The sequence below is a fragment of the Globicephala melas genome, chromosome 7, assembly GCF_963455315.2.
Source record: "Globicephala melas chromosome 7, mGloMel1.2, whole genome shotgun sequence".
NCBI lineage: Eukaryota > Metazoa > Chordata > Mammalia > Artiodactyla > Delphinidae > Globicephala > Globicephala melas.
Window position 1 is genome coordinate 8,764,043 of NC_083320.1, and position 143,895 is coordinate 8,907,937.

The 143,895-nt window shown below is 42.6% G+C and overlaps 1 protein-coding gene and 1 long non-coding RNA gene across 9 annotated transcripts; one reads left to right on the forward strand and one right to left on the reverse strand.

Moving 5' to 3' along the window:
• Positions 1-1,446: 1,446 nt before the first annotated feature.
• On the reverse strand, positions 1,447-88,248 carry CAB39 (calcium binding protein 39). The gene is made up of 9 exons (XM_030877037.2): positions 87,896-88,248; positions 52,286-52,441; positions 25,874-26,038; positions 23,407-23,525; positions 18,101-18,269; positions 11,002-11,061; positions 7,343-7,408; positions 4,633-4,776; positions 1,447-4,005 (listed from the first exon to the last, which is right to left on the reverse strand). Exons 2-9 carry the CDS (start codon positions 52,397-52,399, stop codon positions 3,817-3,819), a joined length of 1,026 nt encoding a protein of 341 aa, XP_030732897.1. The 5' UTR covers positions 52,400-52,441; positions 87,896-88,248; the 3' UTR covers positions 1,447-3,816.
• LOC115863972 (uncharacterized) lies at positions 87,490-107,437 on the forward strand. 8 transcript variants are annotated; one of them, XR_009564516.1, is made up of 6 exons: positions 87,490-87,702; positions 88,433-88,600; positions 97,667-97,857; positions 98,303-102,921; positions 103,591-104,060; positions 106,032-107,437. It is a non-coding gene; the product is annotated as an uncharacterized lncRNA (long non-coding RNA). The 8 variants fall into 8 exon arrangements; XR_004043752.2 differs by having other exon boundaries at positions 98,303-102,049; positions 102,780-104,060; XR_009564512.1 differs by having other exon boundaries at positions 98,303-99,680; positions 101,865-104,060.
• The last annotated feature ends 36,458 nt before the right edge of the window (positions 107,438-143,895 follow it).

Consider the following 143,895-nt stretch of genomic DNA (forward strand, 5'->3'; position numbering starts at 1 on the left):
TCGTGCAAGCGCGGGACCGCGCGGCCCGCGAAGCAACAGCCGGCGCCCCGGAAGGCGTGAACTCCGGGAGGCGGCAGTGCCCGCGAGAAGGTGTAAGTCTCTGGTCGCGTTAACCGTCTGGGGCTAAGTGCCCGGCGGCTGCGAGGGACCGGAAGAGCGCGCTGGCGCCGGAAGCGGGGTCGCTGCTCGGCGGGAGGGAGCACCTTGAGACTGTGGTGGGGAGTCTCACCTCGTCCTTCGTGCCTTCACCTCTCTGGCGGGAGGGTCGTGAGGTGTGGGGAGGACACAGGAGTGGCCGGTGCCCCGCCTCGGGGCCTCTGCGGGGCGCGCTGGGCGCGGGGACTCCCGCTACCAGAACAAGCGCGTGAGCGCGGCCGCCCTCCTCGCGCCTTCGCCACCACGGTCTGTTTGACCGTCACAGATGAAGGCAGAAGCCGGGTAACTTCAGCTGCGGGCGTGGGGACGGGGGGCGGGGCGGGGGCTGCAGGAGGAAGCGGAACTCGCGTGAGAGCCCGAATCCAGGCCTCGGTGTGGACTCTCCTTCCGCGCGAAGCGCGGCTCCCCGCTCACCCTCAGGAGCGGCAGCGTCGCCTGGTCCTGTCGTCTTTGGAGAAGCGCGACAGACACGTGGGTTGCACTACCTATAAGAGATTATAACAAGCAAAACGCTGTTATTCAGATTTCAGAAGAGTGCTTTTGGCAAGAACACGTCGGGGAAGATGAAGACCCCATCCGCTGACAAGGGTTACAATAAACCTCGAGGGCAGGGTTGTGTGCCACGTCTTAGCAGGTGGCCTGGAGGACGGACCTCCTTGCAGGTGCCATTTAACACTGTGCTTCCTTCCATAGTTCTTTCAACCTTCATTATAGTTTCACTCAAGGGACTTCGCCAGTGGTCCCAGGGTAGAGAATCCACCTTCCAATGCAGGGGACTCGGGTTCAATCCCTGGTGGGGGAACTAAGGTCCCACGTGCTGCTAGGCAGCTAAGCCCACGCAGGGCCACTACTGAACTCCCGCACCTCAAGGCAGCAACTAAGATCCAACACAGCACCCCCCCGCAAAAAAGAAGAAAATATAATTTCACTCAAGTAATTTATAAAGAGTCCTGCCAAGTACTCACTTTTATCTTAGCGTATTAATAATCACAGAACCAGCAACAGGATCTACTCCCCAAATGCTACGGTCTAAGAAGCAACGCTTGTATAAGGCTTAATAATACTTAACTGTGAAAGGAAAGGCCAGGGAGCTATGACCTAAATGAAAACCACATTTTTGACAACAAAAATAAAACCTCGAAGGGGAAAAAAAAGACTTAGAGGCTTGTGTATTAACTGTTCCCGGGTACAGTTTGTGACAAACTTTGTGCTACTGTGTCTCCTGATGGTGGTGTTCACAGTGACACAAATGAATTTATCTATGACATCATAAAACCAAAAAACCGACAATGCTGTTTCTCCAAAATTTTATTTTAATTTAAATTACAGGGCCAGCCAGATAATCTGATAAGAAATTTACTTTTCCTCAAGAGAAAGGAAATGCTTCCATGGCATTGTTAACAATTGTATACATCTCCACCTTTTTTAAGGGTTAAAAAATCACACATTGAGTAACTGACTTATGTAAAATGAAACCTTTATAACACAAAAAGAAACCACTTCCAGTATAATAGTTTTGGTAATATGAATATATTAAATGATAACTTCAAATACAACTTTTCAACTTTGAATGTTTTCACATTTTAACAACAAAAACCCCAAAGTCTTAACTATCCCCAGATTCCAATGCAATAGTAATACATCAGTGTTTTCTTTGACACACTGCACCCCTGTCTTCCACACAAAGGCTCTAGTGCTATGACAGCATTGCCAAAGTGGAAGCTGTTGTTTCAAGTTCTAAGAACCAGCTTGGCAAGGAAACCTTTCTTCCACTTGGTGTAATTAATGTTTGCACACGGAATCCGGATACCCAGCACTGGACCACAAGAACCAGAATGATGCATTGCAGCCAAGTCTGCCTTCCTAAACATCTTGGATATTTTCATTTCAAGGAGCTTGGATTGCTTTCTCTAGTTCCGATAGAAAAACATGAATTATTTTACACAGATTTTGGTAAAGACAGCCTCAGGAAAACCAATTATAAGTGTAGACTGCCATTTCAATTAAACAGAATAAAATATATCTATGTTTTCTGGAGCTGTTTTCCTAACTGGTGCTCCTAGAAGGAGATCTTAAAGCCGCTGAAACATCAATTGGGAGTCTCACTTTACTGGCTGATAAATAATTCAATTAGTAAGAGAGGCTAGCAAAGAATAATTATATAAATTTCTTAATCAGCTACAGCCATGCTGAATTCGAACTGACAAACTCTGATTTGTAAGTTGTTAGTTGTGATCTTCATATCACTAAGATGAACAGATACCATTCTAATAACTTTACATAGATATATTCTAGGAGACGTTGTTCTGCCGTGGTCACAGTAACAAAAATGTGGTGCAAAATCAGTTACTTTATAAATACTGATAATTTGCAGCATTAAGGAACAGGACATTAAAAAAAATAAATTTCCCCATAGGACACCTATGACTAGGAACTCTTCTTTTCCTAAGAGAAGCCAAAGTTTTAATTATTCAGTTTCACAACTATTGTACTGGATTACTTTAAGAAAGAAAAGGTGCTCTACAGAGGTCTCCCCCACACACAAAGAATCGGCGTTAATTTAGCATAATCGGTATCATTCATGGATCTGGAGAACTCATGACTCATTTTAAATGAGTAAGGCCAATATTATGCAGGAAAGTGTAGCTGACTGAGTTCCAGATCTGTATTGTAGCCTACTGATGGCACCCCATTGGATAACTGAATACAAAGGACTGGTTTACTTTTTCTTTTAATGCTGTGATACTTAAATCAGCATTTTCAGGTGATCTGAAGTATTTCAATTACATATTATGAGCATTCATTTTTTGCAAAAACTCAATATTAGGTAATAGTTACATACTAATACAATAACATTCCTCTGCTGTACAAATTAAATCATTTAAAAGAAATGAGCATTCTAAGAATTATATACAAAAGGAAACTGTAAGCATTGTTGAAATGAAATGCGAGGTGTCGTTGCTAGCTCTACTGTTTTAAAATACCTTCAAAAAGTAAAATTAACAAATACCCTTCAACATATCCAGGTTTACAAGTCTCAAGAAAATCAAATGTCAAAAAATTCTAGAAAGCTGTGAAAAGCATATATACATTTTCCTTATGACCTTACGAAGCTTCACAATTTTGAGAAGCTGCTAAGTTTCAGTATCAATTTATTCGTGTGTCAACTTTATCCACCCAAGAAGCTCACATCTTGGATATAGTTCCCCTATGATTTCAAATAAAGCTCTGCACAGTCTTCCATTAGTGAAGGCATATAATCTTACCAAGAATCCACACCCAGATCTTTAACAAAGATAAATGCAAACAAGCAGGTCTGCTCTGATAATATCAGTACCCTCTTCCCCTAACACACACTATCATCTATGCATTTGCCTTCATGAACCTAGCCATGTTCAGAACTTCTACAGCAAATGGAGTCTTTGAATTCTGAAATGACACAAAGATCAAGAAAAAGTCCACGTGTGCTCTAGTGTGCAAGAAAGCAGCAGCTACGTTCTCCAACTTGGACTAAAAAAAACAAACAAGGTAAAATGAAAACCGTTCACTTAACAGCAGATTAGCAGTAATGTTCCTCATGAATTGATAACAGTGCCTGATGCTGAATAGCTAACAGCAAATGCTGAATTTGGATTTAATATTTTAGATGTTTACAGGAAATTAGGCTTCTTGCTGAGCTGGTCTCTTCAAATCCCTGATCTGTTTAACTAAATAGGTCTTCTCATCGTTAAACTGTTCATCCTCGGTCCTGTCATTCTGGAACTTGCTGAGGAACTCTATAAGTTTGGTCTGGTTCTTGAGGAGGATGTCTAGGATGGGCTGCGTCTTGTTAGGATTGGCTACAAACACCTGCACAGAGAAAAATCAACATCAGCCAAAGGGAAAGAACAAGACACGGGGACATGTATGCCGCAGTTAGCAGAGCACACGCTATACACATCCAATGCTTCCCTGGGGCCTGTGGTGAAGCCAGGATTATTAATTCAGAGGTGTTCGCTTTGGAAGACCTTATTTTACAATTTAAAAAAGGGGGAGAATTACATGTTTTAGCACAAAAAGGACTGACATATTCACTCATGCTCTGAAACTCAGCAGTTGGTATTAAATATAGACTTTGACTGTAGAATAAAATGAGCAGGAGTTATTTCTGGGCAGAGGAGGTCAGAATGGATTTTAAGAACAAAAAGCTCCGTGGAAAGCATTAAGAAATGGATTACCCTTTACGTGATGATTAATAATCTTCTACGCCAAAGATAAACGACACCCCTCTACAAATAAACTTTTCTTGTTCCCAAATGCGAATGGTATATACCCTGTTTCTGGGTCTGTTTTTGTTTAAATGTTGTACCACACAACTATGAAAATTGACTGAACTGAGCTGTGTCACTGAGATTACCAAAATGAACCTAATAAAACTTCAGTAATTTGTAAATGAAATGGGATGAACAACTAGTGTTTATGCTTTTAGTACTCTACCTTAAAAACGTGGAAGGCCTCAAACTGGATGTTACGGCTTTTGTCTCGTAGAAGGTTCATCATTAACTTGAGGTTCTCAGGTTTACTGATGTATTTTGTCATAATTGTGAAGTTGTGTCTGTCTAATAGTAGCTCACCGAGAAGCTGAGAAGACAAACAATTACTCTTCCATTATCATTTAAGATTTGAAGTAAAACCAAAGTTTTAAAAACAATTCATTAAATTATCATCATTATTAAGCACAGAATATTAGTAGGCACTCAAAAGACTGATGAACTGAACTGAATTATGACCTAAAAGCTAACGAGCGCCTCCTATTTGTTACTTGAACACCTACCTCTTCTTCTGGGGTTTAAACCTATGGTGAGTCTGACACTGCTCTCTGAAGAGGACATTCAAGTCACATTTGGCCCAGAATCTGAGACTGTCAGAACCTAGTCTTTAAATATGCATTTGTGTTATCTCAGTAAAAAGAAACTGGTCAGACGATAAGTTACTGAATAACTATATACCTTAGCTTAATTTAAAAATAATTTTACTATTTCTTATTTTATTTATCTGAACTTTACAGGACAAAGGGTTTCATGTACAAAGTTTTCCACATACTTACCCCTAAACACACCAAACTTATCATTTTATCTTATCTGATTCAGAAAGGTTTATAAAAACAAATACTTTTCTGTTCCTTCTTAAGCAAGGTATCCTGAAGATACTCTAAGCTTTTCTTAGTGACTCCTCAACATTACTAAAAATGACATTAATTAAGCTAAAAAAAAGTTCATGCCTTCAGCTAAGTCTGTGCTTCCTGAGTTCTACGGAGTTGACTATACCGTATCAGCCCTTAATTTAAAAACTGTCCCTGCTTGTTCTAGATTTCTCTTTTTCTGAAGCCAGCAGTCACCTCTTCATGCTGTCAGTGTGCCAACTTCTAGTCAAGGACTAGTGTGCAGGTGGTATAACCTGCCTGGGGACAGGGACCAAGCTGTGGTCCTTGTGGACACAGGCAGAAGCAGAGCAGTGGAGAGCCTGGCCCCTGGCACCAGCCTGCCTGGGTTCCAGTCCTGACTCCCTGCTCCCTGTGAGTTCTCTAACCTTGAGAATGTTATTTAACTTCTCTGTGCCTCAGTTTTATCATCTGTACAGTGGGAGTGGATAATGGACCTATATCTTATGAGAGTATAGTGAGAAATAAAAGCATGAATACATGAAAAGCACGTTGGACCCGAGTCTAATAAGAGACATGGAGTGAGGTCTAAGGGAAGGAAAATGCATGGATAGAGCTACTTTGCCATGGTTTACTTGCTGTTATTAATTCCTTTCTGGGTTCCTGGCTACGCTCTAGATACCTGAAGTTTCCAGATAACTGATCTCTAGATAAATAACATGTCATCATAGTAAATCAAAAATAACCTGATGTGCAGGAAAACAAATCTATTCTACTTAGGATTTATAAAGAATTTAGAGGAAGAATTCAAAAGCTCACATAGGTTTCACATCAAATCTGAATCACAAAATATACAACTTTCAAAGTAGGAAGCCCAGTATTTACTCTTACGGAGGCTCAAAAGGTAGTATTAAGTATGTATAGACTTACTGGGTGTTAATTTTCTGTCACAGAAACCAAATAAATACTGAAAATGACTCATTTCAATGTGATTATTTAGAGAGGGATGACCAGTAATTTAAAGAATTTCTTTGGACATAAAAATAAAAAATTGGGGGAATTACTTGGCAGTCCAGTGGTTAGGACTCCACGCTCTCACTGCCGAGGGCCAGGGTTCATTCCCTGGTCTTAGAACTAAGATCCCATAAGCCATGCAGCGGGGCCAAAAATAAACAAACAAAAACAAACAAACAAATAAATAAATTGAAGCTTGGTACAGGGAATACAAATTTGCTGGTAAAATAAATATAGGGATAAATAAATGCCAATGTGGCAGCAAAAAGGAGTACAAATTAAAATACATTTTTAGAGTACCACTGGTCCTCAAAATTTCTCCATGTGTTCATGAGAAACTGTAGGAATGAAAGACTTGCTTCATATCCATTCCTTCGCTAGCCATACAGTGTCTCTGGGGCAATGATTCAAATCTGCTGTTGCAGCCGAAACAGCCACAGACAATATGTAAATAAAAGAATGCATCTGTGTTCCAATAAAACTTTATTTACAAAAATACACGGTGGGCTGGATTTGGTAGTTTGCCAAACCCTGTTCTAGAGTTTTAAATATTTAAGTTTCAAATGGAATTGTCCACATCCTATTTTGATACAAAGCAGCCAAACTCGTCTACGGTTCACAGTGTCACTGCTCACGGCCACCCCTCTCCCCTCACACAGCAAGCTTGTGCCATCTGGGCAGCATTCTGGGGAACAAAACACCTGCAGCGCCTTCAATTTGGTGATACGATTCTAAGTTTTAACAATAGGCTCCCAAATCTAAAATACCTCATTACTAAATGATTAAATCCTCTTCAAAATTCTGTATGTTCCATTTTGGTATCTCTAACACATGAGGAGGTGAGCAGGGGCAGCTGCCCCGCAGGAACCACTGCTGAACCCAGCCTGTTCCTTTCCACAAAAATCTTGACCATGGGCAAGTCTATTTTCCCTGTAAAGGTCTAGAACCCATAGCACCATATCTCCCTTTCCCCAAACACACATTTCAAATAAGGGGTGGAGAGAAATGAATTACTTCAATAATTTGTCATACCTTGAGTGACTGTCTTTTTGTCACATAATTTTCTGAATGAAGTAACTTCTCATATTCACTGAAGAACTAAAAGACAAGAAAACACGTATCAGAGTTATTTTTTTAAAGACCAGTAATAACATTAAAAAGCTTGAGTACAAACTTCTAACAGCACAAAGGCCAATCGCTGCCCAAGCTCAGCCCCTCCTGTCTGCTTCACACCCATCCTCAAGGTGATACCCACTGGTTACCTCCACGAAGAAGGCTCCTGGCCCCCTCCCAGCTCTAGCCAGGTGCGCATATAGCTTAAATCTGGTCCTCTTCTGTCCAAAGTCCATATGCACACAACATAACTCCCGTTCCCCCCACTGTTTTCTCACTGTTGAGTCAGCTCTCATTTCCTGGTGTTAGATTAGAAAATTCCTATTTTTTACAACTCAACTAGTCCAAAGCACAAGCACAAAGAGAAAAGTTGCCTGTTCTTTCAAAGCAAGAAGAGAAAATAATTAAAAATAGGAGAGAGAAGAAATTCAGCACTTTTAAATAGGCAGGTGTCCCACAGAAGGTAGGACTTGAGCTCAAACTTGACTAATGGGAGAGATTTTGTTCAGAAATGGGGAGGAGAAGAGATACTCTTGGGGAATAGAAAGGGAAGAACACAGCATGAGCGAAGACCTGGAAAATGCAAAATGATACAGATTTTAAGAGCTGACGAATGTCCACTAGATTTACAAAATGGTGCTCCCTAACAAGAACAGTGTCCCTGGAATGGTAAGGAGCAGAAGCAGAGGAAAGCAGGGAGGTGGGAAACAGAAGTGAAGGGCACACAAGGGCTAGGGCCACACTTCCCAAAAGTTAGAAGAGAAGGCCACTTAGCTGTTTGTTTTAACTACAGACAGGTTTTAAAAGTTCCAAAGTTTTGCAGTACTAGTATGACTCTGCTGGGTATCAGTGCTTTACTGAGACCTTTCCTTGGTTGTGGTGGGTGGTAGAGGATGCCTGCTTTGTAATTTGTCCATGCTAAAACCGTTTCTACCTTTGCTTTATGATGGGTTCTCATCAGCCATTCGTCTGTGGTTTAGAGCAGGGGTTGGCAAACTACAGCTCATGGGCCAAATCCAACCCACCGTCTGTTTTTATACAAGTTTTATTGGAACGCAGCCATGCTCACTTGTGTATGGTAAACAAATTCAGTTTATGAACTCTTTATGACTGCTTTTGCAGTAGAACAGACAGGAGAGCTGACAGAGACTGCATGGCTATGAAACCTCAAATATTTACTATCTGGGTGGCCCTTTAGAGAAAACGTTTTCCAGCCCTTGGTTTAAAGCTAACCAGAACTGCCTATGCATTCATTCTGTTGCTTATCTCTAGGCAGAGGTGGGATGGCCATCTATTTAGTATGCAAGCAACTAAAACTCTTCTCTTCAGAGATGGCTGTTAACCCTACCTTCTCTCAAATGATCGTCAAGCCAATGATCAAACAATTGGGTCTGCCTTTAATCAATAATGCAGAAACAGGAACACCTCAAGTTCTCGACAGAAAATGCAAGTTAAGATTTTCTGCTGCATAATTTTTAGGGTAAGCTTGGTTGCAAGAAATTATTCTCAAGGAGAACTGCCTGGTTAGATTTTATCCCTGGGCCAGCAATAAAGGACTAGGAGAGACAGAGGTCAGGCACTGTTTGGGCCCCTCAAAGATTTGCTCTCCGTGAGCGCCATTCTATTTACTGCAGAGGCACGCTCGGTGACTGCATCCACTACATGACACTGTAATTCAATTCCCGTCTAAGAATGTCGATGGAAGAAATTTGTTCCAGGTCCCAGTGCTAGAAAAGGCTGTTTCTTTTGAACAAGCTTTACAGATACTGTGAGCTTTTCCTTGGTTTTGTTTCCCTCTATGCTTTAATTATTAGAAAGCTCAGAGTCAAGTGTACAGATTCTAGAGCATGTGTCTTTGCCCAGTAACTCCACCTCGGCTTAGTTTAAATTGCCTGCACCTCCCCACTTTCCTTCTCCTCCTTGGATCTGACTGCACTGCATGCACATTTTCGTCAGCTGCTGCACACAAATTGGCTAAAATCCTGTTAACCAATGTCACCCATTAATAACATACAGGAAAATATTTTATCACAAAATTAAAGCGACATCATTGCCGGTAGCAAATTTCTGGGAAATTCGTTTTTATCTTTGGTAGGTTTTAAATTAAGATACTCATAAGTTTAATTAAAAAAAAAAACCCTTGAGACCATGTGGTAATAGAAATAATAATGCTAATGTTTATTAAATGCCTACTGTGCTCCAGGCACTGTGTCTTGCATTTGACACACACATTCTTATCTAATCCTCACAGCAACCCAGTAGTAAGAAGGTGCTATTATGAGCCTTCTTTTAGAGCTGAAGATCCTAAAGGCACAGAGGGTGAATGAAGGCTGCTGCCCAAGAGCTAGAAGCACACGGTGGAGCTGGGACTCGAAGCCAAACTCCACGCAGTCTGGTGCCAAAGCCCACGCTTCTAACTACTGCAAAAGGCACCAACAAAACGACTGTGCTTCCGATTTAAACCAACAAATGCACAGGAAAAAAAAACACACCCACATCCCAATGTACACGGGCAGAAAAAAAAAAAAAGACCAGCTATGTTTAAGCCATTGATGAGGCTATTTATGAGGGAATTACTATGTACTCAGCACTGTGTTATGATGTTACTGGGAGTGGGAGGGAAAGACGGGAAAAGGAACACAAGAGAATTAGAAAGCATAGGTTTTGCCTCCAAGAATCTTCTAATTTAGTTCAATGGCACAGTGAACAATGAAGTATTAACAATACCTAGGATTTTAAAAATTCAAACAACTAGTGGAAGAATGCAAACCTAAGCCAAATGTTGGGGGAGAGAGAGAAATTTTAAGTGGATTGTTACTATCATAACTTCTCCAGGAGCACCTATGAGATCTTGGACAATGCCTACATTAAACTAGTACGGCATAAGGAAGTGCTCATGGGAATTGTGGAGAGCAGAGCTGACACATGGTGGGAGAGAACACATGACGCTACTGCTGTGATGATCAAGGGCAACCAGGTTATCAGAGCACCCAGCACTATTCACAAACCTCTGGGGGTTCTACTACTAGCTCAATCTGGAGGGGGCCTTAAGGCTGGGCTAATCCAATGTCTTCATTTTACAAATACAGACAGACTTCTGAGTCCCCCAGCGGGCCTTGGTCTTGGTCACAAGGAGTCAGCAGCAGAGCAAGGGCAGAACTGGCTGCTGCGTCCTCTAGGCTAGAGTTCTGCCCATCTACCTGCTGCTGTGCCCCTTTCTCTCTATTTGTAAGCAGCAGGAATGTGAGCAACTAACGGAAAGTAAGGGGAAGATAAGAAGTCAGACGGTAATTTTCTTTTTATCTTAACTGTATATTATCATTCAGCAGCAAAGTGCTTTATTTCCCTCTTCTAAAGCGAGAAAAGATGCAAAGTGCAGTGTGTCGTCAAAAAGATAAAATTCTGTTCTGACCACGTAACGCTCTATACCTTGTTTTAGTAGAGAAATGACTACAGCATCAATTAAAAACATTGTATTTCCAAAATAAATACTCTGGTACAAAATCTAATTAAAATCTTTCATTTCTGGTAACAAAACTTACAATGTGCTATTTTAAAATAGTGTTTCATGTACTTACTCTATCATAATGTTGTTCCAAAAATTCTGCGCTGAGCAATTTATGTCTTGTAAGTAAATCCTAGGAAAAGAAAATACACTTTTTACAGTTGTTTGGCATTCAAGTTCTTTTAGAAAAGAGAATCCTAAACATTCCACGCCATTTTACCTGATAAAAACTGTTGTTAAAAATTACTATACTTAAAAACACTTGAGCATGAATTGTACTGAAAATGTTGATTCTATGTAAGAGCAAATAAAATCATTAATAATCAAATTGTGATTGTAATGATTGTCACAGGTCTACAGCTCTTAGAAGGAAAAATTAAAAAGAAAATTTATAAGGCAATGGAGATAAAAACTCAAAGAAAGGGAATCAAGAATTGAAATGAAATAAAAGTAAACGGTTGTGATAAAACGTCAAATAGTATACTGCTCCTGGTGGCGAAAGAGGACATTTCTTTTATTAGAAAAAGTACTGGAGGTTCCATCTTCTTCCTCCTAAATTGAGTTACATTCAGTTTCATACTGAATGCAATCTTTTTTCAGAGGTAGAATGTTTTTTAAAAGTCCCATCATATTATAAACATTAGCTCCTAAGTAAGCAGACTAATGCTGCAAACATGTAGCACCAGAAGTTAGTATGACCTAGAGTCCAATTGTGCACCCCTATGAAATCGAGCTTATGCCTCACCCCATGAATTTCCCTGGAAACAACTCAAGGATCATTCATTCAGAAAACACCTACTATGTGCCAGATAAAGTTCTAGGTGCTGGGGCTACAAAGACAAAAAGATATGGTCCTTGCCTTCAAGGACATAGAAGTTAGCAATGAATTAGGCTTGGTCTCACAAGGTGGGAACAAGAATGGAAACGCGTGACAGCAGGAACAGCCAATTCATCTTCGGTGAATTAATGAATTAAATTCCTTTACAGCTGCCCACTGGAGAGGTCACTGCCAATAATCCCTTTTCTGCAAACCAACTTTCCTTTAACTTGTTTTCTTTGCTGTGTATGTTTGACTTACCCAGGTTACAATGAACTAGTGTTTCCTGAAGTATGTCCTGAGAAGTGCTCTAAGGAATGCTCCATGGTCAACGAATGAGGAAAGAGCTACAGCTCTGGTACCCTCGTGGGGATCCATCAGGTTTCAAGAGATTTTGCAGGGAGCTCTTTTGCTGCCTGCTTGTTAGCACCCTTCCCTGAAAGGCCTCCTTTGCATAGGCTTTCCCCTGGCCTAGTTACTTCCAACCTTTGGACCTCGACTCAAACATCGCCTCCATGGGGGACCCTTCCTGACTGGTCACTGGCACCAAAGCATGGTCACAGTTATGACTTGACATCTGTGGGATTATTTTATTAATGTCTCTCTCATGATAGGCTGTAAAGTCTATACATACAAGGGTCATGTCTATAAAGTCTATACATACAAGGGTCATGTCTATTTTTACTAACCTCTGAATCCCCAGCACCTATGCAGTATCCAGCACATAGTAAGAGCTTAATATTTAATAAATAAATGAATGAACCAACAGAATCAGGGAACATGTTCGGGAAAACAGCACATTAAGCAATCTTCAAAGTATGCTTTTAAGAAGGCTTCTAACTCTACCCCAAAGATTTACAGGTGCTCAAACTGCTGGATGGGGTATGTGTCCTATGCCCATGGAAGGTCTACCCAATTTTTCCTAAATCCCCCTTGGGGATTAAACAGGCAAAATTAGAAAACCTGGAGTTTGAGTACCTTCAAGCATCTGGAAAGAAATGCTGAGGCTTCCCCACATGGGAAGGAGGAGATGGCAGGGCTAGAAGAATTTATATTATCTATTGGTCCATGGGGTCAGATGTGAGGGAGACAGGAACATGAGAACCTTATGGGAATGTATCAAGCATGCTTGTTAAAGAGTGTGTCCCGCCTCTAACATGCTACTGTGTGGTCTATGACGGTCTCCCCTGAGTTAGGAGCCTCAAGGGCAGGCGTTTGTCTGGACAGATCACTGCTGAACTGGGAATTCCCTGGCAGTCCAGTGGTTAGGACTCTGCACTTCCACTGCAGGGGGCCCCGGTCAGGGAACTAAGATCCCACAAGCCGTGCAGTGTGGCCAAAAAAAAAAAAAAAAAAAGAGATCACTGCTGAACCTCAGGACCTAAAGACACGAGCAGGCACTCAGAGACTTGTGGAATGAACTGAATGAACAATGAAAAAGTGAATTTAAGGACTGCTGTGGCTAGATCCATGCAAGACTGAGTGTCACGTCTACTTTTTGTGGCTGGGTCTTTCTGAAGGCCACTGTGAGGAAGTACAGAGCCAGGAGCCAGGTGCTCACCACTCTGTCATGATATGACGAAAGAGAATGCCAAAGGAGGGGGTCTCAGAGACAACGGCTCTCCACTGGGGTTGGTTTCTTAGGAACAGGTAGGTAGAAAGTATTACTCTGAAAAGCAAAGATCCTAAATATGCTGCGCCAGAGTTTTTTCTTTAGGTCTGAGTAAGGCGACTATTTACCTTGAAAGCTGTACCTCCAGCAGCAGCAAGAGGCTCACAGTTGGGCCACACATGACAAGGGGGAACCTCAAACATCTCCCCATCAGAGATTCTACTTGTTATCATCTGGTTTAAAGAGACCAGGAAGCTCAGGAAACCACTGCCAATCTAGGAATCACTTCTCCATGGCCTTGGGGTAGGGACACTGGAAAGGGGTGCTGAGGCTGCTAAAGCAGCCCTCCTTTAAGGAGAGTAAAACATTGGCAGGGAAGAAACCACTGCCGGGAGCCGGTAAAAAGGCTGATACTAAGCTGGGAAAAGAGGAAGTGGGGACTTGCGCAGAGCCTCTGTCTCCTGAGAGGTGGGAGAAGACCTTACCCTTGGAACTAGAGCCGAGAGCTCTGGAGAGCTCAAACCAGGCTGGGGTGGGGGTTGGGGGGGGGCAGAAACCGACAGATCAGAAAATGAAGGCAAGTGGTCATGCAGCCAGCATCTGGTAAGCGACCTGCAGAGTGGACAGGGTGCACGCGGTCCCAGATCAGCAGAGCTGCTGGGCCAGACAGCAGGGGGACAGAAAGAACCTGTTAAATTCCAGTATAGCCGAGACCCTGGTATTACCTGGAGAAAGGTCAGGGGTCATCTCCCAAGTCCAGCAGGTTGAGCAGCCGACTTTTAGGGTGGGCTGAATTAAAAAGATTCCTAAAAGTTATGTGAGTTTGGGTCCCGAACATCATGTCACAAAGACAGCCCTGGAATCCCTGAAGAAATGCTGCTCACCCGGGGGCTATTTTCACAGAGGCTTGGCAAGTCATGTGGCCCAGTTTCGTACTTGATGACTGTCTATGTCCAAGGACAAGAGACTCAGTTCTTCCAACTGTGTGGTTCACCTTTGGAGCTCTGAAAGTCAGAAAGTTCCTCCTGTGCTAGAGAGTCAAAACCTATCCCCAGGTTATTTCCAGAAAACTGTCAGAGTCAACAGAACTAGGTTTAGTACATTTTCTCTAGGACCCACTTTAAATACAAGTGGTGCTCTCACGCAAGTCCCTACCGAGTCTCCTCTTCTTCAGGCTAAATACGTCCAGTTCCTTTAACCACTCCTCGAATGACAGGTTCTCAGTCCCCCTCACCATCTACTGTCTTCTGAAAGTCATCTATTTGTCTATGTGCCTCTTAAAGTGTAGCGCCTGGAATGGAACACATTTATGTGTTGTTACCTTATAAGCTTATAGTGGGGTTGAGACCATCGACAGCTCCTTAGGTCACACATTATGTGGTCACAGGTAGCTTAGGGGCAGGGCAACAGCATCATACTGTTTAATTTTACCGGACGTACTCAGAATTTTGTTTACTCAGGGTGGGCTCTCTAGTCAGACTGCCTGGGTTCAAATTCTGGCTTCCCCATTTATGGTCTGACTTCCCCCAACATTTCTAGGCTTCAGTTTCCTTATCTGTAAAGGAGATAATAACAGTATCTCCTTCATAGGGTTGAGTATGATATGACGTTACCTGCCTTTTAGTCATTATTACACTCTGTAACAATTATACCTAGCATTACCTATTATTATTATGCCTTACTCCCACATCTCATATTGACAGAGCTGAGTCCTCAGGAGGACGACCTCAGTTCATCCGTATTTAATTTCAACCTGTTATCTTCTGGCCTCTCTGGATCTTTATGAGGCCTTATTTCAGGATCTCTGTTATCTGCCTTCTATCCCCTCATGGTATACATTTGTTATCACCCTTTATCTAAGTCTCTAATAAAAATGTTCAGCTGTGCTGAGTAAAGACAAATCCACTAAAAATTCTGCTCCAGGAGGGTGGCAATCCATTTTCTGGCTCCTTATGGATATGGCGTTCAATTAATTATGAACTGCTACCCTGAAACTCCATCTAGCTCCTACCTTTTCATTGTTTCCATGAAAACAGACCTGTACAATTATTCAACATCTAATATATCCACATTGTCATAAAGGAATAATTCTAATAGCTACTGTTCACTGCACCCATACTATGTGAAGACACAATAACCCTGACATACTAGTATTACCTACATTTTGACAGATGAAAAGACTGAGGTTAAATCAGCAGCAGAGCTGGGAACTGAATCCAGGCAGCCACACCCTTAGCCCCCTGATCTACTGGCGTCTATGAGATTAGTATGACTGAACTTACTCTTAGTGAATCCATGCTGGCTGTGGGTACACGGTTTCCTTTCCAAAATGCTCAGAAATCATCTCTTTAGCAATACTTTCTAGTACCTTACACAGGTATAATATCGAGCTCCACCAGCCTCTCTGGGGAATCTACCTTCTTTTACTCTGGAAAATTGGAAATATATTTGTTGGCCTTCTGATGTCCCTCCCCATCTCCTTAATTCCTCAAAAAAAAAAAAAAATCACGAACAAATATTTGGCCACTGATTTACTATCTCAGAACCCCATTCGTTCAAGCTATGAATCTTAGACATATTTCACGCAGGTAGTTTTAATTCCCTTTTAAGACTCAGCACCTGTTCCTTGGACTTTAAATCCAGGGTTATGGATAAGCTGCATTTGTTTCAAAGTTTTTGTGTGTAGAATGCACTTTCTGGGAAGGTAGCTCTGGTCATATTCTCGAAGGAGAGCACGAACCATCTACTCTTTTCTGATATAAAAATGTTCTTTGCAAAGAAGACATTAGCAAACCAGAAGAGGAGCGGTCCTCCCTCCCTGCTTGTCAGCACCTCTGGTGTGAAAGTGAGACCAGAGCCGACCAGACATTTTAAGGAGGGGTGGGTGGTACCTTCGGCGTGTTCGGTAGGTCTGTGCCTCTCTTATATTGTCTTAGTTTTGGGCTCTACTTAACTTTGCTTCTTGGAGAGCTCTCCATTCAGGAGGCTCTTTAATCAGCTCTGCCCCTTCTGAGTCATCGGGAGCAGCTGAGATACAGAAGCCAAGCTCGCTCCTCACTGCTCTCTCTTCTAGAGCTCATCCTTAGAATCCTTCATGGTTTTAAAGTTTCTCTTCTTCAGGTAGGGACTGCCTGACTCTGCCCAATCCTTCCCTCTCTGGCTACCACGACCTGACAGGGCTGCTTTACCCACAGTGATTCCATCACCACCGTTTTCTTCTTGGTGAGAATTTCATTCAAAAAAGCAATCCATCTGAGATGGAATTATCAGCAAGGCCAATCAGGGACTCACATCTGTGGCACAGAGTTAGTCAGCACATCTCTCTCACCTCTGAGCCAACTGCGCCAGGAGCGTGTGACCTGTGCTCTTCTTGGTCAGGCGGTCTGGCTGCATTCTCCGACCCCACTGCTGCTCCTCTCCTCTGCCCTCACCCTCCTCCTCCCAGAGTGTCCCACGCTCAGGCTTCTGGCTTTCTTCCCACCCAGGAGTATCCCTTCTTGACACATGGTGCTGCTACATCTCCCTTCATTACAGGTCTGCTTCTTTTGAATGGGGCGTCCCCTTCCATCAATATATCCCAGGTCATGAGTCCCATCCCACCAAGTGCAGTGATACCTAAGATGTCATATTTTCCACTCTATGTTATAATCTCATATTCATTTCATTTTGCTTTGTACATTAACATATAAATATCTGAGGTCTTCTGACATCCTCTCTAATAATCCCTAGGCGGCCAAGTTCCCAGGCTTTCATCCCATTTTGAGGGTGTTCATTCGCTCTGAGGGACAAATTTTATTCAGAGACCAAGATGTGCTCATTATCTCAATGGCTCTTTATACATAAAAGTGAACCTTCACAAAAACAGTGGCCACTTCTCACTGTAACAGTGTTCATCGTTTCTGAGCACAGTAGTCTGCAGGTTAGTATATTAAATTCTGATTATATTAAAATTACAGTTCTAAATATTCACTTATGAGGTCAGACATTTTACATAAGGGAATATAACGTATAAAGGCTTGCTCTCATTGTGAAAAACACTAAAAAACATTACTGCTTTATCTACATACCTTAAACAGCACAGAACTTTGCAACTCAAAACAAAAATGTGCATGTTGTACAGTGGTATCGTATCATCTGTGTATTTAATTTACACAAACACACAACAGGGAGACAAGGTAGGCAGGGGAGGGGGGAGTAGTAGTGCTGGTGATTCTGCACCCCCACCCCTTGTGTTTAATAAACAAGCTCTGGCCTGAGCAGGAGATGGGAGAGAGAAGTCCACTGTGCCCTTGGGCCTGTCCACAATAGGGAAATCTCTGTCCTGAGTGTGGTTCTAGTATACTGCAAATTAACAATGGCCCTGAACAGAAGCCAACTACTTTGTCTGATGCTTAATCAAAGAAACTGCTGCAGTACGTTCCAACACAGGAGAAAAATCTGATTTTCACATGTAGTGCATATCTATATACTGTACTTGATGGGTAATTTAACAGAAAAGTGTACTTTTGACCGTACAGGACTTTTGCCTTTTAGACAGACTTTAGAATCTAACTTTTCTACCCTTTTTAAGCTGTGACTCTACTGCGTATACCTGAGTCACAATACATATTTAAATATATCTTCTCTCTTCCCGCTAGAGGGCAGCCATGTATAGACTTGGAGGGTAGAGAAGGTTTAGGAAAAACAGCACACCTGTTAATCTCATTTGTATGTATATTTAGAATTCTACAGTTTTTATGTTACCTTGAATGTGGCAAATGCATCTGAAGCTATATCAAATGTTGACATTTCGACATATCTGAAGAAATCATAAAACTGTTCTGACCACAAAATGATTTTTGCAAGTGGCTCATGTCTGATGCATTCTCTCAACATTATTCCACAATTCAGAGCTATTTCTGGAGACTCATATCTGCAAAAAGAAAAGACAAAGATGACTGCTTTTTTTCCCCATCACTGTTCTTTTAAAAACTCTAACAGTTCCAATTTTTAGAACAGGAAGTTTCAGACATGTCCTAATTAAGTGACAGAGCAGGTTACGAAATGCATCTCTCTCAGAGTAGAATATGTGCTCAGAGGGATTTAGTCTAGAGGGCACACACACATTAGTTGGTTGTGACTGCTTCAACCCGAAGAAAAATAACAGCCGTGAGAGCGATCATGAAAATAAAAGCTTATTACTTAAGCTAAAAGATCTGAAGAGAGGTCTACAGGGTCACACCTCCAAATACGGTTTAGTTTTACATGTGGTGCTCTCACCACTTCAGAAAAACCAAAAAACAATATGAAATAAGCAAAATAGTTTCCTAAAATTCATAGTATCTAAACGGGTCTATCAAATATACAGCATTTATACTTGTTTCAATTCAGTACTCAAAATAGTACTTTCAAGACCGTTGGCAGCAACACATAAATGCTACAAAGGATGTCACCAAGTCCCTAGTCAGGGATGGCCCGAGGGCTCTCGCAGTGGACACAGGGGACTCCACGGCATCCCTCATCAGCTTTCCGCACAGCCTTCCTCTACACCCACCTCAATGTCTCTTGCCTCTTCCTTCCCCGTGATCAGAAAGAGAACCTTGTTTTCCTCTCAGCCCAGCAGACTCTTCCATTCTGATGTACATCAAACCCCTTGGACTGGACTCTGCTACTCTGCTCAAACACATCACTCTGTTCCTCCACCTCCTTCCAAGCTGCACACACAGGCTTAATATCCTTCCCCACTCAGTGTCCTCTACTTTCCTGCCATCGAATCCATTTCCTAACGTTTTACGAGTAAATGCCTCTGCTTCGCTAAAACAAATGGTCTTTTCTCATAAATTCTGCTATTTAATTTCCTGACAATGCAGATCGTTGCATCTCTCTCTTTAAAAAAAGAAAAGTTCTCCCAGCTCTCCTTTCTACCTCCTCTGTTTCTATTTCTCGCCTGGCTGAGGTCCTTCCTCTGTTGCCTCTGGCCTGCTAGTGAATGCTCCTACGACCTCATGGTTCCCTCCATGGCTCCTAAATTGCCCCAGCTCAGATCTACCCTGGGCTGTAGTGAGGCATTTTCTGTTGCTTCTGGACAACTTCAGTTAAAGGCCTACCATAAACTCTACAAGTCTAATATGGCATCACTATTTTGCTTCAGATACCTGGGTCTAAAACAGGTTTAACAGAACTTTCTTTGGTAATGGAAATGTTCTATAACTATGCAGTCTACTGAGCACTTGAAATCTGGCTAGTATGACTGAGGGACTGAATTTTAAATGTCATTTAATTTAAATTAATTTAAAATTAAATAATTACATGTTGTTAGTAGGTACAGTATTGAACAGCACAGTTCTAAACCTTCCCCTCTTTACCTACTCCCAACCTTCCCATCCTCAATGTCACCACCCCTTTTAAATACTTCTTTGCAATATCTCAGTTTCATTTTCTTTTATCCATTCCCAGTGCTGCATGAAGTCACACCTAGTCACTCAAGTGACCCCTAACCAGCACCTTTGTTCAAGCTCTGTCTTAACAAATCTATCCGACGACTAGTGTTATCAATAGCCTTTCCAGCTTAGGAGCTTATAATGATTTGTTCTTGCTAATCAAATAGACAAACTTTGATGCCCAGGCTTCCCCACATCATAGCTACTCTTCTGGTACAAATCCTCTCCCACTATGCCATAAAACACTCTGACTATCTCCTTCCTGTTGTCAATCACTGTGTTCATTCCTGCCCTTGTACTCACTCTTTTCTGCCTATGCAAATGTGAAACTATCTGGAACCTCAATCCTAAGTCCATCTTCTGTTACCAACTCTTGCCTTATTGACTAAACCCACATTTTATCCCCTGAAATCCACTAGTAGTGTTATCTAGTAGAATTATCCTTCTGTTGTACATATGTTCATCATAGATCCCCAACAAAAGCAAAACCACGTTCCTTTGTATCACTTGTGGCATGGCAGCTAGAAGGCTTACTGGCTCTTAGGTGTTATTAAAATGTCTGCTCCCAACATGGCTGATCACACAATTCATTTCTGCTGATCTGTAACAGGCAGGAGACTAGAAAGACAAGGGTAAGACACTTTGGTGCAACAAGTTGGGCAGGTTTTGATGGCAGTTTGTCAAGCTTGTCTTAAACGATTAAATGTAAACCCGTGAGTACAAGGTAAACAGTTACGCTGTACAACCTGTTAGCACATTAACATTTAAATCGCCAGTGGAAAAATGATTGCTCCAGATTTAGACTAACACTAGCAACAGGATTATTTTCAAATGCACACTAATATTGTTAGCATAACTCCCCCAAATGTCTAACATCAAAGTGTCAATACTTATAGCCTGAGTGGCTAATCACATTGCGTTAAAGTAGTCCAAACTAATTAATCAACAAAAGCAGAAAAATCTTTTTATTTTTTTGGCCACGCTGCATGGCTTGCAGTATCTTAGTTCCCCAACCAGGGATTGAACCTGGGCCCTCAGCAGTGAAAGCGCCGAGTCCTAACTACTGGATTGTCAGGGAATTCCCAAAAAAGCAGAAACATCTTAAACAGGTAGTTTCAACAGGGCCCCTGGAAGAAATGGCTGTTTCCGGGTCTGAGGCAGGATCTGTACAAAATGAGCAAGGGACATCTTGTGCCAGACTGCAAGGAAGCCATCAAAGACGAATGGGGTCTTGCCAAAAGGACATAGGAGCCAATTTGAAGGAGCTCCCAATAGCCCAAGACGGGGCAATTTGGACATAAAAATTTGGTCATAATGACTGCAACGGACTGAGACACATCAAATATATTTTAAAACCCCCTAAAACTTGAGGTCATAATGGTGCTTAAGACAATAACATACTCATTGCTCATCTAAGGAAGTGGCTAGGGCACCAATCGATTATACTAAAAAATGATACAGTGGAAAAAAATCAAGCATCTATTCTGTCTTTCCTATAGAAATCACTGCTGAGGAACAAAACACATTTAATATACAGAGAAGGAATAACAGAATTAGGAAATCACCATTTTGAACCTAGACAATGATCCTCAGTGGATACTAAAACCATTAGGTGAAGGGTTGATGGAGAACTTTATAATGGACAGACTGACAACACCTACATCCACTGATCAATCTAAATATCACCAGAAGTAGGACAACCTGCGTTGCCCAACAGGAAGCAATCCCATCACAATCCCATCCATGAAGAATTCCTGCCCCCCCAAACTGAAGCTGAATCTAATCAAACTAACTTGAAAGAACAGAGGATAGAGGAACATGGTTACAGGTGAAACCACAGGATGCAAATCCCAAATATGTGGTTTCCCTGCAAAACAAATGACCCAGTTGCTTCAACAAATAAATGGTGTTAAAAGAAGGGGGCAGGAACTATTACAGATTAACAGAGTTAAGAGTCATATCAACCAAATTCAGTTTGTGGACCTTGCTTGAAAACTGATTTAAACAAAATGAAAAATGACATTTTTGGTGAAAATCAAGGAAATCTGAACAGTGACTGGGCATTAGATAATATCAGGTTTTTAAATGATATTATGGTTATGTTAAAGAATCCTTTATTATGTACTAGGGATGCATACTGAAGTGATGTTATGTTTGAGGAGGAAAAACAAGAGGCAAGGAATAGATGAAACAAGAATGTTAATAAATGTTAGTAATTGTTGAAGCCTGGTGACAGGTAGGAAAGGGGTTGTAAGGGGTGGGGGGACGGCTTCTGTGGGATCCCAACACCAATGGCTTCTCCTCGCCTCCGTAAACTGAGATTTCTGCTCTGGTCAGCTCAGTTGAGAGCTTGAAACCTTTCTTTAAATATTACCTCAAAAGTCTTACTTTACATGACATTAAACAATGTTCATATCATACCCCTGGCCACTCTAAAGTGAAAACACAGGCAGAGTTAACTAATTCATAGATTTTAACAACCGCTGCTTTCTATGGAAAAAGGAAGACTGGCTTTAAAAATACACAAAGGCATCTGGCAGCTGCTCTAAGAACACTAAAATTTCAGACTACTCACTACATGTTCATACACGCAGCTCTGGATTGATACAACAAAAAATCAGATGCCAAAAATTCCGTATGGCAACATCTGAAGAAGCAACATAGATAGTTAGAACTAGAAAGAAGGAAATAGAATGCTGGCATCCAACACATGCACTGACTCATGCTTTGTCTAAACGAGTTTGAACTTGGGGCAAGTGTTAAACCACAGAGATATGAATCAGAGTGAGGCAAGCTATAAAGCTGGGGTAGGAGAGCAAGCTGATTCACGCCACCAGTCATGCCAATAAAACAGCTGCCCGCCAATTTAACAGAACACCACCAGTGCACACGTACCCAGAGCTGGCAAACAACTCTGGTGTGAAACAACAGGAGGTTACTTTGCCAATCAGCGATGACAGAGAAGAGGACTTTTTTCTTAACTTTTAGTTTTAAGGCTTTTTTGGTTTTTGTTTGATTTTTTTTTTTTTTGAAACTGACAGGCTACCCAAAGATAAATGCCTGCTTAGTCCAACAGTAATTCCAGGAAGATGCACTGTGAATTACCAGATTAAGTGGGTGAGTGGACACACACAGGTGAAAAGCAAAGGGAAGTACGTCATAAACATGTACTTTGTTGACTGTTGACTGAACAAGGTTAAGCTATATAGCATCCAAGCTCCATTTACTGGGAAGCCTTTAATGCAGTACTGTGTGCATGTACGTCCAAAGAAGATGTCTTTAAATACATGATTTAGCTGATATTTCAACAATTAAGGTTTTTACATCTTAGAGAACAGAAACAAGAACACAGAGGACTTATTTTTTTCTTCAGTCATGTACGGTTTGAGAATTTAAAGGCTCACAATTCACCTAACTTTAAAATCCCATGGGCATTTTCAAATTCAGTTTAGCTCACAGGTTAAATTTTAAGGAGGGAAATGTGTTCCAGAACTACGGGAAAATGAGCTGATGAAACTACAGAGGAAATGCTTTCTGACATTCACCATCCTGTTTTTGCCCAAGACCATCTTTCCTTTTTATTTTTCAAGTCAAAAATATAAATCTTATTACATTATACTTTATACATACCCTTTCAATAGCATGAACAAAATATTCTGTTGGGTGCAGATGTATTCAACAGTAGGAGTTCTTGTACCAATTTGTCTTCTGAGAATATTGTTGAAAATCTGAGCCACGTCTTTCTTGCCCTATTAAGGAAGACAAAAATATCAAAATGCCTGACTAAATGCCAAAATGCCCTAAATAAACTCAAATCTAGGTACTGTATATTTATAATTATGACTGAATATCTGACTTTAAAATGTTCGTAGACATTAAATTTTCTTATTTTATTTCTTCCTTCGTAATTTCAAATTCTAAGTTTTAATAGTGAATTTTTTTTAAAGATTTTTTTGATGTGGACCATTTTTTTAAAGTCTTTATTGAATGTCACAATATTGGTTCTGTTTTATGTTTTGTTTCTTTGGCCTCGAGGCATGTGGGATCTTAGCTCCCCGACCAGGGATCGAACCCACACCCCCTGCACTAGAAGGTGAAGTCATAACCACTGGACCACCAGGGAAGTCCCTAAGTTTTAATAGTAAAGTATTTTTGACATGAATAATGTGTTGACAAAGTGAAATCTTACTATATATAATTTCAATGATTTCTAACTCTCAGAATCATGCTGACTCAGATATGAAAAACAAAACCTTGCTATATGCTTACATTGTTCAGGGATCCGATTCCCACCCAAGCAGCTTCAAATAGGATGCTTGTATTGTAAACAATACATATAGCTTCCTTTTATAGTGGTGGAAGGAGGAGAAACTGTATTGTTAGTGTAATAAAAATGAAAGAATTCTGTAAGAAGTTGAGCTTTAATGGCAAGTAGACATATCCTCCTAGTAAACTAGGTGTAATTGGGAAAAACTTTATATATAGATAATTAAGGTACTAAGTATCACATGATGCAACAGTTCAGAGATCAGTGTTACACCACTGTACTTCACGAAACAAAATAGGTAGATGTTAACACAATACAGCGAAGCTTATAATCAGAAAGCTGCACAGAAAGTAACAAATGCAGAAGTAGACCCCAAGAGATGTTTCAGAACTGCCACTTTATAAGGCTGACAAGTCTGCAGGAGAGTGAGTGAAACGCTAGCTTTCCAGCACTAGAGATCACCCTGGGGCCTATGCTAGGTCAGGAGTAGTAATGGCAATCTCGAAGAACCAGTCTCAAGGGCACACATTTCTTTTAAATTAAATTTATGTCTCTAAAGTCCCAAATGAATATTAAGTTCAAGGTCCAGGTTGGGGAGTGGGGTGGCAAGACGAAGGAGAAGGAACTGGATGGTCCAGTGCACTCCCACCTTTGTAGTGGAGATAAAAATCCTTGTTGTTGGAATTTGACACTCTATTAAAGATATATGAAACCAGCTATATAAATGGAAATATCATAGTTCTGTCTGTTCTAAAAGACAGAAGTAAATTTTTATTCTCTTTTATTATCTATTGATAATACATTCAAGTAACCTATGAACCACATCTTCCCCACCCTTCTCTAAAACTGAATCTAGCTACAGGTGTCTGTCATTTTCTCCCCTGGTTTTCCAAGTACCTGAATAGACATACAATCCCTCAGGACGATAAACACTGGGGCTTAAATAAAGCACAGCCATAACGAAGAGTCAAAGAGGAGACTGCTCACGACTATGCCAGAGCCCTTCATTACACACTTCTCAGACTAGTTTATTCAGACTGGTATCAGGGACCATTCTTCTCACTAATAAATGCACTAAATATCCAACATGGGATGATCTGGCTGTATAAGCCTGGGCACCAATCTCAAACGCCTACCAGGGACGAGCAGGAAATGCAAATGAGCGCAGCAGGCCGAGGTAGAAAAAGCACGCTGTGCCGTCTGTGGCACACCCAAGTGTGGATGCCAACGTCACGGGCTGAGGGGCCACACAAGACTACAAGGCCCAATGTTGCCAAATTTTCCAAGGGAAGCCAGAAATTCAAAATTGTGTATAAAATCTCCTGTTGTTTTAATGTTATCCTCATTTAAATGTTTAAAAGCAGTGCCAAGCAAACAAAACACATATAATCTCGACTGTAGTGAGTTCTCAGCAGGTTAAAAACAAACAAACAAAAAAACCTAGATGTTCTCTAAGATCTCATCTACCTCAAAAATTCTAACACTCTACGGTCTTCTTTAGATTGTTTTTTCCTTGAGAGCCAAGAACCAGTGAATTATGTAAACCAGCAGCTGTTTATTAAATACAGCCTAAATGAAAGGGCATAACAAATACCTAAAAAACTTCATATACGATGTAGTGAAAGAGGGGGAAAAAACCTGGCCTAAGTCCGAGATACCCTTGAGTTCCTGAGTTGGCCCCGCTAATTAGACAGGCAGCCCGGGTATGCTTACAGGTCAGTACCCCTGAGCCAAGAGCCCAACAGGAACCTTAAAATGTTTCAGAGAGAACATACGGAAAATGACTACGAATAGTTAGTGTTTTTGAAAAATAAAAAACTGATTTCTTACCTCAAAGTCAATGAGCTGTAAATCAGCTACTAGGGTGCTAAGGAGCCCACTATTATACAGTTCTTGAGCGAGCTGTGCCACCGCTTCTGTCTGTGGCTCCTTTTCATTTGTGCCATACAGAATTTCTTTCATGGCAACCAGATTTTTGGAAACTTCTTCTGTAGCCTGATTTTGGGGGAGAGGAGAAAATTCATTTTCACAAACATATATAACATACCTACACTTGCTAAATACCTTCTCTATATATTACATACCCCCAGACCCCTGTACAAGACACAAAGGTGGGCAAGCCCCATCCTGGCCCTCAGGAGTCAAAAACTGCATGTGTGTGCACAGGTGGGGACTGACGTATGTGCTCGACAGGGAAGGCCAGCAGATTCACAACCTGTATACTTGAACGCTGAAAACAATGTTGTTGTAGTAGAAACAGAACAGGGAGAAAAAGTTCAGTTCTGCTCAAATGGGAGGGAAACAACATGGAAGAGGCACCTGAGCTGACCATGAGAATGGAGAGACACTGCCAAGCAAGAACTGGCTGGGGAGAAGGAGACTGAGGGGAACGAATGGCATGAACTGGGGATGAGGGAGAGGAAGCAGCACAGGGCCTGTCAGAGAAAAGGTGTGGAGGGAATAAGCGAGTGACAGAAGAAATGAAGCTGAAAGAGGCTTTGAGTGCAAAGCTAAAATACTGGCAATAAATAAAAAGTCACTAAAAACTTCCACTTCTGGCAGGATGAAAAACAAGGGTCAGATTTACCTTCCCCCATGAAAAAGACCAAAAATTGGAGGAAAATATTTGAAACAATGAATTTTAAACATTGAACTTCAGGCAGCACAGGAGAGTGATTCCTGAGAGAAGGGAAACAGACGAAATGAATGTCACAATTGCCCCAGCTTACTGCCTGCCCGGAGAAAATTTCCAGGCCACGTCACAGGGAGAGGGAAGCCAGGCAGAACAGGCAAACTCCACGTGAGGAGACAGAGCTGGTAATCTATGGAGGCCAAGGAGACTTGGAACTTCTGCAGGGCCAAGTACCAGAGAGGAGACAGCTACGCTGAAGAGAGTGTTAGAGACCTGCAAAGACTCACTTGCTACTCTGAGTACTGGTAAGCACATGCATGCGAGTAAGTACCCAAGGCCAGGGAACAGAGCCATGGAGCTCACGCAAGGCTCCCATCAACCTGATGGAAAACCTCATATTCACAGGCATAAAGCAGAGCTCTCAAAGGGTTTTGTCTCTGCTGTTATAAAAAATTAGCCCTGGACTAAACTCTGCTCTCCAAAAAGCTTAAAAGCAAGCCTGGAAAGAATCAAAACTGGAAAACACAACCAATAATGAGGAGGAAAAACAGTCAACAGTAACAGCCCTGCAAAGTGACACAGATGGTAGAAAACAAACAAGGACATTAAAAGTTACTAAACTATAGTCAGTACATTCAGGGAAAAAACGAGCATGTTAAGTAAAGGTATGGAAGACGTAAAAAAAACCCCACCAAAATCAAACACTTAAAAATAAAAACTAAAATTTCTGAAATAAAAATTACACTGGATGGGATCAATAGCAGAGCAGACAGTGCAGAAGAAATGGTTAGTAAATATGATGACAGAGCAATGAAAGCTATTCAAAATGAAACACAAAGAGAGGGAGAAAAAAGACAGCACAGCAGTGAGCTACAGGATGACTGTAAGCAGTCTGATACATGTGTAACTGCAGTCCCCAAAGGAGGGGGAAGGACAGACAAAATATGTGAAGACATAATAGCTGAAAATTTTCCAAATTTGATGAAAACTATAATCCCATGGAGCCAAGAAGTTCAAAAAAAATTCCAAGCACAAGAAACAGGAAGAAAACTACGCCAAGCCATAGAATAATCAAATTGCTTAAATTCAGTGAAGAGAAAATCCTAAAAGCAACCAGAGGGGGGAAAAACATTACAGACAAAGAATCAAAAAATAACAGACTTCTTGACAGAAATGATGCAAGTCAAAAGATAGTGGAGGAACATCATTAAAATTCTGGGGGAAAAACAAAACTAAACTGCCATTGTAGAATTCTATACCTAGTAAAAATATTATACAAAAATGAAGGTGAAATAAGAATTTTTAAGACACAGAAAAGCTGGAAGATTTTGTCACCAGCAGACCTGCACTATAGGAAACGTTTAAGGAAGTCCTACAGGAGGAGATTCAAGATGAAAATCTGTGTATACAGAAAAGAATGAAGAGCACCGGAGACAGAAATGTGGATAAATGGAAATGATTTTTCCATTATTAAAAAAAAGTCTCTAAAAGACAACTGGCTGTTTAAAGCATAAATAACTGTATTTTGGGGTTATGCCATATGTAGAACAAGAATATGTGGCAGCAATAGCTCCAAGGGGGGGCAGTGTTAAGGTTTTTATACATGAAGCAGTATAATATTTCTTGAAGACAAACCACAAGTTAAAAGGCATACACTGTAAGTTCTAAAAGAACCACTAAAAAAACCAAAAGAGTTATAGCTAATAAGCCAAAAAAGTAGAATACTAAAGATATGTGAGAAAAATAAAGGCTATAAAAAGCTAAATAAACGGAAATATTTATGACCAGAAATTACTTCAGGGAGATTACTTAGCACAGATTCAGAGGACATCAGCCTTTAATGGTACCTAAAGAATCATCTAGGTCCACGGTATTCCCTTCTACAACCTTCTAAATCTTCTTACCAAATGACCACATTGCTTCACCTTAAATATTTCCAGTGTCCAGTAATGCAGGATTAGCAGACTTCAGAATCAGACAGCTGTTAGAAAATTTCATAGTGAAACGAACATTGCCTCACTATAGTGTCGGCTGGTCCTGGGTCTGCACTGCAGATAAGGTAGTATCTTCATTGGCTCCTCATTGAAAACAGCTTGCCTGTCTTCCCTAAATAGTCTTCTCCAGAAAAACCTCCTCTCAGCTACTTTAACTATCCTCCTAAGAAAGACAGGATTAATGTTTCAACTCTATCCAGATGGAATGATGCACAAGACACCGGACCACCATTTCCCTGCAAATGTTGCAAATTTAATGTAGCTCAGGGCTACCTTTAAGAATTTTTGCAATTATATCATATAATTCATTCAAAGCCAGATCTTCGGAATAAACACTGCAATGATGGCTTTAACTCTTCTCACTATTTAATTTAATCTCATTAATAGCCCATCATTCAACACTGTGGAGGTATTTCTGAATTCTGAAGGACATCCAAAATGCCAGCTATTGTACCCATATTTGTATCATCTGAAATCTGATAGGTAGGTATGCCTCGCATGGCCTCAATCATTAACCAAAATGCCGAAAAGGAAGTAACTGAATGGAGCCTAACATTATGCCTTTGAATCATCATGCTCTTTTCAGTAATGATCTATAAATAATCTTTGGGCATGGCTGCTCAGCCACTTACATATACACTTATTTCCAAATGATATTCAAAAGGCTTTTTGTTAAATATTCTGATAAAATAAGAATATACTATTTCCTCCACATTTCCTGAATATAAGGAAATGAAACAAAGTTAATTTGGTACGACCATTTTACTTAAGTCTATGCTGATTTCTACTGACTACTGCTTTCTTTTCTAAATGCTTACAAAGTATCTTCCTAATAATCCCATTATGAAACCTTATTCAGTGTCAATGTAAGCAGACCCTTTACCTCTCTGAGTCTGCTGTCACTACCCTATTCTGTTAATGTCTTAGATTTCTGACAGCAGTTTGTTGTCATCCCATATATAAATTGTAAGTACCCCAGAATGTACTTTTTCTGGACCAGGAGATAAAAATCATTTATCAACAGTAAATGTTCTCTTATAATCTAATTACATGTGTTGCCTTTACAATTTCATTTTATTAATCTCTATTCTTAAGATGATTCTCTTTGACAGGGAAGTATCTAACATTTAGTAGGTTTTCTGAGTATATTATCTGCTGAATTTACTCACTGACCCTACTACGTCATAGACCTTAGCCCCGTCTGCTTCTCTGACTAGATCAAAGTTTTGAGGTTCTTAATAACCCTTCATGTGTCTCAGTTTATACTCTACTTTGAAAATCTGAGATCAGACCATACTCTATGCTTTCTGATAATAAAGGATGAAGAAGTGCTCACTATGAACAAAAGATGAAGATCAAAATGCTCACTATGTTGGGGGGAAGGGGAGTGATAGCTAAAGTATGGGGTTTCTTTTTGAGGAGATGGAATTTTAAAAATTGATTGTGTTGTTTGTGGTTGCACATTATCGGTGAATAAACTACGAACTACTGAATTGTACACTTTAGATGGGTGAACTATATGATATGCAAGCTGTATCTCAAAAAAGCTGTTTTTAAAAAATGGAGGAGAGAAGCGAGGAAATAGAAAGCTACTTATGGTGCTTCTAAGATGAAAGGCACCCTGGATTCAAACATAAAGCCCTCTTCTTCCCTTTCAGCAGATGACACTGTTACCTACATTATGAGCGGGGAGGAAAACACCATCGAATTCTCTCCTCTGCTAACCATTATACTCACCTACCTATATTAACCCTCCTTGCTTCTAACCATTATACTCACCTACCTATATTAACCCTCCTTGCTTCTGGATTCCACTCATCTCCTGCCTTCTCAGGATCTCATCCTGTCTGTTACCTTATCTCCTCATATAGTCGACTCCCCTCTTACCTGATTCCTCCAAACTCAATTTTAAATATGATCTATTAGATTCCCACTAACAAAACTAAACAAGCTCTCCTTTGACTCCATAACCCCCTCCCAGCTACTGCCCGCCATAATTAAGCCTCTCAGAACACCTCCCTGTGTCTGTTACAGCCCACATCTCTTTCCTATTCACTCTTCAGCCCAATCCCGTGAGACTTCTACAGCCAGTACTTTATAGCTTTCAGACAGCCACCAACGACCTGCCTGCCATTAAAGACAATTTCTAGCCTTCATCATGCATGAGCTCTCGGCAGCATTTGAAGTTGGCTACACTCTGTTTTTAAAACCGCTCCTCCCTGTCCTCTGTGACTTACCAACACCCTACTTTTTTTCTTCCTGTCTCCCTGGTTGCTCCTCTGTCTCCTTTTTGGCTCATCCTCCTGGAGTGGGCCACTTAAATATTGGGAATTCCTCCAGGCAGAGTACAGGGCCCTCTTCTTCTCATTCTATCATCTCTCCCTAGGTAACCTCATCCACACACAACTTTAATGAACACCTAAATGCAGATGCCTCACAGATTCCTATCTCTAATCCAGTTCTCTTACTAGTATATTAAGCAACCTGCTAGAAGTGTCTCTACCTGGATGTCTCAAGGTACCTCAAACCTAATGCATCTAGAACAGAACTCATGCTCTTGCCCCAAAGCCTATGTTCTTCCCTTGTTCCCTATTTCTGGGAATGAGATGCCACTACTGATGCTCTTAACGTGTCAGAAACTTAGGATTCATCCTCGACTCTTCCCTCTTCCTCACCCTGCCCCGATATCTAATCCATCACCAAGTCTCCAAAATCCATCCATTTATACTCCACCATCACCACCAAAGTCCCCATAACTCTTGTCTGGACGACTAAGGAGCCTACTGACTGGTTTCCTTGAATTCCCTACAGTCCATTTTCCACATCACAATTAGAATGATCTTTTCATAACACAAATATGATTAAGATTTGTGCTTAAATCCTTTGTCTTAAAATGCTTAAATCTTTGTGTTTAAAATGCTTCAATTACCTATTGCTCTTAGGATGGAGAAAATTCCCTTTTAACATGGCCCATAAAACCCTGCATGGTCTGACCCTACCTCTCTGACCTCACCCTGCACTGCAATTCCTCCCCCACTATCTATACACCAATGCTCTGGTCACACTGGGCTCCTTTCGGGCCCCTGCACATGTGGGTGCCTATGCCCACAATGCTCTTCGTGCTCATATTCCGCCCCATCTCCCAGCCAACTCCCGCTCTTCCTTCACTGCTCAGCTCAACGATCACCTCCTCAGAGAAGTCTTTCCAAGTCAATTCTATCATACATTCCCCTACTACTTGGTACTGCTTCACAGTGTTTCTCACAGCTGTACATAACCCTGCTTTTCCTTGTATTTCTAATGAATGAATGTTTCCTTCTGCTCCAGTAGCAGCCCAGTGCGTGCAGGTGCTCCATTCATGCTTGATGAGCGGCTGAACATGAGTATACGTGATCACTGGGATACAAAATCCAGATGAACACTGGATGTAGGGAAATGTGATGTTCTAACACCATAAAGTCAAGGAATTCCTCTAAAAAAGTAGTGCAGATCCAGGGACCTGAAGGAAGGACACTCTGCAACACCTCACCAAGAAAAGTTGAGGGAATCTATCTGACAGTTTCAGTGGTGAGCAAGGAACCTAACTCCCTGTTTCCTCAGAGAAAACAGTCTGGAAGGATACACACCAAACTGAGTACAATATGCCTATGGGGAGGGGCAAGAAGAATACTTTCACTCTGCACTTTCTGTATTTCAGATTTGTTTGAATGTTTTACAGTTCATATTTTAATTTTTTAAGAGCAAAATGACAAAGGGAATGAGAGAAATAGATCAAAGTGTTTACTAAGTTGGTAACAATTGGCTTATCTAATTTCTGCTTCTGTTTCCCTCCTTTCACTCCTCCCCACACATCACCCCTAAATTTTTAAGATTTCTAACAAATAACTAAGTATTGTGTATAGGTCTACACACGTAAATAGGCCTACCAACCACGCCTTGAAAACCAGTGCCACAAACACTGCCAGATAGAAAGCTAAAGGCTAGAATTGGGCTTAACAGGTAAAAGGCTCCTCAAACTACTGAGAAGTAGAGAATGGCACTGGGGACAAGTGACTTCCAAACCTGGGTATTTCCATGGTTAGTTACCATCGACACAGGATAATCAGCAGCATGATATAAAAGAAAAACTAAAATTCATCAACTTTATTGTTTACTAACAGTCCTGATACATGAGAGCAATCAAGTTCATATTCCAATTGACGACTTCTAATTTTATGTATATTTCAACCATTTGTGTGAGTTCTGTTCCCCATTACAAGTTGAACACAATTACAAGTTGATTTTAAAAAAGCTTGAAAAAGAAATAAACATGACCAAATATTACTAAAAGATGATCAGAAAAGCTTATGAAATTAAGTGATTCACCAGAAAAGGTGATGCAGCAAGAATTTACTGAATGAAGACACACATACAGAGTAAATAAACTTGGCTGTTCTTGTTTAGACTTCACTTGGTTCCCTTCATCAGCATTCACATTAGTGACCCTGCCCAGTCCCCCCTCTCTGGCCAGTCTGCATTATGTCAGCACGTTCTCTGCCTCTCTGACCACATCCTCCTTATCTGCCACCCCCCTGCTTGTCTCCTCACACCTACTAAGTAAGCTGTTCACACAGCTCCTCACACACTGTACCATGGTCAAGCTGCTGAGATCATCATGACACCTAATCCACCCGGCTCCCTAATGACCGTGTGACCTGTCCTGTTAAGACAAAGTTTCAGGGCTGCCCGTGCTCACAGCTCCAGGTCTCCTGCTCCCCTAAACAATGTGGGGTGTCCTTTACTGAAGACTTTCTCTACTTCAGCCCCCAGGGTAGAGAAGGTGATGGAACCTGTGCACACCTGGTTCCCTAAAATTCATGCTGTTCAACTGCTTTCACTCCAGCCAGAAACATTCCTTCAAACTGGATTGATTTTTCAACCAGTTACTCCCAGCAGCAAATACTTCAAAACTGCTTCACTTTCCACAACAGAACTTAGTTCTCTTTCTCTGTTCCGTATCCGAACATCTAGCTTCACCTCCCCCATTTGGAAATCTAGTGAAAACATCTTCGACTTCTTTGATCCATCTTGATGTATTTCTGCCATCCTCTGTCTCGACCCTGGAGATACACCAGAATCACCTGGGGAAATTTTAGACAAAGATGCTCACTCCCCTAAGAGACTTACTAAATGACAAAGGAAAAATAGTACTTTTACACAGAGATGCCACTTAACCATGTGATCATCATGAATGGTACTGAGACTACTGGCCTCGTGTGCCTCCTGAAAGGACCCGCTGCAAAGGGCATGGCATCACTTCTGTGGTCTTTCTTGCCAAAAAGGCATCACCTGCATTGAATCATGAGGAAACATCAGCCAAACCCAAATTAAGGAACATTCTACAAAATAAGTGGCCAGTATTTTTCCAAAGTGTCAAGGTCATGATGTCAAACACAAAGAAACTGTTCCTGATTAAAGGAGAGTAAGTAGATGTTACAGCTAAAAGCAATGTGTGATCCTGAACTGCATCTTGGTGCAGAAAAAGGACATTAGCAGACACTGTGGAAATTTGAAAAAGGTCTGTGGATTAGTCAACAGTATTGTATCAATGTTAGCTTCCTGATTTGATCATTGCACGGTGGCTACATAAAATGTTAACATCTGGGGAAGCAGGGTGAAGGGTACTCTTTTGTAATCATTTTATCAGCCTTAAAAGCTAATCAATCCTCTTATTTTGCTTCTACTTCACAGGTAAGAGGCAGCCCTCCGTAATCCCCAGGCTGGTGGCTCTATATATGTGTGCTGGGGAAAGGGCTCCTACATGAAAAGGAGGCTGGCCTTGCCTCAAGTCCCCCCTTGCAATTTTGCCAGTTGTGTGGCCTCATGCAAGGTTGCTGGGCCCGACGCCTGGTGGGATCTATTCCATTTCTTAAGATCTCAAATTCCAAATAAAGGTTCTCCCAATTCTCTTCTGCCCCGTCATCTACTCTCACTCTCTCACCCTGGAGGCTTTGTCTCTTCTCAAGTGACCCCAAATGCTCACACTACTCCTCTCCCCTCTCACAGCCCATTCCCCCCTCCTGCCATTCTCCTCCTGATGCCACAGCAGCTGCTACCTTGTCTCAGCCCCTGGTCTTGCAGTGCTCTATCTCCTCATCTGCACCTCTCATTTCCCTAACATACATTCAAGGGCTTTAGAAAGGGCTTGCTTACACTCCTTTACACCCTCCTCCCTCCAATGTGACTGAGACAGTGATTTACACACGGTCTGACTTCATGATTTTGTTAAATAACTGAATTGTCTAGGACATTTTGTCAGTAGAACATGGTGTTCTGAGACACAGATGCTACACTTCCGTGGCCAGTGAGCCTTATATTATGTTTCATGGGTACAGTCTACTAACAGTAGCCAACTGTTTTAATAAATACATGGTGATGAAGAGAAACATGTGAGAAGCACCCCCCTCATGATAAGCCCATTCACTTGACTGGAAAATGATGTGAACTGTGCCTCACTAACTCACACACTGCTGACTCGTCTAGGTGAGACACACAGAATTTTAAGCTCCTGATTGTTTTCTTGCGGCTTCTGAGAAGTGGTTTACCCTGTATGATTCTACTAAGCAGCCACATATATAGTGGGAGTCTGGGGACACCCAGCTGAGCAGAGTCATGGAGGAAGGAGTCTGAGGCTTGGCAGAGCTGCTCAGAGTCAAGGCCGGGGTAGGGTGCGGGGCAGGCATACTAATCCTGTACCATGAAGCCTCAGTGACTTCCACAACCAGTTGATAACGACTTTATTTCTACTTAGGATCTTTTAAAAATACTTAAAAATTAAACAATTTAAGGTACAGGATCTACTTAAGCAGTAACCAATATTCCAAAGTTCACACCTACTACTCTCACCTCACTAGTAACAATATCACAACTATACTTCTTCCCCTCCCAGGGTGAGGAGACAAGTAACTACTTCAAAATTTTAAGCGTCATGCCCATAATGATATCCCCAATTAGAAGTAAGGCTGTGAGACTTCCCACTGCCTGTTTTCTCTTTAAAAAAATACAGCGAGGTGGAAAAAAAGCAACTAGCAAGCCAAACATTTGTACAAGTGGCCTATTTCAAGACTTCCAAGAATTCAGATTTCATACTAAATCTCTTGCCTTAAACCCAATGTTTCCACAGTACCCATCCCTGTACCATTTTACCGTCATCAGTGGCAACCACTCAGATACCAAGTAGTGATACAAAAACACATTTTTAGAAGACCAGAGGAGCTACTCACTCACCCGCAAATGCTTCCAGACCACATCACTGAAGTGCTCGTAGCCCTTATCACCCACACCTCTTCTGGACTCAACAAGGCCCAACTACTCAGTAGATCCCAAACTGGCCTTACGGTGGGAGGTGTCTCATCACAGATGGAGGTACAGGGTTTATCTGCTGGAGTACAACACTGGGTCTGCCCTCCCCTTGGCTCCCAATTTTTAATAGATAAAGTTACTTGTTAAGCCCAACTTACCAATATATAAAGCACACTTAAACACAGCAAGAGTAAAACGCTTAAAGTACAGATATGGCTAATTGAGAAATTAAAAGGCTAATAACCTTAAAAGAAAATATTCTACTTTATCGTGACATTAACTTAAAATGATGAAACATTTTCCCCCTCCTATTAGAGGCAAAGACTTCTAGAAGATATACTGGTAGTGGAAAAATATATTGGTACAACTTTATTGGAGGGCAATTTAGCAAAATGTATCAAAAAGCCTTAAAAGGTGCAATCCCTCTGAATCACCCATTATACTTCTAGGGAATTCACCCTGGGGAAACATAATTACACAAAGATGTTACGTACAAGCAGTTTCATTTACAATAGCAAAGGATCAGAACTACAAGTTATCCCACTGAACTGGTTAAATCATGGTGTACCCATAAAATGGAAGATTATGGCAAGCTTTAAAAACAATTAAGTAGATCTATACTGACATGCAAAGATGTTAACACTAAAATTAAAAAACAGGGACTTCGCTGGTGGCGCAGTGGTTAAGAATCCACCTGCCAATGTAGGGGACACGGGTGCGATCCCTGGTCCAGGAAGGTCCCACATGCTGCACAGCAACTAAGCCTGTGCACCACAACTACTGAGCCCGCATGCCTAGAGCCAGTGCTCTGCAATAAGAGAAGCCACCACAATGAGAAGCCCGCACACCGCAACGCAGAGTAGCCCCCGCTCGCCACAACTAGAGAAAGCCACACGCAGCAACGAAGACACAACGCAGCCAAAAATAAATAAATAAATATTTTTTAAAAAATTAAAAAACAAACAAGGACCTAGAATTGCATGACCTCGTGTTTAGTAACTTACCGGCCCCAGAAAGAGAGGGAGAGAGCTAGAATATGCATGAGAATCTGCGAGGATATCCCACTATCTTAACAGTAGTCATTTCATGTGGGAGTGGAATTAGGATGAGCTTTATTTTGCCTTTTATACTCTGTTGAATTTTCTGAATTTTTGGAATGAACATATTACTAAAACATAACACTTCATATAGACAGAAATATAGAAATCAATTAAAACTATCAGGCTTAATGAAGGAAGCATAGATCTCTTGCACACACATATGTACCCACACACCCACGCTCCCACATTACCTACAGAGTGCTTACAAGAAGGGAAAGAGGGAGAAGCTGCAAATTTCGGCCTCCTCTCCCCTCACGTAATGGTTTCAAACGAACAGGACTTTGTCAAAAAGATACTTAAGTAAAGAGAAAGAATCTGATGACTCTAAGGTTTTGAGCCAGAAAGGCAATATTTCTTAAACCAGTCACTCAGGAAGAGAGAGACCAATTCTGGGGCAGAGAAAATGAATTTTTGAGTTGAATATGTTAAGTCTGAAGGGATGCCTCAGTATGGAATCACAGTATCTTAAGTGTTGAAGAGATGTCAGAAGTCATCGAAATCAGTGGTTTTTAAGTGCTTTTGGGGGCCACTGATAATCACACTTCCTAATCCTGCTGCCATCATTTTTCAAAGTAAAGATCTTGTGTAGAACCCTAACATACCAATAAGGATAAGGTAAAATTGAAAAAGTGGATGAAGGGAGAAAGAACACCTGAAACCATGGCCTGCCTGCTTCTCCAGAGCACCCTTTGCACGTCTGTGGAACATTAAGTTTAAAAGCAAAACAAGAATATTACTCAGCCATAAAAAAGAATGAAATAATGCCATTTGCAGCAACATGGATGGACCTAGAGATTATCATACTAAGTGAAGTAAGACAGAGAAAGACAAGTATCATATGATGTCACTTCTATGTGGAATCTAAAAAAAATGATATAAATGAACTTATTTACAAAACAGAAACAGACTCACGGACACAGAAAACAAATTTAATGGTCACCAAAGGGGACAGTGTGGGGAAGGGAAGAGCAATAAATTGGGAGTTTGGGATTAACACGTACACACTACTATATATAAAACAGATAAACAACAAGGATCTACTGTACACTACAGGGAACTATGTTCGATACCTTGTAATAACCTATAATGGAAAAGAATCTGAAAAAGAATATACACACACATATATATTTCTGAATCACTTTGTTGTACACCTGAAACTAACACAACATTGTAAATTAACTATACTTCAATTTTTAAAAATGGGTAAAAAAAAACACCCTTAAAAAACAAGGCAAAACAAACACAGAACAACACTTGCCTTGCACACCACACCCCCGATTTCTCATGCAATAAGAATCCTGTTATAATCTATCTCATCAAGAGTATCTTATCAGGACTTCTCTGGTGGTGCAGTGGTTAAGAATCCACTTGCCAGTGCAGGGGATATGGGTTCGAGCCCTGGTCCGGGAAGATCCCACATGCCGCAGAGCAACTAAGCCCGTGCACCACAACTACTGAGCCTGCGCTCTAGAGCCCACATGCCACAACTACTGAAGCCCGTGAGCCTAGAGCCTGTGCTCCCCAACAAGAGAAGCCACTGCAATGAGAAGCCCGCACGCTGCAACCAAGACGCAACGCAGTCAAAAATAAATAAATAAAATTTTAAAAGAAGTATCTTATCAAGTTTCTTTAGATATGTACGTAGCTCTCTTTTCGTGGGTCATATGGTTTTTGTCACAACTACTCAACTCTGCCACTGCAGCAGGAAAACAGCCACAGACCATGTGTCAATGAATGGGTATGGCTGTGTTCCAACAGAACTTTATTTACAAAACCAAGTAATGGGCTGACCTGGGCCACAGTTTATTCACTCATGCTCTGAAAAATATCTGGTGGGTAGAAGTAAAGGCCAAAGGATATGTGAACCTGAAGTTAAATGTGGACACCCATCAAATCCTTTCAATTCTCCCTCAGAAATCTAGTCTCACATCTTGCTTCTCCTCCTTACCCTTAAGCTTTCCTTGTCATCAGAGTCCTCTTATCAAGTTAATCTTTTGCCATTATGTCTATCTTTACAACACTTCCAATCTCACCCCATCTCTGACTTTGAAACATTACTAGTAGGAATGTAATGGGAAAGAGGTTGGTGGGTTTCTTATAAAACTAAACATGGGGTTTCCCTGGTGGTGCAGTGGTTGAGAGTCCGCCTGCCGAAGCAGGGGACACGGGTTCACGCCCCGGTCCGGGAGGATGGGCCCGTGAGCCATGGCCGCTGAGCCTGTGCGTCCAGAACCTGTGCTCTGCAGCGGGAGAGGACACAGCAGTGAGAGGCCCGCGTACCGCAAAAAAAAAAAAAACTAAACATGATCTTACCCAAGAATTGTACTCTTGGGCATTTATCCTACAGAAAGCAAAACTTATGCTCACACAAAACCTGTATGAAAATGTTCATAGTAGCTTTATTTGTAATAGCCCAAACTGGAAACACTCTAGATGTCCTTCAAAGGGTGAATGGTTAAACATTTACCCTATGTACACACTATGGTACATTCATGGAATGGAATACTACTCAGCAATCAAAAGTAATTATTGATATTCACAACTACTTGCACAGATATATGGGGAATTAAGGTGAATGGGCAAAAAAGCCAATCTCAAAATGTTACATACTATAGGATTCTATTTACAAAACATTCTTGAAATAACAAAATTATAGGTTGGGAGAACAGATTAGTGGTTGCCAGCAAGGGTTAGAGATGGGGGAGAGGAGATGGGTGTGGCTGTAATGGGATAGCAGGAGGGGGCCTTGCGGTTATGGAAGAGCTCTGCATCTTGATTGTGGTAGTGGTTACACGTGTGATAAAACTGCACAGAGCTACACACATACACTCACAAAACTGTAAAGCTGGTGAAATGTGAATAAGGCCTGTGGACTACACCAACGTCAACTTCCTGGTCTTGATATTGTATATAGTTATGTAAGATGTTAACATTGCGGGAAACTGGGTATAAGGTACATGGGATCACCCTGTATACTTTTTTGCACCTTCCTGTGAATTAAAAATTATCTAACGATAAAGATTTAAAACAAAGCAGGACAACAACAACTGCAGATTTCTTCAGCTCCCTCAGTCTATCTTTAGGTTGTAAATAAGGCGCTTTTCAATCTACCACAATCTACATCTCTAGCTTCACTTCCTACCATTCTCCTCTAGTAACTCCTATAGTCACCCTAAACTTGTCACTGTTTTCTGGATATGCCATGCTTTAGTCTGTTTCACATTCTGTTCCCTCTCACTCTCTGCCTGCCAAACACCTTTAAACCACTTCAAATGTCACCTAATGCTATCTAATGTACCCGTCTCTGACAGAGGTAGTAACTGCTTTATCCTCTTGGTTCCCATAGAATTTCACTCATACCTCCAAGTATCTCTACACTATATTGTTTTACATACCTATTTCCTCTACTAGCTTATAAACTCCTTAAGAACAGGGACAAAACTTGATCCACGTGTCCATCTATCTGCCCATATATATATATAAGGGCACTAAAATGTCTATGAATTCAATCAAGTTGGGAATCTTCTGCAAAAGATGACAATGGAAGTGATGACAGTAATTACTCTTATTGTTATCTTTTGCAAAAAAAACTGTCCTGCTAACTACTGTAAGGATGGAGCTCAGCATAAGGAAACATAATTCAAATGCAAATCATTCTTTATAGTCATCTTTTTTAGAAGCAATTTTGAAATGATTAAGCAGAATTTTCCTTGCTTCTGTTCCCTATTAGTTTACACAATCAAGTGTATAATTTACACGTAACTTATAATTTACATGTATAATTTACACGTAACTAGTTATTATTATTGAGAAATGCCTCAAAGAACCCAGATTTTTTGAGGAGGAGGAGGCTTAAATCATTTATTATTTTGTCTTATATTCTTCTCTTTTTTTGAGTTTCTTTATACCCACTTTTTTTTTACATCTTTATTGGAGTATAATTGCTTTACAATGGTGTGTTAATTTCTGCTTTATAACAAAGTGAATCAGTTATACATATACATATGTTCCCATATCTCTCTCCTCTTTCATCTCCCTCCTCCCACCCTCCCTATCCCACTATACCCACTCTTTAGCAAAAGAATCATTTTAAACAAAGTCCTCTAAATATATATCAATCTATTTTACTGCCTTAAATATTAATTCATTCTCAAAAAGGGATTAGATGATCTCATTAAAAAAAGGAAGTTCTTAAAGTAAATTAAGATAAAGGATGTGAGATGGAATCTAAAAGTAAACTGAGAAATATTGCTGGTGCCAAATACTTAATAATGAGACCAATTCTATTATCATATTAATTTCTAAATTAAAAAAAAATCCTACACACATATGTGTCTCTCCACTAAAGAAAATGTCTGAGTATACTAAGCTGAAAGATCATGGACTTAAAAAAAAACCTATTAATAACCTTCTGGTGTCAAAGATTACTCTAAACAAGTTTAGTAACCATGAGTCACTGTTAGATGGCTATGCTATGAAAAGGCTATTCCCTTCCCCCCTCTTAAATATGCCAGCAAACTTACTCCTCTCATGAAATGAGTGAATATAGCTATTCAACACTGTGAACACATGCATTCACAGTGATGAAGGGAACCAAGGATAAGCTGAGCAAGGCAGCTATACCTCCTTTACATAGCATGCAGTGGGCAGAGTGTGTAACCAGTCATTATGTATGCAGATCTATGGGGCTGTCAGCAATGAAAGAACAAATTCCACTCCACCCCACGCCCATGCCCCAATTACCTAAAAATAGGGATGGTAAGATAAACCGTGTTTTCTAAAAGTATAAGGAAAGTAGTTTTCAAATTCTCTTTAAAAGGTATGGCACAGTTCCTAAGGGAGTAATCTATTTGTATTATAGACAAGTCTTAATATGGCAACTGTGTACCATACAGAACAAGTAAAAACATCAACACACTACAAAGAAAGAAACACTCAAACGTTATATTTATCATTTTGTCTACAAGATCACAAGAAATGAGTGAGAAAATGCCCATGGATATAATGAATAAAGCAAAAACAGACAAAATTTTACCATGGGTTTGGCAGAGCTAGGAGTGAATACCACCTCTGATTCTAATATAACAGGTGTTCTAGGAAACAAGAGCTTTCTTCATGTGGATCGTGAGAATAATAACAACAAATAATTCTACCTCAAAATAAGACGGAGGCCTATTCTCTACAAAGGCACCTTGCAAAATATGGCGTTGGATATAACAATGTGTCAATCGTACAAAGCTTGAATTCCTTCTAAAAGACCTAAGTGACCACCTAGCCCACACCAATACACATCCAGAAACAGGAACCTTGCGATCTCCCATGGAAGCCAACTTCTACTTATTATTTTCCCTAATATCAGGATGAAATTGGACTCCCTGTTTTTCCTCCACTCACGGGGCCTTAATTCTATCTCCTGTCACTGTCTGGAAGCTTCCCTTATCTGATACTAGATGATCCCCTAAAAACATTTTACTAAGAGCTCTAGGGCTCAAATTTTATTCTTTCTCTACATCACACCTCCAGTTCATTCAACTGTTTCTCATGGCAGAACTTTGAATTTCTGTACTAACCTGGTCACTCCCCTCTCAATACACTCTGGTTTCTCTACATCCTCAAATATGGACTTATTATCTACACAGAGCAGAAGATGATCATTTTGAATTTAGTGTTTTTCTATTATTGCAACCTAGGTTTTCAATAGTCTTTTTTAGGTGCTTTATTACATGATCTATTTATTCTCAGGGCAAACATCTGTGGTTTCTAAGCCACCTATATCTCAGTTGGTACACGGATAGTCTTTTACTCTCTTCATTGAGTTATAATTAACATACAACAAAGCACACATATTTAAAAGAGTACAATTTGATAACTTTGGTCTTTTGTACACACCTCTGAAGCCCTCGAGACAGTGAACATGCCCATCACCACCATGATTCCACTGTAATCCCCTCATACCACCAACCCCACTCTAACCCTCCACATACATCCCTGCCAACCCCAAAGCAATCGCTGATCTGTTTTCTGTCATTACGGCTATTCACAGAGTTTTGTATAAACAGAATCATACATTATGTACTATTTATAGTCTGGCTTCTTTCACTCAACACAATTATTTTGAGATTCATTCATATTGTTGTGTACAGCAATAGTTCATTCCTTTTTATTGCTGAGTAGTATTCTATTCTATGGATGTGTCACAACAGGTTTATTCACAGACCTGGGCAATTTCCTGTTTTGGATATTCCAAATAAAGTTGCTATGAACATTTATGTAGAAGTCTTTGTATGGACATATATTTCTTGTTCTCTTGGGTAAATACCTAGGAGTGAAATGGCTAGATGTAAGTTTAGCTTTTCAAGAAACGGCCAAACTTTGCTCCAAAGTGGTTGTATTATCTTACTTTCCCACCAGCAGTTCCAGTTGCTCTGCATAACCACCAGCATTTGATATAGCCAGTATTTTCAATTTTAGCCATTCTGATAGGTGTGAAGTGGTATCTCATCATAGCTTTACTTTGCAATTTCCTAAGATTAATATCTTTTCAAGTGCTTATCTGAAATCTGTGTATCAGCTTTGGTGAACTGTATACTTAATCTTTTTTTTTTTTTACTGGATTGTTTGTTTTCTTTTTTCACATATTCTCAATGTAACCTTTTATCAAATATATGCTTTGCAAAAATTTTCCTCAGTCTGTGACTTGTCTTTTCATGCTTTCAACAGTGTCTTCTGAAGAGTTGAAGGTTTTAGTGTTGGTGAATTCCAACTTATTATTTTTTTCTTTTATTGAGTATGCTTTTGGTGTCATATCTAAGAATTCTTTGCCTATCCCAAGGTCATGAAGATTTTTCTCCTGTTCTCTATAAGCTTTATAATTTTAGGTTTTACATTTAGTTGTGTGATCCATTTTGAATCAATTTGTGTATATGGTATGAGGCATGGGTCCAACATATTTTTTGCACGTGGCTATCAAATTGTTTCAGCACCAATTGTTGAAACTACTGTCCTTTCTCCACTGAATTGCATTCTCACCTTTGTCAAAAATTGTCCATACATGTGTAGGTTTCTTTCTGGATTCTCTATTCTGTTCTACTGATCTATTTGTCTATCTAATATGTCTTTATGTTGATATCACACTGCTTTGATTACTCCAGCTTTATAATTCTTGAAATCAGATGGTGTGAACCCTCCAACTTTTTGTTCCAAGCTGTTTTATTCTAGGTCTTTTGCATTTGCATATATATTTTAGAACCAACTTGTCAATTTCTATTAAAAAGTCCAATGGGATTACAATGAAGTTATAAATCATTTGGGAGGGAACTGACATTTTAACAATATTGAGTCTTCCAACCCATGAATAACGTGTATCTCTCGCTTACTAAGGTCTTTCATTCTCTTAGCAATATTTTGTAGTTTTTAGTGTGCAGGTCTTTCATTTCTTTTGTCAGAGTATCTCTGTTTCATATTTTTTGATGCTATTCCAAATGATACTCTTAAATTTCAACTTTGGTTCTGTCATTTCTACTACAGAGAAATACAATTGCTCTTTGTATATCAATATTATAACCTGTAACCTTGCTAAACTCATACAGTAACTCAACCACGGTTTTTGTAGATTCCTTCATTTCTGAGTAGGTGATCATGTCATCAATACAGGTTTTTACTTCTTTCTTTCCATGCCTTTTATTTCTTTTTCTTGCCTGACTGCATAGTCTGCAATCTACAAGTACAAAGTTGAATAGAAGAGGTGAAAGTGGACATCCCTGTCTTATTAGTGATCTTAGAGATAAATGAGCCTTTTACCATTACGTATAATGCTACCTGTAGGATTTTTTTTTAACATCTTTATTGGAGTATAATTGCTTTACAATGGTGTGTTAGTTTCTGCTTTATAACAAGTGAATTAGCTATACATATACATATATCCCCATATCACCTCCATCTTGCGCCTCCCTCCCACCCTCCCTATCCCATCCCTCTAGGTGGTCACAAAGCCCACAGCTGAACTCCCTGTGCTATGCACCTACTTCCCACTAGCTATTTTACATTTGGTAGTGTATGTATGTCCATGCCACTCTCTCACTTCATCCCAGCTTACCCTTCCCACTCCCGCTGTCCTCAAGTCCATTCTCTACCCATAGGGTTTTTATAGATGCCCTTTACTAGGTCAAGGAAGTTCTCTTCTATCCTAGTTTGCAGAGTTTTTATCAGGAATGCTAAAATTTGGTTTAGAATTTTTGCGTCTATGTTCATGAGGGATATTAGTCTGTCGTTTTCTTGTAATGTCTTTGATTTGGGTATCAGGATAATCGTGGACTCATAGAATGAGTTAAGAACTATTCCTCATAAATTTTCTGGAAAAGTTTGTGTAGAAATTGTGTTATATTTCCCTTAAATGTTTGGTAGAAATCTCTAGTGAAGCTATCTGTGCCTAGATTTTTCTTTGTGGGAAGATTAACTAAATTTTGAATTACTTTAATAGATACAGGGCTATTAAGGTTATCTATTTTTTTCTTGAGTGAGTTTGAGCCATTTGTGTCTTTCAAGGAATTTGCCTATTTCATCTAAGTTGTTAAATTTATTGGCAAGCAGTTGTTCATAATATTTCCTTATTACCCTTTTAATACCTGTAGAATCTGTAGTGATGTCAGCTCTCTTATTCCAGATATTGGTAATTGTTTTTATCTCCTGATGAGTCTTAGCTAGATTTTATCAATTTTATTCAACTTCTGATAGAACCAGTTTTGGTTTTATTTTTTGCTCTGGCTTTTATTTAACTAATTTCTGCTTTGATCTTTATTTATATCTTTTCTCCTTACTTTATAATTTGCTCTCCTTTTTCTACTTTCTTAAGGTAGAAGCTGAGACCTTTCTTCTTTTCTATCATATGCATTTAGTGCTATAAAATTTCTGAGTAATGCTTTAGCAACATCTCACTAGCTCTGCTATGTTTTTATTCCACTCAAATAACTTTGATCCATGAATTATTTGTAAGTATGATATTTAGTTTCCAAATATTTTGGAATATTTCCAAGGCTCTTTCTGTTATTGATGTCTAATTTAATTCCACTGTGATCACAGGTACATGTCACATACATTTAGCCTTTTACTAGCTGATTTTCTGCCTACTTCTATCAGTCATTGAGATTGGGGTACTGAAATCTCCAATTATAATTGTGGATTTGATGGTTTCATCTTCTTGTTTTATCAGTTTTTGCTTTATTTTGCTTTATTTTAAAGCTGTTATTAGGTGCATAAACATTTAAGATTGTTATGTCCCTTGGATTAACTGACCCCTATTTTATCATGAAATAACTATCCTGGATAATATTCTTTGCTCTGAAATCTATTTTTGTCTGATATTAATAGAGCCCCTCCAGTTTTCTTTTGACAAGTGTTAACATGGTATATCTTTCTCCATCCTTTTACTTGTAACCTAATTGTGTCATTGTCACTTTAAGTACATTTCTTGTAGGCACATATAGTTAGGATTTTTTCTCTTTTTTTTAACCATTTTTTTAAAATCAAAATATAGTTCATTTACAAAGCTGTGTTAGTTTCAGGTGTACAGCAAAGTGATTCAGTTATACATATATATAATATTCTTTTTCAGATTCTTTTCCATTATAGGTTATTATAAGATATTGAATACAGTTCCCTGTGCTATACAGTAGGTTCCTGTTGTTTATCTGTTTTATATATAGTGATGTGTGTATGTTAATCCCAAACTCCTAATTTATCCCTGCTATACCCCCCCTTTGGTAACCATAAATTTATTTTCTATGTTTGTGAGTCTATTTCTGGTTTGTAAATAAATTCATTTATATCATTTTTTTTTTTAGATTTCACGTAAGTGATATCATATGATATTTGTCTTTCTCTGTCTGACTTACTTCACTTAATATGATAATCTCTAGGTCCATCCAGATAGGACTTTTTTGTCCAACCTGACAATCTCTGCCTTTTAATTGGGGTGTTCAGACCATCTATACTTAATGTGATTATTGATATGGTACATTTGAGTTTATCATCTTGCTATTTGTTTTCCATTTGTTCCATCTGTTCCTTAAAGCCATTTTTCCCTCTTTTTCTGCCTTCTTTTGGTTTAATCAAATATTTTTAGTAATTATGTTGTATTTTCTCCTTTGGTATCTCATCTGTTTAGACCCTAGTACAGAGCTATGCTTTCATCTGTACCGCATTTTATCAGTTACAATCATGTCCTTCCTCCAACTCCTGCCCCACTACCCCCAGCTCATTGACCCTTCTTTGGTGCCTGATTTAGTCACCTATAGAGTTTCCTATCCTTCTCCAATTTTTATCATTCACAAGCTCCGCTAATTAAACCTTTTAATTCTCCTCAGATAAATCAGTGACAATAAATGTTATTAAAAGTTTAAAGTTGGGGACAGTATCCTGCAACAGATCACCAAAACCCTGCCTAGGTGCTCAGAGTTATCCACTAATCAGATCCACTGGGTATAATTATTCATCCAATCAGGAAAAGTGTCCACTAAGCATCCTGAATTACAGGGGAAGATAATTAATAAACAGAAAACTATATGGAAGATACTAGGACCAACAGGGTAGATCTCTTGAGAAGGGTCATTTATCTCACTATTTCTGTGGGTGGTAGCACTACAAGGGAATGTGATACTTGGTCACCATCATAAAGTTCAGAAGATATCTGGCTGGGATACCCTCTTATTGGTCATAAACTCAACATACAAATTATTACAACATTCTCAGTAATACATGTTTTATCCTATTCAGTAGAATTAAGAGTTTAGAAGAGTTACCTTGACAGAACTATGTTAACTCTGTATTCCATTTTCAATAAATAAAAAATAATTATTGAGCTGTCTTTGGAAGGCTTATGTTCTAACAGAGGGAAGAACTAGTAAAAACAACAAAAAAAAATCATTAAGTATATTAAAGGTGTTAAGTGATACACAGAAAACCAGAGCAAGACCGGGGGAACAGGAATGCTGGGGACTAGGCTGCATTTTAAATAGGGGGTTGGGTGAAAAGTGACATTTAAGCAAAGACTTGAAGGCAATAAGGGAGTTAGCCAAGCAGAGAGTTGGAGAAAGAACATTCTAGGTAAAGGGGACAGCCCAATGCAAAAGCCATAAGGCAGGAGTGTGACTGAAGTACACAAGGAAAAGCAAGCCAATGTGGGGGGAATACTAGGAGAAGGGACCATTGAGGTCACAGGCCTGACTGACCAGGGCAAGGGTGGGCATTTATTTTTTGGTAAAAGCACCAGACAGGAAATATTTTAAGCTTTATAGGCCACATAAAGTCTCTGTTGCGTAATCTTCTTTGCTTTTTAAACCAACCCTTTAGAAATGTAAAAACCATTCTTAGCTCATGAGCCTTACAAAAACAGGCCTAGGCAGGATTTGACCTGTAGAACTTAGTTCAGCCCTTGTAAGGATTCTGACTTTTACTCTAAGGGAAATATTATTTGACTCATGTTTTGAAAGAATCACTATGGTTGTGGAAAGGCAAGGGAGACCAGTTAGAAGAATACTACAGTAATCCGGAGCAAAGATAATGGTAGCTCAGACCCAGGTAGTGACTAAGAAAACGGGGTGAAGTGGTCATTAGAGTCTGGCTTTTTAACACCCTCCTTCCCCCCCGCAATAAAGTGGATGTATTTGCTCATGAATTGGATCTGGGAAGTGTGAAAGGAGTCATGGATGACTCAAGACTTTTGGCCTGAACAACTAGAAGGATGGCGTATCATCAACCATGATTGGAAAGACTGTGAGTGGATGTGTGAAATGTGTGTTTTGCTTCAAAACAAAGTAGAATTCATATTCCTTAAATTCCAGCACAACTCTGTAGCTACTGTATTAACTCTTCCACAACTTCAGAATCATTTTTTGTCAGGGTACAAAAAGATCCTGCTGTGATGTGAATGGAACTGCTTTAAGCTTAAAAATTAATTTGATAAGAAATGGCATCTTAACTATATTCCATCCAATAACATGGACCAAGTATTCTTTTGTACCTCTGAATAAGGTTTTATAGTTCTCTTCATATAGGTTCTGCATACTTCCTGATGAAAGTATTCCCAGACACCTTATTTTTTTGTTGTTGCTACTGTAAATAAAATACTTTTTTAAAAAAAATTACAATTTCTAGATCGTTTTGATGGTATTTAGGGAAGCTATGCATTTTGTATTTAGCTGCCCTAGTGAACTCTCATTTTCACACTGATTCTCTTGTGTTTTGTAAAGATATATGAATATCTCAACATTGTAATTTCCCCTCTTTATTTTAAATAGCTGTGTTTTTTATTTCTAAACTGTTTCTTTATGCGTTGCCTAGAATTTCCAGAACAACTCTAGATAAAAAGTCATAGCAAGCACCCTGGTTTTAATGGGACTACATTCAAGTTTTCAGTCTTAAGTATGATGTCGAAGTTGCTTTTCGTGGTTTTTAATTTAGAGGTTGTATTTTCATCTCTCCATTGTTTTCAGGTCTCATTCCCTCTTCACCATTTGCATTAGTGCTATTTCCTTCTGAATCTTGATAAGACAGTGAAATCAGAAAGTTCAGGGTTTTCCTCCCTATTTCTAATCTATTTCAGGAAAGTAATTTGCATTGATTGCTCCTCAATCTTCAGAGTTGTCCCCTTCCTTTGAAATAAAATTTATTTTTCATAAATTTAACTAATTTTCTTTGCTTTATTTAGCAGGAGGTCTATTCTTGCTTATGTTTAGAGCAAGAATTCTCAACCTCTGTGTTACCAAAAAAGGTTCCCTGAGACCCTTTCAAGGGGTCCATGAGGTCAAAACTGCTTTCATATCAATGTAAACACATAATTTGCCTTTTTCCACCGTTGCCATTTGCACTGATGGTGTTGACCTCTAGCCTAAGTCAAGGCAGTGACAACAAACTGTAGTAGTTATCGTTGTAGTTTTCATCATCACGCACTCAGCTTCAAAAAACTGTTTCACTTAAGAGTGTCATGAGAAAGCAGGAAAAAAATTCATTTTATTAAATTTTGACCTGAGTATACATACAACTTTTTAACACTTGGTGTGATAAATAGGAAGTACACATAAAGCACCTTCTGCCCCTTACTGAAGACTGCTTGTCTTGAAGAAAAGTACTTGTATGATAATGTTTGAGCTATGAGCTGAACAAACTATTTTCTTTATGGAACATCACTTTTCCTTGAAAGAAAAACTGACAAATTATTCCGGCTTGTATATTTGGCAGACATTTTCTCAAAAATAAACAAAGTGAACCTGTATCCTTAAGGAAAACAACCAACGAACAGTATTTGTTGCCAGATTTGAATTTTGAAATTTGAATACAACATAAGTAAGTTTGACCACTTTCCAAAACTTATACTTTTCTGATGAGATCACAGTGGTGATATTTTAAAATGTGAATTTTTGATACTGAATAATGTGTCAACGTTTGGAAGATGTATGTAACTCAGTGATCCAATATTTTCTAAATGACCAGTGCATGTTCCAAAGTCATGCATGGATAAAGGACCTTTTCAAAGTACTGAGTACGAAAAGTTCATTTATACAGTTTGAGTCTATTACAACCAAGAAACTATCAACTGTTGAATTTTGCTGTGGTATCAAAAAATATTCAAAATTATCTGAAAGGCTATTAAAATACTCCTCTCTTTTCCAATTATGCATCTGTGTGAGGCCAGATTTTCTTCATATACTTCAACCAAAATAACATAACAGCCATCTTTAAAAGAAGTTAGTTTCATATTATTAACATTTATCTACATCTCTTACTAAGGTACACAAGAAACTGTCTAGAATTTCCATGGAAGATCTAAAGTAAAATTGAATTATAGAAAATTTCACTAATTGTAGATTGCTTCCAGTGACAGAAAGATACAACTAAATAGCCTATAATTACAAATCTTAATCCCACGAGCGCGAAATTCCTTTCTTTATAAGAATACAGGTAAACCACAGTCTTAGACTTAAAAAGATGGTAGAAATTAAGCAGTTTAAGTGTCAACTCAAAACAAAAAACAACCTGCTAAAATAAAAGATAGGATGGAAAATCCTGTTCCAATCAAAACACTCATCCAGTGAATCATCAGGCATCCAGCCCATGGGAGACAGGTACTGTGGAGGGCACAGGTGGGCCAGAAATGACACATGGGTCAAAGAGCTCAAGGTCTAGTAAGGAAGAAAAAATATGACACAAATAAATTCATGTTGAAGATGGCAGCACTCCTGCCATTTCCAAAGGAGGTGGCCAAATGGTAGATTAATTTTAGAGTGTAAGGGTAAGGTTGGGAGAGGGAATATTCTGGGAAGCCATACGGGAAAAAGAAATGAATTGGGTGGTTCTGAAAAATGAATGGGGGCTGAGGGGAAAATGGTGCAGGGGTGAAAACAAGACAAAGACAGTATGGCTAATTGTTTGCTATTAATTGCTTTCAATGAACAGAGACAAGCTGAGATTGTTAGAGCATACAGAAAAAGGGAGAAAGGGGTTGAAATTCACCTAGAGAAGCACAGGCCAGGTCACAAAGGGTCTCGTGTACTATGTGAGAAGGCTGAACTGAAGGTTTAAAGCAGGGGAGATATTTCAGAAAGAGCCCTAAAGAGGCTACTGCTAAGGTCCATAAAAAAGGTCATGAGGATTTTCGTGAAGTAGGAATGGAAGTTGGGATCAATTCATAAACCCCTTAGGAAGTAGGGGTTCATACTATTTATTGAAAGATGATTATTTTTGGGGGGGGGGACAGATTGGTATGAAAGTCAGGTTTTGGCCTGTGGTGACTGGGTAGAAGAAGATACTTGTCATGGATACAGAGAACACAAAAAGAAAATCAGGAGAGGTTATCTCCCTAAGAGGACTACCCGTGGAAACACTGATTTCAGAAATGAGATAAACTACATCAACAATGAAAAAAAAACCCCGAAATTTAAATAGAATTGAAAACCTCAAATGAAAAACTGAGAAAAAAGTCAAAAATGTATTTGTTAGATGGCAGTACAGGAGAAAACACGTGGTGTTTAAGCACCAGCAAATGCCACTTTAGGACTAAATTTTAAAAACCCCAAATAAACCCAAATTGAGATTTACTGATTTTTAGAAATCACCTCATAACTTGTCTTACATTTGCTCCTAATCAAAAGATTAAAAATATAAAATAAAGCCAAACACACACCTTTTCCGCTTTTTTGTCAGAGATGTCTTGCTTTTCCAGCACGGCCATGCTCTCCTTCAGGTTCTTCACGATGTCTGCAGGAGATTTGTGAGATTTTCCAAATGGGAACGGCATGGCGGCAGCGACCGGCGCCTCACTGCGCTCTGCCTGCTTCACCTGGGGACACAGCACATGGTACAAGTGAGAAAAAGTGAGGTGGATAGAAGACATACTTTCTAAACCCTAATTTGAGAAGAAAAACAGTGTTTGAGAAAGTTACTTTATATCGCTTTCAAAATCAGTACTAGGAAACCCACAAATATATAAGAAATGATAATAAAATTACAGAACACTTTGTACTTTTCAAAATACCTTTTTAATCCCCTGCTCTCCTAACCACCCATTTGAGGAGGAACATGATGGTGCTGATGATGGAGGGTAACTAGCACCGCCAGGCTCCCTATTAAGCAATTGAATCCATCATCTATGGGATCTTTTCAAACAATTCCCCGAGGACATTAATTCTACTCCCATTTACAGGTAACATTGAATGAGTTGAATAACATTAAGAAACTGCCTCAAGGTACTAAGGGGTAAAACCAGCTCAGGTCTGTCTTGATCCAAAGCGTCCTTAATCACCACACTATACCTCCAATTAATAGATATCTCTGTTTCACAGTTGAGGAAACTGAGGTAAAAAGTTAGGCAAGGAGCTTAGCCAAAAAGCACTAGCAACAGACCCACTCTCTAGGTCTCTCCAGATGCGCCTTTTCCAGTGTTCATGCTGATGCTGCTTCCTCAGCATCCTGTGGGTACACCCTTCCTCCTCTTCAGTCAATCCTATGGTCTCAGGGCTGGAGAGAACCTTGGACAGAGCCTTGGACATATCTCCCATCAGATCCTCAAATTCTTTAAGTGACGGTTTCAACGTGTACTTTTTCTGCCTGGATATGACTATATCCCATGAAGGAACTCACTGCACAAATTCTGGGGACAATGAACTTCTGGAAGTTCTTAAAATTTTGCAGGTAGCAGAAAACAACATTTCAACCACATAAACCACAATATTACATCATGCAAAAGGAGGACATCAACTATTCCAAAAGGTCACCATGAAAAAACAAAGTTAACAAGATAAGCAACGAAAGTAACTTTGGAACATGTCAGAAGTTACAATTTCTTTCACTAAATAAACTAAAATAATTTACACTCACAGGCATTAAACAATCTCATATAAGATACCAAAAGACAACACTTTTCCGAAGAACCTTATAGATCACTTAGATGAGTGATTTTCAAACTGTGAGTTCCAAACTCCTATATTTCACCATCCCTGGCACCCACTGCCCACCTCTGCCAAAGTGGGGAGAGGTGGGTCTCAGATACCTCAACCCTACTTTGGTTTTTTTCCCCCATCAACATAAAATATCTCTGTTGAACAGCATCATAACACTTCCTTTGACCTATGCCTAAGACTTCACTGGAAGAAAGTATTGGAATGCTTTTTCTCTAAAGTATGAGATACAGTGAACTGCATATCTGTTTACAAATAAACATTTAGGGGAAAAGAACGTGCAAATGAATGCTAACAAGAAGCTTACAACTAAATCATGAACAAGTATGTTATTTCTTGACATGCTTTGATATGATGTTTTGACCAATCTCTATACCCAAATATCACCTATATAGTTCACCTTCTGTCAGCTTATAAATCCTCTTTTGATCACATTAAAACCACATCTTCATTAACCAAAGGGAAATGTCCTCAAACACAGGTTCTAAATTTACTTCCAAATATTTTTTCTATGACAAGAAGTTTGGATCAACTACAGGTGGCTGTTACATTTTTCTCTCTGATTACCTGGCAAGATGGGACCCAAATTCTGGATCATTCTTTTCCATTACTTTTTTCTTTTTATTTATTTATTTATTTAAAATTATTTTATTTTTTTTGAAGAAGGGTAGGGGGCAATGCAGCCTGCTTCTCTATAAACAGAGTGGATTCACACTCACGATAAGTCCTATGAAACCATAATCTTCCCTGTTTGTACTCCACAAATAATAGCAGTGATCTATAAGTCAATGCTGGGTAAAAGGTGGGAATGTTTAATGGAATTTTGCAGGAAATGTTAGGGTGCCATGCAACAGAGATATTTTCAGCTCTGACTCAACAGCGGAAGAAGTGACTTCCCATGGCAAAGGGGGTTTTAAAAAGTCCTATCAAAAAAAAAAAAAGTCCTACCACACACCAAATATTGGTCCACAGCAAAAAGAGTACAGCTGCAGAAGAGAATACATATATAAAATGCTTTTGTTGAGGGAAAGGGGAAGCATGACACAATCATTCCTCTTAATTAATACACTGGGCAGTCAAGATTCTACAGAACATATAAACTAATAAAACTATACTTTGGGCTTCCCTGGTGGCGCAGTGGTTGAGAGTCCGCCTGCCGATGCAGGGGACACGGGTTCGTGCCCCGGTCCAGGAGGATCCCACATGCCGCCGAGTCGCTGGGCCCGTGAGCCACGGCCGCTGAGCCTGCGCGTCCGGAGCCTGTGCTCCGCAACGGGAGAGGCCACAACAGAGAGAGGCCCGTGTACCGAAAAAAAAGAAAAGTATAAATAAAAACTATATCATATAGTTCTTACTTTAAAGCCTGAGTGCAATAATTAAACAAATCCTTTTATTTCTTTCATTTACGTCCTCAAATCCACCAATTCTTGATCAACACAACTAAGACAGATTTGGGGGGTCAAAAACAAGGAAATAATACCCCTTAAAACTTCTGCATTAGAATTTCTTATGTCTAAGTTTGCTTTGCATTAAGCTTATGCTAATGTATGCCACTCAGCGTTCCAACTTTTTAAATAATTAATTGAAAACATAGAAAAGTTTAAAATTCATGAATGGCTGCTAAGTGATGACCAAGTAGGTAGCCAATACATGTGCCTAGAACACTGATTGCTAAAAGGCTGAGAAATGCGTTAAGAAATAAGTTTTAATAAACATGTTAGATTAATATGCACAGAGCTACTAAGTATTTATCGTGTTCCTGACTTTAATAAAGAAAACAAAAGCAGCTATTGAGGCAAATGTTATAATATGGTGAAATCATGGATGTGTCATATAAGCATGTTCATTAAAGATGGGGAGAAAGATCCCAAAACAATTGATCAAAAGAGGGAGTACCTCTGGGGAGCAGGAAGAGAGTGGGCAACTGGTATTTTTTCTTACAAGCTCTTTTTGTAACTATTTGCGTCCTTCAATTTCACATGTATAATTTGATAAACATAAAACTAAGTGTAGGGCTTCCCTGGTGGCACAGTGATTGGGAGTCTGCCTGCCGATGCAGGGGACACGGGTTCGTGCCCCGGTCCAGGAAGACCCCACATGCTTGCGTACCGCAAAAAAAAAAAAAAAAAAAACTAAGTGTAAAGTAATCAATGAATAATATAAAACAATCTATCCTTAATACATAAAAAGTACTATTCATAAAACATTTCCATGGAAGGCTGAATGACACAGAAAAGTAAGGCTGCCAATTTACTAATCTTACTCATCTCCAAAGTCAGAGCCAATAAAACCAGCAAACTTTGATCATGATCTGTAAGTAAGAAAGCTATTTAATGTTACACACACGTGCATGTGCACACACACACACACACACAGCTAAAAAAAAATATGGATGACTAACCTAGATCTCATGAATCACTAAGTTTAGAGACAATAAAGAACAACCTGAAATCCACACGAAGATTTGGAACCACATACAAACTTAGTTTAAGGGTTGAACATGAAGCTTCAGTCTCCTTACTTCAGTCCTTACAAGTAATAGAAGTGAATCCCTTCACAGAATAACTCATGACCTTCCAACAGTGCTCAAATGATAGCAAAGGCACCACTGAGAGTGAACTCTCCAGCCCACACTGCTTTCTCCCAGGAGTGGAGACGGTGCCTTGAAAGGGGCCTGGTCCACCATCAAGCAGAACTATTCACAGGGTTCTGTCTCCTTGAAGGATGTGAAACACTCAGGTACATGTCTGAGTTTTGGAACTGACAATCCCAAGAGTATGAAGATGCCAAAGCTGGAAGTAGCAATGGTTAAACAAAAGATAAGATGGTTACAAGACACTTTTCACCTGCCTGACTCTCATTTCCCACTTTCTTCCTTTGTCATACGTGTTTGAGAGAATTCTAGGGAACAATAACAGCAAGAGTTCACTGAGTAAGGCCCTTCAATAACTTTTCATTGCCCTTATGGTAAAATCCAAATTCCCTACCATAGCTTTACCCATCTCCAACTCGCACAGCCCACAGAGGCTCGCACAGAGGTCCAGCCACGCTGAGGTCCTTTCTGTTCCCTAAATATGCCAACTACCTCTAAGCCAGAGTACCACAAACTTGCAAGTATGGTAAAAATCTTAATTTTTAAATCTAAATGGATATATGGGTTTTCACTGCCACTCAACTATTCTGTACATTCAAATTTCTTCTTAAACTATGTTTTGCCTAAACTATGTTTCAGACATAACTAGAGTTCATGAAGGAAATGGACAGAAATACGTACTATAATTGAAAAAATTCATTTAGTTTTCAAATACTCACTTCCCCATCCCTTCAAAAAAAAAATTGGTTCATAATAAACCTCAGTAGGAGTCCTTGGGCTGAGTCAAAACTACCAATGCCACTGGCAGAACGCCAGCCACTGTCCGCATTTAGAGGGCTGTGGAAACCCGTGCCTACCATCTTGCACACTGGCGGTAAGCGTGCTCCTGATGGTTTATTAGTGGTGTATGCCTGAATCCCAAAGGTAAAGAAGAGTTAGAGGGGAAATATAACTTGAAAATTGGGAGGAGGGAGGCCAGGGTGGGGAATAATTTAGCATGCTTTTAAACCAAAATTAATATTTATGAAATAACATGCTAAATCTGCATGAAAGGGATTTGCAGGAACATTTAGCACTGTTACACCCCTTAGGTTTCACGCATTTGTTTTTCTGTCTTTCCAAATGCTCTTTCTTTCTGCCTTTAACTTAATGACTCATCTTTTTTCCAATGGTGATGTACTTTAAGGTTCTATCTTGGCTGTCTTCTTACCCTATATTCTCTGAGTGATCTCATCTACCCACGTTTTCAACAACCTGAAATCTACCTCCAGCCCCGACCAATCAGCCTACATTTCTAACTACTGCTCCCGAAAGATGTCCTCAAGGCAACTCAAACCTCATCCCCAAGTCCTGCTTATTTTTCTAAATTCCCCTTCACAGTGAATGGATCCATTGTTCACCCAATCACAAAACCTGGTCACCATAGCAGACTCTTTCCACTCATTAACTCTTCCATATAATCAGTTCACAATTTCAGTAAATTCTGTTTTCTAAATCTCTCTGTCCCTACAGACATCAAGTGTAGACCCTCGCTATTCTCCACAAAGGGCAGTGGTTGTCAATGGGGCCAATATCACCCCTAGGATATGTTCTTGAAAATTTGGCCGCCACGATGACTGGGACATTTACTGACCCACTGAAATCACTTTAAAAAGGTGGGTGGGGTTGCTTTTTGTGCCACTGTTCACATAAGCACAGTCCTTAGCTAGCTTCTATATCCTTGGGGTAGGGAGGAGAGGGCTAGGCTGGGAGTCAGAATAAATGAAGTTTTTCTATCTACTCCTGCATCTATGTCCATCACTGAGTGTTAAACTTCTAGCTTTTAAAAAATGGTTATACTATTCATCATGCAAAATTCAAACATTAAAGGACTACTCAAGGTAGAAAGTGAAAATCACCTGCAAAGCCTATAGGGACAGCTAGTATTAACAGTTTGATATATATTTTTCTTTTTGTTACTTGCTCTATATTTGTGGTCTTTCACATGGCGACTCGACTCTTCTCGAAAACAGATGGAGACCAGATGATAGCAGAAATGGTCACCTCCATCTTACAAAGCACAAAAACTTCAAGTCACTGGTCTGTTAGGTTAATACTCCTCAGAGTACAAAGCTCCATACCAAGAAACCGCTGGAGAACATACAGAACACCCACTGGGAAACTAGAAGGGTAACACCATTAGCTAGGACTGTTAGGCACTGACCTTCTTAGGCAATCTGACTGCTTTGGGCTCATGCAACATACCCCTAAATGCAGCTAACTCTAGTCACCTATGTACTGATAAATATTGAAAAGTAGTCAAATGGTCCATAAGTCACTAATTAGGACATTCATTCATTCAAGTACCAACCGTGCACTCACTATGTACCATACAAACTTAAGGCACCAAGAGTGGCTGCTCTCAAGAAGACAACATTCTGGCATATATGGATGTGGGTGTATATGTTTTAAGACAATACAGAAAAGCTCCTGAATGACAACACATTCCTAAACAGTTGAGTTCACAGGACTCTGTGCTAACATATATGTTAGATCTGACTCATAAACTTGGTGGTCAAATGCCAAAACTGCAAACAAAAAACCCCACATACAATAATAAGACTGTTGCAGAGGACTATCAAGGTACTTAATTAAGCAGTCATGGAAAGTGTGAAATGTCGTAAACATTTGAATCCATTTTTTAGATAGCTGGCTCTGAGACCTAAATCCCCTGCTTCTAGGGTTAATGTTACTTGATTCAGATAAATATTAAATATCTACAACATGCTAGATCTTGTGTTAGGTGCTAGACTACCCATATAGTAAGGTAGGGCAATTATATAAGGCACAGTAGTTAATTACATGGGCTTTAAAGATAACCCGGGTTCAAATCCTGGCTTCACCATGCCTTAGCTGACTTAGACTTTTCCAAGCCCCCTTTCCTCATCTCTAAAATGGGAGAAACAATAGCAACCTAACAACTTGGTATAAGAATTGCATGTGTTTCAAGTGTTTAGAACAGCATCTGCATATGGTAAAATTTGAATAAACAGCAGTTAAGCATAATTACATGGTTTTTTTTTTTCCTTCTAAAATCTGATTCATGACTACTGTTTCCAAGGCCAAAATGGGTTTTAAAAAAGGTATCCAGGGCTTCCCTGGTGGTGCAGTGGTTGAGAGTCCGCATGCCGATGCAGGGGACACGGGTTCGTGCCCTGGTCTGGGAGGATCCCACATGCCGTGAAGTGGCTGAGCCCGTGAGCCATGGCTGCTGAGCCTGCGCCTCCGGAGTCTATGCTCCGCAACGCGAGAGGCCACAACAGTGAGAGGCCTGCGTACCGCAAAAAAAAAAAAAAAGGTATCCACACAGACTGTATAGCAATATAAGATGAGTAATCTTATCCTTTTAAAACCTGCATCTAAAAGTTTTGATTCAGTTTTTGGAAGGATAGGCTACATGCCCTTCTAAGCGGCAAATAAGATGCAATGACTCAGCTCCATTAAAATAAACCATGGATAGCTTTAAGAAGCAACTGGACCTTTGGTTAATTACCAAAGCTACCATATACAAAGCTCATCATCAACTATGTCAAAACCAAAATTAAGTGTTCAAGAGCATACAAGACGACCTGTAAAGTGTCCTTTGCAATTAATGTATCTTGATCAGACTTTCAGGGGCCAATGATGTGCAACACTGGATACTATGCAGGAGTTAGACTGACATTTTTTTATAGCCTAGATGGTAAATCAGATGGTTGCCATGGTGCTAATAGTAGCAATATTTTAAATAAGGTAAGATCTCTCCTACAGTACTACACTTCACAGTTTACAAAGCCCCGTCACTTCTCTGTTTAATCCCTCCCCCAATGACCTCTCACTTCATTCAGAATAAAATCCACACTCCTGACCAAGGCCTGCAAGGCTCCTTGTGATCTACTGCTCTCTGTCCTCATCTCTTACACTCGAGGCTTTAGCCACACTGCCTGGCTTGACATTCCTGGGCCCGGCCTAAGTACATTCCCCATACTGTTCATGGAGAGTTCTTCGCTCAGATCACTATGGCTCTCTCCCTCATTTTACTCACAGGGCCTTCCCTGACCAATGTTTCCAAAAGAGCACCTTTCCCCTAATCTCATCTCCTTATCCCGCTTCATTGCTCTTCCAGTACTTGTCACCATTACCTGACATATATGTCCCAGGAAAAGGACTCTGTTTGTTTCACTCATTCATTGTTGTATACCCAGACCCTGGAACAGTGTCTAGAACATACTTGTAGAATATCTGTAGAACAAGCAAACTATCTTTTGATTCTCAAGGAAAGAGTAGAACTCCTTTGATTCATTACTAAGTTTTATTTTTTTTCTATTCTATAGATGAGTAAACTAAGGCACAAAGATATTGAATAATTTGTTCAAACACCATGAAGCTAGTTAGTAAAGTGGAAGAGAAAGGACTTCCAAGGTTTTGACTCCAACTCTTAATGCACCATCTATCAGATTAACCAGTGTCTTTCATATGACAATGAATATGTTCACTATGTATCAGGAGACTTAAAAATGCTTCTCTCTTAAACCTGCTTCTCTTAGATTTATGTACCAAGATGGCAGCTGAATCATTACTTAAGACAGTTGAAAAAAAGGGAAAAAGCCCCAGGAAATATAATTGAACATTGTGAACTCATTTAAAAATCAATTCTTCTGAAGATTTCTACTGACGTGAAAAAATGCCCACAATTCCTTTTAACTGAAAACACTTTAGATACAAAGGTGCATATATATATTTATATGCACCACATATACATATGAGTGTATATATGTATATAAAATAGTCATGTGTTCTATATATGCAAACACATATGCTGACTAAGAGAAAAAAAATCAGAGGTTAATAATGGGTAGTGACAATGTGTGTTCCATATTAAATTTTTCTTAATGTTAAATATTTACAATGTACATGTACAGTTTTTTCCTGATTATAAAAGTGCTATTAAAAAAAATTAGTACAAGATCATTCCCAATAAAAGGAACCAGGGCTCCATGAAGGAGCAGGAAAATATATAAGATGAGCCGAGCTTAGGGCATGTTACCTCAGAAAGCAAAGATGGATGAGGTCCTGCCAAAAAAGACACAGGAGCCAATCTGAAAGGCTCCCACAGGCCTAAGATGGTACAATTTTGGCATAAAAAAGAAAAATTATTGCAATGAATTGACATGCAAATTAAAATTTGCATATATAATATGTTATGTATTTAATAGTAGTACAAGTAACAATAATACAGTTAATATAAAACATTAAAACCCATGAAAATTATAATACTAAAAAAGAAAATTCATTCGTCACCTTAGAGTTTGTGAGAACTCAATACCCCCCAAACTGGTAAATAAAAGAAAGGGAATGGCACATTTATCCTGTCTTTACTGCGTAGCCTGTATTTGAGGGTAACCAAATAGTTGAAAGGGAAAGTTTTTTTTATAGAAGATTCATATAGTTAATAAATGTAGAAAGAAAAGTAGAAAATTATCATTTTGTAATCCTTGATGAAATAAGGGATCTAGGCAACAATTATCAACAGCCATTAAAATCATAGGTGAAAGGTTGATGGAGAACTTCATAGTAGATAACTGGAGCTGATAACTTGGAACACTGATCTATCATTAAAAATAGGAAAATCAGACATCAATGTGTCTCATGATAGGATGCAATAGGAAGTAGAAAGGTCCATCTATAAAAATATTTGATCTCCTTTCCTCCACTTAAAAAAAAAAACTGAAGCTAATCAAGTTCCTAAACCTATCAGTCTATAGGAAACACGGGAGATGAAGGAACAAGTTAAACATCACATGGAATCACCAAGTCAAACCCAGAACAAGGGCCCCTCGACAAGACGAATATTGGGTTTCTGCAGCAAATCAAATAGCATTAGCAGAGCGGGGGAGGAAAGGCAGTGGAGAATGTTAAGTAATAATAGAAACTCACTAGACATAGTCAAATATATGGCTCTTCTCTGGAGCCTGATTCAAATAAACAAACTATACAAAAGATACTTGGGCAAGTCAGGAAAATTATACTGGGTAGGATAATTAAGAAATTACTGTTAATTTTGTTAGGTATTATAATATAGTAGATATGTAAAAAATATTCTTATCAATTAGGCATACATACTGAAATACAGGTGATTTGGGATTTCCTTCAAAATACTACAGTACCACCCCTCCCTAACAGTAAGGTGGGGGGGATAGATGAAACAAGGTGAGCAAAATATTAGTAACTGTTGGAGCTAGAACTTCATTATACTAGAGTATTTGAATATACTTGAACATTTTCATAATTTTTAAAAATCAGTAATAGAGAACATTTTTTACTCTAAAGAATTGTTATGCTTCTTGTAATTGGTATGTCCATTGTGCTTTGCTTTTGCTTTTTTCCCCTTTATTTGCCTAAACGGTCAAAGTTAAATTTATGTATAACTGCAAAGTGATCACCTTAAACCATGTTTCTCACATAAAAACAACCCTTTCTCCTCTATAGTCTCACAGCTCTTACTTAACTGTTCCAATGTATATGTGTTGTCATTCTGTCCACTGTAATTCAATAAACTAACTTATCTGCTGATGGCACAGGAAAAGAATATCTACAGAGGAAATAGGTACACACAGGCAATGCCTTCAATAGCTGACTTATAGTGCCCCTCCCTGAAATTCTTGGAAAACTACAGCAATGCCAGCATGAGTATCCCCGCCTTGGGAATGCCCCCCTTTTCTCTACTTGTTCAAAATCCTGCCCATGTCTAATTCCACTTTTAAATAACAGCTCCTCCATGAAGACCCCCACAGTAATCTTCCTCCTCACTCCTGAGCTTTCAAAACCTCGATTATAGTGTGCTTTTATTATTTACATATGTATCACCCTCAATGAGTCAGGAAGCCCCAAAACTGAATGTGGCAAAACTGAATACCAGCCAACATGTTACATTCTCGTAACATTTGGCATATTGCTCTGCATTAAGACTCCAGACACATGTATTGAGTGGAACTGAAAAACAGTTCTCAAAACAAAGAAGGCCACAGAAACGATTGATACATAAACAACCAGGAGTTAACCAGAAAGTTTTAATCTGAAACCCAGCCAGAACAGGGTTAGGGGCCACCACCTAGATGGTCTTGGAGGATAAGTGAGCAGGAAATCTAGGTAAGCACCTATAATCTAGCTATTGCTATGTACAAAGTTGGACCCACACCTGCTCACTTAACTGTTCCAATCTATAAGTTGCCACCTGTATGTTGTTTGTGCCATGAATATAAACATGGAAAAATTCTGACTAAAGTGTAATAGATTCATGTAATTAACCAAGATGAAATACTGAAAGGGTGGATCTGGGTTCCCAAGATTGTGGCACAATTTGTAGAACCATCCTGTTTTGGATCTTCACAACTTTTTTGCATTGACTTTTTATTAATGTTATATTAGAATGAACTTAATTGACTGATCACTTGGGCATTATATTGTGATGTGTATTCTCTAAATCCAACACTTTCTATCCATGAAACTACCCCTTCCCACTTTCCCCAATTTCTATGGTAAATACTTGCTGTACGTCTTTAGATTCACATAAAAGGTCCGTCCTGAGATCCCATGTTGAACGTCTGCATCAGAATTCAAGGCAAGTCTTTTGACTTCAAATTCTCTTTGTATTTATTTGTCCTATCATCTTACAAACAGATCAAGTATCACAAAATGTACAACATGGAAGTATGACTTAATTATCAAAAAGTAATCAGAAATAAATGTTCACTAAGTGTCTTTTTAAAAATATTGATCTTTAAATTCTGATCAAACAGACAAAAGGCAATTTCTAAGATTATTATGAGTTAAATAAATATGAAAAGGATACCCTTGACTGTCCCCTCCCCCCCGAAAAAACCCCCCACAGTATCAAAAAACAAAAATTGGCCCACATCTCTGTTCCATATGCTTTGGAGAGGACTTTTATTGCTCATCGTTGACAACCCACGTTCCTTTTTTCTATTAAATAACAAGTGCATTGCATAGAGAGCTAGGAACTACCTTCCAGTTCCAACTAAAATCTCCCAAACACATGTATAGGTCTGAGTGACCACGAACTTCTCCAGCCACTCATCTTTTGGGAAAATGTCGTATTAACTAAAACAAATCTCCTTTAGGCATATGCCTAATACTTTTTCCCAGATCACTTTTTAAAAAGAGAGATTGTTGGAGACCTCAAATCTCTAACATTTTCAGAATTTAGAAGTGTAGGTTAGGGTAGACTATTCTTGGTGGAACTTTCTCCATGACCCTAAAGCTAAATGCACCAATTACATACATCACATCATACGGACCATTAATTCTGTTTTTTGTTGTTGTTTTTATTGTTTTTGGTCATCAAAAGTAGTAAATAATCACTAGGTGAATCAATCTTTAATAGTATTCCCATAAATTTAAATTTCTAGAAAAAATTCCTATTTTAAATTAATAGCTTTTGTTATGTATGAATTACAGATCGAGAACTTAATGAAATGGGCTTAGTAAATACAATGTTTAGAAATAATTTCACTTTTGTGTTCTTCTAATAGGCTTTCTATTAACCCTTGAAAGTTTCTTTTACTCACACTAAACATGCGAATGTCAAATTATGAATGTTTATGAAATATGCTCTAATGATAAAGTTCATTCTTTATTTGAACAACAAAGCAAGAGACACCTGTTTATAGGAGAGAGCTTTGCTTCAGACAAAGTAATTTTTAGACAAAAGTAGTTTTACAAGGATTTTTTTAAAGCACCAGCTCTTGTTAAAAAAAAAAATCTGTGTATTAATTTTACAAACAGGAATCTCATGTTAAGCCTCAAACACTTTTTAAGAGAACCATACTACTAGTGTCAAGTTTTACTGTGGTAATTTCAGTGTATCATGCAGTCATTAAGGATTTCCAAGACTAAAATTATGATAATTAAGTACAACAGAATACTTCAAGCTACCTTAGATCCTTTCTGGAACAGGGCAGGGCACATATAAACAACCACTTAAACAGTTCTAGAATTCACTTAGAGATATGGCTGGAAGTATTTTAACCAAACTGGAATTACCTAAGTAATTCTTAGGAGTTAAGACTGTATCATGTTTCAGAGCTCTCTGACTTCTTTCTTCTAAGTTTAAATTTTAACCTTAAAAATACACAGACACACACACACACACACACACTAACTTGAACCTGGCTTCTGCAGAAAAGTTTGCTCTTATACATCTGCTTTTTTCTCCATCTGAGTATTGGCCCCATAATAGTTTTCAAATATCTTTTGTTGTTTAAAAGAAAGGTAGTTTGCTCAGGACTAAAATAAGTGCCATGAATGGGACTACTCTTCTAAATGTTTTTTAACTTGCACCAAAAGCTTATGCCAATTTACACTGTCATCAACAGTGGATGACGGCAGCTATTTCCTCACCAGCCAACCAACACCAGCCCTACTAACCCTTTTGATTTTTGCCAACCTGTCAGATTAAAAATGCTATTCTCTTGACCTTCTCTTCCCCACATATCAACTTGATTCTTTGAATTGCTGATCACTGATGACAGTGAACACATTTTCATGCCTATTATCCATTTGTATTTCCTTAGCAAAATTGTTTGTACATCTCTAATGTCCATTATTCTACTGGGTCTGGAGTCTTTTTCTCATTGATTGATAGGATACTTATAATTATGAACATTATCCCTTTGTCTTTTTTTGCAAATATGTTAGTTTTTCCATTTGCATTCCAACTTTTTGTCATGTACAAAGTTCTCATTTTCTTATAGCTTTATCTATAATCTTTTTCTTTATGAATTCTGGGTTTCCTATCAAGCTTGTAACTGCATACTGACTATGATGCAAGATTTCATATTATAGGTATCAGACATTATTTACAGTTAAACAATGGTATCCTTTTCTGAAATTAGTTCTAGTAGAATCTAATTTAACAAACCTCACTATGATATCCAGTTTGACAGTGAGGCACCTTTCACACTAGCACTGCTTAGTTGTGGGAAAAATCAATCAAGAAATCCACTATACTAACATGAATCAGTGACCTTTCTCCAATAGCCACCTAATTAAGTTATTGGGGGTGGGGTGGTACAGAATGCATTCTTTATAAATGGTGACTATACTAAAATACATGTTAAATAAGGATGATGCCAAATAAACATTTAAATGATATATTTTTCAAAAATACAAATCTGTGATTTGAGAATATTTTTAATGTCATGTAGAAAGAAGAACTCAAAGCACTTTGAACAGCCTAATCAGACATATTAATATATAAATTACCATCACCATGCTAGCCTGTGAGTTGTCTGGGAACAAGAGCCATAATATTCCCATTCAGTCTGCATTACATTTAGCACTGTCGGCAGCCAAATTCCTATAAAATGTATCCAGTTGTGCTTTTGTTACAGATAAGGAAGATAAAACTTGAAGAGTTGACTCAATCAGAGGACTGCCCTCAGTTATTCTCCAGGATTCCAGCTTGTCACCACCCCTCTTAAAAGTGTGGTGTTCCAAACCAGACCCTGTACTCCACATATGATCCAAGACTACCTATCCATAGATTTCATAAATGTAGTCTTAAACTCCATTAATAGTTTTGATACATTACATGGCAGCTCTCTATTGAGCAACATAATTGACCTGTATGTTCTGTAGTGAACCACATCCGCACCCATTGTTTACTACTGCCTTTTGGGACATAACCTGCTGGACTGAACAATTAAGTCCTATTAAATTGCTTCTGATTTAGATTCAATATACATTTGACATTTAAAAATTTTTCTTGCATCTCTAGTTTGTTAACCAGAGTATTATTAGCTTTCCTTACCAGATTCCTGTCAAATACAAATCTGTTCAACAAGTCACACAGGTCTTCCTTTATTCCCTGTTAAAAGCACAGTACAAATACTGGAACCTTCCAATTAAAGCCGGCCATCAGTTTGTACTGTGTGTACAGTCGTTGATTTTTTAATTTTTCTGACATCAGTCTTAGCGGTTTTATTTTTTAACATCTTTAATGGAGTATAATTTCTTTACAATGGTGTGTTAGTTTCTGCTTTATAACAAAGTGAATCAGCTATACATATACATATGTCCCCATATCTCTTCCCTCTTGCATCTCCCTCCCACCCTCCCTATCCCACCCCTCTAGGTGGTCACAAAGCACCGAGCTGATCTCCCTGTGCTATGCGGCTGCTTCCCACTATTTTGTGTGTACAGCCATTTAAACAACCACAAGGCCACCAGGTCACCTAACTCATTACCACTAGCAGTGATAGCTTCCAGATTTCTCTGATTTCAAGACACATATATTCATACATAAAAAATATGTATCACATACACACAGACACACACAAAGTACCACCAAACAGCACTTATCCTCACTATGCAAAATTACACTGACATTCTCCATTCTATTTTATTCTATCCTAGTCCCCTGTTCCCTTCCCTCCCTTTTAAAATGCTAGTCATAGCCCACTAAATTGATCTCATAACCAACTGATAGGATGGGACGGGCAGTTTGTAAAATAGATTTATAATCAACCTGAGTAGTTCATTTACTAACGATAGCTATCTTATTCACAATGCTTAATTTCTCAAATTATCACAAGGCAAAAAGATTTCACTTGGTTTAAGACTTGAAATCATAGTTACATATTACAAAGCATTATTTAGAAATACTTGTAATACATGACTAATTAACTGATTTCCATGAATATGTTAAAGGCCTTTTATCAGTATGGATCTGCCATCTTTAATTTTATCTACACCGATTCATTCACAGATACTCTAAGGAATTAAGTTACATTACCATAGTTGTAGAATTAGTTTCAGAAACATGAACTTCAACTATTCCTTGACAAATTAGCACTGAATTTAATAATATGAAGGTTAATCAGTGTCCACATTTTTAAACGTGAAATCATTAATCTTCAAGGAAAAAATTATAAATCCATTTTTCTTCTGGTTCAATTTACTACTCACTTTGCCACAAGGTTGTGGAAGCATAGTCCATATGACCATGAGTAAACATCACAGCCTCACCCATGTTTGGTAAAGAAGAAAAAGCAAATAGCCAATCCTGCTCTTTTAAAAAGATGGTAATTCCTTAAAAAAATTGTGTAATTCAAAACTTGAACAGTAAACAAGTGAGAAAATTTGAAACAAAGTTCAAACAAGAAAAATAAAAGCCTTTTCGAAAATTATTTTTTTGTCAAAGAATTAAGATAGATTGAAAAAGTAAGAAAATACTGTGGTTCTAAAAAGTTACACCTGAGAGTGTTGAAATGATTTTTATTTTTTTCCTTTCAGTCATTCCAATTAAGAACTGTATTTTGAAAAAAAAATTCCTTTTTAAAATTTATAACCGTAAAACTTATTTCTAGAGGATCAGATGTAAACCTGAAAAATCACTCTCCTTCAAGGTTCAGCATTGCTATTTCTGTTCTGGCTAAATGCCCACAAAAGCATAAACATGCCACAAAACCAGCCTGAGCTGAAGCACCATAGTTGGAGATTTAAAGGTTTGTTTTCTTTTAAAACTGCTCAAAGGCCACCGTATGGTGGTATTCAGTGTAAACAGATTTTTTCCAGCAGAAATATTTAGAGTCACAGAATACACAGTTGCATGGCCCTTTAGAGGATCATGTAGAACATTTTACCCAAAGATGATTTCTCTGAGAATTCTTCTAACCAGTCAACATTCCTTTCCACCCCTCCAAATCAACACACTAACTGGCATATGGAGGCTTGATCCTGAGTTGAGAGAAAAACTCTAGATGAAATAATGAGGCTAAAAACATTTTATATCAGAGGAAGTAACTGAATTCATTTGTCACCTGATTGGCATGTTCGTATATAAAAACTCTTGCTTGTGTTTTTGGAGGGTAAAAGTTCTCAATCCTACAGCCAAAACTCAGCTTGTGGACCAAAAGATGTGGTCATGCCTCATGTGGTACACACAGGAATTCTTCCAGGACTCAGAATACAGCTAGGGAGACAAGGCACACACAGCAAGAGTGAAATCTATGGAAGACTAATACATGCCACCAGACCCTGCATGACAAAACCCAAATAAGAGAGCCAAGTGGCAAGCTCAGAGGACAGACAGGGCACTGTGTGTTGAAGGTCTCACACTTCATTCGACAGGGGAGATGATTCTTGAGCTGCATTTTGTAGACAGAATAAATTGGGATAAAAGTCAGAAAATGTATTACAATTGATTAGAGAGCTTTATGCAACAATCTGAACTCTGATAAGGAAACAAAAATTATTTTGTAATTTCATCAAGCTCTGGTGGATAATAAAGTGTTGAATGAAAAGGAAGGCAGAAGGCAGTGAGTTTACAGAACTCACTGTAAACTTAAGTGCTGTTTACAGAATAAACACATGGCTTCTTTTATTACTCAAAGAACATTCCCCACTTTATGGAGTGGTGCTTTTTAGGTGAGTGTTGACATCACAATACAGTCACAATGGAAAACTTGCTTTTTATCTGAAAGCTGTATTGAAAATGCACAACAGAGACATCTTATATCCAAGGGAGTATAGACAGTTAAGTTTTAGGTAGAGGCCACAAAACATTCAGGAAAAGCTACAAAGGATACATTTTCTTCCATTAAAAACTTATTTCCTTCTACAAAAATTCTGAACATGGGATTCTGTTTTTCCTTTACTGTTTCAGCAGAAGAATGCTACCAACTCAAGTGAATATGATTACTAGGCCTCAAAAATCCACCTTCTTAGTTTTTAACTTGATCTACCAAATATTTGGGTTATTGCTAACCATGTCACCAACCTATCAGAATCACAGTGGTTTAAACAGGAAGTTAATGAGTTAAATGTTAAAATTAGGCTTTCTACAGGTATTCTGTGGGTAGGGGGCACACAGGGTGAGCTTGTTCCATAAAAGTGGGAGTCTGGTGATCCAGGCTTTCTTGAAGTTTTTCCAAACTAAAATGGTGTTAGCCTTGAATCTCACAGTGGCTTTTAAACCTTGCCCTAAGGTCTCCCTAAGGAGCAGGTGAGGGTCCACCTCATCTCTAGCCCAAACACCTCACTTCTATCAGTTTTTTATGTTGGGCTTCTGTGTCAGAAATTTAACAAATTAAAAAAAAATTACTACCTTATGACGTAAAACACTATCCATTAAACATGTTTGGGGGACTTCCCTGGTGGTCCACTCGTTAAGACTCCATGCTCCCAATGCAGGGGACACATGGGTTCGATCCCTAGTCAGGGAACTAAGATCTTGCATACCGCGCGGTACAGCCAAATAAAATAAAATTTAAAAAACAAAAAACAAAACCAAAAAACAAGTCTGCATGTTGGACATAGAACTGTTTTCTGAGGAATTCAATGACCTGGCCTCCAAGTCAATTTATACATCTAGATTTGAAATCAAGTCCTGGTTAAACTCTTCAATTTTTCAAAGGCAGATGATTAGTGCTGCTGGCCCCCTCAGTTAATTGTTAAAGTAGAGTAGTTACTAGAAAACTATAACCTTGGACCTCTTTGGTACTCAATTTTCATAAAAAGTTCAATGGCATGAACGATTATAGGGGGCCATTTCCATAGCTATAGAGCATCAGAAAAGTAGTGATTTAATTAAACTGTGCTCCAGTCTAACATTATTCCTATGTCTTGTACTAAGATGCCTTATACTTGAACTGGGTACCTTTACAGACACTTCAGAGAACAGAGAGAAGTGTACCAAGGACCCAGAGCCTTCATTAATAAAGGATCCACAGGGTCTCAATTCCTGGAAAAATTATGCTTCTCCTAAGTGGCTGGTTTACTTTTTATCTCATGAACACAGCCTTGCAATTGATCGATTTCTTCTTTGTTTTGGCTTCTAAAACTCAAAGCCAAATGGGTGGTCCCCAACTAGCTAGTGTAAAAGACATGCATTTATTTGTGTACTAACCCTGCCCCAGGAATCATTTTGTCTTTCCTTATTTTTCCTTTGCTCCTTATCTAATTCTCTGGGGTGAGGGAGAGGATGAGACAGAAAGGGGAAAAGAGAAGGAAACATACCCCTATTTTTTTGCATTTCCCTAAAATGGAAGGCAAGAAACATGAAAAAAAAAAATAACTAGCTAATCTTAACATAAGGGTGTGGTTTTAACCTTACCACCATGATAAACTTGTTAAATACTGCAAGATCTAGTGCGTCAATTTTCTCGCTCAGGTGGAAACAGGTAACACTGCTAAGGGGACATCCCGTCTGGGAAGAGATTACTAAATTAAGTCAAACACGGAAAGTGTATTGAGGCAATCAACGTGTATGGTGTGCAGCAAAATAAAGTACTTCCATCACTGTTCTTCAGAGTCAAATAATTTCTATGAATAACAATGGCCCCAGCCTCTTTTCTAACATAGAGAGATGGCTGTCACAGCTCCTCCATCACTCAAAGAGCTCTGACTCCAGCATGCAACTCCTATTCAGTCCCTGTCATTTGGTAAGTAAGGATAAATAAAAAATACTTCCAAGTTTATTCAACATATTTTTCAAGCCCCTATTACCTATGAGGCTTTACAGATACAAGGTCTGAATGGCTGTGTTTACAGAAAATATTTTTAGCCAGTTATACAAAATGTATTCTATTCAACTAGTGTAAAAAATACCATTCATAAATTAAAATAATGGCTGAATTATACTTCCAAACCTCTATTCTATTCCAATGTCTTCTAGGAAATTAGGAAAAACAACAAGAATACAACTAGGGGTCAGGGCATTTGGGGCGGGGGGGGGGGCGGGTGGGCGGTGCAGAGGCAAAGGGCACTTCACTGTAGCTGAAACAAACTGAGAATGATGTGATAAATCAAAATGCTACTCAATCAACAAATACTGCTGGTTTAGACTAAAAGCGGAACACCAGCCCCTCCTTCTGTATTTCCAGGATTGTTGATACAAATGCAGTAGCTTTTTAGTCAGAGGTGGATTTCCTTTAGGATACTATGGTCCAATTCTTTACAGACTCCTCTGGGCCTTGAGGATATCTATGGCCAGAGGAGCTAAGATGGAGCCTGTTTTTAAGGCTAAAAAGAAAGATAAAGGACAAAAGAATAGCAAGAAATATGTGGCCTTAGGGCAGACAAATAACCAAGAAGTCCTTTAGAACTTGCATCTTGGACACCTAAACAAATCAGATAGGAGGCTAAGAATGCCAACAATCCTCACAGCTGGGAACATCATAAGGTCACTCTATAGGGTCATAAGGTCCCCAGCACCATCTCCTTCTGGCAACTGCCCCTCCCACCCCACACCATTAACACAGCTCCAATAGGAGGTGCTATAGTCCTGTAAGAACCATAGCCCTGCTGTCCCCAGCAAAGCAACCTAGAGGGGAAGGTAGACCCCGGACTAAAGTGTCTATTGAGGGGCTGAAGCTCCATGAAAGAAATGTAGGTGACCAGGCTTTCTATCAGGTGGAGAAAGCTGGTCTGCAGAGAGAGGATGCTGGGGGGAGGGGGGCCACGACAGTGAGTAAACAGAGAAACGCAGTGGCAGATGGACAATCACAATAGAGTTTGTGTCCCTGGTGAGAACTCTTGGTGAGACCCCAGTGCATTTCTGCCTTGAGTGTTTGACTCCTCCCTGAGATAAACTTTCACTAAATCTCTGCCTTGTTGGAAGAAAGGGAGTTCCAAGTAACACAGGGGCTACTTCCTAGGCATCACTGCTCCAGCCCTGTGCCTCAGAAAGGCAACTCTAATAAGGGTAGGGCTTAGACATTGCTCTCTCAACCTTTTAGAGGCCAAAACTGGAGCAGTGAAGACTAAGAGTGGCACCATCTTTTACTCTACCGTGTACTCCACATACCTACTTTTGGGGCTGGAGATCTGAAATGTGTCATTAAATGACACAGGAAGTAACATAAAAAAATGAAAATGTGTAAATAGATATGTCCATTTATTGTCACAAACTGAGAATAAAGCTCAATATTATATAAGCAAATGCAAATTAAATGCAATTTTTTCCCATGGACATCCTAAAGTGAACTCTCAAGATGATTTTGTGAAACCCTTTATCTTTCCCTTGAAAACAGTTGCTCTGAAATGTGGAAGAAATATGGAAACGTTTAAGAATTAAAGATTACATAAATATATAAGTGTAGTAAATACAGGTATATCATCTCTTTAAACAGTCCTTTTAAGAAACCATAAACAAAACGAAAAGACAACCTACAGACTGGGAGAAAATATTTGCTAACAATGCAACCGACAAGGGCTTAATTTTCAAAATACACAAACAGCTCATACAACTCAGCAACAACAACAAAAAAACCCAATTAAAAAGTGGGGGCTTCCCTGGTGGCACAGCGGTTGAGAGTCCGCCTGCCAATGCAGGGGACACGGGTTCGTGCCCCGGTCCGGGAAGATCCCACATGCCGCAGAGCGGCTGGGCCCGTGAGCCATGGCCGCTGAGCCTGCGCGTCCAGAGCCTGTGCTCCGCAACAGGAGAGGCCACAACAGTGAGAGGCCCGCGTACCACAAAAAAAAAAAAAAAAAAAAGGGCAGAAGATCTAGATAGACACTTCTCCAAAGAAGACATACAGATAGCCAATAGGCACATGAAAAGATGCTCAAAATCACCAAGTATTAGAGAAATGCAAATTAAAATTAAAATGAGGTACCACCTTACATGGGTCAGAATGGCCATCATCAAAAAAGTCTACAAATAACAAATGCTGGAAAGGGTGTAGAGAAAAGGGAACCCTCCTACACTGTCGGTGGGAATGTAAATTGGCTCAGCCATTATGGAAAACAGTATGGAGGTTCCTTAAAAAAACTAAAAATAGAGTTGCCATATAATCCAGCAATCCCACTCCTTGGCATATATCCAGAGGAAACGCTAATTTGAAAAGATACATGCACGCAAATGTTCACAGTAGCACTATTTACAATAGCCAAGACATGGAAGCAACCTAAATGTCCACTGACAGATGAATGGATAAAGAAGATGTGGTGTATACACACAATGGAATACTACTCAGCCATGAAAAAGAATGAAATAATGCTATTTGCAGCAACTTGGATGGACCCAGAGATACTAGTGAAGTAAGTCAGAAAGAGAAAGACAAATACCATGAGATCACTTACATGTGGAATCTAAAATATGACACAAATTAACTTATTTACAAAACAGAAACAGACTCACAGACATAGAAAACAAACTTACGGTTACCAAAGGGGAAAGGTGTGTGGGGGGGTACATTAGGAGTTTGGGATTAACAGACACACACTACTACATATAAAACAGATAATCAACAAGGACCTGCTGTATAGCACAGGGAACTCTACTCAACATTCTGTAATAACCTGCATGGGAAAAGAACCTGAAAAAAGATGGATATATGTATAACTGAATCACTTTGCTGTACACCAGAAACTAACACAACATTGTAAATCAACTATACCTCAAAAACAAATTTTCTTCTAAAAAAAGTCTTTTTCAGAGTTATATGGCATCCAACAACAACCATTTAAAAACTAGAACTCCACAACTTCTCTTTCTTCAGTAGTTCCTGAGAAGCTACACATATGAGTGGAGGAAGAGTGAAAGAGGGAATTGGGGCAAAAACAAGGTGTTTACACTTAGAATCTCTCCATTCAAATGTCTGACTTGAGGTAAAGCAGAACATTTTAGAGTTAGAACATCGGAGTTCTCATTCAGAGAGAAAAGTCTTTTGGTTCAAAAGAAGAATCAGAAAGCTGCCATGGCTCCAGAATAAATGTCTCAAAAATCAGGCTACTTTAGGAGGAGACACCTGAGGATCTGAGAGACAACCCTGCTCCTTAAGCATCAAAAATAATAAATAAGTAAATAAGGCAGGGAAGGGGTCCAAGAACAGCTAGTTTTGCAATTGCTAAATGTTAGATGACATAATTTATCATCCAAACCAGGACAATTCAGGGAATAAAGGGTGACACAATGAATAATTATGTGAGGACAACAGGCATAAACCTGGACTTTTCCTGGCAAGCCAAGACATTTGGTTACCCCTACTAAACTATGGCCATCTTGCCTCCCCTATGACCAGCCAACTTTTCTATTTCATTTACTCTGATTTAGCAAAGGCAAAGCACCCTCCACCTACAGCAAGGCCTAGCAGGGTCACGGGCATATAAATACTTGTCAGTGATGATGAAAATAAGTCTTTCTTAGCAATATCTGGTATTTCAAATCAGCAAACATCTACAATTCACCAGGAAGAATATGCCCATGTCATGGAATAACTTAACTCTTGAATCTCCCACCAACTACTCTGCTCCAGGCCAGGTAGTCAACAATTTGCCAGTTCCCCTATGTCTTAAATATTATCCTGACTCATCCTATCCTGCTCTCATTGTTGAAGGGATCAGAACAAGCTGATCCAATTGATCTAATTTGCCCCAAAGGTTAATTGTACTCTGTATTTACAACATTTACATAGCATTTACATTGTATTAGGTATTATAAGTAATGTAGAGATGATTTAAAATATACTGGCGGATGTACAAAGGTTATAAACAAATACTATGCCATTTTATACATAAGGGCATATTCTGGTATCCATGGGGGTCCTTGGAACCAACTCCGCTCAACCCCCGCCTGTGGATACAGAGGGCCAGGCTGTACATAAAATTGCCTTATCTCACGTCTCAACCCACCCCTAGTAGCATAAGCATTATCAGTTTTTAAAATCTCTATTTAATAGCCTCTGCCCCATTGTTTATTTGAATTTCTTTTATTTAGCCACTATCTGAATTGACTACTCATTTATCCAGTGCTTTTAGTCTTACAACCTGTTTGAAAAACAACATCTTTTAAGAGCTGAGAACATAAGATCTTATCACACCCAAGTTGGAATCCAAGACCCGCCATTTAGTACAAGTGTGCACAAAAGCTCTTGGGCAAAACATTTACTTTCTGAGTCTCGATTATTTACAAAATGATAGGATGACTATTAAATTTTTAACATGAATAAAATGCCCAGGGTAGTACTGAAAACACGGGGAGAGCTTACTAATAAATGGCAGTTATCAGTCTGTATGAGCTTTTACTATTACTGAAGTAAATATTAACCTTTTGTCTATCATTATGCAAAGTTTTTTCGCATATTTACCTTAGTGTCTTTTCCCTTTCAATCACTTGACAGCAATGGAAATAAGCCTGCTTCTCATCCAAAGGTCTGATAAATATTCAGATAAATGTTCTAATTTATGTTTTTATTTGTTTTCTCATTCTCCCATCAGATTTATTTTCATAAAGGGGTAGCTTAATTATCAAACTCGATTTTCCCAAATAACAAATAACCAATTATCTAAAAATCTTTTGCTAAACACTCCTTCCTCCTTCCCCACTGATGTATGATTTCACTTATGTATTAGGTGCATATATACCTCTCACTGAACTCCCTAAGTTGACTTTTTAAAAATCTGACTGTATTCTCTGGCCAAGAGTACACTAATTTAACTTGGGAAATTTTCTTGCTTCATAACATTCAGTACTCACATTCAAGAACATGGTAACTCTCCATTCTTAAGTCTTTTTTTCACTCAGTTAAGTTTATACTAGTTTTCTTCAGAGATCCTAAACATTTCATATCAATCCCCCCAACTTAGGAATTTTATTTTTTGTTGCTATGATGAGATTTTTCTCCCAGTATTTTTATAACTGGGTATTGCTAACAAGAAAAATGCTACCAACATTTAAATATCTTTATGTGGTATACACCTATCTTATTAAACTCTCACTTTTAGTTTTTCAGTTGATTCTGTTGGTTTTCCTAGGTTTAAGATTGCAACATCTGCAAATATTGCTATTTTCCACCATTTTTTTCAAGCAGTTATACCTTTTATTTGATGCATTCTTGCATTGGCCAGGATAATATCAAACATCAAAGGTGTATGGCACGCTTGTTTCATTTTCTGATTTCAAGGGGAATTCCACCAATGTTTTCCCATTTAGTAGGTTGTTTGCTGTTGGTTTAAAACAGATATTCTTTTAAAGAGTTCATAATCAGGAAGAACTGTTGAATTAGCATTGTTATCTTGGCACATACTGGTATGATACCGCATGTTCAATGTATGCTGATACCAGACCTCAAGGGTTCAAAAACTAGGCTCTGTGACTTACTGGCAATTTATCCTTGGACATATAATTTAACTTCTTGGCCTAAATTTCTTCACGCATAAAATGAGGGTAATAATAACAACCTCTTTCTTAGGGCCGTTTTGAGGACTGTTAACTGAGATAATATATTAGAGCAATGCCTGGCACACAGTAAATACCAAGCGTTATTTGTCTTCTTTAATTAAGAGAATTTCCTATTTAATTAAATTTGCTGGTGTTTTACTGAGAATTTTCATGGCTATTTCCACAAGTGAAATCGAAACATAGTTTTCTTCTTTTGTAATGTCTCAGCAGGTTGTCTCTCTTATATTTTATTGTGTTTTTAAGAGTTCATGCTGGTTTTTAAACATGAATTTTATACCTCCTGGTATTTTTGTAGAATCTAGAATAAATGAGATCGTTTATTGATAAGTTTTTCAAGATTTTTAAAAGAACTTATCCTGTCTATATTATAGAGGTCTGAAGATTCCCTCCTTTTTTTGGTTGGGAGGCCACGGCCTTTAATATACATGTAATATATTCCATGATTAACAATCTATTGAAGTGCAGCAGCTCTTAAGACAATTCCTAAAAGCAACCAGTTCCACCTTTATCGTTAGCTCTTTCAAAGTTGCACATGACATACAAATTTAGAGCCACTGTCTTTCTCTCTGGTCACTTCCTTCCGGATGCACTGCTATGCCTTGTTCCTCTTCCCTATTCCTTCCTCTTCTTAACAACAACAAAAGCATCTGCAAAAGATAGCTGTGCCCTTTCCAAACACCTATGATAGCCTAGGCTAAGGACACTCATCCCTCACTACATTTAATTTTAAAAGTGGGGGAGCTTTCATAAGATAAAAGAGAAAAAAGCTAACCCCCCCTCATAAGGTTTTAGCTTTTGTGAGGATGGAGTGCACTCCCCTACTGTCCAGTCCTCTTCCATCAACTTACTTCCAGTCACTCACTAGGTAGTCTTCAGGAACAAGAGCAAGACTAGCTCTTGGGTAAACAAATGGGTTATGACCAATCTTAAAGAACAGGGGTGAATGATTCTAACAATATAAAACTAGGAAGTATTTACTTTGCTGTGTGCACATACAGGAAGATGGTACCAGTTCTAGTTCCTCCTTGCCTACTTGAGAAGGCAAGGCACAGGGATGCGGGCCACTGTATCTGCAACTGATTTGCCAGATGCAGCCTAGGAAAAGTGTATTATTATAAAGCTATATTCTAATACAATAAACATAAGTAAAGTGATCTTGTAAAGACATCAAAATGACTTCTAAGTCCTAAAAAATATTCCAACTTAAATTATACGATTTAACATTTTTCAGACAATCTCAAATATGAATGAAACTATGAATCCTTACAGATCCATATCTTGGCTACATCCTAATCCAACACACTTAATAGAATCCTATTAGGAAAAGAAATAGTTAATAAATGGACGGTAGCTTCTAGAAGTTAACACTCTGCTAAGGACTCACCCCTTTCTGGAATCTGTCCAGCAATCATCAAGTTCACTGTCTATGATTTGTGGATTCCACCTTTTCCTCTTTTGGAAGAACAGTACATTAGCTTCTCTCCTCTTCCTGCACAGCTCTCTCTCTTCACAGATCCTCAAAGACCCCTGACAGCTACTCAGTAATGTGCAAGTTGTCTCAGTGTCCTAGGATATCACACATCCTGACCAAAAAAACTTGATCTCATCTGTTTCTGTAACAGAAATTTCCTATGTTCCAGGATGATTCTACATTTCAATACCTTGTGGTGAAGGCAACAGAGTATGGTGGGATACAAGTGCACCCTCCGGGACCAGGGTTTCAAATTTAGGGCCCCTTTCTAGGTGTATGATTTCAGATCAATTACTTAGTTTCTTTTTCTCTGTTTACTCAACTGAAAATATGGTAATGAAAATAGGATTATTAAAGGAGTAAATGAGGTAAATATATATAGCGGTCTTAAACTTTATACCAGCAGGTAACATATATGTGCCATGTTAGTAATTATTTATTCTTTTTACCTCATTCCTCTTACTTACACAAGTACAGAATCTTTATGCTTCTTTAATACTGACTTGGTCTGCCTCAGTGATGCTGATTAGAACCTCTCATTTCAGAAACTTCAGGTCATACTGAGGACAAATGGGCAATAAAAGAAACAACAGGAGAAAATTTAATTAGGGATGGACAATGTAAATGCCTCAACAGGTGACAAAAATGACTGAAGCAGCCAGCTAAATTCAGGACAATGGAGAACAGTCTACAAACTGGATTTGGCCCCCACCATTGTTAATACGCTCTAAATGTTCCTTTTCTTAGGTCAGGACACAAAAATTAAACCCTCAATAGCATTATAAAATACTGAGGATGGGGGAATTTACAAAATGCAGAAATGGAGATAAAACAGGAAAGAACAACTTTTACCTTGTTCTTCTTTTAGTGAACTACAACTATAAGAATACTAAATTAACCACTGCTATAGGTATGTACTTATTTGTATTTAATTACATGCTATAAAGAAAGATTATTCTAAACTTAAGATACTGTTAAAAAATAGTTTAAAAAATACAATAATATGGCATGAAGCAATTATGAGTCCATTTACAATTAGGAGGCAAATCAACTTTAAGTGGGTCCTTACGGCTATTTTAAAGCTTACTATTCCAAAGGGCTGATATCAGAGCAAATGATATATCCAGCTACAGATCAAAAAGAGTTCAGGTTCACCTGAAGGCCACTTTAACACTTTCAAAGTCCTAAAATATTTTTGAAAGTGTGTACAGTGCAGAAGGAGTTTTATAACTTCAGTTATCATTAAAGCTAAAAGGTATTGGGCACTTAAAGCATATCAGACACATCATTATGCAAAGCACTTCTTACTGAATCCTCCAATCCTCAAGACTACTTCATCCGTAGGTTCTACTCTTGCTATTTTACAGATGAGAAAGCTGAAGCAGAATGGACACAGAACACCCTGCCCAAGAAAACACAACCAGAATCTAAATCCAGGAATTCTAAAGCGAGAGCCCTTCCTCTTCTAGGCTGAGCTTTAGTTTTCTCACTCACAAAACAGTCTTGACAGTATCTTCTCACTCTAAATCTTACGAGTTTATAAATTCATGTAACCTCACAGTGTTTCTCGAATTGAATGGTGAATTATTTCAGTAACTAATAACATACATTTAAAAATAGAACAAAATAAGAAGTATCAGAACACATGCACTGTACATAGGCAGGCCTAAGTATTGTTTCATGAAACTTCTTTTTCAGTTTTGACAGTGTGTTTATATATGTGCTGGGTCACTGATTAAAAATGGAATTTCTCACTGTGGGCTGAAGTTCAAAAAAAGGGGGGGCGGAGCTTGAAAAGCCACTCACCTAAAGCGTTCATTCTTTTACTTAACAAAACTGAAAATAAATTATTCCAACCTTAATTGAATTCCAACTTGCTGTAAGTAATCATTCCAATTAAAAAGTAAATGCTTTGAATTCCATACTAATAAGTATGGAAATAAGAGGTTCTCCCAAATTATGTTCCAACAGAACCCTCCTTCAAGGTGTTTGTGGGTACTTCCTGGGGAAAGGAGGTGTTCTTGTTACCAAATAAACTCGAAAATTGGGAAATACTGTACATTACATTTCCCTCCTGGACAGTCAAAATGCACATCATTAAAAACTCTGAAAAGCTCTGCAGAAAAACAATAACACGACCATCATCAAAAAATAAAAACTGATTAACTGTTTTTAATCCAATGCTTTCTAAACTTAAAATTTCTCTGGAACCTCTCCTACCAACTACTAATCTCTCATAAAACCATATTGTAAACAGAAAACCGAAAGATCTGCAAGGATCATTTTAATGACCTGAGTTTCTGTCTCCCTGCTGGAGAATCCAGAAAAAGTAAACTGGCTGATAACATGCCATCAAAGAGGGGAAGAGTTGTTTACCTGGACTAGGAAACCTCTGAGACTGACATATAGAACAGGACCCATTATAATGGGCAGTAAAGACTGCCTGTGGAACAAATTAATTCAGAATAGCTGTCTGAGGAGTCATAAATGCTCAGAGGTGGTGAATATCACTCTCATCTCTTATCAGTTACAGAACCCTGGGCTAGAAACCATCCTATGATCTAAGCCAGCCTACCACCCTTTCACAGGTAGAGGATTAGTACCAATTATAACCAAAGAATACTATCTTGAGCATGTTCTTCACATCTTCAAATCTGTTTCTACATTTTTGGTCTTTTCTTTTCCATTCACATTGCCTTTAGTTAATATTTTTCCTTTCTGCAAAACAAACAGCTCATAACACTTCACAACATATAGTATTGATACTTAAAAGTTGACAGTGAAACTAGATGTGAGGCTTGAGGATTTGTTAATCATTAACTTACTAAGCTTGTACTTCACAACCACATAACACTAGATCGTAACCATTTATTCATAAGTACAAAAGAAGAAAATTTGAAAAATAAATACATTTTGATGTAACATTACCTGAAGCAGAAAACTACTGCATTGTGAAATAACACGAGGCACCTGACCAACCAGAAGAAAAAATGTAAAAGCATGGTTACGTGCCACAGAGCTCACGTAAAGAAACTGACTTCAAGACCACAGGCAAAAGGAGAGGTGTCCAGTAGAGGGGGGAAAAGCCTACAGAAAGCTTACACATAGGATCACTGAAAATAAGAGCAAAAGAGACTGAAAGGGCTTTTCGGTCTGGTCCCCTTAGTATAATAATGGGACGACTGAAGCCTAGAGAGGTGGAAAGACTTGCCCAGAGTGACGTGATTAGTGAACGAGTCAGGACCCAGCCCAGATCTTCCAATTCCCAGGCTTCTGCATTGCCCACTATAACACAAAGCCTCCCATCTTCTCTACAAGACCAACATGAAAAATAAACACTACTTACTGGCCTAATAATCACTAATCAAATTATGACTCTATACAACTAGAGCATTTAGAAGAAAACATCTCATTTTGTGTTACAACATGTGGTTGCTGCCTAGAAACCTATTAATACCCTCTTAGGTATACTTACAAACCTTCATTCTAAAGTACTAAATCAAAAGAAGTCAGCAAGAAACCAAAACCCTATGGACTGAGATAAAACTATGTCATATGAGAGAGTCATACTGTTTCCGGGAGCACACATTTTGAAGTGAGGCAAATCTGGGTTCAAATCCTAGCTCAACTGTTCAATGTCTGTGTGACCTTGGACATGCCCTCACCTTGGCTTCCATCTGTAATGATGCTGGGGGATAATACCACTTGATTCTTCACCTATTTCAACTTTATATTCATACAACTACCCCCCTTCCAAAAAAAACTTGTCATCTACATCATGATTATAAACATTAGTATATTAAACACCTTTAAAAAAAGGATTAAGTGCCATAAAACATTTAACATATGAATACAATCTTTGTAAATTTTTTGTGAAAAAATTCAAAGAAGACATTACTGCATAAAGTATAAAATTAACTTTCTTTCAAGCAAACTGGATAAAGAACAAAGAACCAGAGTCTACATCAGTCCTACAGCTAATAAGCAGCACAACCCTACGCAAGTGACTCCACCTCGCAGAAAACTCCACCAGTTACAGCTCAAAGTCAGCCACACCCCATTCCAGTTATGGTGCAGGAAGAACCATTCGGACTACAGGGTTCCTAAAGCTCTCTTCTACTTGAAACAGTGTAGCATCAGCACCATCACAAAACTCAGTATGAATCGGCCCTGTTCTAAGCACTCTAGACATAGTAACTCGTTTAATCCCCCTACAATCTTCTCAGATGGTCTGTATCATTCCTATCCAAGGAATCTAAGCTAGAGAGAAGTGAAGGAATTTGCCTGAAGTTACAGAGCCCATAAGAGGGCTGAGGGGTTCAACAATCCAGGAGTCTGGTTGCATCTGTGCTTTTAACCACAGGTAATACTGGCTCTCAGAATCCTATAAATCCCAGAGCGGGCCTTAAACTATAGACATGTAAACAGAAAACTGTTAATGCTATTTCTTCCTTGTGTCCAAATACAGCTGATACATAATCTACTGTGGAGGGAGAGAACAGTGACTAACATGTTAAGGGTACCCTGTAAAAGAAAAAACTACAGTTCATTTGACAAAGTTATAAAGTAGCAACTTAAGATCAAGCTACAAAATGTGTATTTTGTTTCTCAAACATGTTATTAAAATAATCAAAGTGTTGTGATATTTTAACATTATCATACTTCCTTGGTTATAAAAATTTATCTGCTGGATAATGCTCCTAAGGAATAATTATCATATAAAACCAGAATGCCACTAAATATTGGTTAACTACATTTTCTGCCTCTGTAACCATGCACAGGAAAATATATATATATACATATCAAGAAGCACACACAAACCTACAACTTAAACACTGTATTCTGAGTATGGAAATCTCAAATTAGACACAATGTACTAAGGGTTATGCAAATAGGTATGTGCCAGACACTGCCAACATAAACGGCCAGGGCAGGCTTGACCTCCCTCCTTTGGAGCTACTTCACACCTGACTGACTTCTTGCAATTCTCTGCATGCCACTCTTCCTTCCTCTGCCAACTTAATATCACAGTTGCTAAAAACCCACAATTCTGCCATCCCCTCACCCCTTCTATCTCAAGAGAAAAGTTAAAAGCACAGTGGCGCCAGGGAAGCTCAGTGGGGTAGAAAACAAATCACATTGGAGGACAACATACACTTGCACACACATGCATGTGCACACACCCCCGCAAAATGCTGACTGCAATAAGCTGTTAACCTTAATTTCATCACCACAGTCTATCATCTGCCACCTAGTCTTGCAATAACTCTTTTCAGAATCCGTGGAAGGCCTAAGAAACAGAAGCAGAACAAACATTTAGCGTTTACTCCCAGACAAGTCTACTCTATAAATGGTGGTGGTACAAATATTTGCCTCACTGTGCTCTGCCCTCATACTCTGGACTGACAGGGTAGTGATTAGGGTCCAGTTGGATAGTCATTTGAGTGGTGAGACACATAAGTAAGAAGTCCCATAGATCAATTCCTTCTTTAATTAAGGATGGCTCCAAACTAGCCTTCTCTCCAATAGAAAACAGATTACAGACTGATGACCAAACTGTTACGCAATGTTTAGGCTACTTGGCTTGATCTGCATTCACACAAACACAAGATCTTTATATCTCAATAATTAAATAACAAAACAAGTCATAAGCAACCTAACACAGAGTTTCTAAGATTTGATCTTCTTTTCCACAATTTCATCACACAACAAAGTTTTTCCAACATTTTGCCATTATATACACTAATCCACCTATCAGACTCCTGCTTCTATTAACACCAGAAAACACCCGTAAAATCAAATTTCTAAATAAAAGAAGCCATGGAAGACGGAAATTGATGTTTAAAATAGAGACACCACCAGAAAGGTAACCAGAAGACACTACCTGAAATGATGAAATCCTGCTGTATATATTGGATTTTGTATTTGCCTGCTAAGGTGAGGTGGGTGGAGGTAGGGGGGTGGGATTTGGGTTTGTGTCTGTATTTTATGACAGGTGGCACAACTGTGAATGATCAATGAACAACCCCTCTTGGAAAAAAGACGCTTGGTAAAATATGGCAGTAATTACAGAAATCTATAACCTACAAAAGTTGATCAAAAGAAAAATACATCAGTAAATATTCAAAAGTAATAAAGGATGCCTTGTGGTATACACATTTGCAAAATACAAATAAAGATTCAAATTAAACCATATTAGGACTTCCCTGGCGGTCCAGTGGTTAAGACTCTGTGCTTCCACTGTAGGGGGCATGGGTTCATTCGATCCCTGGTCGGGGAACTGAGATCCTGCATTCTCGGGGCGCAGCCAAAAAGATTAAAATAAATAAATAAAAATAAGACCAGATTATAAAACCAAGCCCCATACTTAAACTGGGCTTTCTCAGCTCTTCCTTTACAGTAACTTTATGAAAATTTATAGTCTAACTCAGCATCACACTTTAAATGCCATTAGAAAGAGAAACAGAGACCTCATTAATGCAGTTTAGACTGTAAAGCACAAGGGAAAAAACTGGTTTAAACAAGAACCTGCTAATGAACTAAAGTGATCTGCCTTGAAAAAAAAAAAGTCCCTTTTGTTACAGCAGCAAATTATTTCACAACAAATTCTATATTTTACTAAAGAAATACCGACAGAAAAATGAAATACACCTAGCCTGAATCTTTGTGATGTTATGATCAAAAAGTAGTTAACCTATATGGATGGCCTTAGTATAAAGACTATTTTTTAGGGGCGGGGGGAGATGGGGTGGAGTGGGAAGGGGAGGTGCATCACAGTGTATGGGAGATATTATACCAGCTATGAAAGTAACCTTTTTATAGTGCCTTTTAAAAAAAAGTACATCCACTCATATAGCAGAAATGTGTGATCTCTTCCATACCTGATGACAACACACATCCCAAGTAATAAAACCTTTCTTCATTCAACAAGCAATAGGATCCAAATCTTACAGAGAAGTTAAAAAATAGTCTTCAAACAAGAAGGCTTTAGAAAAATTTCCGTCCACAGCAACAGTTATTAAGCATGACTACTGCATTTTATCTGAGGTAAATAAGGCTATCTTGTCAGAAAAAATAATACACTTAAGAAGAAAGACTTCCCTTACACTTCAGTAAAACTATTTTTATATGAAGATATTCAATGACAAAAATGAAAAGCCTAAGAAAAGCTATATATGCATAGCTTATTTCATTATGTAAAAAAAAAAAACATAAAAAGACTGAAAAGGAAATATGCAAAAATGTTAATAGTAACATAAGTGGTGAGATTACATAAGATAATTTTTAAAAATTCTACAGTACTTCCTGCAAAAGTCTTTTTTTTTAACTGAAAAAAAGTTGGCATTCACTTGTCATATAAACAAACAACAAATAAGTCCTTACAAAACCAACACAGGTTCTAAGCTGCTTCCATAGACCATACTTCTAGACTTCGAATAAAGGTGCTAATTATTTGCTAGTAATCTGGAAAAAAGGAACAAAATAAAGCCAAAGACTTTCATTTCTGGCTCTCCTATAAGTATTTTCATAACTAAAAACTAATAAAGAAATTTTTACCTTTCTAAGAAAAGGTTCTATGTCCAACTTTCTATTAGTGACAATCTGATTTTTTAAAGCATCAGTTTAGACTGCTTTACACAAAAACCATCTCAAAGAACTAAGTTATGTTCAGTTCAGTAGTTCCAAAATGTAGACACCTAATACACAGTGCGAGAAGTTTTGATGCATTTTAGTGAACTGCACCAACAGAAACACCTCATTTTACACACACCTTTCCATTACTTCTTAAGAGCCTTATATCTAAAGAAGGTTTTTGCAAAAGGTCCTTTGCTTAGCCTGGACGTGGATTTATTTGAATATCCGGGAAGCTGTCAAAATCGATCTCAAACTGCATTATATTCAAGGCACAGAATGTCACCTCTTTACTGGGCCTCCTTCTCTCCTTTCTTTCACAAGAGCGCCCTTAATATCCCCTAGCTTACATTTCCGGGCCCATGAGTCACTGAGAAATCAGCTCTAAGTTTCCTTAAAATGCCACTCAAACGGCTCCTCTACAGCATTCAACGATCTGCCCCCCCAGCAACTCTTTGGCCTACCCCCAGTCCCCACTGTGGCCCTACGCAATAAACTGCACTATCTACTATTTCTAGACTATACCTTTTTACCTTTGTCCTCTAGCTTTGCGGTTCCTCCACATACCGTTCTCTTCTGCAACCCTCCCCTCTCCCAAATGCCGTCGGGCCTTCAAGACCCGCTTTGTACCGCCTCGCCCAAGAAGCCTTCCAGATTTCTGCTAGGCGGAAGTGATCGATCAGTCCGGTCTTCCCTGGGTAGCTTTCTAGCATTCTGTAGTTCTTTCACAGGACTTATCATCTCCTTCCCGGTATCGTGGTTATTTGTGTACTAGCCTTATGTCCTGCACCACAGCGTAAGCTCCTCGGGGGAGGGGACCGCGGGCCCGGGTTCCCCTTTGAATCCCTCTGGCGCGGACCGACCAGGGCGCCTGCACGCACTCAGCGCGCAGGCTGGTTCAACCGAACTCGGGAACGCTCCGACCGCACAATTCCTAACCAGAAATCGGTTAGGCATTTTCCCGAACTGAAGAACGCAGAGATGCTATCCGCCTCCTGATAACAGGAAGTTTACCAGGGACCAGAAGCGAGGTGGCCGGAGCCCTTGTGCAGTGGGAGTGACAGTTACCCGGGCCCGCACTCCCCTGTCCTCCCGGCTCCGGCCGCAGACGCCCCCACGCCGCCAGCCCCGCCACAGAACCGCGGAAAGCTGGCATGAGAGCACGGGGCCTCCGGAGACCCGGCCGCAGGCCCGTGGGCGCCGCGCCGGCGAGGACGAGAGGGTAAGGCTCCGCGAGGAGCCCGGGCCGGGCGGAGAGGGCAGGCCGGGCCGCTCCCGCCGACTCCCGGGCTGGGGCCGCCGCCGCCACCCGAGAAAATGGAGGCAGCCCCGGAGCCGGTGACGGGCCGGGGCAGGGAGGCGGAAGCCGGGCTGGCGTCCGCGCCTCGAAAAGGGTCGGGCTGGGGGTCACTCACGGGGCTGGGCCGGGCGGCTCCCTCTCCGCCTCCGCGTCGTCGCCGTCTCCGTCCTCGGCCGCCGCCGCCTCGGGCTGCTCGCTCGGTCCCCGCGGCGCGGCTTGGGCGCTCGGCCCCTCCGTTGTCTTCCGCCCGCTCCTGCTCCCGGTGACAGGATCCCGCGGCAGCAGCGGCGGCTGCGCGAGCGGACGGCGGCCCAGGGACTCCCGCGGCGGCCGCCGCACTGCTGCTCTCGCTCGCTTGCTCCGGCTGCGGCTCTGCTGCGGGGCCCCGCACAGCCTTCGCCCGGCTCCCGGAGTCTCAGTGTCTCCCAGGCCGCGCCGCTCCCCGCTCCCGGCCCGAGCCCGGCTTTGACGTGCGTCTGCGCAGCCGCCGAGGGCGCGACGTCGGGCGGTGCCGCAACGGCCCCTTCGGCCTCGGGCGCCCTCGGGCGGCCGGGCGGACTCGGGGCGTAGGAGTCCGCGCCGAGCCGCAGCGGGAGGGGGAGCAGACAAAAGCGGAAGCAGAGAACGGGAGTTCCTCTCCTTTCACCTGCAGCTTAGATGTTGGTGCTCAGCCCGGTCTCGTCATTCTAAGAACTCTAACCGAAGGAATCCTACGTCCACTGTCTGCGACCACTTCCTGAACTCTTAACAAAGCTCTATTTCTGCTAAAGGCTGGGGGCTGACTTGTGCAGACTCATTCCTTCCTACTTTCGAGGGACAGGTAACTCTCATTTTAGCATCCTCTGAGAGAGAGTGTAGAAAGTGATCGAATGACCCATATTAGTAGGATTCAAAAGCCTGGATTTAAATCTCAACTCCACCATTTAGTCGCTATGGGCTATTTCCTGTCCCTGTTCCTACGTTCCTTCACATACACTCACACAGAAGTATAATAGCATAGTACCATAGGCTTATGAGGTTGAACGAGATAATGCATCGCAAAGCTCTGACAACAGACTCTGGTACATAAAAATGCCATACATGTATATTTTCATTTCTTTCTGTTGCTTTGCTTTTAATTTGTAACTGAACAGCTATTTTTGAGTATCTGTTGTGTGCCAAGCACTATTCTAGGTGGTGGGGCACTGAACGAAACATTACCTGCTCCTGAGACAACAAATAAACCAACATATATATGATATCAGATGGTTTTTAGTACTATGGAGAAAAAGCACACAGGCTAAAGAGGCGAGGGAGTGCAGGGTATTGTTATTTCTAGCGCTCCCGCAGGGGGCAAGCTACTTGAAGAAAGAGCCTGCTGTGAGCTATGAGTATGGAAAAGCAGAAGGAACAGCAAGGACCAAGGCCCTGAGGTGGGGATGCCTTGGAGCCCAGCAAGGCAAGAGCCCTGAGGTGAGAGAGGAGAGATAAGAAGAGAGGGAGGCCATATAGACCAAAGTGAGGACTTTGGTTTTTACTCTGAATGAGAGTGGGAGATATTTGGAGGGTTTTGAGCAGAGAAAGGATGTGGTCTGACATTTCAAAAGAATTACTCTGGTTGTGGTGTGAAGCCCAGCCTGAAGGGCCTGAGAGTTTCATCCAGACCAGTTGGAAGGCTTTGGAAATAGTCCAGTGACAAGAAGACAGACTCAGCCCAGTGGAAGACTAAAGAAGTAGTCGTGTTCTAGACACATTTAAAAGGGGGAGCTGACATGACTTTGCTGAATTCTTTTTTTTTTTTAAGATAGATTTTATTCGTTTAAAAAATTTTTTTGTTTATTTATTTTTGGCTGCACTGGGTCTTCATTGCTGCGCACAGGCTTTCTCTAGTTGCGGCGAGCAGGGGCTACTCTTTGTTGTGGTGCATGGGCTTCTTATTGTGGTGGCTTTTGCTGCAGAGCACAGGCTCTAGGCACGTGGGCTTCAGTAGTTGTGGCACGTGGGCTCAGTAGTAGTGGCGCACGGGCTTAGTTGCTCCACAGCATGTGGAATCTTCCCAGACCAGGGTTTGAACCCGTGTCCCCTGCATTGGCAGGCAGATTCCTAACCACTGTGCCACCAGGGAAGCCTGATTTTACTGATTTCTAAGTTTTTGTGTGTGTGTTTCTTTGTCTTTTGTTTTCTCAAGCAACTGGAAGATACAATTTGGGGAAATGGGGAAGACTTAAACAGAAACAGATATGAAGGGAGGAACTTGGAAATACATTTGGGGGCATATTAAGTTGAGCTGCCTGTGAGACACCCAAGGAGGGAGCTTGATGTAGAAGTCTGGGGTTTGGGGAAGAGGTCTGCACTGGAGATAGAATTGGGGGAGTCCTCAGAGTAAGTAAAATCTCAATACAGTACTCAGGGAGATCCTTTAGGGAGAGAGGGTTAATAAAAGACAAGGCCAAGGGTGAGCCTGGGCCCCAACACTGAGAGGTCAGGGAGATGACAAGGAACCAGCAAAGGATGCTGAGAGGAGCCAGCGTGGCCGGAGGAGACCCAGGAGAGGTTCACATGCTGGAAGATCAGGGATGGAGGATGGATCCATGGCTCTGAATGTGGCTAATAGTTCAAGTAAGATTAGTAGTGGTGATTGGTCATTGGTGTCAGTGCCACAGAGGTAACTAGTGGCCTTGGGAAGAGCTGTTTCAGCAGAAGTGGGTGGGAAAGCCTGACAGGAGTGGTCTCTAGAAAGAATAAGACCTAGAAAGACCTCTGTAGAGAGAATTGGGCTCTAGAATGAGAGACCATGGGTGCAGACAATTTTTTCATGAAGCTTTGTTCTAAAGGAGAGCAGAAAAATGGGGCAGCAGCCAGAAGGGAGAGTGAAGTCAAAACAGATTTTTTGTTTTATTTCATTTTGTTTTGTTTTGAGGATGGGAGCTGTTAGAGCCAGCTTCCGTGTTGACAGGAATGATTCAGTAGTGAGGGAAAATTTGATGATGACTGGGGTGGGGCAGCATTTTGTGGAGAGTTATCCTTGAGTGAGCAAGTAGAGAAGGTTGCAGCGCACAGTGGCGGGTCTGGCCTTGGAGACCAGCAAGGCAAGCGTTCCCTCACAGTAACGGAGGACAGGCAGCCCCGGGGATGAGGTGGCAGAACGTGTGGACGTTTCCTTTGAGGGCTTCTCTTTTCTCAGGGAAATAGGAAGCAAGCAAGGTCATCAGCTTAGAGCGTGGACAAGGTGGAGGTGTTGGAAGCTGGAGGGGAGAGGGGAAGGTGTACAGACGGGCCAGTCAGCGGGATTAGTCTGTCTTTCAGAGGCCACAATTTGCTGGGATGGTGCCAGCGCAGGATGGTGGAGACTTGGATTCAGCCGGGGTTATTTTTGTTAGATAATTCCATGGAGAGAAAAAGGTGAAAGGAAGGCGAGAGTATATACAAGGAAGTAATAATAATAATTGCTGACTGTTGCCTCCGAGCTGGATAGGAAGGAATGAGGAAATGGGGGAGGAGGTGGGAGCCATGGGAGGGCAGAGACTCTGTGGAAGTGGCAGCAGGATCTAAGGAATGATGGGTGAAAGGATGGTGTAATCAGCACCGTAGGCCAAGTGAGCTGGAAAGGAGGAGGTGCTGGAAAGGAGGAGAGCCAGGTTGCTTACCATGAGACTATGGAAGAAGCAGTTTCCGGTAAATGTCAAGGCCTGGGACAGCTTCTCAAACTAATGTCCACGTGCATTACCAGGGGATCTTGATGAAATGCAGATATTGATTCCCTTGGTCGAGGATGGGGCCTGTGATTCGCCATTTCTAACAAGTTGGCGGTGGGATGGGGGAGGATTATTCTTATTCTGGTTATAGCCTTGATACCAAAACCTCAATAAATGCAACACACACACAAAGAAAACCAGTGACTCTTGCCAGTGAATATATATAATCTTGCCAGTGAATATATATATGAAAAACCTAAATAAAAAGTATGAAATATAAGTAAAATAATAACACATTACAAGTAAAGTTCATTCCAACCAAGGACAATTGATCTCAAACATATTAGAAGCTATTAGAAAAACTATAGCTGTCTAGGCTCAGAGAGAAATCAACTGATGACAAGCCCTGAGCAAGCTGGTTCCTGAGGCTGTCTCTGCTTCTCTCTAGTTACCAGGGAAGGGAGGCACCTCGCCCTCTTCAGTGAGCAGACTGCAAGTTTTATCTAATTTTGAAACTTTGTTCAATGAGGAGTTTACTCCCACTGCATTTTTTTTTTAAGAGTTTTCTTTTTAACGGCAGTCCCCCAAAAGGTGGGCTTTATTGTGCTGACATTCCACAAAAACAAGTAGGGACCCAATTTCCCACAGAATAAAAGAATGCACGGGGGTGGATAATCCCACATGCAAGGTTTGGATTCCTTTGATTTAAGGGTCAGAGCAGGATTCCAGATTAATCTTTTAACTGGGATAAGTCCACTGCAGCTGAGAATTATAGCAGCAAGATGGCAGAAGTTTCTGGAAAAAGGAGTTTGTAACAAATTCTGAAGCCAAAGTGAAAGAAGCAGCGTCATCTGAGCACTTGACCATCTGAGCACTTGAATTTGCCCTTGGGGAGATACCTTTTCAATCCTTCTACTGGACTCCAAGCCCTTTCTATTAATATAATATATATGTATTATATAATATACTCTATAATTTATAGTCTATGAGGCATGACCTGTTTCTTGGAAATTCCTTGACCTCTTCACCTTGAAGCCCTCTCTACAGGGGCCGCTCAGTCTCCCATGCTATGTCCACAGACCTCAGAGTCACACAGGAGGGTCATCATTCTCCTGGAGTCCGTATTGGTCCTGTGTTAATGCTTCCATCACGTTCATTTCCCTTCCTGTCTTCTGCTGAAGCTGGGCCATCGAAAAAGGCACCTCCCTACCTTAATCACACCACTCGCGAAAGGACTTTGAAGCCTGACTCACAGCTTCCCTCCCCACCCCACCCTGTGCCTGACTTCTCCAGGGCAACATAAGTGCCACTCATCTGATATGTTAGGTCATGGTTCCCTCATACTCTCTGCCCCAGTGACCTTCACTTCCACTCTACTCACCAACCACCTGGTTAGCGCCATCCTGGTCTCTGCAGTCACCAAGATTCTACCTTTGAAGCCTGAACTCTGTAACTCTCCTGTTTAACTGCTCTTTCCACCCATTCACCCTTCCCACACCCTCATACCCACAAAACCTGCTCTGAATCTCATTAAAACTTTGTTTATTCAACAAATACATATTGAGAGCACATAATTACTGGGCACAAGCCGTGGGAATGAGACATTGGGCCAATACATGGCCCCTGCATTCAGTGAGCCTGTGGTCCAGGAAAGGCACACAAAAAAACAGCAATTACAGAAGAGTGAGACTTGAAGTATAAATAAGATTTAGCCAGTTGAAAATGGGGGTAAATGCTCAAAGAAAATCATGTGAACAGCACCCAACGCAGGAAAGCACAGTGAACATACAGTATATACAGCTTAGAGCTTGCGGAGGCGAATTTTATTTTTTTAATTTGTTATTTTTTTTTTCCCCGACTTCTGAAGTATTATTGACATACAACATATGTAAGTTTAAGGTGTACACTATGGTGATTAGATACATGTATGTATTGCAAAAGGACTACCATAATAAGGTTAGTTCAAATCTTCACCCCCTCACATAATTATGATTTTGTGTGTATGTGTGTGGTGATAACATTTAAGATCTACTCTCTGCTAATTATAGTCACCACGCTGTACATTAGATATGTACATCTCTATGAGCATTACATATGTGATATATATACATTATATATATTATATTTACATTAGATATAGTATGAACATCTCTCCATTTCCCCCACCTGCAGCCCCTGGCAGCCATCATTCTACTCTCTATTTCTGTGAGTTCATCTTTTTTAGATTCTGCATATATAAATGAGAACATGCAGTATTTGTCTTTCTCCGCCTGACTTATTTCACTTAGGAGAATACCTGAATACCCTCCAGGTCCATCCATGTTGTCGCAACTGGCAGGAACGCGGAGGGAAATTGGCACTAGATAAGGCTGAAGGATAAACAAAGTTCTAATATTTGAAGATCCACATCACCCGTGTTAAGGAGACTGGATTTCAACATGAAGGCGATGGGGGTAGGTTGGGAGGAATGAACACTGAAACTTCAAGCCACGGAGTGACAAGCTCAGATCCGTGCTTTAGACTTATAAACGTCACTCTGATCCTGCACGCACTGTGGGTGGAAGAAGGCCAGAGTAGAGGTAGTGAGGCCAGTGGGAGGCTAGTTTCATTCTGGCAAGAGAAATGGGGCCTGAACTAGGGGGCATGGAAAAAAAAAAAATCTAGAAGGCAGTAATTGGTGATTTGAAGGCTATAGGTGGCAGGGGAGAATATAGAATATGGGATGAAAACCTGGCTTTTGACATAGGCAACTGGTTGGATAATAGGGCTAATTCATTAGATGGATGCCATCTAGGAGAAGTCAAAAGATAGGAGGAAAACCAGGAGAGCATAATGTCCCACAGACACATTTCCAGAGAAAGAATAGTCAGCAGGCTAGTGCTACAGTAGGATCAAGTGGTACAAAGTTGGAAGTTATCGGTTGGATGTGGCAACAGGAGGATTTTGGTGACCTTGGAGAGAGCCGTACCAGTGGAGTGATGGGTGAAGAGGCACTCGTATGGCAGTGGGTTTAAGGTGTGAACAGGAGCTATGGAGAGGGAAAATATGAGTAGAGGTTGCACTTTCAAGACAGAGAAGTGGAGAGGAAGGCGTGGTCAAGAGAGGGTCTGGGAGACAGCGGAGACTTGAGTACGGAGACTTGAGTACGTTTAAGTGCTTGTGGGAAGGAACAGTTAAAGAAGTTGAAGATACAAGAAAGAGAAGGGAATCACAGATGCCTGGAGGTCCCTAAGGAGGGAGGAGATTTCATGGGAGCATAGGAGAAGGACGAGGGCTCCCACTGTGTAATAGCAAAGACAGAAGAGGGTGGAGGTCCAGGAAGATGGTGGCTCAGTAAAATCAGGGGAATGTTTCCGGGAGTTGAGGTATGCAGGATGTGTTTTGTTAAGAAAAAAAAAAAGAGTAATTTTGTCCTAAAGTAAACGGACTGGTTGTTCCATAATGAGAAAGAGGAACGTGTAGGTTACAACCTGAATGGATATAGAAAGGTACAGAAGGTCTAGAAAAGGGGATTTTATTTGTGAAAGCTGGCTAAGTTTTGGTGGATTTTTTTAATGGATTTATTTATAAGATTTTTTAAAAAGAGTTTTAGTATCAAATATATGGACACAAAACTAGAATTTGTTTTTCTCTCCGTTAAAATGAGAAAATTATTGGTCTGCCCTTCGTGAGAGGTTTGGTAGACTGACCAATGGCCCCCTAAAGGCGGCTATGGCCCAATCTCTGGAACCTGTGAATATGTCACCTTACATGGTGAAAGGAACTTTGCAAAGGTGATTAAGTTAAGGACCTTGAGATGGGGAGATTATTCTGGACATCTGGGGGGCCCAGTGTAATCACAAGGGTCCTTATAGGAGGGAGGCAGGAGGGTCAGAATAAGAAAAAGGTGATATGACAACAGACACTGAAAGAGATTGAAAGCTAGTTCACTGCTGGCTTTGAAGATTGGGGAAGGGGCCGTGAGCCAGGAATGAAAAGGGCCTGTAGATGCTGGACAAAGCAGGGAAATGGATGCTCTCCTGAAGCTTCCAGAAGGAACCAGCTTTGCTGACATCTTAACTTTAACCCAGTGAGACTGATTTTGGACTTCCGATCTCTAGAACTATAAGATAATAAATCTGTGTTGTTTTAAGCTCCCAAATTTGTTAGAGCAGCAACCAGAAATGAATATGAAGCTGTAAAAGGTTATTCTGTACCTTCTGTGTGGTTTGCCAAGGTAACAAAGATTCTGTTTTGCCAGAATAACTTTTTATGGTTTATGCTGACTTTACTATGTCCCTGATTCTTTAAGAGAACAAAGTTTTCTTACTTAGGAAAGAGCTAAGATTCTTTACAATCACGTTACCTCCTATGCTTATTTTTAAAATCCTTTCTTGTCACTTTAAGTAAGTACCAAGTATTATTTCTCAGGAACTCATGATCCTACCGTATTCAGATGTTCAAATATCCTGACAACTTTTGATGTTTTGTCTTACCCCAAATTGATCCTAAATAATACCTTTTGCACCCAAGACTGTCTTTAAGATTTCCCAAAGGAAAAAACACAAAGGATTTGTTCTCTCATTGTAAAAAGAGAAAAGGCAGGAAATAATTGGGTTTATTTGATGGTTACTACTGATGAGTTGCATAGGAAGAGTTGTTAAATCAGAAGAGATGCTGCTTAGCATGTCCCAGGGTAATAAATCAGTTTGGTAAATTGTAATTAAATTCGGATTTCAGGAACTATATGCTCTGGGGAAAATTCCTAGAGCGTTGTCAATGCTCTCATTGGCCCTGTTGTTTCTTGGTGCTGCTGTACCTGATAGTACAGTCATCCCTCAGTATCCACAAGGATCTGGTTCTAGGATCTCCCACAGATACCAAAATCTGTGGATACTCAAGTCTTATAGAAAACTGCAAAGTATTTGCATATAACCTACTCACATCCTCCCGTATTCCTTAGATTACTTATAATACCTAACACAATGTAAATGTTATGCAAATACAATGTAAATGCTATTTGAATAGTTGCCAGTGTGCTGCAAGTTCAAGTTTGCTTTTTTGGAACTTTCTGGAATTTTTTTTTTCCAGAATATTTTCTGTTCTCGGCTGCTGGAATCCACAGATGTAGAACCCATGGACACAGGACCAACTGTAGACAACCACAGGAGGTGTTGTCAGGCATAATTTAGCTATTTCCTAAAATGGTAACTCAGCCATAGCTTCTTTAATTTGAATTTAACTACTACAGTGGCAGTTTTCAACTGGAAACTAATATCCTTTACTATGGGCTTATATTAATATGCAGAGGTTTAGGACCAATTCCAGATTTACAGAGTCTCTTTACTTGATATTCTTTATATATTCTTAGTGTATATTATGTCAGGATTACTATATGTTATATCTGAAGATATTTTTCCTCTGAAGATTATGTTCCTCCATTTTTATAAATTAGATATAATGTCTACTCTTCTTTGAAAATAGAGTTACTCGTTATGTTAACAGATATTTTACCTAAAACATTTTCTGGATTGACTTTATTATTTTGGTTTCTGTGCTGTAGAAACAACCAAATTTCCTTGTCAGTTGTATTATTCTTGTTATGAACTCCCAGCCTATCTTTCACTTTTGAAAATGTCAGTAACAGGTTAACCACAGCCATCTTATTTTGTCATCTAAAGGTAGTTTTTTGGGTTTCTCTGATGCTTCCCTGAAAGACTAGAGTGCTTGTCTTTGACAAAGAAGCGCTGTCTCAGAGTCCTGTGGAAAAGGACTGTGCTAGGCACTTTGGGGTACAGGCTTCTGGTGGCCTTATTTAGACAACTGTGAGACCATACCAGTGGGCTGAGTCAGAATTTCTAGAATTCTAGCTGAGACACAGATGAATTCATGAGAATACAAAACCAAAATCCAGGGGAACAAGAATTAGTTACCTAGGACCGAATGAATGAATGAGGGGTGATGGTGGGTTTTGTTTGGAATATTGTTGGTGTTGTTTTAATGTTCTGTTTTCTAGGTATATAAGGAACTCCATTCTCTTTTCCTAAAGCTATCTATAACTCATAATAATTCAGTAGACTATGCTTTGCTAACCAGAAACAAACCATGTGTAAATATCTTATGCTCCCTCCTTGATGGTTCCAAAATTCAGAAAGTCTTGTGAGTATTCTTAATTTCATGGCAATATAATTATTTGCATAGGTTCAATAAGAATCTGTCTTCCTTTTTAACAGGACAAAATTGGAAGCACTGGTTATGAACCCAAGGCTTTGCCTGGAATATCATATTTGAGAATGATGTTCATTTGATCAGAAATGACCTGACACTTTTAAGGAACTAAGGTTGATTTTAAGGAGCCAATGGTTACAAAGCCTTCTTGGGAAAACTGACCTGGTACTTGTTTGCCAAGTTCCCAGCCTTACAGGTGAGTAAGGAAGGTCACTTCCTGGCAGGCCCATGAGCCTTAGGATAATTGGGCAACCTTGAGAAGAGAGGAATTTGCTCAAATTTATGAGCACTGCAGGTGAATTTGATGGCAAATCCTAGGCTTGGCTTCCTAGCCTGGAGAGGCTTTCAACAGTCCAATCTGAGGTACCTTATTAGAACTTCCAGCAAACGAACGTAAGCAGGCCTATGTGGAAGATCGCCATTCTGGAGGTACCTATGTAAATAGGCCAAATCTACTGACACCAGCCTTATTTTGTGATCAAGAAAAATCTTTCTTTGAGGTTATCTTTGTCAAAAGAGGGGTATCAAAAAAGAGAAAATTTGTGTTTCAGTTATAGCACACCCTTCCAGGTTATCAGACTCTCACCCTGTTTGTTGCCTTTGAGGTTTTTTTCTTATTTGCAATTCTTTGTACATTGCAGGTAGCTGATGACTGTGCAGACTCTGTCTTGTCTGATGAGATTTCACTGACCTCCTTCCCCCACCCCTCATGGAAAAACCAGTTTTGGTACCTTCCTTTAAGTTGGACTGGATCTGTTGCCTTGTCAAAATTGTCGATCCTTACCACATTTTCAAGTCTTTCAGTTTTCTTCAATATCTGACTACAATCTTCCAAACTAACTTTTCAAATTTTTCTCCCTCCTGCCTGACTCAGCATTACCAAGAACTAAAACCTGGCTGCCTGGATCCCTATCAGCACTTCAGGTTGCCGTGCAGCTGGCCTTTCCCCCCAGGATCTGAAGAAGCTCTGCAAGCTGTAGCCTAGTGGCCTGGCAGCAACCTTTAAGGACCCAGCTCCACAGCAGACCATGCGCAGGCTGGAATTCCCCCTGGACAAGCTGCTGCTGGACCACTAAGGAAGGCCAACAAAATACTTGGATCACACGTGCCCGTGAATGAAAGGTAGCCAAGACGACGCACAACATCACCAAGAGTATGGCCATCTTAGCTTTGAGAAACTCAAGGAGTGGTGCTGCATGATTTTCCTCCTCTAGAATCCCCTGGACTGGTGAATTCTCAAGGTTCAACGCCTGGCTCTTTACCTTAATACAATTCTTATACTATTATGTCTCTATTTCAGGCATCCCTCTTTTAAGATATCTGATCTTCAGGACCATAAAACAACTGACCTCTGCCCCACCTCTCAACAGATGCGCCACCAGTTTTAGAAGAACAACACCAGCGAGAACGCTGGAGAGACTGTTTCTTAGGCCCTGCTTCCTGCCCCTTGGGAGACTTATGCTTGCCTCTGAGTTGTTCAGTGACAAAAGATAGTCATCTGGAACGGGGAGGCGGGACTGACATTACTGAGCGTTACCTGAGCTCTATGCAACTTCAGCAGTGATGCTTGAGAAATCCCCCCTACCCCTCTGTGCCTTGGAAAGGACAAACCAGCTAACCACAAAGGACCACACTGCCCTCAGAGTTTCCAAGGGAAGTCTCAACTCCATCCTTTCTCATGACTCCTGTAAGATTCCAAGATGGCTCCCTTGTTTACCTGCCTCTCTAAAACCCCTGGTCCCCTTCCTTTTCTTTGAGACGTTCCTCATCAGTGGATGTTCTCCTTATTGCAATCACCTGAATCAATCATCTTCTTAATTATCAGGTGAATTTTTTCTGTCACAGCTCCAGTGAGGACCTCCCTTTGATGGCAGCCGGCACGTTGCCCCCGACTGCCCGGCTGGAATAACAACCAACTGTGCCCTGATACTCTGTTCAGCCCTCCTGAGGACAACCACCCTTTCGACAGCTCAGGACATGAGTAAACAGAGAAGGACAGCATGGCCCTAGTTGCCTCAGGTAGTGTTGGAGTTACGGAAGGAAGCTCTCACGTCCTATGTTGAATGGGACAGCAAGGAATCAGTGTGAGATACTTCTGAGATGGGGGTAAACACACCCAGGGATGTCTTTAACATCAGCTGGACAGGGGCCGGGCAGGGCGCAGGCTGAGGCAGAGCTGGACCGCAGCAGGTGCTGCTCACGGGGGAGCTGTCGGACTGACCATTATGAAGCGAAGGGTGAATCTGAAAGTCAGAAATGCCAGAGGCAGCCCTAAAAGCTGGGAGGAGGGGAGATCCCAAAGAGGGAAAGTCCAGGGGAAAGACTGGCCAGGAAGTAAAAGGTGTACAGGCCTTTAGCCAACCCTGACCCCGTCTGATTCCTCTTCCTGGAGGAGAGCGAGGGCAGGCAGGGAAGGCTCCACTGGGCAGAACATGTACCCTCAGGGGTCTCTGATGGCAGCATGTGACAGGATTCACCACCTCTGCAACTTCACAGGAAGTTGAATCGGAAAGAGGCCTTCCAGATTTCAGCAAGGGCATGATGCTGAGAAGGGCGAGGAGACCAGATGATGTCTCCATTCTGGAACTGTCTCTCTTGTAGCCTGAGAGATCTAGACATCCGTGGTGTTTTTTTTTTTTAATGTATCAGATATGATTCCCCTTGGTGAAGCAAGCATGTCTGGGGCGAGGTCCTAGGGGACAATGATAGCCAGGAAGCTCGTGAGAATCCTCAGGGCCCTTGGGTATTCTCTGTGCTGTCCCCAGGCCTAGCACAGTGCCTGGGACTGAGGAGCCATTTTAAGAAGCTTAAGAATCTGTACTTACAGTACAAAATTGTGTCCTGGGTCATAAAAAACTGACAAAGTTAGAAAGCTCGTTAGAGGCAGGATGAGGGCATGGGTCATGCTGACTATGTGACATGCAGCCAGGAGTCATATTAAACATGTTTATTCACCAGAACTACACTATTTCTACAAGTATATACTAAGCAGAATGGATTCTGGCTAAAAATCATCTCTGTGTATAGCAATGGTAGGACCTCTCTGGGCTCTGGCTCACTTATTATTTGAATAAAACCAGGGGACAGAGAGGTGGATTGACACTCATTGGGCTTTGAACTGTGCTTCCAGAACTGGGGTACAAACTCAGGCCACTAGGTAGTCGGTGGATTAGAATCTAACCTTGACCAATAGGGCTGTGATGGCTGGAAATGGGCTCTGGTCCAGGAGATCATGTGCATTGTCTTGGTGACATCATCCGTAACACCAGCAGTTCGAGAGGCCACAACCATTACAGAGTCCAGTTTTTCAGGGGCCTCTGGCATCCAAGGGGAATAGGGAGCCTTTAGAGTCTTCTTGGCCCTTGCCTGGACCTGAGTATATTCTGCCAGAAACCTCACATCTGGATGTGTCTGGGTTTCTGTCCTGGCAGAAGTACAGGCCTGTGTGCTGGCTCTTCCCCAGGGAACATGCTGAAGGGGTCATAATGGCAGAGCAAGCCTCCCCTGTCCTCTGTCCTCTGGAAGTCCCTACCCAATGGTACAGGACCTTGTCCAGGGGCTGCTGAATGCAACACTGGCCTGTTGCTGGTATCTGGTCATGCTGGAGGTTCTAGGAGTGCTAAGCTATAATTTATTTAGAATGGAGCACCTTCCTTGAGTTAGACTGGCCTCTGCCAGCTCCTGTTATTTGGGCTCATATGATAAGGTTTAGCTGAGAGGTTGCCTAGGCTAGCTGTTTGAAAACCCCATCTTTGAAAGTTAAGTGCCCACTCTAAGTGACCAGGGCTGAGTTTTCCTGTCTCTGAGAGCTGTTTCCAGACGCTGTCGTTAGCCTTTGAGGCCCAGTATGTCAGATTCTGTTAAGTTCATCTCTCCAAGCCTTAAAACCTCTTTTAATGTTATCTGTGTCCTGAGAGTTGGTTTCTCACAGAACTAGATTCTTTGAAAAATTGGCAACAGAGCAAAAGTTTTCTAGCAACATGGTGGCCCCGTATATACGTTTGGGAGGCTTCCAAGCCAGGCGGACATGGGTGGGCTGAGTTAGAATAGGCTTGGATGAGGGCAGATAAGATCGTGATTTGGGGAGGATTTTTTGCTAGTTTGGGGGTCCAAAGAATATTCCTTTTATTCTGAGGAAGTCTGTTGACAGGATGGTAATGAAAAAGTGAGGGTTTTTTTGGTTTGTTTTTTTGCGGTACGCAGGCCTCTCACTGTTGTGGCCTCTCCCGTTGCGGAGCACAGACTCCGGATGCGCAGGCTCAGCGGCCATGGCTCACAGGCCCAGCCGCTCCACGGCATGTGGGATCTTCCCGGACCGGGGCACGAACCTGTGTCCCCTGTATCGGCAGGTGGACTCTCAACCACTGTGCCACCAGGGAAGCCCAAAAGTGAGTTTTTGAATACCTATGGCAACCAGAGAAGTATTATTCCTGATGTATAAGAGTTTAGCCCCTTGAATGCAGAAACCTAGTCAAGTCAACCTTAAGTATTTTGCATATACATTTTGGGGGAGGGGACACTGGCCCACACGTAGTGTAAAGACAGGGTCCAGGAAATAACTGTGGGTCAGAACATCAGTCAAGTAGGGCTTTGCCCCTGACCAGGAGGTCTTGGAGGACTACACCTGTGAGTCCTCAGAACCCACCTGGTGTGGTTCAGGCCTCAGAGTATCACCGAAGACCTGGACTGATCCCCGCACGTCCAGAAGACCTTCTCTGCTGGCCCACAGGCCCACATCTGAACTGTTTGTCCTCAGAATGTCCAGCTTAATGGATGGACTGGTTCCTCCAAATTGACTTCATGAATTGAAAATGATTGGAAGTGAGTCTCTTACTGTGACCACCTTGGTAGCCACCATACAGGGTCTGGGCCTGGTGAGAAAAAATAGAGGCAGGGGTTTGAGGGCTCAAAGTACTTCCATGGGATTTGTATGAATATGCAACCTAGTTATATCCTAGTTTCCCTTCCAGACTGATGTCTCCTGTCTTGGTGGACCCAGCCCCATTCAGGGCTGTCCTGTTTTAGCTGGAGCTCCCAGTTTTTCTTCTTTACAATGACATCAGTCCTTGCTGGGTGTGGTCAAGGATTTGCTAACTCCCCATTGTAAGTTTCTTCTAGGTTGTCCTGGACGGAAGACCTGAGCTTCAAAAGATGAATATACTCTTCAAACTCTGCGTCTTGTATAATCTGGTTGAAGGACACCTACCTAGGAGAGTGCTGGTTGCAGGAACTGGACGAGGCTCTATGTTCAAGTATCCAAGTGAGACTGAGACCAACGGTTTCCAGTTGGGTGGCGCCAGGAGCAGTGGGGCGTCCAATACGGGTTACAGACAGCAGCTGAGGAGCTTGTAGGTGTGCTCTCGGTGGCAGAGGGGAAGCCCAGTACAGGGACTCATCTGTGCTATCTGTCTATAGTGGTGTGAACCAGAGTTTAGAAGTCTCTTTGACACCCTGTAATTTGTCATGAAAAAGATCATAGTTACCTATGAAAGGTAGCCAGATCCTTTCTGTCCTTGATTTTAGGGTGAAGAGTTGGATCTTGATTTCTGTAAATGACATCTTTCTTGGGGGCTGGGAGGGGATAGTTGGGAAAGAGCATCTATTAAGTTGAGGAAAGTGCATGATTCCCTTGGGTGGTTTGTCCATTTGGCTGGTGGGAGTGTGTGTGTGTGTGTGTGTGTGTGTGTGTGTGTGTGTGTGTGGTGCATACAGGTGAGTGAGTGTATGTGAGAGTGAACATGAATGTGTATAAATGTGAGGGAGGTATAGCAGGAGGTGGCCTGTAACACTTACACAGGAAGCTGACTGACCCACCCCAGGCAGTGCATGCTGGGCTGGTCAGAAAGGCAAGAAGATGTTCAGTTGTATTAACCTGTTGTCTTTTACCCATTTCTTTCCCTACCTCTCCAAAATGGGTTGAGTTTGGCAGGTAGGACAAGCCTCAATACAGGTATACCCGACCTCATACTGAAGAGTGACCAATGACCTCTGCCAGAAGAAGGATCCAGGGGTCAAAGCCTTCCAGGGACTAGAATGGAGACACCAAGCCCTCACTCAAGCATCAGCCTGGGCTGGAATCTGGCCTTCCCAAGATCCTGTGACGGTGGAAGAGAGCTCAGGGAAGTTGCCGGCTACTGTGGTTTAGTCCCACTGATTCCAGAAAGAATTGTTCAGACCTAGAATGAAGAAGACTCTCTCCAGTCCAGGCATGGTCTGAGTGACAACGCACCATGGTACATGCCCAGATTGGTGCAGCTAGATGCAGCTGATGGACTTGGCACCCGGCCTCCACTTGCCATCAGGGCCTCCAAGAAGGAGCTGCAATATCTCCGGCTATTTTAGGAGTGATACAGAAGATGTTATTTGTATTGCCACGGCGTCTGAGGAACGGTACATAAGGTACGTTAAGTGTCCTGGAGATGGCCCAGAGCAAATTCATCAAACTGAAACTTGATTTCTTCCAGGCTGAGGATCTGTGTGTATAGTCTCGGTGTGGCTTCTGCAAACCCCAGTGCATCCAGCCATACCAATTCCATATTCACAGCACACTCTACTAGCCACTCCCAGGATCATGCAAGTAAATTTCCAGTCATTTGTGGAACCAGCCAGGGATAGGGACAGACTATGCCGTAGACAAGTTTCATATGAAAAGAGATAAAAATTATTTTCAAAATATATAAAGTATCAACACTGTAACATCTTCATTAAAAGTGTTTGTAGGGCTTCCCTGGTGGCGCAGTGGTTGGGAGTCCGCCTGCCGGTGCAGGGGACACGGGTTCGTGCCCTGGTCCGGGAGGATCCCACGTGCTGCGGAGCGGCTGGGCCCGTGGGCCGTGGCTGCTGAGGCTGCGCATCCGGAGCCTGTGCTCCGCAACGGGAGAGGCCACAGCAGTGAGAGGCCCGCGTACCGCAACAACAACAACAACAACAACACAACAACAACAAAAAGTGTTTGTAATCTCTTTGTAGATCTAAGTTGATCCAAGTGTTCAGTAGCCCAGGCCTCTTTTACAGTGATTACATCGCAAACCACGTCAGAGCACAGGCCAGATTATGGGTAGAGGAGGTACCGCTAAAAACATAAAATCCCATCAAGTTCACCAATAATCATTACATGCTCTCATTCAAATTACCAAGCAAATAAGCTCTAACACTATGGAATGTTTTAAATTAAAATTACATTAAAACAGCCCAATTTCTATCTCACTGTTTCAAATGTAAGTTCCATCACTGACTGTTTTAACAAAAATGATCTCTAAAGAAAAGTCATCTTGATTAAATTAAAGGACAAATTGCATCATAGAAAGTATTTCTAAGCATGTTGCTATTTGCCAAGCTATCTTATGATAAAAAACTCAGTTCTGCATTTTTGTATGATCTATATTTTCTAAATATAAACCTGTTATACAACTTTATACTTTCCTTGAGTGGAATTGGGCACACTTACACAATTGTATGCTGAATTATAAACAAAACTGAGCATTTTCACATTTGCTCTATTCAGCCATAAAGGTAACATAACAGTTGGCAATTCTACCATTAAAGTAATTCATTAATAATTCCCTTCTCCTAAGATAATGAATGTCCTGAGTCACTACTTACACAAGTTTCTCTATAAGCTTATTTATCTTGATTTTTTTTTTCTTTCTTTTGCGGTACGCGGGCCTCTCACTGTTGTGGCCTCTCCCGTTGCGGAGCACAGGCTCCGGACGCGCAGGCTCAGCGGCCATGGCTCACGGGCCCAGCCGCTCCGCGGCATGTGGGATCTTCCCGGACCGGGTCACGAACCCGTGTCCCCTGCGTCGGCAGGCGGACTCCCAACCACTGCGCCACCAGGGTAGCCCCTATCTTGATGTTTTAATGTCTTTCCCTGATTCTTATAATTGGGACCTGTAAAACCATAAACATTTGACATCCTGCAGAACTTTTCCAGATCAGTGCAGATCAAACCCTGATTTTACTTTAAATATTACCCTGCTCCATTAAGCAATGAAATCCTTTCCTAAAAGCCATTTCAAAAAGCACACTAAACATTCAAATCTTAAAGTCAAATACAAATACCCAGATACTCACACACTAACAAAATTTTAACAAAACTGATACAATTCATACTGAACCAATCATCTGGGTGTGGGCTGAATGAGGGCAGAGGGAGCTGGGTTCTACCGGGGGTAAATGCAGGCGTTCCTTCCAGATCTACTGCCGTGTACCTAACAGTGTTCCTTCATTTCTTTAAAGATTGATAGGGAGCTTTGCAACAAACAACGGTCTCTCTCTTCCGGTTAAAAAGAAGAAAGGAAAGAAAAAGTCTTAGATTTTCAACTTCCAACTTTACAGTAACCAAAGCTTATGGCTTCTCAACTCTTCCAGGTCTGGCGGAGCTTAGCCTCTGGTTCTCTAAGGCTCAGGAAGATTTGTTCTGCATGTTCTTCTTTGCTCCTTGCTGAGTCATTCGTGAGACTCGATCACTTCATCTGAGCTCATTTGCCTTTCCCAGGCTTGGAACCGGCATCACTCACATTTCAGTTGCCACTGTAAAGTTCCAAGGAGACGATCGATTATTACTTCACTTTTAATTTCTCCTCCTGTTAATCCCTCTCTGTTTTCTACCCCTGCCCCCCCCACAGCCCCGCACCCGTCTTCTAGTCTGTATTCCAGTCCTGCCTACACATCAGAGCACTTCCCCCAACAAGCCGTGCAAGGGCACCTCCTAAGGCCCGTAATGACAGTTGTGCAGAGTCTGAGGGTAGGAATCAAACAATTCACAAAGACTTTAAGACTGTTTTTTAAAATCTTGAAGGGATAGTATTAAAATCGCAAATTTTTTGGAAACTACTCTGCACAGGTCCTGTGCCAGAGGCTTCACCTATGTGATTGCTGATCCTAAAGCAAAAGGGAAATGCTGCACTTCATCAAATCAAATGCTACTCTGTGTAACATTAAGGACAAAGAAACCCCAACAACACCTTGTCAGCTGTGTTGTAACCTGACACTGATTGCAGATTGCATCCTAATTTCAGAGATGTTAAAATGTGAAGGGAAAAAAAAGTGCATCTTAGACTTGATGGTGAGGAGTTGTACAGAGAAAACTGACGCTCAGAGAGGCTGGGTAATGTGGCCAGAGCCACAGAGCTAATCAGAGGCAGAGCTGGCTTTAGACTGTGCCAGAGTCCATTGCCTCTCCAGACGTTTGAAGCCTTTTTCTCCTGACTGGTTTCCTTTTCCTTGCCTGCCTGTGTCTCAGGAACCAGTCCCTAAGCCATCTGTCCTGGATAAAAGAGCCTCTGCTTTCAGACAACTGACAGAGCTAAAGCAAGTGTCCTTTTGAGACTGCATCCCCTCCTCACGGTGCCTAATTATAGAGACTGCCCATTCTGCTGTCGCTAGGTTATTTTTGGCAGGGGGAGGTGGGAGGGGAAGGAGTGATGGCCATGCAGGCTTCCCCTTCTCCCCCGGCTACTGGCTTCTTTATCTCTTACCCTGAGACAGCAGCGGAGGGGCCATGGCCCTTGCCAAGTGGATTAATAAAAGCTGATTTAGGGGGCTAGAAGCTGCTGGGGAAATCTACCCACCCCTCTCCTTATCAGGTCTTCTCGCCCTACTCCATCAAAATGTGCTGCCCCTCTGATCCCAAACTCAACGTCACCCCTTAGACTTCAAAGTTTTGTTTCCCTCCGAACTGATGTCCTGTGTCTCCCGAGATGAACTCCCACCTGCCGAGGCCACTTCCCACTTACTTGTTTATTCATTGGATGATTTAATAAATATTTAGTGAGCACCCACTACACAGTACTCTGAAAATGAGTGATAAGCGAGCAGCACACGCACAGTTCCTGCCCTCTTGGGGTTCACAGCCTAATGCGGGAGACGGTTGTCATCAAAGAAGCTTGTAAATTACTGGAGAATGACAAGTGTGATAAAAGTTTCTCAGGAAGCGCTGCAGCTGAGCTAGCACTGCCCCGGTATCCTGTGTGCTCCCCTGCATTTCCCAACACCCCCGCTCTTGCAGTTTCAGTTGGGCCCAAGTGATTAATTCTGGCCAAGGACCATGAGTGGACATGATGTGTATCACCTCCAGGGAAGGACTAAGAGCTGGGGTGCATCTCCTTCAACTCTCTTTGTTCTGTTTTGATGACCGTGGGCACCAGGTAGATGGTGGAGCTACAGGGTTAAGGGGTCTACCCAACCCACACTGAACATTACATTTAGGGGAAATAAGCCTCTATTGTGCTTGTCCACTGAGACCTTGGTTTGACCCCGTAGCTAGTGGTAATTGCCTTCACAGAATCACATGTTCCTGTGAGGGAAAACAGGGAGACAACTGACCAGGCAAAGGGCCGGGAAAGGCATCCTTAGGAAAGTGACATTTAGGTCAGGGTCCAAAGGAAGAGTGGGAATTAACTTAGAGAACACTGTGTGTGTGTTGGGGGGAGCATTCCAGACAAACTCACAGCCTGTGCAAAGGCCCTGCATACATTTCAGTCCTTATCTTCCTGGGTCACTTTGTTGATGTGACATGGTGACCACACTCTCATTTTTCAGACTTCTCACTTCCTTGGCTTCCAAGACAGCCTCTCGCCTGGCTCCTCCTAGTCAATCAACCAATTCTTCCAAGACTCTTTTTTTTTTTTTTTTTTGCGGTACGCGGGCCTCTCACTGCTGTGGCCTCTTCCGTTGTGGAGCACAGGCTCCGGACGCGCAGGCTCAGCGGCCATGGCTCACGGGCCCAGCCGCTCCACGGCATGTGGGATCTTCCCGGACCAGGGCACGAACCCGCGTCCCCTGCATCTGCAGGCGGACTCTCAGCCACTGCGCCACCAGGGAAGCCCTCTTCCAAGACTCTTTGATGGAGGCTCTGGATCTTAAGGCCCGAGTCTTGCTCCTTGGAGTTCTATGCTCGGCGTGGTGCTCTTTTCCCTCCTCTTCTGTGTCATTTCTCAATCATCTAAGAATTTCTTTCACTTCTATGTTACCAATGCTCTGATAGATATTGATATCTTTAGCCCTGATACTGCCTGTAAAGGTTAAAAAAAGTATTCTATCACATATGGATTGCATTTCTTGCTCCTCCATGAACATGGCTGAACACCACGTCCCAGTTCCTCGGGGTATGTACCCGCAGGTCTCAGCTCCTGCTCTTTCTTCAGTCTCACTCACTGTCTAGTCATTGCAGACTCCAGTACATGCCATGTTGCCTCAGGTGTCTCTTCTCATTCTTACTCATCCTCAGTGCTCACCTTAGGCATCACCTCTCTGCCAGGAACCTTTGCCCGTCTGGCATCCTCAGGCAGAGCCATGTGCTGCCCTTCTGGGCATGCCTCCACCGCTGCATGTAACACAGCACATCAGACCCAGCCGCTCTCTCTCCCTCTCTCTGTCTCTCTGTCTCTCTCCACCTCTCCATCTCTCTGTCTCTGTCTCTCTCTCTCTCACGGCCCCCACCCCTCTGCACACTTGTTACACTCTCCCCAAGACAGCTGGGAAGCTTTGCCTTTGCATGTGGCACTGACCCCAGCCTATGTCACCTCCCAGCTGCAGGGTCCATGAGCCAGCTTCTAAGCAGCAGCACCTCTGGGACTCGGGACTCACTCCTGCATCCCCAGGAGAAAGTGATTGGGCCACTTTGGGTAAGGGATGATCCATGGGCAAATTAGAGTTGGGGGTAAGAAAGGGATCTCTTGGAGCTGTGGCCAGCAAGGAAATGATACGCATCTCTGGTAGAGCTGATTTAAAAAATAAACCATGAAAGGAAACTTCTAGAAAGAAGCACTAAAGCTGGGTCCTCTTCCGCATGTCCTGAGCTAGCCTCTTTGAGTAGCTCCTGTGAAGCTACCTGGGCGGGGCCTTCTTCTGATGCATCGGAGCGTTAATGCTACATTGTGATTCACATGTTTGTTGAAAATCAGAATTTTGTGTCCATTGATTCTTTGCCTGAAGTCCTCTTCTATAAGGGTTCACAGAAATGATATTGGCTGGATCCCCAGAATTGGCTTCAAGAGAGCCTGAGCTAATGTTCCTTGGGTGGTCCCAGGGTCATTTGGAGGCTGTGTCTTGACTTTCCCCGGGCCCTCACGCCTTGGAGACTGGCTGGTGATCACGGATTCAGATACTCAGGGGATCTGGGTGCTCTCAAGGGGCAAGTGGCCATGCCTGTGACAGCACTGGGGAAAAGCACCAGTCAGCAGGATGCCCGGCTAGGCCTGGAGCCCCAAGGAGAAACCCAACCAAATGGCCGTCCCCCAGGAGCACGTAACGAGAGATACACATAAATGACCCCCTAATACTTCATCCCTTTTGCTGCTTTGTGTATCTTCATAGAACTCTAAATCTGACATGCCATGTAGTTTACTTATTTATTTAATTTATGTTTGTTTCCCTCCCATACACTCTGAAATGCAGATTCCATAAGGGTGGGGATTTTTTTTTGTTTGTTTCTTTTGTTCACTGCTACACCCATAGGGCTGAGGGCAGGTGCATAGTAGATACTTAAGTATTTGTTGAAGGAATGAAGTACTAGGAGTAAGGTCTGTGCCAGGTGCTGGAGAAGTTTAGTCCATCCTAGGGATTCTGAGACGGCTTTCTGCAGCCAGTGTGCCTAAGCAGTGTCTCTCAGCACTAGCCAGGTGAATCCAGGTAGGAGGAGGAAGGAGGGTGTCACAGGCAAAGGCTCAGAAGGAGGGAATATCCTGACGTATGCTTGGACTGGCTGCCCTCAGTGAAGAAAGGCTTCTGGATGTGGGTGCAGCTGCAGCGGCTGAACGTACAGGGACCCAGGCATACAAATACTGAGTGGGTGAAAGTTGAGCTTTGGGGTGGGTGAGGCTGGGTAACACACCGGCACTCACTCCTGTGTTGGAGCTCAGCATAGGCCCAGGAGGAGGGTGTGCCATGTGGGGGCCTCTCCCAGTAACCGGACAGCCAAGCCCCTCTTGCAGTCAATCCCACTAGACACAGAGCAGGAGCTCAGTCTGTAACAGGAGAGGCTTAGGATCTCGGTCAGCAGAGGGACAGAAGGGGCCAGGACCTGGCGACAGGCACCCAGGTTGGCACAGGATTCCAAATGTCAGGGAGACAGTGAATGACGGCGACTTCAATCTATCCCTCGTTTTGACTGGGGTGGCTCGGTCCCTGTCACAGGGAGATGCTGCTGGGAAAGCGTTCCCTGCAGAAGAAGGCTTCGTTGTTCTCACTTGGGATGGTGCCCTTGCTCCGCTTTTAGCCCGATGGCAGCAGAGGCCCACCCTCAGCTACTGAGGTATGAATGTTCCGTTTACAGGCTCGCTCTCAGCCTCTGTCTCTGAACGCTACTCCCAGGAGAAGCCGGGTCAGTCCACAGGCTGAGCCCCGCAGGCTAAGCCTTCCCGTTGAACCCGGGTCCTGAATCACGTCACCACCTGTCCTCATAGTGAATTCCCCTCTCAGGCCTTTGCTGCCACTAGCCCTCATTTGGGACCGCCTCAGTTCATCAGAGATGCCCTTGGCATGCTGAAGGTCAACAGGCCCAGGGGGCCAGGGTCAGAGTTGCTTTTGTTCTGGGAGGCTTCTTGGCCCCGTGCATATGTGCCCACTGTCTCCAGGCCAGCTCTGCAGAGCAAGGGCACAGGGCAGTGATGTTGAACCCTGTGGCTGCTGCATCCTCAGAGACCACGCTGTGGCCTGCAGTGCTCCCAGGCGTGCACACCACAGAGTGGCCCACCCAGCTCCTGCTGGGGCAGGAGGCCCCTCTGCGGTCAGCCTGGGGCTTGCACTTGGTTCTGAGTTGGCAGTTCGCTTACACCCTAACTCCTGTGCTATGATGGCCCCTCCAGGAAGCACCCTGTCTAGACCCGCAGCTCCTACAAAGTCTGCCCTGTGGCCCCGGGATCCAAGGGCGGATCTGGCAAAGCTCAAATGTGGGGTGGGCCTCAGCTAACCTAGATGCCCCCTCTGGTTGGCACGGATGCAGCTGCCTCCCAGGCAGGTAGAGGCAGCCTCTCTGCAGAGGCCTGAATAAGGAGTAGGGGTGGGGAGGCCGGGGGGTGGAGCAGTAGCTTCCCTCTTCCCCCCACCTCGCTCTGTTTTATATCCTGTCTGCCTCCCCCGGATTGGGGCACACACTGGGTTGCTTTGCTCCCTCGCTCCCCTCTCTCTGCCCTCCGCTAAGCTACTCACTATTCCCTGGGCTGGCTCTTCCCTTGTCTCCACACGGGATGGGGAAAGCACGTTCTGCTGAAAGCTAACTTAGGGGCATGGGGTGGTGGGCTGGATTAAGTAATTTAGAATTCTTTTTCAAGGTGATAGTCTGACTTTCAAGACTTTTTTTTTTTCCCCGTGGAAGTTGAATAGCACATAGATTTTTTTCTTAATTTAACTCTAGTAACAAATCCTAAATTTCCCCTAGGCAGAAACCACACAGACGAATGTGGAAGTTCCAGGTCTCACTAATATTTTTCAAACCCATCGCATACTTTTCTACTCATACATTCATCATGTACAAAGTTCTTGCTCCAAAAAAATAATAATAATAATAACTTAAAAGTTTTATTTGGCTGTTTGAGAAAAAGAACTGAAATCTCCTCTTTGTTTCCTGCTTCATATTTTCTGGATAATGAATGGGTCACACCATGAAGGAGTCTGTTGGGGGCAGCCCTTTATTCTCGTGTCTCAAGTCCCACCATCCCTGCTCCATTTCTGGCCTCCCTTGTAACCCCACAGCTGTCCTACATATTCCAGAAGAATGTGGGGTCTCTCCCTCTGGTTGTCTGCTGTGGAGAAACTGTTCCCCAGGAGACGATGGCAGGATGTCAGGACACAACTGGACCAGCGGAGAGGGGCGCCCTGCAGCTGTCAAGGGGACACAAATGGAGGTCACATCTTCCCCTGCACTCTGCTGTCTGGACATTTGCTTGGGAAGCAGGGGGGTGATGAAGGAGAAATAAGTCACATTTCTTCATACCTGCCTGTGATCACTGAGTATTTATGGAACACCTGTTGTGTGACATCCAAGGGTTAGGCTGGAAGAGACGATTGTGTCTCCAGCTCCGTGGGCCTCCCTCTGTAGGAGGATGCAAACCTTGCACTGGGAACCGAATCACTGCGGCGCTGGAACAGCAACTCCATGCGTGTAGCCTCAGTCATCTCCTCCCTCACCCACTCCCATCCCAATCTGCATGGGAACCGCCGCAGCACCCTTCACCTTGCATCCCATCTCTGAGACCCAGTGGTTAAAAATCTGGGCCTTGGCTTCTGAGTGACCAGTTCAGATCCTGCCTCTGCTACTTAACTAGTTGTGTGACTTCTGTTAATCTCTCTGAGCCTCAATTTTCTCGTCTATAAATTGGGGATCACACTAGGTCTCCCGGGCTTCCCTGGTGGCGCAGTGGTTGAGAGTCCGCCTGCCGGTGCAGGGCACACGGGTTCGTGCCCCGGTCCGGGAGGATCCCACATGGCACGGAGCAGCTGGGCCCATGAGCCATGGCCGCTGAGCCTGCGCGTCCGGAGCCTGTGCTCCGCAACGGGAGAGGCGACAATAGTGAGAGGCCCGCATACCGCAAAACAAAAATAACAAAAAATCAAAAAAACTAGGTCTCCCGTCATAGGGTTTTGTGAAGATTAAATGAGATTGTGTTGGGAAGGGGTTTAGCTAGGGACCTGGCTTGTCAGGAGCCAAGGATTCTGTGATCCGTCACCTGCCTGGAGTCTGTAGCCAACTCTGGCTGGGAGCTCTGAGCTGCGGCAGAAAGAGGAAGGTCTGCAGCCCTGGTTGGGGAAATAAGACCAACCCACAGGGAGAAAATAGAGGACAAATTAGGAGCTAAATTGTGATATGGGCCACAAACAAATTAGGATTTATATAAGATAAGGGAGGACCTGGGTGCCTAAGGAGTCTCAGAGCGTGTAGAGCTGGTGGCTGATGGGACCAGAGGAATCTTTGGTTAAGTAAAGGCCATTCTTGTGAAGCTGAGTTAGGGCCGATTCAGGATGAGCCAGCCCCGTGCAGCCCACCTGGTGGACTCCGAAGACCTTCTACTGCCCCAAGGCAGTTTGCACTTGAATTTATTAAGCACCTACTATGTGATAAGCATACATTTACAGAACATCTCTAGTTTCACAAAACATTATTTTGGGAAATATAAATACATGATTTGGAGACTTGCTGTTAAATATATACCTAGAGGCTTCCTGGGTAGATGTTTGGCAGAGCTGAAAAGCTCACTTGTTTTTCTGTGATGAGAGCCCAATTTAGAAGGTTTTCATTCTAGGCTTGGCTTGGTATGATTTTACTCTGTAATTCCCGGCCTCCCCTTATTTTTCTAGTCATGCAAAGCTTCCTTATTTAGAAAAAAATATTAGTTACAAGTTGTTACTTTTTTTAAAATTCAAATACCCATTACACTTGGTTTTGTGGTTATGTTGGAGAATGGACCATTCTTAGGAGATGCAGCTGAAGCCTTTAGGGCTGATGTGTCCCCATGACTAAATTCACTCCCAAATCCTGATAGATAGAAAATATTGGCAATTGTTGAATCTAGATGGAGTGTTCACGAGTGTTTCTTGTCCTATTCTTTCCATTCTTCTCTATGTTTGGAAATGGGCAAATAAAAAGATAGAGAAAACCCATCGAACTATAGAGAAAAAATGGAGTAAGAGGAATCGCTGTCCTTTCTTGGCTGGTAGTTTTAGGCTCTACCAGCCTAGGGCGCGTCCCTTTTCACGCCTGGAGCTGGAGGGTATTTCCCCTCATACTTCAGCGCTGTTTAAAATTTGGGCCGTTCCTACAGGCCTCCGATTTCTGCTCTCTGCCTTGAGGTCTCCTCTGTGTCTCTCACTGGCTTCATCCTCAGCCTGCTGGTCTTTCTGAGGATTTGCCAGACTGTACCCTGGCTGCCATGGCAACAGAGGAGCAGCCCCGGAAGAGGCTGAGAGGGGATGGAGAACCTCTTACTTCTGAGAATTCTAGATGTGGGTTCTTTTGGGGACATATTGTGTGAACCTCAAGAATCCCTGAGCAAGCACCTGTCAGCCTCAAGTTTTGGGCAGAGGACTGGGGTTGGGGCTGGGGAGAGGACCAAGACCCTCCCCTTAGCTTTGGGGGCGGGGGTCTGAGGAGGGAGATCTTGCGGAGGAAGTATCATTGCACTGGGCTTACTGAGAGATTTATGTCTTCCTGATGGAGTCTCAAGGGTGATTTAAACTCTGAGCTCTTTTGACCTTATTTGCTAACTTTAGACCTAACCTCCATGTAGCATGCAATGGCCCCGGGTAATAAAGTGCTCATTCATTCCTTCCACCCATACTGACTGAGTGCTTATTTTCGGCCCCATACTGTGCCAGCACTGGGGACACAGGGCTCCACTGTGCCTTCAGACTGCAGTTGCCCCAGGGGCTGGGAGAGGAGGGAGGGGTCAGTGCAGGTTTCCTCAGAGGGGTGGGACCCGGGGCAGGTAAAAGAGGGCTTGAAATTAGAGAGAGGGTGGGGGTCACAGTGAGTGACGGCACCATCTGATCAATGCACATTCTCTGGGTGAATGGAGATTAGTGGGCCTTGGTCAAGCTGTGAAAAGCCTAAAATTAGCCTGACCAGCTGGGCCCAGACTGTGCGGGACACCCCCTTACCCCCCTGGCCTCCTCAAGTTTCAGAAAGCACGAGTGTGTGCAGAGCAGCAGGCTTTGCCCAGGTCACAGCAGGCAGACAGGGCACCTGGGGCCAGGCTGGGCAGAGGTGCAGCTCCCAGCAGGGATGCGGTCCCCACGGGGCCTCCTAGCCCTGCAGGGCCTGAAAAGAGGGAAGGGGGAGCCCCTGTCCTTCCCCTCTCCTTCTTGACACAGTTTCCTCTTTTGCTTCCCTGTTCTCCTTCCAGACCTGCAGGCCTGGCAGTGTGGCCAGCGACAGGTCAGAGCACTGCCTGGGCCAGCAAACCAGAGCCTGGGGCGGGGCGAGCCTAACGGGGTTCGGGGCAGGGCAGAGGCCTGGACGGGCAACTTCCTGGGGCGCTGGGGGAGGAGCAACCAGAATACCTCATCCTTCCCGCATACTCTGTGCCAGCCTCCTTTCTGACCTTGCCTGAAAGTCCCTCCGTTACTCACCATCGGGTGCTATCATCAAGCCTGAGAAGTGGTTTGAGAAGCTAATCTTGTCTTAGAAGGCTCTGGAGCTGGTCTGAGTGGTAGGGAGCAGTAAGTAGGGGGGTGGGGAGGTAAGAAGGAGGTGGCTCAGCCTGGTGGTGGTGGCAGCAGAGTGGGGCTGGGTAGCTGGACAGCATCTTGGTGTCCCCCACCCGTTTCCCATGCAGGACCATCCCCATACCGGACATCCGCAATGTGATTGCTCTTAGGGGCTGTATTATGTCTCCAGCCCCACCCCCATTCATTTGTGGAAGCCCTCTCCCCTAGTACCTCGGAATGTAACTTTGAGAGGTACAGTCTTTAAAGAGGTAATTAAGTTAAAATGAGGGTGGGCCCTAATCCAATATGACCACTATCCTTATAAGAAGAGGTGATCCGGACACAGATACACACAGAGGTATGACCCTGGAAGGACACAGGGAGAAGACACTATCTGCTACCCAAGGACAGAGGCCTCAGAAGGAACCAGCCCTCCAAACTCCATCTTGGACTTCTGCCTCCAGGACCGTAAGAAAATAATTTTTGGTCGTGGAAGTACCCTCCCCCGCCCCCAGTCTGTGGTGCTTGTCATGGCGGCCCTGGCAGTCTAACAGGCCCTCAGTCCCTCTCCCTAGAATGCCCTGCCTGATGCCCTCTGTCTATTCATCTTCTTCCCATCTTTTCTCCTGGGTCACCAACCCCAGCTTTCACATGGCTCTAATTTGCAAATGCCACCTCTGGTCCCGAGGTCTTATCTGCAGCTGTGCTGGAAGATTCCGGAGAGTTAAACAGCACTGAGAACAGGCAGGAGGGCCCAGAAAGGTGTCCGCAGAAGGTGTGATGATCGCAAGCCCCCTCATAAGTCGCTCAGCCTAAGCTGATGGCAACGAGAGCCCATCAGTACAGAGTTGTCGGAGCCCTACCATGTCCCCTGCACCTGCTAAGCATCCCACGTGCCTGGCAGCATAATTCACTGAAATATTAACTTGGGGCTCCTCCTTCCACCTGCCTGCACCCGCTTTCCAACACAGCACCATGCTTGTATGTCCTAGCCTTGGACATTAACGGAGCCTAGACTTTAGCAGGTGGCAAATGGGCTATGATTCCCTAGGAATAATATTAAAACTGGTACACAATCTCCACACCCCAGCTTCACATCCCTTCTTTGGCAGAGTGGATGGGGAAACCTCCAAGAAGCTGTGATGAGGGGCAGTGGCCAACCCCTCCTCCCCCGGGCCCCCTCTCCCAGCTGCCATGGGCACCAGGCTCACAGTGTCCGGGAGACCCCAGGGCAAGCGGTAAAAATGGAGGCTGCAGGATGCTGGTGCATAGGGGCCGCACGTATGTGAATGAGACAGGAGGGTGCATGGTTAGAGAAGCAAAAAGTCTACCCACCACTGGCCAGCCCATACCACGCAGTCCCTCCAGATCCACAGCCCTAGGCCCTGCCCCTCTCAGTTCTGGACTCTCCTGCCAGTCTTGGGGCCATTGTTGCTGGTGGGAATGGTCTTGGGCCAGGCTCTTGGCTACAGCACTGACCTTACCAGGGGTCTAATGCATCACTCACCCTCACTGTACTGAGCTCTGCTGAGAGCAGTGTGCCAGGCACCTACCCAATGTCTATTGTCCCCTTCTTTCTACTAGCAGGACCCTGAGTTGGGGAGAGGGGTAGCAATGTACCCAGCTAAAATACTTCCTAGGATCCTTCGTAGCTAGTGGTGGCCATGTCGATCCAGTTCTGCCCAATGGAATGAGAGGAGAAGTCAGCTAGTAGATATTGAAAAAGGAACTAACTCAGCAGACATGTTCGTCAGTTCTTTACCTCTGATTGCTGACTCCACCCTTTCCCCTTTCTACCTTCCTGGAAGACAGTTTGGAGGCCTGGAGGTGCAGCAGCCACCTTTCAACCATGAGGACAAAAGCCAGGTGCTGAGTGTGGTGGAGGAGAAATAAAGAAGGAATCTGGCTAACAGCCCTAAGTAGTAGCACCGGCCCTTGACTGCCAACTCTGAATTTATTTTTTGCAAGAGATTAAAAAAGATGTCTTCTTTGTTTAAGCCCCTGTTACTCTAGTTTTCAGGTACTTGCAGGTAAACATAGTCCTAACTGACACACAGCCCTTCCTACACAAAATCTGGTGGCTCCTTCTGAAATCTCAGCACCTACCCCAGCCAACCCTAGAGCAGCCCCACCCAAGGATGGCCGTGCCTCTACTCTGACCCCACCACCCTGAGGCGGTGGCCCAGAGGAGTGCAGGGGTGTAGGGCCACAGGCTCAGAGAGGTTAAGTAACTTCTCCTGCATCACATGGCTAGTAAGAGAAGAGTCAGGATAAGCTCTTCTGTCTCAGAGGCACTGTTTCTTCTCCGATACTAAGGTGGGTGAGGTCGGGCAGGGATGTGGGAGTTTGCAGACCAGCGAATCTGCTGTGATTTCCTAGGAATCATCATCATCATCATAAATAGATCGAAGCCTCATTGAAGGCTTTGCAAATGTTGCCTCAGGGAGACCTAACCTGACTACTCTATTTAAAATTTCAACCCCTATTTCCTGATTCCATTACCCTGCTCTATTTTTTTTTTTTAATAGAATAGATCACCTTCTAGCACAGTATTTAACTTATTTTTATTATTTTGGCTGTACATGTCTGTCACCTCTCTCCCCACTCCAGGTTTAAGCCCCACACAAATTGGGGTCTTGGTTTGCTTTGTTTATGAATACATTCTAAGAGCCTAGAATAATGCTGGCCTAAAAAGGTACTTGTTGAACTGAATTAAATAGCAATGTTTCCCGAGCACCACCTATTAGGGGCTTGTGTCCTCCCCAAAATTCATATGCTGAAGTCCTAACGCCCAGTACCTGAGAATGTGGTTATAGGTGGAGACAGGTCTTTGAAGAGGTAATGAAGTTAAAATGAGGTCATTAGGGTGAGCCCTAATCCGACATGACTGCTATCCTTATAATAAGGGGAGATTAGGACACAGACACATAGAGAAGGAAGACCATGTGAAGACAACAGAGAGAAGAAGGCCACCTACAAACCACGCAGAGAGGCTTCAGAAGAAACCAATCCTGCTGACACTTGACTGCGGATTTCTAGCTTCCAGAATCATGAGAAAATAACCTTCTGTAGTTTAAGCCGCCCAGTCTGTGGTCCTTTGTTATGTAGCCCTAGTGAGCGAATACAGCACCCATGCTTAGCTCTGTGTGAACGGCTTTGTACACGTTGTCTCATTTGATCTTAACCACAATCCTAAGAGATAAGTACTTACTTCTCAGGTGCGGAAACTGAGGCCCAGGAAGTGATGCTGGGGGCAGGCGCTAGGGAAAGGCTACATCTTGGTGTGTTAGGCCTCCTGGGGCTGGGGGGAGGGGGCCCCAGCTGCTGACTCACCAGGGCCCCCTCCTTATCCGGAGTTCTGCGGGAGGTCAGGCCGGTCCTCCATCTGCCCCGCTCCCAACCCCACTCCTAAATGGGTCTACGCTGGACCCCTCGCCCTCTCACCCGCTCTCTCAGCAGCTTTGAGCAAACCCGTGATCTGAGATGTTGCTGGTACCACCCAAAGAGACAAGTCTCTACGGTACAACTTCAGGCACTGAAGCCAGTGGAAGGAGGAGAAGGAAGACGGCTTTGGGGGAAAGCATTTCCTCAGTGTCCCTGGAAGCAGTTGGTCCTGAGGCACTACCTGCAGGCCCGCCCAGTGGGGCAGACCCCCCAAGATTAGGGTGTAAGCAGCCCACTGGTTCTTCAGCTGCCACTTCTAGTCAGGACAACAGTCGTGGTTGGGGTTTATGGAGGTCCAGCAGGTGCCGAGCTTTGTCCTCAGTGCATGATGTCGAGTTTCTCGTTTAATCCTCTAAGCAGCCCTGCGAGACGGTCACTGATACTGTCACCATTTTACAGGTGGGGACACAGAAGCTTAGAGAGCTCAAGTGACTAATAATCGGTTGGGCTGGGACCCCGTCTGAGTTCAGCGTTGGGTCCCTTCACCGTCGACTGACACCGGCTGTGCACCTTGCCATGTGCTGCCTTAGGCTGCAGTTGGTCAAGCCTGTCCCCCAAACTCCTCACTCTAGAGAATTAGGAAAGAGGACAGAAACTCTGACGGCTAGCGGGACAAAGGTCTGAACTCCTGAACATGTGGTCGGTAACCTCTCCTGCCTCTGCACTCCCACCCCCAGATCGCCTCTTCCTGGGAGTTCAGATTGTCTCCTCTTCCCCCTCCAAGACCACACCATGCCCATCTCAGCCAGGGTCACGGGGAGGTGGAAGTGCCCCTGCCACCAGCTCTCTGTCACCGGTAGCTGGTTGTGGAATGGCCTGGTTACTCCACAGCAGAGGCTGGGGATCGTCCAAGGCATCCCGGAGGAACGATCACAGTCTGGGGACAGTGTGAAGCCAGGCCTGTGGGGCCTGGGTGGAGGCCCGCCTGGGCTCTGCCCTCGGGAGCCCTCCCCTCTGGTCTCCAGAGCCCTTGCCCTTTCCTCGTGCAGGTGTTCCCTTCGCACCAAGGAGGGGCCTTCGGAGACTTTCTGACTACTGACTTTGTAAGCTTGGTTTCGGGAGTCTGGCTGGGAACCTCTGTCCTCCCCTGCTGGCCTCACAGCCCTGGACACTCTGCAGGTCAGCATCTGGGTGAAGGTGAACCAGAGCAGGCCCTTCTCCACCCTGTCCCCAGAGCCAGAGGGCAGCTGCCTGTGAGCCAGCCACCTCTCCCCGGTATGAGTGTGGCAGACGGATGCGGGTGGCACACCCTCTGTGTCTGCTGGGCCCTCTGCATGTGCAGGGGGCCTAGGGATGGAGCCCATGTGCCCGGGAGCACGGCCTGTTCCTGTTGACAAGACTGCCTGGCACAGTCCCTGCCCCCAACAGGAAGGTGCCTGGCATAGGAAGAGGGCAGTGGCATCACGGGGCTGGATGCAGAGGCAGGTGGCCTGGATGGCCTTGGTGGGAAGCCAGAGGGCATGACGAGGCTGCCCCAGGCCACACCCGCCTGCCTGAGTCTGAGGAGGTGGCAGGGCCCCGGCCGCAGGTGCCCGCCAGCCACCCCGCTGGGCAGATGCCTTTGGCGAGGGCTGGACTTGGCGCGGACTGACGGAGGGTCACAACGAGGGCGTCCCCGTGCGTCCCGGTGGGGCTCTCCTACCCACGCTTACCCTACTGACGGGCTGACTCCTGGGCTCTTCTTTAGACAAAGTAGTGTAACTGCCTTTCCTTCGGAACCTGTCATCCGCTAAACCCCTATCTTCACTTATCAGACACCCAACACCCTGTTTCTCATTTTCAGGGTGATTCTGCAGTTCTAGAAATTAAAACCTGCTGCGTTCTGTAAAGGTGCTTTATGTCTTCCCTGGGAAGCGGGCAACACATCCCTCAGGATTCCACGGGGCACCTCTGGCTAAAAGGGTAGAAAGAGAGGATCCAGGGCTTGAACTAGACTGGCTAGGCAGGTTGGGGTCACGGAGACAAGTGGGGATGCTTGGGGAAAGCTGGGCAGGCAGGCTGTGCAGGGGGGAGTGGGAGGGGTCTGGGAGTTTGGGGATGGCAGCAGAGGCCTGGCTAAAGGCGCTGAGGGCACACCAGGCAGGGCAGAGCCATTCTCAGTGGGAGCTGGAGTGTGGGGCAGGGACTGTCCCAGGGTTTGTGGTCACCAGGGCTGTGGCCAAGGGCCCCAAGGACATACCTGTGTGGCCTATGAAGGGCCTGCTCAGTGCTGGTGCTGTTTGCTCCATGTCTAGACGGTTGAGGGGTCACTGGAGGCCTGGGAGGAAGCAGGGAGCCTGAGCCTCTACCTGCCAGGTGGGGAACTTTCCTTTGGAAGAGCCTGAAGAAGGCATAGTGGCTGCAGGGGCCGTGAGCTTGTGATGGGGCGCTATCCCTAGAGCAGGGCTGGTGGCCGGGGGACGGATGCTCTGCACGTCCAGGAAAGGGTCTTTGCAGGGTATCTGCCATGTGGTCACCACCAGGCTGTGGCAGAAGCCTGTGGGTTGGACACAATGGTCAGCTGCCCCAGCCTGGGGTGCAGAGGTTACCACTCGCCCACTGCTACCTTTTGCGGGACACTTCCCTTCATGAAGTAGTTGCTTCCAGATGCCCATGAAGACCCTGATGTGTGCAGGACATCGTGGGAGAAGGTGAACACGGCAGAGCCCTGCTTTCAGCCCCAGCATGAGGCGGAAAGGCCTGTGCGCCCCAAGAAGCAGACTCGGAATTGCGGGCTCCAGAGTGGGGTCATCAGGTGGTCTGGGGCCGTGGAGCAAGTGGCCCTGAGCTAGGCCTTGAGGGCTGTGTGGGCCACAGACTGGGAGACCAGGGGACAAGGATCACAGAGGGAAGGGTGGCGTGAGAACGGCCTGAGGGATCACAATTAAAATGACATCAGCTGAAGTGATGAGGGTTCGTACTTGCACCTCAAGCGGATAAGGGCGTAGAAGAGGCTCTGCAGTGCTGGCTTCAGGCCCAGCACAGACTTGAGCAGCTGGCAAAGCCTGGCAAATGACAGCTGTTATCTCTACCAGGAGGGGGCCCCCAGCAAATTGTGAAAGGCGGCCTGAGTTTTGAGTGTCAGTCAATTTTGGAGCCAACCCGGGTGCCCTTTGGCACATTTTCTGCCCTGCAACCCCTTCATTGCCCCCAGGGGCAGGGCTGGACCCCGGGTGGACCCAGCCCTCTATAGTGAGTCTTCTCCGAGCTGCGTTAGCCCCATTGCCCTGTGAGTCCTGGCCCCCATCCCAGACACCACCACGTTGAGCCCATTCCACAAAGTATTAAGGTGTCTTTTCACCTTGCCTGGCCCTTTTCACTGGGGGTGGTTCCCGGAGAGGGTCAAGGACCAGCTCCTGTGAAACTTGGGGCTTCAGCCTCTGGAGAGATGCCTTCACTGCCCAGAGTGGAGTTGGGGGGATACCAGGTGTCCTTTCTGTTACTCCAAGGCACTTTGGAGAGTGTTGCAGAACCCAGATGAGGAAACCCCACCCTGATCCCAACTCAGAGAAGCCAGGGAATCATTCAAATGACAGTCCCTGCCTCAAAATCTGCTCCCTAGCCAGAGATGTAGCCCTGTGGCCCACCCAGATGTTAATCTCCTCACCTGCGTTGGGACTCCCCTCCCACACATATTCGAGTGACCACGGTTCATCCGACCCTTCCAGACTCTCCCTCCCCTTCCTCCCCCCCTCCCCTCTCCCCCAGGCCCTCATCTTCTCCCTCCTGTTGCCTGTTATTACATTAGCCTCTCAATGCCTGGCTATCCTCCAGGAGCTCTCCTTTGGGGCCAGTCTCCAAAGAGCTAAGGAACAATCTTTTAGAAATGCAGCCCCCACGGCCAGAGTTCCCCTTAGTCGTCTTCGCTTACCTTCTAGCTAAAACCCCAATTCCTTAGCAGACGAGGCCTCCTTCCTGTGGTCGGCTTCTCCTTCCCCTTCTGACCCATCCACCTCTCAGACCTGGGGGCCCAGGCCCACTGAAGTCTCCCCCTGAAACCCCTGGACCTTGCTTTCTTGCAACCGGCACAGATTTGAACCTGGCCCCTCTGCCTGGAACACCTCCCCACCCCAGACCTTTTTTCTCCCCTAACTCCAAGTTACCTTGAATTTCATTTTCAATGTTTATGTCACTATCTTCCTTGTAGTTCTTTTTTTTTTTTAAGTGGAAATGTCTATAGTTTTTGCCGGCGAAACAAATAGACAATGTTTTGCATTGTCTATTTTGCACGGTCGTTCTGGTCAGGGTCCCTGCACTGGGATGCCTTCCTCTCTCCCCAGCTGGGTGCTTTCCACCTGGGCTCCCTGGTGCCTCTGATGTGCACACAGGTAGTTACACCTGTACTTGTTCATGCCTGTTGGTTTCTCAGTGTTTTATTCTCTGCATCCTGCAATTCCTGAAGTATGTTGGGTGCTTAATAAAGATATGAATCAAAATATCTTTAATGCATCTTCTATTTCAAAGCTATAGATCCAAGTGTCTGAATGTTTTAAATTAAAATTTAGAAGAGTTTAATTATTCTGCAACTCAGTTGCTAGCTCGAGCCCTCTTTCTGCCTCATGGTGGATACTTCAGCCAATCCCAGGAAATCCACCATTTCTGTGACACCGCCTCTAGTCCAATTTATGCTTTTTATTCTATTTTCTCCTCCTCACTTCCGTAACAGGATCCAAGTTAGGGTGCCTCTCTGAAGTGTCTGGACACTGGTGGGAAGAGCTGGGTCCTTGGAGGCCATGCTGAAGCTTGGCTGGCATCTGTCTCGCAGTAGGCGTCTGTTCCCCAGCCTTTGCTGAGATGCCTTCTCAGCATGTTGCAGAGGATAGACGGGGGCAACCACTGAGTGTGGGCTGGTGGTCTCATTCCTATCAAAGAGCCCCTTCCCTTTACAAATCCCAAACCTCAAGATGCTACCTTGCGAGGGGCCTTAGAGTAGAAGGGGTGGATGTGAATAAAGTTCCACCCACCTCCCAGCTCCTTCCTCAAAAGTGGGGAGAGGCTGGAAGAGAGGCTGAGCCTTGCAGAAGGTGCCCCATTATCTGGAAAGGCACAGTAATGAGTCTCTGAATATGCAAAGAGCCCTGTGGGGCCCAGGTTGGTGGTAGGAGGTCTTGGTGGTAGAATGGCTCAGCATAATAAAGAGGGGAGGAATATTTGTGGAGTTGGAGTTAGGGGTGGGGTTCAGGAGTTGGCCAAGGGTGTGAGTGGGGAGGGTAGAGCCACTGCTGGCAGAACGGCCAAGGGACTTTGTAAGAATAGGAGCACCTGCTTTGTCCCTGTGATGGGGTGGGCCCTGTCTGTCTCCGCAAACTTTCAGTCAAGTAGACTGCACCCACATTGGAGTGCTCACCCTGGGAACTGAAGTTCAAGCTCCCACCCTTTCACCCTTGGGAAGACCCTGGGGGACGTAGCCTGCAATCCTGATGTGACCCCAGCAAAATGATCAGTGGTGTTCCCTGGGCAGACAGTTCTGGGATGGAGTCACCTTTGAGGAGTGGGGTCACTTGGACAAACCTGGGGTTAGGAGGAGTCAGCACCCCTTCCTCCTCTGCGAACACATTTGCCTCTTTCATCAGCACCTGGGGGTGATGCCAAAAATCTGTAAAAGAAAAAGTGTCCCCAAACTGGTCCGGGACAGAAATTTTTTTGTGTGATTCCATTAGCAATTTCCTTCTGGAAAGAAATCAGCATTCCTGGTGAAATGCAGAAGCAAATTTCTGATGAGCATTAATGGAAGTAAAACCGGTGGGAAACCAGTGCCAGCCCACCCAGCTGCCTCCCAGAAGGAAGGGGCAGTGCCCATGCCTGTCTGTATCTAAGGAGATACGGAAATAGTTCTTTGCCAGCTACTTCCACAAAGAGAGAGGCGATAACAAAAAATCATGCCCTAAAATAGCTATAAAATATGTGGTAGAGGGTCCACTTGAGTCTAAACCGTGACTCAGACCGAAAGGGGCTTATGGGGACCTGTAGAGTCAGATGGGTTCTGGGAGGGATGAGGGAGCTGGACACCATGAGTGGGAGCCTTGCTTTCTTCGTCCACACCGATGAGAGTTGTTTTGCCTCCCTCCCTCCAACGCTGGGATGATCAAGTGAGATAAGGATTAGATGGCAACGTAATTGGAAAAGCAGAAGACGGCTTGTAAATCAGGGATTTCTTATTACTCTCATCTGATTCAGAGATGATCTGCCCATGCCGGAAAAGCTCAGGATGCAGATTCTACACCGGTGTCCCTAACATAGACCTGCTTTTCGATGATATGCAATTTCCCCATCGTCCAAAGGTGCATCTCCCCCTCTGCATTTTCTCTGTGATTGCTCCAGCTCTGAAGCCCTCTGAAGTGCATGGCTTCCTTACTCCCTGCAGCAGCTTCCTGACCCTCCTCCTGTGGCCTCCTGTCCAGTCTCCCCAACAGTCAGACCAGACCAGGCACCCCCAGCCCTGTTTACAGCAAAGCCAAGGCCACTGGAGCTGCTATTGGGAGAAAGGGGTTAGTCGCCTTCTCAGCCCGTGGCAGTCCCAACCGGGCCTCTCCCCACGCCCAGCACAGGCACAACGAAGTCTGTCTCTCTGCCGATTATGAGATAGCTCATGGCTGTTAGGTCTGCTTGAATAAGGTCTTTTGTCCCAGAGAATTTTCCCATGTCGTACATTTAGTCTGTTGTGTTATGGGTCAGTGAGCAAGGAGATAAGTCTGAATTCTTAAACAACCTTGTGAACGCAAGACGTCTGTCTGAAAGGCAATCAAACAACATCTGTCATGCTCTCCCCAACTTCCAAGACCCTTTCTTAAAAATCAAATCATTGTTGTATGTTTACGTTTCTTTGAAAAATTCAGCTACTACCGAGATATATACTTTGAAAGATGAAAGTCCCTCATAAATCTTCACCTCCCTTCCCCCCTCCCCTCAGTGCCAGAAAACTATTGTTAATACTTTGGTGTATATTGCCCAGATTTTTCTTCTCTGCACCTACTAACACAGATAGTATTACTATTACCTTTTTCTTTTTCTTTTTTATCATTGTACCATAGATATTGTTTTGCAATTTGCTTTTTGACGTAACATAGAACTTCTTTCAGTATTAGGATCTCATTTTTTAAACAATTGTACAGTGTTCCATCATGTCTATGAATAATCACTTATTTAATGAGTTTCCTGTTGATGGATATTTGGAATTCAACCCTTTCCAACACAATTTTTCCTTTATATAAACAATACTGCAATGGATATCCTTGCACATGTTTTTGTATACCTGTGAGAGGCTTTCTATGTGTATAGGATGTAATATTTCTAGAAACAGAAATGCTAGATCAAAGATATAAACATTTAAAATTTAGTAGGTATTGCCAAATTGACTATGCAAGCATGGCTAAGGTTCGGTTTGTAGATTTCTTGAAGGTAGAGAATGCCACTGGGCACCTAGAGGGTTTAGTGCCAGCAACAGAAAGGAGTGGCAGTTCACCTTGGGTACACCCAGGAGTGTTTCCCCAGCTGCCTGCAAGACTTGAGACATTTTAGTGTGTGTGGACTAATCCAGGAGAGGACAAGGCATAAACTATTGGTCTGGAAAGGACAGAGTCATCAGTTGAGTGAATCCCAGGTAAGGTGAGGCCTGAATGGCATGGACATTTATGAAATTGTGTGTCTATCACAATCCCTTCGAGAGAGACCTCTTCCCACTCCCCAAATCCAACCACTGGGTTCTCGTAGGAGCTGCCTATGCTATTGTTTGCCGGTCTAGCCAGGGGTCAGCAAATATAACCTCTGGCTAATTAGAAGTCTTCCCTAGCATTTTTTGAATGGGAAGTAAGGGAAGAGAGGTCTTGTTGCAGGTGAGGGAGTTGGAAATACGTGTGTCCAGAGTTGACCGGGGGTCATGTTTTCTGCACTGTAGAGAAAGACATTTGGAGAGACCGAAGCTGACTCCCCAATAGAGGATGAGACAAGAGACAAAGAAAGCTCCAGAGCCCAGGTGGTGACGGAGGCTCTGATTCTTGCCATTCCCAAGGCCCAAGGGCTAATACCTTTGGTATGAGCCAAAATAATTAGTTTTGCCTGTTTTTGACCTTTGCATAAACGGAATTATACAATTTGTACCCATTTGTCCTCGTCTCTTTGATGCAGCGATACATTGGTGGGATTCATCCACGTTGTTGCACATAGCAGTAACTTTTTTCACTTTAACTGCCTCATAGTATTCCAGTGATCTTGAGTATATACCTCTGAACAGGATTTGGGGGCCATGTGATAACTCTATGGTAACTTTTTTTTTTTTTTTTTTTTTGTGGTTCGCGGGCCTCTCACTGTCGTGGCCTCTCGCGTTGCGGAGCACAGGCTCCGGACGCGCAGGCTCAGCGACCACGGCTCACGGGCCCAGCCGCTCTGCGGCATGTGGGATCTTCCCGGACCAGGGCACGAACCCGTGTCCCCTGCATCGACAGGTGGACTCTCAACCACTGTGCCACCAGGGAAGCCCTATGGTAACTTTTGAACCATTTCCCCAAACAATTGCACCCATTTAAGTTCCCACCAGCAAAGTATGAGTGTTCCAGTTTCTTCACACCCACACCAATACTTCTTATTGTGTGTCTTTTGATTACAGTCCTCCTAATGGGCGTGAAGTGATGTTCCACTGTGGTTTTGCTTTGCACTTCCCTGATGGCTAATGATGTTGAGCAACGTTTCATGCATTTATTGACCATTTGCATATTTTTTTTTTGGAGAAAAGTCTATTTAAATCCTTTGCCCATTTAAAAATTGGGTTACTTGTCCTTTTTATTGATAAGTTGTAAGAATTCCTTAAATATTCTGGATCCTAGACCCTATCACATATATGACTTGTAGATATCTCCCCCCATTATGGGGCTGACTTGTGTTTTCAAAAGATCACTGTGGTTACTATTTTGACAGTAGGTTGTGGGGAGAGGGCAGAGTTAGAAGCTGGGAGAACAGGTAGGAGGCTAATGTAGTCATCCAGGTAAGGGATGATGGCATCAAAATAAATTCTGACTCTCTAAGTTGTAAGACAGAGCCTTGGGTCTGCTCTAAAGTCTCTGTCTGGTTCTGGCCCTGGCACTGCCTTTGACTTTCCCTGATTGTGACCTGGTTTTTTGCCTACAGTTTTGCTCATCCCTCCCTGATTTCAGTTTATGTCCATGTCCCCATTTTCCTTTCAATGTCCTTAAATGTTAATTTCATCTGGCCACATTGTAGGCAGTTTTGTGAATCACCCCTTATCCCATTTGTAATGGGCACTAGGCGTGGAAAAATAAAGAGGTGGTTGATAGGGAGATGGGGGACAGACTCCTGGCTTTCGTGGACTTCCAGAAGCTGGGCTTCTTCTTCTGGTGCTTGCCCTCCCACAGCTGTTTACCTGGCTCTCAGTTCCGGTTCTACTTCCTGGATCCCCAGTTGCCCATGATGCAGCCTGGTACGTGACTCAAGTGGAGGGATGCAACAGAGAGCTTTGGAGGACAGCCCACAGATGCCTAAAAAGGCAGACACTCCATTCTCTTTCAGTCTGTGGGGCAGCCCCTTCTGAATCTGCATATCACTGAGCTTTAATAGACACGAGTCAAGCCATGGATGCCCTATTCTCCTCTCTGGGAGTTAAGAGTCGGGGCTACAAAGCTTGCTGGACACAAAGTCTTGTATCCAAGATTCAAATGAATTTTTAACATATTAGAAACAACTTAGTAGAAATAAAAATTCTAATTAAGTATCATGTAGAACAGCCAGGGCTGGGACTATGGTAAAGTTAGAGCAGGATCTAGGGTGCAAAATTTATGGAAGCATTGAGGTGGGGGGGGATTAACATACACACACTATTATATATAAAATAGATAAACAAGGACCTACTGTATAGCACAGAGAACTATATTCAATATCTTGTAATAACCTATAATGGAAAATAATCTGAAAAAGAATATATATATATGTATATATAAAACTAAATCACTTTGTTGTACACCTGAAACATTGTAAACCAGCTATTCTTCAATAAAATAAATAAATAAAATTTTTTTTTAAATTTAAGGAAGCATTCATTCTCCTCTCGTCTCTTGCCTTACTCTAGTCCTGGCCTTAAGAAAGTATCAGAAAATATCAAATAGCCAGGAAGAAAATCTAATGAAAGTTATGTAAGATTTCTAGAGTAAATACACTGAACGTTACTGAGAGAATTTAAAGAAGGACAAAATAAGTGAAGATCTATACCTTGGTTATGGATTAGAAGATTAAATGTTCAAAACTAAATATGTCAGTTCTTCCTAAAACTACCTATAGATTCAGGACAATCCCAGTAAAAATCCTAGCTGGTCACTTAGTGGTAATTGAGAGATGATTCTGAAAATTTATATGGACATCCAAATAATTTAGAATAGCCAAAGCAGTTCTGAATAAAAACAAAGCTGGAAGACTTATACTATCTGATTTCAAGATTTACTATAAAGCTAAACTAATTAAGACAGTCTTGTGATTGTACAAGAATAGAAAAATAGACTGATGGAATAGAAAAGAGAGTCAAGAAACTGTTCTCACATATATGGTTCCTGGATTTATGGCAAAAGCTCCACAGCAAATCAGTAAAGAAAGATTTTTTTTCGATAAATGATGTGGGTCAATTGAACATCCATATGGAGAAAATTAATCCTGACCCTTACCTCACACAATAAATTAATTAATTTGAGATGGATCATAGTCCTAAAGGTTAAAGTTGAAAATAAACAAGTGTGATGGCCTGTGTTGACCTAGGTGGTGGGGTATACAATTGTACGAGTTTGTTGAAAGTTTGTTCACTTTGGGACAATTCAAGCAACTGTATGTTTTATGCTCTTCTAATCATTGAATTATAGTTGACAATCAAATTTATTGAAAAAGCAAAAAAGAAGTGTCCAAACTGTACATGAAAATGATTACATTTTACTGTGAGTAAATTACACTTTAATAAGAAAATGAAAAAGCTAAGTAAGTAAGGCTATTGGGCTGATGAGAGCTAGCATCCCTGACATAGATCAGTCAACTTGATGAACTGCACATCCTGTGAGCCCTGCCCCCCATGCACAGTTCGTCCCATTCTGAGGTCATCATAAGAGGAAGCAGAAGTTTCAGCAGGCAGGAAGAAGTCGGAAGAGTGGTGTGATGAGTATCTGACTCTATTCAGATTCCATTTCAAGATGTGATGAGCATGCGGAAGAGAATGGAAGACGCCCACTGCCTCCTGTCCCCAGGTTTTAGACAGGAAACTGAGTTATGAGTAAAACCAGAACGCCAGTGGGACTGATGTGTTGAATGGATAAGCTGCAAGTGCCATTTGGTCCCCTCATGACAACTCAAACCTCCTCTTTGAAATCATCTGATCTTTTCCTGGTGTCTTGGTTTGCATCTCCCCAGAAACAGACTCTGAGACAGAATTTGAGTGCAATCAAATGTCCTAGGACACACAGGTAGGAGGTGAGATAAGAAAGGGAATGGGCCAATGAGGAGTGAGTTTTCAGGCCAGGTATCACTGAGCCATCCCAGCTGTGGTGCCAGGAAGCTGTGGTACTTAACCAGCAGCCTCCTGTCCCTCCCTAACTGCGGACTGCTTCCCCGTAGATGAGTTCTGCAGCACTTCTGGTTCGCCTTGCTCAAGGCTCGGATGTCTGCCCCGTCAGATAAAAGCCCTCAGCCAGAGCAGCAGGTATTGGCAACACACAGCCTTCCTGCGTGGGGTTAATTCCAAGGGATGTGGCCATGGCAGAGTCCACTAAAACTGGTTAAAATCCGAGGAGGTCCCATAGTTTTTCCAGGCGTTTTTAATCACAAGAAAAGACTCCTATTAAAGTCTCATCTGCTCTAATATTCGATACTTTATTGTACCTAAATCCTTGCCCTGACATTAGCTGGGGGCTGCCGTAGTCTGGACACCAGCAGAAAAATGATATGATTGTTTTTCTTTCTGACTCAATCTTTTTCCTCCTTTACTACCTGCTCTTTTTGGTTTCTGCAGGGCTGAAGTGAATAGGGGAGGAGAGGCAAGGGGCAAGAAAGGCTTTGCTTGACTAGTTCCATTGTAATTTGGCTCTGATGTTCTCTGCATGGGGTAGATGCCCAGTTGCTGGATTATTTTCCCAGGAAGTTTTTTTGGGGGGCTCTTCGGGGATTCTACCTTTGCTGGGTATCTTGCACCTGCAGTTCCCTTAAAGTGGGCAATGGCTCCACCTGCTGGCCACCTGATTATCAGCGGAAGGCTCCCCCTTCTGCTTTCTGATTCATTCCCCTGCCGTACTCCCATGTGGTTCTTGCGGGCAGACTCTCTCTCAAGAAGACCTGGTCCGGCTTCCTTCAGCAAGTCCATCCCTGGCCGGTGGGAGATGCACATCCATCCTTGTCCTGTCAGGCTCTCAAAGTGCAGCCATTAGCATTCCCATTCCCACTACAGTCAGGTCTCTTCCTACAAGCTGCCAGTTTCCTACAACTCACAGGAGGAGTTCAGCCACAGCCTCCAATCTTTAGATTTTGTGGATGTGGTTCCAGCCCTGTGTCTTTCATGTCTAGCTTTCCAAAGGTTTCTCTTTAAAGACCCTCTTGCTGGCTTGAGGTGGCACATACTGCCTTGTGATGCCAGCTTGTCAGCTAGAAGCTTCGGGTTGCGAGGAATGCAAAATCCAAGTCACGCTGGCTTAAACTATAAAGCTTCTAAATTATAAGATTGGAGTGTTTCAGCGTAGACAGAACTTGTGGTTTAAAGATATTTCCAAAGACTCAGGGGCTTTGGGTTCTCCGCTCTGTTGTTCACCCTGTGGGCTGCATCTGAAGATGGCTGTTGCCAGAGGCAATTTAGGCTTCATGTTTTCTGCTTCACATCTAGCAGTTTACATCCTTCTCCAGAGATCCCTCTGTCCACCATTCTAAGTGAGGGTCCTTAGGGTCACTCTGATTGACCCAGTTTCACATGTCCAACCCTGCACCAGTGACGTATGGGTGAGGGAATGGGACATGCTGATTGTCTGAGCTTATCAGGGTCCAACCTGGTATTGGAGGTAGACCACTTCCTCTGTAGTACGTGGCTGGTGTGCAGAAGGGGTAAGTACACAGATGAAAATCTGGGCATCGTTAGAAAGAAGGGAATGGATGCTGAGTAGACAACTGTGTTAGTTTCCTAGGGCTACTGTAACAAAGTACCCAAAACTGGGTGGCTTAAAAGAACAGAAATTTATTGTCTCACAGTTTTGGAAACCAGAAGTCTGAAATCAAGATGTTGTCAGAGGGCTTCCCTGGTGGCGCAGTGGTTGAGAGTCCGCCTGCCGATGCAGGGGACATGGGTTCGTGCCCCGGTCCGGGAAGATCCCACATGCCGCGGAGCGGCTGGGCCCGTGAGCCATGGCCACTGAGCCTGCGCGTCCGGAGCCTGTGCTCCGCAACGGGAGAGGCCACAACAGTGAGAGGCCCACGTACTACAAAAAAAAAAAAATGATATTGGCAGAGCCATGCTATCTAACGGCTGTAGGGGAGATCCTTCCTTGCCTCTTCTAGCTTTTGGTGTTTGCCGGCAACCCTTGGCATTCTTTGGCTTGTACTCACATGGCTGTCTTCTCCCCTTGTGTCTTCATGTTTTTTTCTCTCTGTGTGTTTCTGTGGCCACAAGATGTTCTCTTCTCTTACAAAGACACCAGTCAGATTGGATTAAAAGCCCACCCTACTAATGTATGACATTGTTTTAAAATTAATTAATTTATTTGTTTATTTTTGGCTGCGTTGGGTCTTTGTTGCTGCACGCGGGCTTCCTCTACTTGTGGCGAGCGGGGGCTACTCTTTGTTGTGGTGCGCGGGCTTCTCACTGCTGTGGCTTCTCTTGTTGTGGAACATGGGCTCTAGGCGTGCAGGCTCAGTAGTTGTGGCTCGCGGGCTCTAGAGCCCGTAGGCTCAGCAGTTGTCGTGCATGGGCCTAGCTGCTCCACGGCATGTGGGATCTTCCCGGACCAGGGCTCGAACCCATGTCCCCTGCCTTGGCAGGTGGATTCTTAACCACTGCACCACCAGGGAAGCCCTAATGTGTGACATTTTAACTAATTTGCAATGACCCTATTTCCAAGTAAGGTCACCTTCTGAGACACTGGGGATTAGGGCTTCAACATATCTTTTTTGGGGACACAATCCAACTCATAATAACAACAAATATCTGCTTAAAACTATTCTCACAGCTTATTCTTACACAAAATTATTTAATTTGATCATACTTACTCATCACACTTGAACCCAGAATTAAATTTGTCTATTTCTTATAAGCAGTTTCACTTAAAAAAAGAAAAAAGAAGAAATACTAACCCTCTCTGAAGTTATTCAAAAGCACATGCTATCTATTCTTGAAGATACATTCCAAAGAGGAGTATCAAAAATATTTTTATCTTGTCAATATCATTAGAATATGGGCAGAGCCCCCAAAGAATGGTGCTGCGGCCCCTGATTCATTTTGATAAGTACCTCCTGGTGAGTTTGGGGAATAGTCACTGTCTTTATTTGTCTTTGAGATGAATCTAGAAAAAGGTCAGAAGAAAATCTCAGTGGAGTGATCTCTTCAGCTGCTCACATCCCAAGAGCTTCTTAACTGATCTGCTTCCCAGTGGTTACTCTGAATATCTTGTATATGTCCCACTGTTTCTCTCTCATATCTATCATCTATCTATCTATCTATCTATCTATCTATCATCTATCTATCTACCTGTCATCTATCTATCTATCTATCATCCACCCATCATCAATGTTTCTGTCCAATCCATTTAACTTTTTCATTACATAAATAAATCACGTTTACTGTAGAACAGGGTCTGTGGGTGGGTCAGGGTGTACTTTTGCTCCCTAGGGGACTTTTGGCAACGTCTGGAGACATTTTGGTTGTCGCAATTGGGAGATGCTATGGGCATCTAGTGGGTAGAGGCCAGGGGTGCTGCTAAACATCCTATAAGATGCAGGACAGCCTCCACAATAAAGAATTGTCTGGCCCCGAATGTCAGTGGTGCTAAGGTAAAGACATCCTTTGTAGAAAAATAGAAACTTTGAAGAAACAAATGTAAAAATAATTTCCACTGGGGATTTCTACAATTAACATTTTGGCCAAATTCTTCCAGATTTTTTTTTTAAATGCACAAAAATACATTTGGAAATAATTACAGATGTGTGAAGAAAGAAATGTGATTATCATATACATAGTTTTGTAATCTTTTTTCACTTAGTAATATTATTCCATGTCAGTGGTTTTATATCTGTCACATCGTTTTTCTCATTAAAAAATAAGCTTTTAAAAAACAAAAGTATTACATTCACGTGGTTAAAAATGAGAATTGCAAAAGTGTGTAAAGTAAAAAAGTTCTTCCATAGTGGTTATGTACAATTTAGTACATGTGAATTCTTTAAACACCACACATTGGATTGTGCAATAACACTGTTGTGTACTCTGCTTTCATTGCATAATAATGTATCTTAGGACAATTTCCATATCCACACATATAGATGCATCCCATTCTTTATACTGCTGTGTAGTATTACGTATAATGTGGGTGGGCCTCATCCAATCAGTTGAAGGCCTGAATAACACAAAAGACTGACCTCTCTCAAGGAAGAAGGAATTCTGCCAAAAGACGGCCTTTGAACTTGAACTACAACATTGGCTCTTCCCTGAGTCTCCAGGCTGCATGCCCACCTCCAGATTTTGGACTTGCCAGCTCCATAACTGCATGAGTAATTCCTTGAAATAAATCTCTCTCTCTCTCTCTCTCTGTACACACAAACACACATACACACACACACACACACACATATTCTGTTAGTTCTATTTCTCTGGAGAACCCTAAGACATCAGGCTTCTGGCCTCAACAACACTAGAACTGATGGAAAGTTTAAATTACCTTGCCCCCACCCCACATATAATATTTTAAGGAAGGGAGAAGTAGAAGAATATCTTGGTCAATTCTCCAAGAGTAAACAGGGTGGGAGAGGATTTTCCTGTTGAGCTTTGGTGCAGAGTCGACCCAATCTATAGTTAGCAAAGAAAGGCCTCTCTAGAAGGAACATGACTGCGGAGGTGAGGCAAATATCTCCTGTTTACAGTGGTCTAATCAGAGGGGCTGTGTTAGTCTCCTGTCGCTCCTGTAACAAACCACCACATATTTAATGGCTTAAAACAACACTAGTTTTTATCTCACAGTTCTGTTGGTCAGAAATCTCAGCTGGGCTCAGCAGGGTCCTCTGCTTAGGGTCTCATAAGACTGAAATCAGGGTATTGGCCAGCTGCATTCTTACTGGGTGGCTCTGGGAAGAATCTGCTTCCAGCCTCATTTAGGATGTGGGCAGAATGCAGCTCCTCGTGGAGAGGGGCCAACCAGGAGTTCCTAATCCAGGGGCGTAAGGTTTCAGTGACCACTTAGATGAATACTAAGTCCTAGAGGTCTGCGGTAGAATCTTGTAGGTATCTTTCACCACACACTGTCCTGTCCACTTCGAAATGTGTCAAGAGGGTCAATCTCCTGAGAACGTTCTCATCCCAAGAGAGTGATCAATAGATAGACTGATAGGTAGATCGATTGATCAATGGATCGATTTGGTGGGAAGAAACAAAGATGGGTGAACGGGAGAGGAGGTGCAACCTCGCCCTCCCCACCCCCGCCCAAGTTGTCGTGGCAAGGCTGAGGTCCCCATGTCCTCACCGCCTGGTAGAGCTGGAAGTGGTTCTCAGCCTCCAGAAGCCACTGCATTCCTCGCCTTGTGGCTCTCTTTATCTTCAAAGCCAACAGTGGTGTGTTGAGTCCTTCTCAAGTTCCAGATATCTCTGACTTCCTCTTCCGCTTTCAAGGGCTCATGTAACCATGTTGGGTCCACCTGGATAATCTCCCTATTTTAAGGTCAGTTGATTAATAGCCTTAATTACATCTACAAATTCCCTTTTGCCTTGTAAGGCAAAATAATTGCAGTTGTGACACTAGAGCGTAAAGGTCATGGGGGCCAAAATTCTGCCTACTTCAGTGACAATGGAGATGGTTTTCCCAGACCAGAGGACCGGCCTGGTCCAAAAGTGTGTTCAGACCTCACTTCCTGGGATACGGAGAACTGCTTATAAATTTCAATGCACAATTTTCCCAGCTCGGAGGGCTCAAGGGCTGCAGTCTGTGGTCCTTCCTCTGCTTGTAGCAATTTCTGCAAGAAGTGAGCTTCTTCCTGGTGCAGGGCCTGGGACAGGCTGGGTGTGATGACATCAGAGAACTCATGCCCCCTGGACCCCTTGCAGGTGCCATTGCCTTTTCCCTGTGTTGTGATCCCTAAGATCATGCTAACGACATGGCTCGAACTTGCAAAGTGCGCGAGACACTTAATGCATTTGGCATAAGGAGTTTATACCTGGCATTCTTTTTTTTTTTTCTTTTTTCTGTACGCAGCCCTCTCACTGTTGTGGCCTCTCCCGTTGCGGAGCGCAGGCTCAGTGGCCATGGCTCACGGGCCCAGCCGCTCCGCGGCATGTGGGATCTTCCCGGACCGGGGCGCAAACCCGCGTCCCCTGCAACAGCAGGCACACTCCCAACCACTGCGCCACCAAGGAAGCACTACCTGGCATTCTTTTTTCTGGTAGGATACCTTTTTGCCCAAAATGTCAGAGACAGAGTCATATTTCACTGCTGTGTAAGCCGATGAGGGACGTGGCTCGGAGCTTCTGCGTGGTAAACAATGGCAGAGGAAAAGAGCAGGAATCACTGGGAGAGATCCAGCCCAAGGGAGAAGCCAGAGAAGCCAATAAGAGCGATGGTAGAGACCTGCAGATGGGCTTATGGGGTGTTTAGCAGAAGAAAGTTCGATGTGAGCAAGAGAGGCTGAGGTTGAAGGGAGGTATATGGAGGAGCTGGGAAAGAGCGAACCCCCCGGGGAAGGAGGGACAGAGGGAAGGAGCGAAAGCCAAGAAAAAGCTGGTGAGAAAGAGGAAATGAGAAATGCAAGAGGGGGAGGTAGAAGAGTTTCCGGAGGTGAAAGGAAAATTTGCTTCACATGAATATGATACAGAACACGAAACTTTTCAACTTAAACCCCTCCAACAGGGCTTCCCTGGTGGCGCAGTGGTTGAGAATCCACCTGCCGATGCAGGAGACGCGGGTTCGTGCCCCGGTCCGGGAAGATCCCACATGCCGCGGAGCGGCTGGGCCCGTGAGCCATGGCCACTGAGCCTGCGCGTCCAGAGCCTGTGCTCCACAACGGGAGAGGCTGCAACAGTGAGAGGCCCGCATACCGCAAACATACAAACAAACAAACAAAACCCTCCAACAAATTCCATCAATTTCATGCTAAAGCAAAGCCCTAAAATAGCCTCCCAGGCCCTCTGCCGTCTGTCTATCTGCCTCCTATCTGAGGCCATCTCACCAGCTCCCCTTCCCGCTGCCCAGCAGACACATCAGTGTTCACCGCGGGGCCTTTACACCGAAGCCCTGCGTGTTCACACCACTCATTTGCTCGCTTCCCTCTGGGTTCCGCTCAGATGTTACCTTAACAGGAAAGCTGGCCCGTACATTCTGTAAAACAGCCGCAGCTCCTCGACCTCCTCCTGCTTCCTGTTTCCCTTACTTTCCTTTATTTCTCTCTACTTAGCACCACTTGACATGCTGATTGTTTTTATTCATTTTCTGCCTCTTCCCACTTGAATATAAGCTCTGTGATTTTCATCACAGTGTTTGTTTTTGTCTGCTGCTGCATCCCAGTGACTAGGAATATGGAAAACTGTATTTTTCCATAAGATGTCATTCACTTAATTTAAGACATTAGAGTTTGATGCTCACAATCATGATAATAATAATGACCAGCTAACACTTGCATGGCACTTAGTGGTTAAGGTGTGTGCTGCTAGATAGCGTTAACTTGGTCTTTGCCCAGGGCACCTAGAAGCAGGTAAATCCTGCCCGCAGACCACTGACACTCTCATCCTTCATGAGATCCCCACGTGGGGTCCATGCCCAAGGAACGATGGGAGAGGAAACCAAGTCCCACTTTACTGTTGATGGGACTCAAACCCCGATCCCCAAAGCAGAATCTGAGAGGTCGGGCTGAACCACACATAGAAATCCTTGTTCATTAATTGTCAGGCTTTAAATTGAAGAATAAGATGACATAGCACAGTTCCCCACCTCTTCCCTTCTCCACTGCCCTCCCCCCGCCCTTTGCCTCACCAAGGGCCCTGACCACCACCCAGTGCCCCAAAAGGGGAATCACATGTAACCATTCTTTGGCTGCATTGAAGGAAGGGGCTGCAGGGAGTCAGGTAATTTGGTCTGATCTGAGGCAGCAAGACATGGGGATATTGGCTAGGATTCTTTTGCATGAAAGTGATAGAAATCCAATTCAAAGCTTAGGGAAAAGATATGTACCTTAAGCCTGCCCAGAAGGTCCCACAGTGAGAAGCTACGGCTGTGGCTGACCCAGGGGCCTGGATGATGCCATTGTTTTCTGTCTCAGGCCCTTTGTCTCTATCATGGCTCTGTTTGTCTCCAATTCTCCTTGGGAATTGGCCTCATTTTCTTCTGCGACAGACAGGGGTGGCCACTAGTGGCCATTTAAAAATGACACTTGGGGCTTCCCTGGTGGTGCAGTGGTTGGGAGTCCGCCTGCCGATGCAGGGGACACGGGTTCATGCCCCGGTCTGGGAGGATCCCGCATGCCGTGGAGCGGCTGGGCCCGTGAGCCATGGCCGCTGGGCCTGTGTGTCCGGAGCCTGTGCTCTGCAACGGGAGAGGCCACAGCAATGAGAGGCCCTTGTACCGCAAAAAAAAAAAAAAGACACTTGGGTGATTCAAAAGGAGGAGAGATGGCTGCAGCAGGAAAGTCTTGAGGAGGACTGACTGTCCAGCTCAGGTCAAGTGCCCAGCCCTGCAGGGGACAGAGTGAGACACCATGACTGACAGCTCCACTGGACTGCGGGAAGAGGAAGCTGATTTCCCAAAGGAGCAACAGAAGGGGATGGAAAAGCCTACTGAGCCCTTCTGGGAAGGCAAGGCTGGAAGTGTTATGGCCACCATATTGGCTGACTTACATCCTTTCTGTCTCTCTCTCACTCACTGACACACAGGCAGAGCCTCTGAGTGCCTGAAGTGTGTCTCTGAGAAAAAAGAGGAGAGAACCAGAGACATTTTGGGTCAGTCTCAGTGTTACCTAACAGGCACCTAACTCATTTTTTCAACAAATACTTATTGGGTATCACCATTTCCCAGGCACAGCTCCAGGCTTGGGGGTACAGCTGAGAATTCAGCAGGAAGCTCCCATCCTGGGAGCAGGGCTGGGCAGACACAACACAATTGCACGGGGACACGAGAGGCCACTGGGAAGGGGTTGAGCTCCACCTGCCAAGACATTACAACACGAATTCAAATAAGAAAAACATAAAACCTCAGACAAAGAACTGGAAATGGTGTGGGCTCCAGGAAGCTCTGCAGGGACCTTCAGTGAGGAGCTACGCGGAGGTCTGACTTGGAGGTGAACCTGAAGGAGGCAGAAGAAGAGGATCTTAACACACTCAGCAGTCTTCCGCTTGAGGGAAGGAAGGCTCAGGTGGGATAAAGAAGTAAAGACACAGCAGAGGGGGAAGGAGACACCCAGAGAAAGAGAGAAAGATTGGAAGAAAGTGGTGGACCCAGGGGACGAAGGCCAGGGTAAAAGAACTAGGGGACAGAAACATAAAGTCGGGAAAATATGGGGCAAGGGAATATTTGAAAGGAAATTGCCATGAATAGCATTTTTTCCCCAAGAAACCTGTCCTAATAGCTTTATTTGCTTTAACTCTTTTTTTTTTACATCTTTATTGGAGTATAATTGCTTTACAATGGTGTGTTAGTTTCTGCTTTATAGCAAAGTGAATCAGTTATACATATACATATGTTCCCATATCTCCTCCCTCTTGAGTCTCCCTCCCTCCCACCCTCCCTATCCCACCCCTCCAGGCGGTCACAGAGCACCGAGCTGATCTCCCTGTGCTATGCGGCTGCTTCCCACTAGCTATCTATTTTACATTTGGTAGTGTATATATGCATGAATAGCATTTAAGTCAAGTTTTCAGATGTTTGCTATCCATAGCCCCCAACCATCAGAGGCTGGAGGGGGCTCGTAGCTGACCTGAGACCTCCCTCGCCCTCCCCAGCGGAGGCTGTGGGAGACTTTCCAGCATCTCACAGCTTCCTCCCCATGTGCCTGGTTGCTCCCTTCTCTGCCTGAGGGATTTCTGGGGCACCGTGGGAGCAGGCTGGGCCGCAAGCAGCAGGACTTGGAAATTCTGAGCAGTTATTGCCCCCGGGGGCAGCCCCAGCCTGTGGGGGACAGGAATGAGCCTATGGGTGCTGCCACCTCCCCACTTCACGGACCAGTTCAGAATCGTGTGCCACAGTTTCTCAGAGAGTTCCTGGGGGACAGAGCCCCTGATGTCCATACTTTCAAAAACAAGCCATTTGTTCTGTCTCTTCCTCCCCCATCTCATCCTCTCTATCACCTGTGTGTTCTAGTCCGCTTCTCAAATAGACGACCTGCCCCAGGTCCTTGTAGGGGTCACAAAACCTTACCTCTACTCGTCTTAAGTTTTCAGTGGGGGCTGTAATAAAAAGACAGATTAACAAGAGAAAAACTGTTTATTAACGCGTGTGGCTCATATGTGGGAGAAACCTCCAGGAAAAGGAACTCAAAGTGAAGGCTCACAATGCTGGCTTACTTGCATCTTCAACAAAGAACAAAAACCTGCAGAGAAATGACAGGACAGAGGAAAGCAGTTTCAGGCTTCCCAGCGTGGCAACCTGAAAAGGTAAACATATGGGAGGCAGCTGAGAGTGTAAGGTTTGTTTGCAGATTCTTCTGGTGCTGATAAGAGTGTGTCCCCAGCACAGGGAGAACTTACATCCCATCTTCAGGCAGAAAAGCGGAGGGTGGAGAGAGCTTTTTCTGTGTTTGCTTCTTCTTCTTCTTCTTTTTTTTTTTGTTAAATGAGTAAATGAAAAATTTATTTTCACAGCTGTGTAATATTTCATTGTGTACCTTAATTTATTTATCTGTTCTGACCATGGACATTTGTGCTGTTTATAGCTTTTGCTATTAAGACCAATGTTGCTAAAAATAGTATTGTACCTATTGACTCTTCACATGTGCACGAGGTTCTTTTGTCTATATACCTAGGCATAGAATTCTAACAAGGGTATGCCAATATTCAACTTTACAAGTTGTTTCTCAAACTCTGCTGTTGTCATCCTTCCTAATTCTTGCCAAAGGAATGCATGTAAAGAGTGACGTAGTGGATTATAAAATTGATTGTTGGTTTGCCTTCAGCTCAAACTAATTTTTATGGCAAAGAGGCATATTTGGGGGACACAGTCTGGTTTCCTTCACCTGTCTCTGGGGTAACCTGAACTAGTACAGGACCATGGGTCCCCGTACTCACTGCAAAACCTCTTACAACGAAAGCAGGTCTTAGAATGCATCTAGGGCAGTCACAGAAGTACAGGGAGGGGGCGCTGTAGACTGGTTTGATGACTGTGGCTTTTACCCTGAGCAAGGTAGCAGTGCCTGGAGGATTTTAAGCTAAGGGGTGACAACATCTGACTCACCCTCTAAAGGATCATTCTAGCTCCAGGAGGAGATGTTAAATAGGCAATGGATATTCAAACAAGCTCAGGTGAGAGATCTGGCTAGGTGATACGTTTGAGAATCATTAGCTCAGAGATGGTATCAAAAGCTGTGAGGCTGGATGAGATCTCTGAGGAATAACTAGGAAAGAGACCAAGTCCAAGAATTGAGCCCTGGGGTATGTCCTCCTTCTGAGGCCAGGGAGATGGAGAGGAACCAGCAAGAGCCTTGGAAAAAGCAGTCCTGGAGGAAATCCAGGAGAGGGTCAAGTCCCAGAAGCCAAGAGCAAGTGTAAGACGGAGGGAGTGGCCGGTTTTTTGGTTTTTTCAAACGCTTCAGGATTAGGGATGAAAGTTGACTGTTGGATTCAGCAGCGTAAAGTTGGCTCATGACCTTGACAAGAGCCATGTTGGCAAGTGATGGGAGTAAGAGCCCTACTGCATTGGTTCAAGAGAGAAGGGAGAAGAGGAACTGGAGAAAGTGAATAGACACCTCTCTTTGGATCATTTTGTTGTAAGGGCAAAGAGAGAAATTGGGCAGTGGCTGGAGAGGCTAATGGGACAGGAAAAGTTGTTTTTTAGGATGAGAGAAATAATAGTGTGTTTCTCTGCTGCTGGGAAAGACCCAGTATAGTGGAAAAGCTGATGATACAGCAGGTGGAGGGTAGAATTGCAGAAGAGATGCCCTTGAATAGGTAAGAAGGAATGGGGTCCAGTGTGCCAGTGGGAGGTGTAGCCTTAGCCGGGGCACAAGTGAATCATCCTTGGTAATTTTCTAGGCGAGATAATAGAGTATTACATATGACAGTCCACGTAGACATTATAACATGTGCCAAAAAGGAACCAAAGGTGTATCAGAGCTGTTCACTCCATGGATGACTCCAGTGTGTCTGGATGACTTTGCACGTGAAAACTTAAGTCACAGTTCAAGGGCTCCCTCCTAAGGAAGCTTTCTCAACTCCCACAGCCTATCAAATCGCTCTACCTTATTTTCCTCATAGTGCTCATTCACCATCTGAAAATAGCTTGCTAATCGATTAATTAATTCTTTGATTTTCATCACCTAGAACATGTGCTCTGCAAGGGTTATGACCTTGACGGTTTTGCTCATTGCCGTATTCTACAAAATAGTGGTTGGCCAATAGTATACTGGTAAACCAACTCTCTGAAAAAAACCCAAAAATCCAGAAAACAAAAACGAACAAAAGTCTGATTTGCAGCATTTGCCTATGGTACAAATATTCCCACCACGGTCAATTTCAAGCTACCAACATGACATCACGGGATGCGGAGTTGGGAAGAGATGCGCACATTGGCTTTCACCAGCTGGTACAAGCCAGCTGTACTGCAACTGGCACATAGGTGGTGATCAATAAATATTGGCTAGTTATTCCATAAAAGGTAGGTCTCTGGATATTCTTGGAAGGTTTATATTTTTCCTGCTGCCTTTTAATCTTCCATCTTTGCTCTTTTCCCTCTTCCCTGGGCATCCTGTATGTCTCCTGCACTGCCTTGTTGAAAACCTCCCCTGATGCTGCTTGTACCAAAATTTACTGAAGGTTTGAGCAGCAGAGAGGAGTTTGTTCAGGTCCTGACCCTGAGAGTATCTTCCTGTGTGTCCCTCTGCGCAGGGCTCCAGCCTCCAGGGTTAAGGTTGGGTTCCTTTCTTCTCCATCACCTGCCTCTTTAGAAAGTTAATGTTTTCCTCCACTTCACCTCTCTTCAGGCCCACCAATCTAAGCTTAGAGCCCATCCTTCCATAGTTAAAACGTCATGAATATGTCCCCTCATCCTGAAGGACATCTTTCTACTCAGTATCTTCTAGCATCTTTGAGGATCACAGTGCACAAAAAGAAACCCTGTGACTTTTCTTTTTATCCTGGGCAGGGTTAAAATTGTTGGCAGGGTTGCTATGCTGATTTCCATCCCCGCACTCCTCTCCAACAACCCGGCACATCTGAGAAGGCAAAAATGGCTTCTTTGAAGTTATTTTTTCTTCACTTTAAAAGGCTTTTTTTTTTTTTTTTTTTTTAACAAGAAGAAAGAGTGTGAATGGATAGAGA

Coding starts and splice junctions, on each gene's coding strand:
- CAB39 (XM_030877037.2), bottom strand. CDS start 52,399: ATGCCGTTCCCATTTGGAAAATCTCACAAATCTCCTGCAGACATCGTG. Junction 11,062..18,100: donor ATGCATTTGCCACATTCAAG/GTAACATAAAAA, acceptor TTCTTTTCCTAG/GATTTACTTACAAGACATAA. Junction 4,006..4,632: donor AGGCCTTCCACGTTTTTAAG/GTAGAGTACTAA, acceptor TTCTCTGTGCAG/GTGTTTGTAGCCAATCCTAA.